This window comes from Xenopus tropicalis, chromosome 4, assembly GCF_000004195.4.
Source record: "Xenopus tropicalis strain Nigerian chromosome 4, UCB_Xtro_10.0, whole genome shotgun sequence".
In the NCBI taxonomy this organism is placed as follows: domain Eukaryota; kingdom Metazoa; phylum Chordata; class Amphibia; order Anura; family Pipidae; genus Xenopus; species Xenopus tropicalis.
In genome coordinates this window covers 123,553,177-123,697,355 of record NC_030680.2, presented here as the reverse complement: position 1 = coordinate 123,697,355, position 144,179 = coordinate 123,553,177, and the positions used below count along the sequence as shown (strand labels likewise).

The window sequence follows — 144,179 nt, the reverse complement described above, 5'->3', positions numbered from 1 at the left end:
AATATACTCACCTAGACCAGTTAACTGCAGTTACATAATAAGGTTTCTGACTTCACCCTTGGAGTTGACCTATATGGGTTTCTTTTTTTCTTTTCCAAACTGCCATTTGCTAAGTAATTATTCTTATATACACTATTTTATCATTACCAACTAATATGTTCAGATGTTCATAGAATTCCCAGGATGCACATACTCTGTACCCTTAATAAACAGATTTATATCAAAAGGGCCTTTAGTTTCTTCATCCTAGAATTATAATATAATATTTCTTTGCATGATAAGTTACAGGAGTGTGAAGAGCAACAGAAAATGGAGGTATTCATTGGCCACATCTGCACCTAGGCAGTAACGGGCACTGGTCACGTAGAAACTGACCACCCCTTGCCCACTAGACAATTTTGTAGTGTTATTTTAAAAAACATTTCTCTCTGTGTGGTGATAGAAATTGCATCCAGGCTAAGTGTTTGAGGGGAAAGCCAGCTTTCAAACCAAAAGAGCCCCACACAACACAGAAATCCCTAATATGACTCTGCAATCTGTTCCTTCAAAAAGTATGAATAAATACCATTTTTATATGCTGAAATCCAGCTGCAAAACAGTTCTTCTCTTTCTGCATCATTTGAAATCCTAGCAGGGGAGGAGGGACTAAACAACTTCTCCACATCTTACAGACAGCATGCATAACCCACAATGCACTGCACTGCAATGTTCCTTTCCTTACTGACATGACGTGTGCAGGGAATTGTGGGATTTGGAGGATGCAGGCTGAAGGCAGGCTGAGGACAGTCAACTACTGTTACATTTTTTTAAATCTCAAAGTAGTCAGTCAGATCAGTTAAACAGGAGGTTGGGCCTAGGGAACTGCTTCAAAGTATATTATTAAATTATAAATCATCAAAAGGCTGCATATTTTTTAATTGATGTATATTGCAAAGTTGCTTAGAGTTCCCCTTTAATATATACCGTATTTTTCGGACCATAAGACGCACTTTTTTTCCCCCAGAAGTGGGGGGAAAAAGTCCCTGCGTCTTATGGTCCGAATATAGCCTACCGATATACTTTAAAAAAATGTTTTTACTTGCCCATGTGGTCTCCGCAGGGCCCTCCTCTATTTGCCGGCGCTTAGCTATGGCGCTGTGCGCATGCACAATGATGGGCATGCCCATACGCATGCGCGTCATTGTGCATGCGCCAGAGCTAAGCGCTGGTAAATAGAGGAGGGCCCTGCGGAGACCACATGGGCAAGTAAAAACATTTTTTTAAAGTATATCGGTAGGCTATATGCTGGTACAGATGGGGGCAATATGTTGGGTGAAATATGTTGGGTGCTGCTGGTACAGGTGGGTGAAATATGTTGGGTGCTGCTGGTACAGGTGGGGGGCAATATGTTGGGTGCTGCTGGTACAGGTTGGGTTTTAATGCACATAAAATATTTTAGGACACTTTGTTTCAGAATCTTTTTTTCTTCATTTCCCTTCCCAAAAAATTGGTGCGTCTTATGGTCCGGTGCGTCTTATGGTCCGAAAAATACGGTACATAGGTGTTAATATATATAGGCGCACCAAAAAATCTGCAGTTTAGTTTATAGTTTTTCTATGTATCATTTTCTAGTTTCCAGTCATTATCACGCTCTATTGCACTTAGTAAAAGGAAATTTCAGTTCCACCACTACATGTGCCATTTTCTGTGAATATGAGAAGAAGCCAAAGAACCTTTGGAAAAAATTGTTGTCTGGGTGTTCAGATGAGTGTGGTTCCATATTGAGACTGTGTATGGACAACACTGGAACACTTGGAAGCTGTAATTATTCTGTACTGCAATTATATAAATAATTAAGTAATTTATTTTTCTTTCTGATAGGAAATTATCTGAAGGCTAATTAGTCTGACCTACATTCTAGTGATATGCAGATTGGCTTGAAACCCATGGGCCATCAGAAGTGGTGGGGTGGGCACAGGTTTTAAAATCATTTGGGCAGGGTCTTGGAAAGGATAGGTTAGGGAGTGGGAATCTGGAAATTTTTGACACACTCCTCATTATTAGATTATGATATAAGCCATGCTTTGCTAGATTCTGCAATCTCAGTCATAAAGCGTAAGTGACCTATGCATTTACTTTCCCAGAAGGAAGTTGAGAAGTTATGTGAGTACAAGGAAATGTGTTTCACCTAATAACATAAAAACTTGTAGTTTTGCTCACAATTTAAAAAACAAACATGAGTCACATATGTGTATTAGATATTTTATTGGCTAGTACTATGTAAATATTTATGTACAGAAAACTAGATTTGTGTGCCAAGGTGTACATTTCAAAGGCACAATTAGTAATACAATCTAAATCAGTTCTAAGTGTATCATTGAAGATGTTCTGGTCAGTTGTATAGATAAGAGTTGTGAGTGGTCCTATAACTGGAATACTATATAGCCTTGGCAGTAACAAGTCCTTGAAGAACCGAGCTTTCCATTCCAACATTGTATGCACAATGTTGTGTAGACAATATTAGATGTGACATTGGTAGCTTGCCTGTTTTTTAGCATTGTCTGTTGTAGTTGCCTATTCATAATGCATACGATGGAAGGAAATGCCAGTGTCCAGGAAATGTGCCAATTACAAATGTGGGGGCTCTGCTCTTCCATCCATAGGAGAGGAATGGTAATTCCAGGAATATTTCTGATTATTCCTGTGTAGCTTTGGCTGCAATTCCTTCCCTGTATTGGAAAGAGTCTCTCTTGGTATCAAGGGACTTTACACGTAATCTCTGCTAACATAATTTGCTGGTAAAAGTGCCAAAAACAAGACTGCCAGATGCTGCTGCACACTTGAGAGGGAAATACATGACATCGCTGCCATTGCCATTTTTCCTTAAATGCTCTGACTCAGAAAAAAGTCCTCTTAAGGTACTGGTTCTTGTCTGTAGGGCAGGGCACACCCTACAGACAGGATGTCGATGAAGATTTTCATTCATCCAGGTCATGGTATATCTAGTATAAATAAATCTAAGGGCTCTGGCACACGGGGAGATTAGTCGCCCGTGACAAAACTCCCTGTTCGCGGGCGACTAATCTCCACGGATTGCCATCCCACCCATGAAATTGTAAATCGCCGGTGGGATGGCATACGCGGCGGCGTGATTTCAGTGAAATCGCGCAAGTTGCCTCGAGAGGAAACTTGCGCGATTTCAGTGAAATCGCGCCGCCGCGTATGCCATCCCACCGGCGATTTACAATTTCATGGGTGGGATGGCAATCCGTGGAGATTAGTCGCCCGAGACACGGGAGATTAGTCGCCCGAGACACGGGAGATTTGTCGCGGGCGACTAATCTCCCCGTGTGCCAGACCCCTAAAGCAACTGGACTTGTTAGGTAATCATTGAAGACGTTTCACTACTCATCCGAGTAGTGCTCGGATGAGTAGTGAAACGTCTTCAATGATTACCTAACAAGTCCAGTTGCTTTATATTTATTTATACTAGATATACCTACAGACAGGAGTTCTTAGGAAGGGAGCCCTGACAGCTTGCTTCACAAAATATCTCTATTTAGTTCTATATTGATTGTGTCTCTATATAGATTGATTTAGCACTTTTATGCCACTATTATTTTGTGAATTTACTACTACTCCCTGTGGAATGTATTTTTTCCTGATTTCTGCTGGTTCTGCTGTTTTAAATGGCAGATGGTTGTTAGAAAAAACCTTGTTCATAACATGCATAATAAGATGTTTTATATTTTGCTAACCTGATATTAGAATAATTTTGGCTTCTGGTTTGCATCATCTAGTCACAACAACCCTATTTTCTCCTCTTCCACACCTCTTTCTTCTGATCTCTTTTTTTCTCCCCCCGTTCAGAACTGCCCTTTTCTCCACTAATATCCCCCACTTCTCCTCCTTCCTTTTATCCTCTTCTTTCTGTCTCCTTTCTATTCGGCCATTTTAATTGCCATGTTTTTTAGTAGACTACAAGATGTAGATCAGAGTATGGTGATTCAGGTGGCATTTGGCCTCCACAAAGCTATGGGTCCCGGAGGCTGCCAGGTAGGCCATATTATGATTCCTCACTGCTTCCCTCTGCTTTAAGTGTTCAGACAGCCATGGTTCATTTCTCATGCTACTGGTCTCTTTCTTGCAGCCTATAGTGTGCGTCTGAGACCAGTACCAGTCATTAATGACAAAATTGTTGACTTCCTGTGAAGATATGCAGAGAAAAATGACTGTGTGCGACAATGATTTTATAATGTCCAGTGTTGTAATAACCAGATAACAAGAAAGGGGAAGCAGTGCTTTCAAATGAAACTTACTCATCGCTGAATATTTTATCTAGCAAAATGTTGAAAGCTGAGGTGTTATAAACACTTCTGAGCTAAGAAAGATAGTAGGAGATTGTGCAGCTTATTCTTTCAGGTGGTCTATTTGTGGGAGTCATGCACTTGTGTGATGTATCTTGGAATTCCCTTAATTCCAAGTATTTGGATGCATCTTACAATGTTATCTCTGTCCACTTTTAACAAGAAGTCACACAACAAGCTTAACAAGGGCAATGTATGTTGTGCCTGCACTTTCCAGGGTGTATCTTGTGTAGCAGCAAAAGGCAGATTTCATACAACAAACCTCTAACATGCTCTGTGTTCCTGGCCCTCTCTATACTAAATATTTTAATGCATAAGTGTACATTGTCTTCTTTCTGTTGGGAAAGATCAAATGAGTGTTGTTATTATAGGACTACCTTAGGATCCCAGATGGAGTTGCATTCCTTGCACCCCCTTGTGGTTACAGCTGGCATATCTAGACACTGTGTGTGTGTGTGTACACCATCTAAAAGTTGTCGAGGTCAGGTAGAAGTCAGTGAGAGCTGTCCTAGACTTTTTTCTTTTTTTGGAGTCCTTTTACTTCAAGGTATTCAATTTTTTGTATTTTTTGGGGAGAGCTATTAAAGTGATGTAAAGTTCACTAATAAACAAGTTTAATAAACAAGGAAATATTTGTGCTTTTTAAAAATGTGAGTTTATTTATTTTAGAACAAAACCACAAACATTACACAAATATGAATTCTGATGAATCTGCCTCTTAGGGGCTGATTTACTAACCCACAAATTCGAATCCGAATTGGAAAAATTCCGATTGGAAAACGAACATTTTGCGACTTTTTCGTATTTTTTGCAATTTTTTCGGCGCCTTTACGACTTTTCGGAAATTATCGCGACTTTTTCGTTACCAATACGATTTGCGGGAAAAAACGCGAGTTTTTCGTAGCCATTCCGAAAGTTGCGATTTTTTCGTAGCGTTAAAACTTGCGCGAAAAGTTGCGCTTTTTTCGTAGCGTTAAAACTTAAAAGGCGCGACGTTTTGCGCAAGTTTTAACACTACGAAAAAATCGGAACTTTTTGCGCAAGTTTTAACGCTACGAAAAAATCTCAACTTTCGAAATGGCTACGAAAAACTCGCTTTTTTCCGCAAAAATCGTATTGGTAACGAAAAAGTCGTGATAATTTTCCGAAAAAATCGCAAAATACCGATCATTACGAAAAAAACGCAATCGGACGCATTCGGCCCGTTCGTGAGTATGTAAATGGGCCCCTTAGTCTTATCATGCACTTATCATGCAGTGAACTGCATTCAGGGACATTAGCTGTAGTGCCAACCTATGGTAAGAATAATTCCAAATAGGGTTGGTATACGTTACTGAATGTCTGTATAAAGGAATTTAGGAAAAAAGATACACTGACAGGCTCCATAACCAACTAGTGCTGTAGCCCACCTCTGCAGTCCCACATTTGCTACGCACCTTACCTAACAACTAGTATAAGGATAAATGAAAACACTGTTTTATTAATGATCTGTAATAGTTCCAAGATGGTCTAGGGCAGGAAATAACTGTAAGGCTATCCCTATATGTTATTCTAATTGCCATTCAGACTGAACTTTTAGGAAAATCCAGGAGAATAACCATTCACCCCAAATCACAACCTTATTGTCCAGAGTTTTCCCCATTCACTGCTCTGAGCACCCCAGGAAGGTACCAGACAGTCTAGCACTAACACATGTTGCCATATTAAATGGAGAAATCAATATGCTTAGGTAAGTGTTTTCTTTGGTATCATGACTTCCTTTTTCACAAAACAGGAAACTATTTCAAAAAACTTTCGAAAGTCTGCTGCTCAACACACAATTGCATTCTCCTGGTCATAAAGTAACAGTGTACGGGAAAGATGTCTCAGTACCTCTGTACTGCACACTGTACATTCTCATAAGAATAGATTACAGGTATGGAATCTCTTATCCAGAAACCTGTTTCCAAATTGTGGAAAGGCCATGTCCCATTGACTTCATTTTAAACAAATAATTAAAATTTTAAAAAAATAATTTACTTTTTCTCTGTACAGGTATAGGACCCATTATCCAGAATGCTTGGGACCAAACGTATTCCGGATAAGGGGTCTTTCCGTAATTTGGATCTCAATACCTTAAGTCTACTAAAAAATCAATAAAACATTAATTAAACCCAATAGGATTGTTTTGCATCCAATAAGGATTAATCATATCTTAGTTGGGATCAATTACAAGGTACTGTTTTATTATTACAGAGAAAAAGGAAATCAGTTTTAAAATTCTGAATTATTTGATTAAAATGGAGTCTATGGGAAACGGGCATTACGTAATTCGGAGCTTTCTGGATAAGGGGTTTCCGGATAAGGGGTCCGATACCTGTAATACTAAAGTAGTACCTAGTACTTTGTTCTAACTAAGATATCATTAATCTATGTTGGTGGTAAAACAAACCTAGTTTATTTAACATTTAAGTACATTTTTTAGCAGATTTGTATGGGATGGTGATCCAAATTACGGAAAGATCCCTTGGCCAGAAAACCCCAGGTCTCGAGCATTCTCAATAAAAGGTCCCATACCTGTATATGTAATAGCAGCTGCAGACCGTGTCATACATAAACAGACAGGCATGCATTTGCACTGTTACTGTCTCATGGACAGTTCCAATTATGGATTTATGGATTTGCAAGTAAACTGAAGCCTTGGGAACCAAATGTCTCCTTTCATTCAGATTACTACCAGGGATGTTTTTCTAGAAAGAAAATAAAAACATTACTTGTTATACTACTACATTATATAGCATAGGGTGTGTAGGATGCTCAGGGCTATAAATATAGTGTATACAGAGTTCATAAAGGAAATCTGATGTGCCAATGAACAATTGCAAACAAAAGGGTTGAAAGATGTGGAGGGACAGAGAGGGAGGGATGAAAAGACTAGTGGCAATTAAGAACAGAGAGAGGCATTAGCTCATAGGTCTCCACAAGCCCAGAGTCAGACTGGTCTGACAGGGCACCATAAAATTCTCTGGTCTGCCCCACTGTCCAACAGTTCCCATTAACCTTCTTATTTCAACAACAAAGCCATGTAATAAGGATGCCAATTAGCATTTTTTATACTGGTTATATTTTGGACCCTGGGTGTCACATACAACAATGCGCTTTAGAGGGCCATCCATCACTGATCCAGCTCTTTGCTGGTTTTGGGTTGGTGATGAAAGCCAACTTTCAGTTTCTGCACTGATTAACAGTGAGAGCTTCAGCGGCTGCCTGTCACTAGTCTCTACAGTGTAACAACCCTTAGCAACACTCACAACACTTCAAAGTTAATGTAGAACAGCCTAGTGAAAATATTGTATCTTGATGGATCTAGGACATTGATCACTCTCACAGATTAGGAATAATGATTTTCACAGTTAACCAACATAGCTAAACAGCACCAGCACCTGATTACTGCTTATTGCTACTTTTTCAGTGATCAGTGTCATTAAAATATATCTGCACATGTTATGGCCTAAATCCGTTTATTAAAAATGGCCCTCCCTTTCCATGCAGTTTGCACACATAAAGAATGACAAACACAGCAATAATTACTATGTTAAAGAAGTCATGGTAATGGATAAAAAAGCATTGCTGCCCCCAGGAGGAACTGTAGTCACTTTGTATCTCCCTTCTCTTGTCCTTTGTTGCCTGGAATAAAGTTATTACTCTAAAATATGCAAATAAAATCGTTATGCTTTGTTAAACCAAAAACCAAAAGAAAAATAAACTAAACTGCTCCATGGCATATGCTTGTTATAGAACTGATTGTAATGGCAAGATACTTTAACAACTTCTTGGAACATAAAGTGGTAAAGCAATGCATTTAATGACAAGACTGTAATACCTCATGAGCACTGAATGCAGTAACAATGTATAATAGTAAACGTCTACTTTGATTGTTAAAACATTGAATGTAATGACAATATACTGTAAATTGAGACTATGCTTGTACTTTCCATGATACAAAATTAACCCACAGGATACATTAGCACTAACAATGCTCTATTTGTTTTGCCTGGAAACTTTGTATCCTTTTAGTAAAAGAGGAGCTGAAACTGAAACGTTACAGTTGTAATGGAATAGAATATCACAGGGCCCATGTACACCCATCGCCATGTACTCCATTCAAGGCCTATAGTCCTCAAGATTTTCCACCTTGCCAAATAAATATCTGACCTACACTCAATGAGATATCAACCAGGGAGGGCAATGTTTTAAGCCCTTAAGCTGCCCAATAAGCCTTATAAGTCAAGAGTGACCCTGTTGGTAGCTAAAATCTGTATGGCACCTGTCTGTCATACATATAGGGGCACCTTGGGAGGCAGTTTTAATAGACAATTTTATTTTATAGGCCCATACTGTCTGCTGTCCAAATTGAACTTGATCTTTTGACCAAGAATATACCTTGATGGGTGTGTATTGCCAGCCCAGCAAGGTATTTTCTTGGTTCGAAAGATTCTCATACAGAGTTGAAATCTTTATTGGAGAGGTGCTGTCCCATGTAGAGGTGAGTTATTGGAGAACTAAAGCTTAATTTACAGGTAGGCTAGGAATGCTATATAAATTCTATAAATATGTTAGTGACAGAACTCAATTTTAAGACTAAACAGAAATGAAGTGTGGTCCACGTGTACCAGCTCCAGATCTTCAGCCAAGGGAGGGGAAATCTATAAAAGTATATAAAAAAAAATTATGGGCACTCAAAAAGTTCACACATGCCACCAGAAAAACAACAGTTAAAAATAAAAACTGTTATTTAAGACAATGTCACCATAGCCTTATGCATTTTGTGTTCCAAAAACACTTAACAGGCTTAAATATAGAGCAAAAGGTTAAGTGCTTTTGGAGCATGAAACACTTTTATAGAGCTGTTGTGTTAAACCAGGGATCCCCAACCTTTCTTATTCGTGAGCCACAGTCAAATGAGAGGAAACTTTGGGCGACTTTGGCAAATCGCAGAGCCGCGTATGCCATCCCACCGCCGATTTACATTCTAGCCGGTGGGATGGCATTGTGGGGACATTTGTCACACGGTGACTAATTTCCCTGTGTGTCACTGCCCTAAGGGTGAAAACATATGGAGCTACTAGTAGCGGCTACTTGTTAGGGCTCTAGCACACGGGGAGATTAGTCGCCCACGAACAGGGAGATTTGTCGCGGGCGACTAATCTCCCCGTGTGCCAGAGCCCTTACAGCTACAGAAATAGACAATGCTGATCATTTACTGATAATTGTCTCTACTGTGTTTTAGCAGAGGCAAGTCTCAGTATTGTCTATGGCAGGGTATTTTCTGGCATTTATTAGCTGTGACAAGTAGCTGCTACTAAGCAGCTATTTGTGTCTTCAACCTAAGGCTATAAATGCTACACAATGGGGCAGATTCAATTCTATAAAAAAAAACGTATCTTTTAATTCAACTCCAAATTTTCCTAAAAGAAACTCTACTGAGTTTTCATGAAATAAACCATGAGATGTTCTTTTTTTTTTATTTAAAATTCGGCCCTTTATCTGGTATGCCTAATAGTTCACTACTTGAAATACTATTGAAACTTTCCCTTTTGTATTACCTCAGTATTTGTTGCTGTTTCTGTGTGGTTTGGTTTCTGTATCTTAATGTGCCAATTACCACAGTTTATTTACAGGAGTGTATTTATAGTTTGCCACAGTTTTTGTTGGGTTTAAACGGAAGCTCTGGGTCATTTTATAACTTGCATGACAAGGTGATTTCTGCACGTTACTTTTTCCCCCAAAATGATAAGAGAATATTCAACATTTCCCTTATTGCTACCGGATAATAAAAGCCTGAAACGAATATATACCGGCTTGACAGCTTTAGTTAATGTGCTAAATATTAAATACCAGAACAAATAGCATTTCAGAGCTAATTTTAGTATCCCAATTGATTATTTAATCGCTGCCAGAGTCATTTTAAGATTAGTAAATGTAATTAACACGCAGCACTGCCGCAGTCAGGCAATAGGTGTCAGCAGCACTCTACGCCACTGCTCAAACCAAGGCCACCTACACCTTTGATAGTTTTCACTTCCGCCCAATTGGATTCCTGCCGTTCCTATGGTTGCGCGATGGGGGCGGGATTTCTGAGGGAGTACTGGCAAATTTTAGTACGGCCATTGTTAGGTTTGCCTAAACGTCACCAAAGCGAAATTATGTTTTAATAATTAATTATAACGCGTGTAGGGTGTGCTTTGAGTCTGGTAGTGGGAACTATAGCGACGGAAGAACTTTATTGTGTTTGAATGCATTTTTACCCGGTTTAAAAATGGCGTTTCCGGAGTTCCAGCCAGGAAGTTTATACTATGCTGAGACGCCGGCTTTCTTCCTATGTGTATGACAGTGTGCTATCAAAATGGGATCGCAAGAGGTTCTGATGGATGCCACCAAACTAGCATCCTATAGCGTTATTCTGCAGGTACTCGGATCCTAATTGCGTGGGGGAGGGGCTAGCGCAATGAATCCTGGGTTGCATGTATTATAAGGGCTGATAAATGTGCGGCTAAGCCCTCTGGCTGCGGGTCGTGTTTCTCAGGCAGAAACTTTCAACCTCTCTGTTTTTGTGAAATGCAGATACTTGGTTACACAATGTAAAAAAATAATTTATATACTTTGCCACTTTTGTTTATTTGGGGTTTCTGGCCATATCTCAATGTGATACAGTATGTATGTATGTATGTCTTTATTTATAAAGCGCTACTTATGTACGCAGCGCTGTACAGTAGAATACATTAATACAGACAGGGGGTTAATAAGATAATGGATAAATACAAAGTACAACAATAAATACAAATAAATACAAGGTACAGTTGCAATAAGAGTCATAAACACAAGATGAAGGAGGTCCCTGCCCTGTAGAGCTTACAATCTATTTACAGTTTGGGCTCATAGTATTTCCTTTACGTTTTTAGCTCCAAAGAAAGTGATATTAAATTTCTCTTTCATAATGCTGCACTATATATCCCAAGAAGTTGTAGTTCAGGAAAAGCTTGAAGTGGTGAATTGCTTTGAACAACAACTTGGCAGAGCAGCCAGGGTGATATTTGCTTCTGAAATGGTTCCACGTACATAAATGGTACCATAACTCTGGTGTTTTGTCCATGACACAAAAGAGCAGTAACAGTGGTATAACTACCAGCAACTGTGGAGCCCAGTAAGGACCCACTTTCCCCTGGCACTTCCCTCCTGCCTACACAGAGCCATACAATCCATGTATTTGCAGGCGCAAAGGGGAGGGGGTTGGCAGCACAACATTTGTTTTGCAGGGGGTCACAATAAAGCCAAGTTATACCACTGAGCAAAATCAAGGAATAGAAGACTGGAAAAGCTGCAATATCACTTGGTTATACTGGACACTGTAGGTTTAATCCTGCTGCAGCATTCAAGGCCAAGAATCCCTTATAACAACAGGAGGGCTTCAGTCTAGACATCCAAGGAGTATTGCATTAACATGCTCTAGTTCTCAGGGTCAGCTAGTTAGTATCCTGCCAGTTATTCACCATCCTCAGAAACAAAATATATTTTGTGGGAGGGCTGTGTGTTTATTTTTTTAAATATATCCTGGTCATAAAAATAACAATCCAAGAACTAATAAACAAAAGACAACATTAAAGGTGAAAGAAAGGTAAAAACTAAGTAAGCTTTATCAGAAAGGTAAATACAGCCATAAGCACTTGCAGAAATGCTGCACTGAGTCCTCTATCAAAAGAAACGGGATTTCTTGTCTCCTTTTTTATAAACATGTTCTTAGGGTATTTGACTTCCTCTCTCACAAAAATCCTTCATTCCTGGGGCCAGAGTCTGTGCAGTTCTCTCCTCTCCTGCTCCCCCCTCCCATAAGAATTCATAAAACTCACTCCCCCCCACCCTTAAGAATGTGTGATCTGAGCTATAAGGGCTGAAGCTACAGCAGGAAGCTACTTAAAATGACAGCTAGTGTCTTAAACAAACAGAAAGCTTCTAGGGCTCTTTACTCACTAATGTGGCAAATCTATTGGCAGTAAAATGCCCAAATTACTTTCCTTCTCCTTTAATTTATGATATAAGGAGTAGAGTATATCTTTCTTTTTGACCATTGTGACTTATCATACTGCAAGAGTCAAGATGGAGTGGGATTATCCATTAGTAATATTACATGTGCTGTTGCAGGGTCTGCCATAAATAATATAATCATTGTAAACCTCTCCCTAATATGCCTCATGCCATCCCTTTCTGCCGGATATCTTTCTTCTCTTGTACATATATGGGGAAGATATATTCCTCCATTAAGGCCCATGGTCATGCCTGAATTTTAATGTGCCGTAGGGTTAGACCTTTGGATGATCTCTGCAGCAAATAAGCAGTAGTACAAATATGATAACTATATTTCATCCCACAAAATGCCATAGGGAAATTCAGACAATCTTCTTTAGTTCTACTTTGACATTAAAGGGCAGTAAAATATTCAAACTTACAACTTTACAAAATAGATTACTTTTGTGTTATAGATTTTATTTCGGGTGCTTACTTTTGCACTGAATGCGTTTACTTTGCGGTATGTCTCAAAGGAGATCATTGGCATCGTTAATGTCCGGTAATGTAATATTTCCATTTATGAATATAACTTGCATTTCTGTTAATATTGTGAAATATCTGAGCATGTGCATTTGCTTGCTGTATATTTCTGTAGAGTGCTATAAGTCTACTTATTGTTATAAGATGCTTTATTTGCTGTGGTAGTGGGCAGCTTTCTTTTGTACTACAGCTTTTGTGAAATGAGAGTGCATGGAGCACTGAAGGTTGCCTATAGTTGTCATATTGCATGCTTGTAATTGCACCAAACTGAGCAAACTGTGGTGTAATACAGTGTTGTTAGAATTTGTACTGATACCCAGTTCTTCACCAGGCTGACCCTGTTTTACACTACAGTGGTGTTTCTTGCACGTGAAGCTTTTCGGAGAGCCTGTCTGAGTCACTCTGCGCAACAGAGCTGGAGGCACACCATCCACCTAACCTGGCTGGCGTAAGTGTATCATTTTAATTCACAGAGTAGTGCTGGCAGTATTTTCCTTCTAGCCATCGCTACAAGGCAGAACTGCTGTGGCTTCTTGAATTTCCCTCCTTGCTACTAATTTTTGAGAATACAGGCTATATACAAGATCTTAATCTTTAAAGTTTTAAAAAAGTTTGTCTGGCTCCTAAAGGGCCCTACATATGGCAGAGCATTTTAATACAACCATCCTAGTGTAAGGACAACATTAATAAGTAAGAAAAGATAGATTATGTACTTTTTTTAAAATACAGGGAGAGGACCCGTTATCCAGAATGCTCAGGACCAATGGTATTCCGGATAAAGGGTCTTTGCATAATTTGGATCTCCATACGTTAAGTCTACTAAAAAATCAATAAAGTATTAATTAAACCCAGTAGAATGGTTTTGCGTCCAATAAGAATTAATTATATCGTAGTTGGGATTAAATACAAGGTACTGTTTTATTATTACAGAGAAATAGGAAATCAGTTTTAAAAATCTGAATTATTGTACTAAAATGGAGTCTATGGGAGACGGGCTTTTCGTAATTTGGCTTTCTATAATTAGGTTTCCAGATCCCATACCTGTATAGAGCACTGTATCTGGCCCTTTTCTAGTGTAGGGCAAACATTTTCTGGCAAAATTCAGAAGTATAATCTGAAAATATTGGGGTTATATGTTCTTGTGTTTGTAGGGTGCCCCTGGGCATTTGCTGGTCATTTATCTTGGGATGGATCTGGCTGCAGATTTTGGAAGTTCCAGAACCAGAAGCCATCCCATACTATAATATCGGTGTCTGGGCATTTGGATTTTCTGCAGTGGTGGAACTTCTAGCCGAACCATTCTGGGTCCTAGCCCAAGCACATCTCTTTGTGAAACTAAAGGTAAGTGCTCACAATAAATTTTTATTTATGAAGCTGAATTTTGACTTGGGTTTACTGGTATATCAGTCTGTAATTGTGAGCTACAAGCTAATAAATCCTCACCAGTTACTGATGTCTTTGCAGGGCTGGAAATAAACTTGCACAATTTTTCACTAACATGTGTCAAAGCTAATACTGTTCTTGGGAAAGCTAATGATACAAACTGGCCAATCCCAGTTGCACTTAAATGTTGAGAGAACCCACAAGGAGGGCTGAGTCAGTATCTAAGGGGAAATGTCCATCCTGTAGCATTTGGATGCTGGGTGTTGCATTTAAAAACATCTGAAGTTCTCCCACTTGGAAATACCTAGTGCAGTGCTGTCCAACTGGCGGCCCGCGACCCCCCTCTGTGTGGCCCCCCACCTGTCTGGCTGCTTTGATGGCTTACTCTTGTGTAAGCTTTAAATGGTATCAGTACTGTGATTAACTGCCCCCCCTGCATGGTTATCACCTCAGATTCAGGCTGCAATCCCTCTGTATTGTTTAAATATGTAATCCCCTGTGTTGTTCACACCTTTTAATCTCTGCATTGTTCTACCCCTGCAGTGTTCACACCTCAGGCTGAGGCTGTAATCACCCACATTGTTCCCCTGTTCACACCTCAGGAGCAGTAGAAACCCACAAATAATCCCTGCATGCTACAAAAAGAACATATACTGAGGTGGTACTGCAATTAAAAAGTTTTTTAATATATAGTTATTATGCAGACTGTAGGAGCAGTGCCAGCATTGTGTCACTGTATGCTGCCTGTGTGTGCCATACATCATAGGGCAAGCAGAGTATGGCACACACAGGCAGGGTAGGGAAGGCAGAGTATGGCACACACAGGCAGAGTATGGCACACACAGGCCAAGTATGGCACAAACCAGCCAAGAATGGCAAACACAGTGAAAGTATGGCAAACGCAGGCAGGGTAGGGAAGGCAGAGTATTGCACACACAGGCAGGGTAGGGCAGGCAGAGTATGGCACACACAGGCCAAGTATGGCACAAACCAGCCAAGAATGGCACACACAGTGAAAGTATGGCACACAGGCAGGGTAGGGCAGGCAGAGTATGGCACACACAGGCAGGGTAGGGCAGGCAGAGTATGGCAGGTTTTTGCTGTACTACAACCATTAATATGGGTATGGTCATGTGATAACATGGGTGTGGTTTCAAGTGGGTGTGGTTTCAAAAAGGGGAGTGGTCAGAACTGCCTTCCATTATCGGCCCTCCACCACGTAGGTCAGAAAAATTCCGGCCCTCGGTACAACAGAAGTTGGACAGCACTGACCTAGTGTATTAAGTGAAAGTATCTACCAGGGCAAATAGTTTCTGCATAAATGACCACTGCATAAAGCTTGCTGAATGCAGGATTGACCAGCTGGGGATTTTATTAAAATCTGCCAAAAAAAGTGGTGTATAGAATAACTGTGGTGTAAAGGATAATATCATTTGTGACTTCAAGGCCTCCATTGGCAGGCCACTCCAAGACATTACCTAATGATGAGTATTTGGTGGAGTGACACCTGAGATCCTGATGGATTAGCTAAACATTGGTAGTTAGCCACAGATGCACACACCTATTGTAGTAAAGTAGCACCCATTGTAGAATGGTAGCAGAATGCAAGTGCCATTTTTATTTAAAGAATTGCATCTCATTAAGAAAGCCTTATGTTTTTTGTGCCCGGAGGGGTACTTTATTATCGGCACGTTCCTTAAAAGAATGGCTTTTACTCCTGTTTGAAGCAGCCAGAGGTTCCTATAGAAAGGCTTCCTGCATTCTATTGCTCCTGTTAGGGCAGCATTATAAAGCATTTCAATGAGCCATGCTGCACAATAAACAGAAGAGCAGCAGAGGCTGCACTGACATCTGGCTCAGCTGTAATACATTAAACTACAATGCACTGTGTAAGGTAGAAATAGGAGTTGGCAAAGCTATATCTCTTGGTTCTGCTGAAATTATATGAGGAGAGATGTTCCACATGTTCAACCAGTGTCTTGTGAGCAACATGTTGCTCTGCAACCCCTTGGATGTTGCTCCCAAGGGCCTTAAAGCAGGGACTTGGAGGCAAGTTTTGGCTGCATGAAAATCTGATATAATGTCAAACATCACTTTCTGTAGGCAGCCAGTCCACATAGGGGATACCAAATAGCCAATCATGGCTGTTATTTGCCAGCCCCAGGAACTTTTTCCATGCTTGTGTTGCCCCCAAACACTATTTGCATTTGAATGTGGCTCACATGTATAAAAGGTTGGGGACCCCTGCTTTAGGGGTCCCTATTTGGTTCAGCCAGGCACTTAGATTTTCTCAAATTCTACTAAATAAGGCTCGGAGTCAGCTGAATCCCAAAGCAAATCCTGGATTTGTTGCATTCCTAGTTACAAACATATTTGCTAAATGTAAAGAAAACAAGTAGAAGTCCCAGTTTTCGATGCTAGTGTGACCCTTTAACTTTCCTCACTGCTTTTTAGGTAGTTGCTGAGAGTCTTGCAATAATCATCCGCTGTTCTGTCACGGTCATCCTGGTGCTTTTATGCCCCCAATGGGGACTTCTAATCTTTTCTCTAGCTCAGGTAAGTGAGCGTGAAAATATTTCCAGGTGCTTATATTTCTTTAGGAATATTCAGTTTGAATTTTAGCAAATCGTATTCTAAGGGGCAGTTTATCAAAATGTGAGATTACAGTTTACCACAGAAAAAAATCACTCATTTTCTATTCATATATTTTTAGAAGCGCATTTCTTCACCCATTGTCTAAAAATCCCATAGGAAGTGAGCAAATTTTTCTGTGGTAAACTCTAATCTTACATTTTGATAAAACTGCCCCTAAGTCTGTCATTATTATAATTAATCATATTTAAACATACAGACATTCCTCTTTGGAAGATGGGTCTTCCGTCATATATAGTAACAGTGCTTATTTGCCCTTGTCGATTAACCAATAGCAACAAGTCTGTGGCTAATTTAAATTGGTTTTGTCTATTCAGAAAATGAAATGTGGGTGATCAATTTATTAAATGGCTACAATCCCCTACAAATTGGCTTATCCCACGTGGTATCTCACCAATTGGCTCTCAGGTCAAATGGACAGATACTGTGGCATAGCCAACTTTCTATTGTTTTGCACGTTTTGGCTGGCAGCTTAAAGAACAGGAACAGCAGGAGGATCTGTGACTCCTCTTAATTTTCACCAATAAAGTTCCAATGCACTGACACACAGTACTGTATGTAGATATCAGTCAGTGTTATTGGGTCACCATACACATACCAAAAATTGTATGAAATGTTTATGGCTAGCTATAGGGGGAACCATATACCTTGTATTCTACAGCTACTGCACTGGACAATATATACCAAAGCTACAGTCAGGTGATTCCAATGGGTCAATAAAAGGGCAACAATTTGGAAAGCAAGCAAGTTGCAGGTAAAACTCAGTTACTTTTTTAAATGTATATTGAAGCAGTAGAATTCTTAATGAATCAGATAAAAGTAAGTGTAGGACTAGGCAGACTGGGGATGACTTTGATGTAGTTGGCCAGCTTGAAGTATATTGCGAGGTTATATCTTGGTAGCTTAATGCACAGGATATCTTAATGTCCTATATATATTGATAATGGGTGAGTGCAGAGGACCTCTTGTTGCTGTTTATATGAATTTTGTGGTTACAGCCTCATTGCACTCCTGCCTAATGGTGTAAAATGTAGTAGTAAGCACAATTTTCCCTTTTTTTTTTGCTATGTGAACCAAAGCTAGCTATACACATACCAATAAAATAGAACAAAAAATGTTTCAGTACGTTTATTGTGGCCCAATATCTATGTACTATGGATATTGGTTGGTTCAGTTAATGGGCTGGTTTACAGATTTCACCTGCCAACACACCATATTTGGTTGACTGGATACCTTAGAGGATTGGTGTGTGTATATTTTCGTCTAGACTTGTGTTTAGATTGTGTAGACTGGTATGATGTTGTGTGTATAATCTAAATAAGCATTTCTGTGTCTTTTTATATGTTCACCATTTATTAGGTCCTGTATACCAGTGCACTTGCCTTGTGTTATATAGCATACTTTGCAAGATTCCTGGGTTCCCTGGAAGCAGAGAAAAAGCCCTTTCCACTTCGTAGAATGAGGGAATTCTTGCCCAGATTTTCTTCTTCCCAGGTATCTACAAGTGATGAAACACTAGGGAACTAGGTTTTCTAATACTAATCTTCAGTTTTGTCCACTATGCCTTAAGGGCTCTGGCACATGGGGAGATTAGTCGCCCGCGACAAAACTCCCTGTTCGCGGGCGACTAATCTCCCCGGATTGCCATCCCACCGGCAAAAATGCAAATCGCCGGTGGGATGGCATACGCGGCGGCGCAATTTCAGTGAAATGGGTGAGTGCCTATCTGGACTCATGTGCAGTTTGAATTGCATTTTATTGTAGTCAGGTTTCATTGTATTTTTGTAACACAAAATTCTGCATTTTTTTGCTCTTAAAGCATGTTTATAAGATAATAGATGGTTGTATATGGAACTCAAGAAGGCACACTTAAAAAAAAAAAAAAGCGTCTAACTGTAATATATAATAATACTAACATTTTACATCAACTAGGCATTCCTAGACTGGAAACAGGCCTGGCTGGCATGGAGCTTCTTCAAACAGTCATTCCTAAAGCAGATCCTGACTGAAGGTCAGTATGGATTTCCCACTTACAATATTATTTCTCTCTGCTACACTGAGAAAATAAAACCTTTTTCAGTTAATTTGTTTTACTTCCTACAGTGGTGGAAAGATCCTATTGACATAAAAATGAAAGTTAATTGCAAGTAAACCTATGCTTTATGGGATAGTTGTAACAACCATTTATAACCCAGTAACAATTTTTTGCAGGTGAACGATATGTGATGACTTTCCTAAATGTGCTGTCGTTTGGGGATCAGGGTAAGTAGATGTGCCTTTCTGAGCAGAACCTGCCTCTCACTGCCAGAACATTTGTCATCCCCTGCTATTGCACACATGTGAGACACGTGATTAAGGCCTTGAACTACTTCCAGTGCCCCCAGTGGTCTTGGTGTAAGGTTTAGTTGAAAAACAGAGTTTTCTTTAGATACTGTTGGTACTGGTATGGGAACCTATTATCCAGCTCAGGACCCGAGGTTTTCTGGATAAAGAGTCTTATATATAAATAAACCCAATAAGATTTTTGCATCCAATAAGGATTCTTTATATCTTAGTTGGGATTAAGTACAAGGTACTGTTTTACTATTACAGGGCAAACGGAAATCATTTAAAAAAAAAATAAACTATTTGATTAAAATGGAGTCTATGGGCGCCATCCCATAATTTGGAAAATGAATAATGGGTTTCCGGATAACCGATCCCACACTTGTATAAAACTTTTTCATTAATATTACTTGACAGTAATCATTCACATAAATACTGCAATATGTTGTTCTGTCCAAGAGCCTTATTTTATTTTGGATTTTAATTAAAAAAGTAGAACCCTCATTTTACATTTTTTTAGGGGACCAGAATAAATAGTGTCAAATCCAGGGAAAAATTGGGAAATATGTGTTAAAAAGGAAAATTAAAAACACTGGGGGTTGCCAAATGTTAGGCACCCCCAGTGATGATTGTAATCACTTACCTGATACCCTGGGCCGGTGCTCCTGTTAGCAGAAAATTGCACCAGCCCAGGGTACATGTTAACAGAAGCACCAGCCTGGAGTATCTGGTAAGTAAAGACAATCACTAGGGGGAAGGGGGGTGCCTAATATTTTAGCACCCCCCCCCCATTTGATATTTCCTTCTCCTTTAAAATAACTTATCTTCAAGTACTTCAAATATATAAGCACAGGTGTCAATATAAAGTTACTTTAAGTATAATAACCACCATTGTGTCTATTTGTGCAGGTGTGTATGACATTGTCAATAACCTGGGCTCACTCGTAGCTCGCTTCATTTTTCTGCCAATAGAGGAGAGCTTCTATGTGTTCTTTGCTAAGGTCCTGGAAAGGGGGAAGAAAGTCCAGAGCCAAAGAAAGGTAAGTCACAGCCTGCTCAGTGCTCACTGTCTTCACTCATCTAGCCGTTAACAGTTCTACATTTATGGTACATCTTATTACCTCCTTTTAACCATTGTAAATTTGATTTTCTGTGTCTGGAGTAGAGGGTATCACCATCATTAATGCAAGTAGAATTTCCTAACAGCAACTGGAAGTTCTTTATGCCGGAAGAAGTTATTCTACTTAGCTGCCAACATTCAGATGTACAGACAGCTGCATTTAAAAGTAACAAATTCTATGTAGCTTTTCCAAGTGCTTTTTAGTAGAGATTCAGGCTCTCTTTGTTGTAGAAATTCCTTTAAATGGGTATAGATTTAATGAAGGGAGAAAGTTGCCCAAGGTGCAGCCTTTAGCTTGTTCAGCTCTCATAGGGTTGCAGGGAGTTTGAGTGGGACTAAAGCAGGAGGGCTACTGGTTATACTGCCATTAGCTTTCATAAGATTTGCTTACTTTGTTCAACTTTTTACTGCTACTAATATGCAGCACTATGACAACAGTCTTGGCAAAATCATAGTAGGCCACATCTTCTGCAACCCCACTATTAAACCCCCTACTCACTTCTTTAGTAAAAGCTATTACATTTAAATGATCAACCTTTCATAAACCCAGGCTGATTACTACTTGGTGGTCTTCTTGTTGGGTAAGACATACTAACGGAAAGCCCAACAAACAAAATGGGGTACAGGCCAAATCACCATATTTTCCCCTTTAATTGCAGATGTGTGTTTTAGGGCTGGGTTTGGTACAGCAGCTGAATGCAGAGCTGCAAGTATACTGTAAATGGGGTAGTAACGCAGAGCTCAGAGATTTTACCCAAACCTGGAACGATACTTGATTGTGTATACTGATCTTCACTAGACATTAGAAGGCATTCTATGAATAATTTTTTGGTTTCCCCATATTAGAAGTGTACCAGTAGGTGAAGCAGACTATATAAATGTAGTATAGGCAGCACAGTTGAACTTATGAACAATTTCATTGGGTAAGTTATTCTTAGCAAGGTCTTGAGAAGCACCAAACCACAGTATTGCAAAAGTGGGAAAACCACAAGGTTGCCATACATGGCAAGATTTTCAGCTGTTGACCAATTTCCATGTTAGCATAACAATCTGGGCATTTAAGGCACTGTGTGGGCAGTTACCGTATATCAGACCGTCCTGTAATACTATGAGATTGCAGTTGGTGTGTCCTTACTGTGAATTCCATGTGCTGTTTTTGTTGTTGTTGCATGGAAGAGACACTAGCAGATGTAGGAGGTGGCAGGAGCCATAGCTGCTACTCACTCTGCTCAGAACTGCTTGCTATGACCACTGTGAGAGCAAACTATTATTCCATGATGATTGACTTCATTACATATGGTAAGTCTGGCCACCTTAGAACACTGGTTGCCAGTAAAGAGCAGAAGCTATTCATCCATTTCAGATTTAAGGATGTACTCTATTTTGGGGATTGACAAAGCCAAGGAGCCAGAGAACCACAACTTCTACAATGTCCTTTCACTCATCTACCTCAGTTTCCCTCCAAGTTCCATAAGTTATTAAATAAGCCAGAAGGAACAAGCTGGCTATGCAAGTCCATTCACCCTTGGAACCTGCAATATTAATATGAATCTGACCATTTCTGTTTCGGAAATTGCATTCTGTAACTGCTGATTGGGTTGCTCGGTGGTTAATTGCTTTTTACCACTTCTAACTGTAACTTTTTACATTTTTGTCAGGAGGAGATCTCCATGGCATCTGAAGTGCTGGAATCACTGCTCAAACTGGTGACACTGATTGGTCTGGTTATCATTGCTTTTGGATATGCGTATTCCCATCTGGCACTGGATATATATGGTGGATCCATGTTAAGTGGGGGTTCTGGTATGTGCTGCTGTGCATTACAACCCTACATTGCTAATTGCGAGATGTGCCCTTTTCCCGTTTCTTAAATTCATAAATACAATAACAAACGACTCTAATAGTATTCCTATGCAATGATTTCAACTGTAATTACAGTCTGAAGCATTGTACTGTGTAATGTGCTGCTGTGCATTACAACCCTACATTGCTAATTGCGAGATGTGCCCTTTTCCCGTTTCTTAAATTCATAAATACAATAACAAACGACTCTAATAGTATTCCTATGCAATAATTTCAACTGTAATTACAGTCTGAAGCATTGTACTGTACAGAACATTTTGTATCAGTCTGTAATTGTCTGATGCCTTGCATCAGAACAGACATATCTGACCTGTAGCTACCTATGTGTTGTTAAAGGAATACTGTCATGGGAAAGCATGCTTTTTTTCAAAACACATCAGTTAATAGAGCTTCTCCAGCAGAATTCTGCACTGAAAAACACAAACAGATTATTTTTATATTTCATTTTGAAATTTCACATGGGGCTAGCCGTACTCTTCATTTCCCAGGGTGCCACAGCCATGTGACATATGTTCTGATAAACTTTTACAACAACAAACAATTACACTTTACTGCTGTGCTGCAAGTTGGAGTGATATCACCACCCCTCCCAGCAGCTAATCAGCAGAACAATGGGAAGGGAGCAATATAGCAGCTCCCAGTAGGTATCAGAATAGCACTCAATAGTAAGAAATCCAAGTCTGGCTTGGGACTCCTCCAGTTACATTGGAGTAGGAGAAACAATTGGTTATCTGAAAGCAGTTCTAATGTGTAGAGCTGGCTCCTTCTGAAAGCTCAGACTCAGGTGGTCTCTTGTTGGTTCAAGAATAAAATTTAAAATGGTAGAGTGAATTATTTGCAATGTAAACAGTGTAATTTAGAACTAAAATGTATATCATAAAAATCATGACAGTAGGTCCGATACCTGTAATATTTAAAGCCATTACCAGTCTTTTAGCAAGCTACTATCCTGTCTCACGCTGCCATCTTGTGTTCAAAAGCCACAATTTAAATGCCAAAATAGCATTACAAAAGTGCAGTGGCACATTTTAACTTCCTATGTCTGAAAATACCATTTCGCATATTAATAAGCAGAACTTTTGCATAGTAAAAGTAAAACTGAAATGAGGCCATGAGGCACCATGTTTGAAGAAGTCTTGGCTCTTTAAATTAAGCGCAGTAGTTTTATACCCTCCTCTCCTAGTTCTGTCTACTGAATTAGTGATGAAACTGCACTGGATTTACTATGTTTGCCAGTATTCCTTGATAGGCTTTATCTGCTGGGTTATTCAGGAATCACATCACTGCTCCTTTAGCTATTACATCCTGGGTAGAAAAAGATACTGTATTTCAGCCTAACTGTGAGGTCTGTGATGTTGCAGGTCCTGTCCTGTTGCGCTGCTACTGTCTATATGTTCTCCTGCTTGCTATCAATGGAGTCACTGAATGCTTCACGTTTGCTTCTATGGGCAAAGAAGATGTGGACAGGTGGGTTTTTGCTTATAGGTAAGGGGAAACCTAATACCTAGGTTCTGTAACATCAGGGTTCCAGATGGCCATACACAGCACAGAACATCAAGCCAATGTCAAGCCTTGTGTGCTCATGTTGATTCTCTGCATATTTATATTTAAACTTAAAGATTGCCTTAGCCTTACAGCTGGTCTCTGCTGAGGTAAGGCTGAACTTTGGCTCACCCTCCATGCACAGTGTCATCTATTGATACATAATGGGTGATGAGTGACCCATAATGTGGGTCTGCAGGAAGGTAAGGGAGAATAGTACGTCTAGGACATAAAATAGCATTTCAGACACATTTATATCTTAAGGCAATTTAATTATCTATTAAATTTGAAGACAACTGTAAGCCTAATTGTAGTTTTGGTACCAATGTTTCAAATCGGCAAGGCATGAGTGTTGACTATAATAAGTATGCAAGACCTTGGTGAATACCAGTTAAGAGCGCAATGTTCTGAACGGTTCTTGTTTTGTTACCTCCAAATAGATTCCCCCAGAATTCCTTTAGTAGAAACCCTGGCACCTCTAGCACTAGAAAGGGTAAAACAAAGGAGAACTGTGTCACATGAAACCAGTTAAAAAATAACTTACAGATTCCACAAATGCAGAATCAAACAACAACAAACAGCAAAGGCAAACGATAGTGTAGAAAGTTTGGTTCGTTCCCACATTTGATTCATACATTATTCTTTTCAAAGATAAAGCCATAATGCTTTTCTTTGGCTGGTTTAAATCCTTTATATTACTATTCCCCCCATTAAATCTCTTTCTTTTCTCCCAGGTATAACTACGTCATGCTTGGTCTGTCCCTGAGTTTTTTGTGCCTGTCCTACTACATGACCCTCTGGCTGGGAAGTGTAGGCTTCATTCTAGCAAATTGCTTTAATATGGGACTGCGGATCACCCACAGTTTGCTTTACATTATGAGATATTATAAAGGAAGCCCTTACCAGCCACTCATTGGCCTCCTGCCATCCCCTGTTGTTGTCTGTGTCCTGGCTGTCAGTGCTGCAGTGACTGGCTACTCAGAGGTAAGAGCCTTTCCAGTGGGCATTTGTACATACATTGACAGGTGGTTTGTAAAAGGTCTGCCCCCCTGTTTCCATTTTCCTGTGTTTATATGCCTGGATGAGGAAGAACTTCATTTCCCCAAAATATTGTATAGGAGAATACAACAGAACTGCACTCACGGGGCTTAATTAAAAAAAAAAAAAGGGGGGGGGCAGCCACTAATGTTTGAGAAGCCTTGCCTGGCTGCAGTCTCGAGGACAGGAATATTGATCCAAAGGAAGGAATCTGCCATGCCCAAGTGAGGGCCAAAATGTCAGTCTCCAAAAATAAAAATACTTTATGCTGGATTAAGTCCTGTAATATATGGATTCATTCCTTTGGATCAATATATACTGTATATACAAAATGCAAAAAATAGCTGCACTCACCACAATGGAGTTAATATAGAACATCATAAAAAGCAGGGCACTCACATGACTTAAAAGTATGATGAAAAAGAAACAAAGTTTATTTGTTATTCTAACGTGTGTGTTTGTGTGTGTGTGTGTGTGTGAAAGTATAAGAACACATAAAGCACTCACAGGGCTTAAAATGTAGAGGGTATATTGACTAATTACAATTAAGCCTTGTGAGTGCAGTTGCTTTTTTTTATTTGATTTGTTTACCAGCAACCAGGTGATAGTTGTAGATTTGCACATATATAATAAATTTCATATGTTTCAGTGAGATATGACACAAGTGATATTACTATATACTGATTAAAACTGAAGACATCACTAAGCTCAGTAGTAAGGGTTATAGTTAATAATTCATGGTTCTTGTGTATTATATACATATTGATTATATATAGATCCGACTGGAGACCTTAAGGCTAGCTGTAGCGGATTTTTATGGCCCCCTGTCTGCTCAAAGGTTCTCTACACTTCACTATATGATACCCTTATTATAATTTAATCCAGCTATCCAACATGCTGTATGGGATATATTTACAAAACCTGGGTGTTAGTACCAAAAAAAATGCACTGGAACAAGGACAGCACTCCTAGGATTTAAAGAATTGTGAGCAAAATGTAAATGCAAAAATAGAAAGGTAATAAACCTCACAATTCTTTAAATCCTAGGAGTGCTGTCCTTGTTCCAGTATATATATAATATTTAATAGCAATTACTTGCTGTGCCATATGTATAAACTATCATAATGTAACGCTTGACCCTTCTTTTTTAGGTTGCCCTGTGTTGTGACAAAGGGTGGCTACTCTGTCTGGGCCACATTGTGGTGGGAGGACTCTGTTTGTTGGTCACACTTGGGGCTGCCGTCTTGTCCGAAAAGAAACTAACACACTTCATTCGCAGCCATCTCTTATCCAGACACCAGAGGAAAGAGCAGTAATGTGACAGAATCTGGAAACCTATCCAGTACCTTCTCCTGTGGTCGGAGCATGTCAAAAATAGAGAAGAAATTACTATTGACCCTCTGTGGTGCAGAAGGAATTGGTGCATTTGGCATATGGTTAACTGACTTTGGCTTTAGTTTATTAACATTTTTGTACATTAGGAGTTAAAAGAGAACTTTCTGGAACAATACAACGAATCTGTATTTGCCAATGGACCAAAATATTTTAATTGCATTGAAATGCGCCTGCATAACATTCTCCCAAATCACAAAGGCATATATACATATTTTGACAGATATTTTTGTTATTCTTTAAACACCGTAGCATGAGAAGGAAGAAAGCAATTTTTTCTTCCCTAGGCCTTTTTCCTGCCACTTTGGACATTCCTTGGCCATGACTGTTTATTCCTTAGCATTTGTGTGATATTGATTCAAGCTGTGGGGATATGGGGTTTGACGTATTTAAAAATAAAGCCAAACAATATATTTTAGGCATAATGTCGGTAAATGAAACTAAATTGATAGCATCTGTAGAATCGTGATGATACAATGAAAGTGATTGATGCTGACCCGTTTGAAAGGTTGAATTGGAGGGGAGCCATTGTTAAACCCCCCCTCCCCTACAGAAAGCTGGCTAGCACCTGGCTGTGTCAGGATTTGGTATGGCTTTACTGTATTGGTCAACCAAAGGCAACCAGATTTGCCTTGGGATATTGCTACAATTCAGTAGGTAAATCAGGGTTTGATTGGATTTTGTATCCCCAAATCTTTTGCAAAGGATTTAGTCTGTATCCAGATTGTACAATTCATGAATGTACATACTTGGTGTGAAGAGAATCTTAGCAAGTCAGACTCTCGTGTAGCACAAATGCCTTAGATACACCCAGCTGGCAACACAAGGGAGTGTCTTACCTTAAATGAACCTTGTGAGAGCACAGACTTATTTATTTATTTGGGTTTATAATTTAGTCAGACTTAATTATGGGCATTGAGTCCTTTGGTGGTTAAAGCTTAACTGTGTTCTTTTAATATATATCTATGTATTGTATGATAAAGTGGTTCCCTGGAGAATATATTTTTTTTTATACAAGATAAAAAGTAAAATAATTATACTAAAAACAATTGTGTAGTTTCTGGTGTTTGCTTATGGTAACATTCATTTCGCAGGAAAGACAGTAGTCCCATTACCCATTAATGTGATTGTAAGCTGTTAGTTGCCCGCATGTTTAAGAAGATTTCTGTTCCAATACCCTGTTAACTGACTTGTAAGGAAGCCTACCTGAACCATGAGTATCTGGTAAGTACAGGTATGGGACCTCTTATCCAGAATGCTCAGGATCTGGGGTTTTCTGGATAAGGGATCTTTCCGTAATTTAAATATTGAATAAACCCAATAGGATTGTTTTGCCCCCAATAAGGGGTAATTATATCTTAGTTGGGATCAAGTACAAGGTACTGTTTTATTATCACAGAGAAAAAGGAAATCAATTTTAAAAATTAGAATTATTTGCTTATAATGGAGTCTATGGGAGACGGGCTTTCAGTAATTCCGAACTTTCTGGATATTGGGTTTCCAGATAAGGGATCCCATACCTGTACTTTAATTTGGGTATTGACAAAGCCTAGGGGCCAGAGAACCACAACTTCTACAATGTCCTTTCACTCATCTAATCAACTAATTATATCTTAGTTGGCATCAAGTACAAGGTACTGTTTTATTATTACAGAGAAAAAGGAAATGTGTTTTGAAAATTAGAATTATTTGCTTATAATGGAGTCTATGGGAGATGGCCTTTCCGTAATTCTGAACTTTCTTGATAATGGGTTTCCAGATAAGGGATCCCATACCTGTACAGGCATTTAATGCACATTACACCCATGACTGTAATGGCATACTTATAAGGAGCTTGAGATGGTCCACTTACACACTGCCCCCTCACATGGTGGGTCTGGGGTCTCTGGGATTTAACATATTTTAATGTTTTAGCTTTGCATTATTATTATTGCATATAATTATAGGCAGAGGCCAGTGTCAGTACTCAGCTTATTCCCAAACTGATTCATTTTTAAAGGGGTGGATCACCTCTTAATAAAATTTTAGTATGATGTAGACATTTATATTCAAAACTATTTGCAATTGGTTTTAATTTTTTACTTTTTTTAAAAACTATTTAGCTTTTTGTTCAGAAGCTCTCCAGTGTGGAATTTCTGTAGCTATCTCGTAGCCAGGGCCCAGTTTACCCTAGTAACCAGACAGTGGTTGAAATACTAATACTCAATACTGTTCTACTATTCATTGCGGTCATGCTTAAAATACAGTAACGTACTGCCCATTAAAGTTGATAGATAACGCATACATCTTCTGTCACTGTCACCTACCTCTAACTCAGGGGCCTTTGTCCCCCCACCAGCAGCTCACTGGTAATGCTCTGTAAATATGTAGGATATGTTGACTGGATATAAATAAAGATTCATAATATAATAACAATGGGATGGTGTTGCATTTTTGATGTTAAGAAACATAGCCCCATGTGCTGTTACCCAAAAACATGGCAGACTGGAAGAGATCTACAGTACAGGGATGGGATCCCTTATCTGGAAACCCATTATCCAGAAAGTTCCGAATTACCGAAGGGCCATCTCCCACAGACTCCATTATAAGCAAATAATTCCAATTTTTTAAAATGATTTCCTTTTTGTCTACAATAATAAAACAGTACCTGTACTTGATCCCAACTAAGATAGAATTAATCCTTACTGGAGGCAACACAAGCCTATTGGGTTTATTCAGTATTGAAATTATTTTTAGTAGACTTAAGTTATGGAGATCCAAATTACGGAAAGATCCCTTTTCCGGAAAAACCCAGGTCCCAAGCATTCTGGATAACAGGTCCCATACCTGTATATCTTTATATAAAAATGTATGCAATAAATAGGATAAGCATTTTAAAGGAGAACTAAACCTAAAAAAAGAATATAGACAGAAACGACATTTAATACACTGAACTTATTGAACCAGCCTAAAAGAAAAAAAAATTTCTATAGAAGTAATGATCCGGGCATCCAGGGCCCCCCATCTTGGATTCTGTTAGAAGTGTCAGTGACACTGCACAAGCTCAGTGTGCTCAGGACAACTGTAGAGAAGTTAAGCTTAAGGGTCAATGCAAATCAGCAGAAAAGGGGTGTGCCGGTCATATAAGCTGATGCTACAGGGCTGATTATTCAATTCTGATGCTGATTCCACTGGTTTCAGAGCTGCCATGTACTAATAATTTGAATTATTTACTAATCAGACCTAAACTGACATTTATATTCTATATATACAGTATATTGTTAGTTGGTCCCTAAACTCAATAACTGACAGCCGCACAGAGCATGCACTGTGATTGAGCAAAAAAGAAACTAGGTGCTACTAGAGTCATCATTGGGGGGCACAAATCTTTACTGCTAAAGGGCTGTGGTTGCCTTGGGCTGGTACAGAACCCCAAAACAAAGGGGCCGATTCATTAAAACAAGAGTTCGAATCCCGAATGGGAAAAATTCGGATTGGATACGATAATTTCTTAGGATCGCAAATATCACGAATATGCTTACAAAAAAATCGTATTAGTCATGATAATATTGTATTGGCGATCCGAAAGTCATTAAATTTTCGTACCGAACGATCGTAAAATGCAAGAAAACCTTTCTGACTTTGATCTCTCAGTGCATGATTTTGGAAGCCTCCCATAGGAATCAATGGCACTCTGCAGCTCCAACCTGGCCCAAGGAAAGTCACGATAACGTATTTGTGTAAAATACGAACGCTCCGATCGAACAAGCGCTCGGAGCGTTCGTGGATTGATAAATCTCCCCCATAATGTACAACACTTCTGCCCTAGTTCTGCTTTAACCCTTCATCTTGACATTGACAGGCCTCAGCTTGTTCCTCACACTACCAGCGGCCCTAGGGGCTTAGTCTAACTACAGTATAACAGCATTCTGCTTCACCCTTTGTGTTATTTATGCCAATTTTGGGACTGCACTCACACAGCTCTGCAAGGAAAGCACTGGAATTTATTTACCAAAGGAAAAAAATCCATATATTTATTTTTAGGCAACTAAGTAGGTTGGCGCCAAACTTCAAGGCTGCAACTAAAATGAGGTAAATCAATGAGAAAGCAGAAATACATGAGCATGTGAAATGAACCAAATGCTGGCATGGAAAGGCAACTGTAAGGGAAGCGCAGAAATGGTCATTTCTCTTAGCATAAACTATATAAATACCAAAGAGCAGGTGTATATGCCTGAACAGAAGTTAAATGGGATCATAGGTCGGTCTTTACATCCAGTGGTCACTAGCAACCAAAGTCACAACAAATAACTGGTCAGCTTGGTCCCTTGCATCACAGGGCAAATCCAGCGATCAATAGCAAGTCTTTACCTCACAATACACTGCTGCATATGTTTGTGAGGTCAGCCATGCATGCTCTTTAGTTTAAGTGCAAGTCCCATAATCAGTAATGTCTGATTACAAATCCCATGATCACAAGTGGATACTGTAACACAGATTTGTGTACATATTCATTCCAGGGCCACCATCAGTTATCATTGGTTCCCATACTACTAAGATAGCAGGGCCATCAACGCGGGGGATAAATTATTAGTTCACCAATCACATGGGCTCCCTGGGCAGTGAGCATTTAAAACAAGTAGAAAAATGTATGCTAAAGCAATTCACACTTTACAAAGGGACATCATGAACTTCATTTGTAAAAGCAAAAGACACCGAATAAACAAAGATACCGTATTCAGAGCCTACACTCAAGGAGGACAAAATGTCCCCCACTTTCTCACATATTATAGAGCAGCAAGACTTACCCAACTCACCCAATGGCATGCACAACCAAATACAGTCCCCTGGGTTGATTTCGAGAATGCCTCCATCTTCCCTTTACAAACGTTAGCCTTACTTTTGGCTACCGCACGGAGCATACAACCCTATCACATATCAAACCCCATAGTCTCACACCACCTAAAGATCTGGACCCTACTGAAACCCAAAATTTTTCCGCACCAAACAAACAGCAATTTACAACCACTGGTAGGTAACCCAGACTTTACACATGGACTAAAAGCAAAAGATTTCTCTTGGTGGTCACAAAACAACTTTAACACACTAGCAGACCTCATCACTCCTAGGGGACTGAAATCATTGGAATATCTCAAGGAAACCAACAATATCCCCCCCTCAGAACACTACCGATATACACAAATTCACCACTTTTATCTTTCACAAAAGCCTAATCGCCCAACCACAGAGACATCTAGTTTTGAACTCCGGTGCAAGTCTCCCACACACCTCTCAGGGTTGATAACTCATATATATAATATACTGCCACTTAAGGACAGAACCCCCAGACAACTTATGCAAATATATGAAAGAATGGGATGCAGAACTACCTGCCCCACTCTCCTACCAAAAATAGGTAAAGATATGGCAATCTACAAAGAAGATCTCCCCAAATATAGGCATCAAAGAAACAACATACAAACTTCTCTCTAGATGGTATGTTACACCAGTCCTAAAAAACAAGTTTAACCCGGCATTTCCGCCATTATGCTTTCGGGGTTGTAAAACACAAGGAAATTATTACCACTCATGGTGGCTTTGCCCAATAGTGGGTAGATTCTGGTCTCAAACATTTCAACTTATTCCCCAAGTTTTGCAAACAGAAGTCACCATAGACCAAGAACTAGCACTATTTTTACTACCCATCAAAAATTTAACAAAAACCCTGAACAAACTGACCATACAATTTATAGCGGCAGCACGCTGGGATATCGCTTTGAATTGGCTAGCCCCACACTTATCCATTTCCCAACTAAAATCTCAGATAGAATATATACAGACCATGTATTACCTTGCAGCTACCCAATCAGACGCGCTGGAACAACATCACAAAGTTTGGGAACCTTGGACAACTTTCAAGACTCAAGAACTCCAAGACCGACCTATAAACAGCACAAATAAATCTACTTGACCCTCATCGGGACAATCCCATTTCCCACCAGGACAGAGAATACTATCTATAGACATCGATACTCGTCAATGCTTCTTACTGAAATGTACTGTAACCCATGTCACTGATACTGTTACGAATTAATGTGAAAAAAAAAAAAAGAAAAAATTGATAAAGAGATAAAGAGAAAAAAAATCAAGTAGAAAAAAATAAACTGTGCATGCATGACCACAACCTGATCAGCTCCATGCACACCCATTATGCCCAATCTCTTCCCACGATCCCTGCCCAATTTACAATCCAAGCATCACAGTTTTGTATCTCTTGGGACGCCAAACTGCCATGAGTGACCGGAGTACCCCCTGTAAATACTACTGGCAATTCTGATTTGTATTTTTTCTTGGCCCAAGCAGAATTTACATGTATACTCTGCAAGTATATACTGTTCACAATACAAGGATCAGGTGTTACGATGGATTGCGTGTGCTGATAATGATACCTTTAATGGAAATGTAAAGCCAGAAATAGCATTTTACCCTATAAAGCACTCTGGCCTCTGCACCAAGAGGGAGCTCCCAGTGCAGGTAGCCATGTTGGGGCAAACCAATGTGCATAATGAGTAATCGCTCCAGCTGTTAGCATGTCCCCCAGCTCTATGTCACATGCACGCACATAGGGAACATGCTCATTATGCACATGTGTTTGTGTGTAGAAAAACATAACTGTTTCCCTCATCCAGAGTGTGTGGAGCAAACTTTAGATGATAGGTGCCCTTTAAAGTTATGTAGTGTAATTCCTACTGAAAGTGGTTTTTGTCTGTCCTTTGCTATTCTCTGCACTGCTATTCCTGCTTTTGTACTATAAAAGAACATTCAGTTCCCTTCCAGTCTCCACTTTGTTTTCAACAATGCTTTGCATGCTTTTGTAAAACGCCTTTTTAACAGATCTGCCAATCACATAACATGCAAGGCATTGCCTTCCAAAGGAAGTGAAATTTAGGTTGAAAACACATACACACCTCCATCAAGTTCAACCTTTTCCGTCTAAATAAAACTTGCTCAACTGCTAACTGATCCAGAGGAAGATGAAAAAACCCCATCTGGATCCCCTCCAATTTGCCTCAGAGGGGAAACAAAAATTCCTTTCTAGACTCCAAGATGGCAGTCGGACCAGTTCCTCGATCAACTTGTACTAAAAGCTATCTCCCATAACCCTGTATTCCCTCACTTGCTAAAAAGCCATCCAGCCCCTTCTTAAAGTTATATAATGTATCAGCCAGTACAACTGATTCTAGGAATGAATTCCATAACTTCACAGCTCTCACTTTAAAATATTTAGAGAGAACCGCCATTTCTTTAATCGGAATGGATGCCCTGTCCTTGTACTTAATTCTGTCATCTTGTATACATGGTGCTCTCAAAGAAATAATAAAGGCTTGTAAATCACCTTTAGACTTCATATTTCAAACAAGTATTATAAAAAAGGTATAAAATACTGCTGATGTATTTTCGATCCTTAATGCCAGCTAAGGTATGGCTACGATGCAATGATATATTCTGCCTTCCTTTTCTACTCCCCTGTTTATTTGCAGGTGCATTTCATATGTTTGGAATCATATAAATTAATGATATGGATGTGCAATCTGCATCTTAATTTAACAATCCCTCTACTGTTTAGCCAAAGCTGGAAATGTTAATAATTTTCCCTCAGATTCCTTGCCAACATCATTACCATTACCAACTGCATTACACTGCAAGCATATGTTCTCACTTCTTCATGTCATATTTGGCTGCTTATTCAGTGGAACTAAATATATATTCTTCTGGTGTAGAGCAAGCGTGATAATTTATGGGCACATATTATCTATTAGTGTGTGTGTTGTCCCGGTACCTTTACAGAATTGGTATTCTGAGCATGTTGCAACAACAGCTTTCTGCTACATTCTCAGGTATGTTGTTTTGCAACTTCGCTAAACAGTAAAGGTGAACTAAACCCTAAAAATGAATAAGGCTAGAATTGCTTTATTTTATCTACTGGACTTAATGCACCAGCCTAAAGGTTTAACATCTCTATAAGCGTAATGATTCAGGCCTTAAAGTTGTCACAGGAGCTGCTGAGAAACTAACCTTAGGGGTTGTCACAACTTATCAAGCAGAAAATTTATGGACCAGGGCTAATTCTAAAATTCTAATGTAAAATGCACTGGTTTCTAAACTGCCATGTAATTTAATTATTTTTCTAACCAGCTTTTATTGTTACAATTATATTCTAAATATACAGTATATTGTGAGTCAGTCTCTAAGCTTGCAATCTGCTGAAAAAAAGGTGAAGAGCTACAAGGGGAATTTCAGATGCACCGATCTTCACTACTAAATGGGATTGCCACCTGGCCTGTATTTTACTTGCCAAGCCTGTAAAGGTTGGGGAAGATATTACAAATGTATTAGAAATACCTGTCATTATGTCCCATGGCCGCTGCTGTTGCTGCTTCAAGGTTGGCCTCTTTTTTTCCTGCCCCTTTACCTCCATGCCCATCTCACCAAATTTTCAACCAACTGGCCCGGGTCTTTTTACATCATAACCCTGTCCCAAACAGCCCCTTTTCCCATCCTTATCAATGTGTCCAGATTTTTTTGCCAAGAAACATGGCAACCCTACTGCCAAAGGACTGTGGTTGCCTCAGGCTGGTACAGAACCCAAAAACGCAATGTGTAACATTTATTCTACCCCTTTATTAAAGGTAAATATTCTATTGCTATATTCCCCTTACAGTCTATTAAAGGAGAAGGAAAGGCTAATAAAGAGTTAATCTCAAGCTGCAGGCATACCTTCAGTTCTCTCAATAGTGCCCTTAAGTCTGAGCTGTGTAAAGAAAGTTCCCATAAAGCCTCACTCCTGCACCAAGACCCAGACTAAGGGGCACATTCATGAAAACGCAAGTTCGAATCCTGAATGGAATAAATTCGGATTGGATACGAAAATTTCTGAAGATCACAAATATCAGGAATATGCGTACGAAAAAATCGTATTAGTCACGAAAATATCATATTGGCGATCCGTAAATCACGAAATTTTTGTGTTGAACGATCATAAAATGCAGGAAAATCTTTCCGACTTTAATCCTTCATAGTAACATAGTAACATAGTAAGTTGGGTTGAAAAAAGACATACGTCCATCAAGTTCAACCATAATGCCTATACCTAACCTGCCTAACTACAAGTTGATCCAGAGGAAGGCAAAAAACCCCATCTGAAGCCTCTCTAATTTGCCTCAGAGGGGAAAAAATTCCTTCCTGACTCCAAGATGGCAATCGGACCAGTCCCTGTATCAACTTGTACTAAGAGCTATCTCCCATAACCGTGTATTCCCTCAATTGCTAAGAATCCATCCAGCCCCTTCTTAAAGCTATATAATGTATCAGCCAGTACGACTGATTCGGGGAGGGAATTCCACAACTTCACAGCTCTCACTGTAAAAAATCCTTTCCGAATATTTAAATGGAACCTCCCTTCTTCTAAACGGAGTGGGTGCCCTCGTGTCCGTTGGAAGGACCTACTGGTAAATAAAACATTAGAGAGGTTATTATATGATCCCCTTATATATTTATACATAGTTATCATGTCACCTCTTAAGCGCCTCTTCTCCAGTGTAAACAGACCCAACTTGGCCAGTCTTTCTTCATAACCGAGACTTTCCATACCCTTTACCAGCTTAGTTGCCCTTCTCTGGACCCTCTCTAGCTCAATAATGTCCCGTTTGAGCACTGGAGACCAAAACTGAACAGCATATTCTAGATGGGGCCTTACCAGTGCTCTGTAAAGGGGAAGAATAACCCCCTCCTCCCGTGAATCTATACCCCTTTTAATACAGCTCAGAACCTTGTTTGCCCTTGCAGCTGCTGCCTGGCATTGCTTGCTACAGCCAAGTTTATTATCTACAAGGACTCCAAGATCCTTCTCCATTATGGATTTGCCTAGTGCAGTCCCATTAAGGTTATACGGGGCTTGCATATTTTTACATCCCAGGTGCATGACCTTACATTTATCCACATTAAATCTCATCTGCCACTTAGCCGCCCAGATTGCCAGTTGGTCAAGATCCTGCTGCAGGGATGTCACATCCTGGATAGAATTGACTGGTCTGCAGAGTTTTGTGTCATCTGCAAACACTGATACATTACTCATAATACCCTCCCCTAAGTCATTTATGAACAAATTAAACAAAAGTGGACCCAGTACAGAACCCTGAGGGACCCCACTGAGAACCTTACTCCAAGTAGAGAATGTACCATTAACAACCACCCTCTGTACCCGATCCTGTAGCCAGTTTTCTATCCATGTGCAAACGACTTCACTAAGACCAATAGACCTTAGCTTAGAAAGCAGTCGTTTGTGGGGAACGGTATCAAATGCTTTGGCAAAATCCAAATAGATTATATCTACTGCATCCCCACTGTCCAGCTTCTTACTTACCTCATCATAAAAAGCAATTAAATTGGTCTGACATGACCTGTCCTTCATAAAGCCATGCTGATTACTGCTCATAATGCCATTCTCCACTACATAATTTTGAATGTGATCCCTTAACAAGCCTTCAAATAACTTGCCCACCACGGATGTCAAACTTACAGGCCTATAATTGCCAGGCTGAGATCTTATTCCCTTTTTAAATATGGGAGTGACATTCGCCTTCTTCCAATCACTAGGTACCATACCTGATGAAAGAGAGTCTGAGAATATCAGAAACAAGGGCCACTGCAATTCTGCCCCTAGCTCTCTCAGTACCCGAGGGTGTATTCCATCTGGCCCAGGTGCCTTGTTTACATTTATCGTGTGTAACCCTTTAAGCACCATATCCTGTGCCAACCACTGTGTAGTTGGAGCTGAGGCAACAGTGCAGCTATTGGGTGGGACTTGGCCCACTGGCTCCTCTACTGTATACACAGAAGAAAAGAACTGGTTAAGCACATCTGCCTTTTCTGTATCCGCTGTAACCATATTGTTATTATAACTCAATGGGGCCACACCCTCAACCTGCATCTTTTTACTATTAATATACTTAAAAAACTTTTTGGGGTTAGTCTTGGCCTCGGCCGCGATGCGCTCCTCATTTTCTATCTTTGCCTTCCGGATTGCTGTTTTACAACACTTGTTATAGTGTTTATATTCATTAAACGCAGCTACTGTCCCCTCTGACTTATATTTCTTAAAAGCTTTCCTTTTTTTCCCTATTAACTTCTTTACCTCAGAGTTAAGCCACATAGGGTGATTCTTAACACTTCTACTTTTTCTTATTAATGGAATGAATTGAGAACAGTAATGATTTAATATCATTTTAAATGACAACCATTTCTGCTCTGTATTTTTATCAGAAAACATAATGCCCCAATCTATGCCCTGAAGCGCTGCCCTTAAGGAGCTAAAATTTGCCTTCCTAAAATTCAGTGTCTTTGTTGCCCCCGTGTAAATTTGTTTCCTGCACCAAACATCAAATGAAATAACATTATGGTCACTATTACCCAGGGGTTCAACCACTTGCACATTTGCTATACGTTCTGGGTCATTAGAGATCACTAGATCTAGTATAGCATGGTTCCTGGTTGGCTCCTCAACAACCTGTGACATAAAGTTGTCGTGCAGCAAGTTTATAAACTTGTTCCCATTTACTGTCCTGGCAGTACTATTGCCCCAGTCAATATCAGGGTAATTAAAATCCCCCATTATTATCACTTGCCCCAAACTAGCAGCCTTTTCTATTTGCAACAGGAGCTGGGCCTCCTCCACTTCGCTTACATTAGGGGGTCTATAGCATACCCCTACAATTAGCTTGGTAGATTCTTTACTATCTGTGAGAAGCTCAACCCATAAGGATTCAGCTCCCTCTGTTACCCCCATCACTTCCTCCTTAATATTTGCTTTTAAGTCGTGCTTAATGAACAGACACACTCCTCCTCCTTTCCTATTGCCCCTGTCCCTCCGAAACAATGTATACCCCCCAATATTAACAGCCCAGTCATGAGACTCATTCAACCAAGTTTCAGCAACACCAATCACATCATATTTCCGCTCCAACGCCAGTACCTCCAGCTCTCCCATTTTACCAGTCAGACTCCTTGCATTGGTAAACATACATTTAATACTGGTTCCGGCGTGAGAATGACGTGTAAACAACTTATGGGCATGAGGAATCAATGGCACTCTGCAGCTCCAACCCGGCCCAAGGAAAGTCTCCCATAGGGCTCAATGGCACTCTGCAGCTCCAACCTGGCCCAAGGAAAGTCTCCCATAGGACTCAATGGCACTCTGCAGCTCCAACCCGGCCCAAGGAAAGTCTCCCATAGGGCTCAATGGCACTCTGCAGCTCCAACCTGGTCCAAGGAAAGTCTCCCATAGGGCTCAATAACACTCTGCAGCTCCAACCTGGCCCAAGGAAAGTCTCCCATAGGACTCAATGGCACTCTGCAGCTCCAACCTGGCCCAAGGAAAGTCTCCCATAAGGCTCAATGGCACTCTGCAGCTCCAACCTGGCCCAAGGAAAGTCTCCCATAGGGCTCAATGGCACTCTGCAGCTCCAACCCGGCCCAAGGAAAGTCTCCCATAGGGCTCAATGGCACTCTGCAGCTCCAACCTGGCCCAAGGAAAGTCTCCCATAGGGCTCAATGGCACTCTGCAGCTCCAACCCGGCCCAAGGAAAGTCTCCCATAGGGCTCAATGGCACTCTGCAGCTCCAACCCGGCCCAAGGAAAGTCTCCCATAGGGCTCAATGGCACTCTGCAGCTCCAACCCGGCCCAAGGAAAGTCTCCCATAGGGCTCAATGGCACTCTGCAGCTCCAACCTGGCCCAAGGAAAATCTCCCATAGGGCTCAATGGCACTCTGCAGCTCCAACCTGGCCCAAGGAAAGTCTCCCATAGGGCTCAATGGCACTCTGCAGCTCCAACCTGGCCCAAGGAAAGTCACGATACTGAAGCTTGAATGAATCCGAAACTTTAGTACTGGCCCATGGCTTTCCTTGGGCCAGGTTGGAGCTGCAGAGTGCCATTGAGCCCTATGGGAGACTTTCCTTGGGCCAGGTTGGAGCTGCAGAGTGCCATTGAGCCCTATGGGAGACTTTCCTTGGGCCAGGTTGGAGCTGCAGAGTGCCATTGAGTCCTATGGGAGACTTTCCTTGGGCCGGGTTGGAGCTGCAGAGTGCCATTGAGCCCTATGGGAGGCTTACAAAATCATGCAAAGTCGGAGAGGCTTTTCTGGCGTTTACGACCACTCAATACGATAAAGTCGCGACAGCGGCAAAATAGTCGCGCAAAATACGATAAAGCCGAGACGGTGTCGAAAAAGTTGCGACGACGACGAAAAAGTCGCAAAATTTTCGTTTCCAATCCGAATTTTTGCCATTCAGGAATCGAATTAGTGCTTTGGTAAATGTGCCCCTATGAGTCAGCTTCCTGCTGATTGGCTCAGATCCACATTCCTAAGGGGGGGGAGTGAGTTCTTAGCATTTTTGAGGGAGGGGGGAGCAGGAGAGAGCAGAGAGCTGCGTGTCTCTGGAACATGAATCTTTTGACAGAGAACTCAGCGCGGCAATACTATTTTGTTGCACAAATTTTGTCACAAAGTATGAGTAAAAGTCGTGAAAGGTATGAAATTGTCGCAAAAAATACACTCATTGCGAAACGGTCCACTAATCCACAAACGGTCCGAATGCGGTTCTTTCGTAATGATTGGTATTTTTTCGACTTTTTCGTCGCCGACGCGACTTTCTTGTATTTTCTCGCGACTTTTTCGTCGCCGTCCAAAAAAATCGTATTGTTGCGCCAAGTACTAACGTTTCGGATTCATTCAAGCTTCAGTATCGTGACTTTCCTTGGGCCAGGTTGGAGCTGCAGAGTGCCATTGAGCCCTATGGGAGACTTTCCTTGGGCCAGGTTGGAGCTGCAGAGTGCCATTGAGCCCTATGGGAGACTTTCCTTGGGCCAGGTTGGAGCTGCAGAGTGCCATTGAGCCCTATGGGAGACTTTCCTTGGGCCAGGTTGGAGCTGCAGAGTGCCATTGAGCCCTATGGGAGGCTTTCCTTGGGCCAGGTTGGAGCTGCAGAGTGCCATTGAGCCCTATGGGAGACTTTCCTTGGGCCAGGTTGGAGCTGCAGAGTGCCATTGAGCCCTATGGGAGACTTTCCTTGGGCCAGGTTGGAGCTGCAGAGTGCCATTGAGCCCTATGGGAGACTTTCCTTGGGCCGGGTTGGAGCTGCAGAGAGCCATTGAGCCCTATGGGAGGCTTTCCTTGGGCCAGGTTGGAGCTGCAGAGTGCCATTGAGCCCTAAGGGAGACTTTCCTTGGGCCAGGTTGGAGCTGCAGAGTGCCATTGAGTCCTATGGGAGACTTTCCTTGGGCCGGGTTGGAGCTGCAGAGTGCCATTGAGCCCTATGGGAGGCTTACAAAATCATGCAAAGTCGGAGAGGCTTTTCTGGCGTTTACGACCACTCAATACGATAAAGTCGCGACAGCGGCAAAATAGTCGCGCAAAATACGATAAAGCCGAGACGGTGTCGAAAAAGTTGCGACGACGACGAAAAAGTCGCAAAATTTTCGTTTCCAATCCGAATTTTTGCCATTCAGGAATCGAATTAGTGCTTTGGTAAATCTGCCCCTATGAGTCAGCTTCCTGCTGATTGGCTCAGATCCACATTCCTAAGGGGGGGGAGTGAGTTCTTAGCATTCTTGAGGGAGGGGGGAGCAGGAGAGAGCAGAGAGCTGCGTGTCTCTGGAACATGAATCTTTTGACAGAGAACTCAGTGCAGCGTTTCTGTGAGTGCTTATGGCTGTATTTATTTAGACTTTTCTGATAAAGCTTACTTAGTTTTTACCTTTCTTTCTCCTTTAAGAATGAACCCAGTTCATCATGGTTTGGATTCTGACAAATACAGAAAACTCCACAAAACATCTGGACAAAACCTGCACCAAATCCAAAACCCTAATTTGCATATTCAAATTTGATTTGAAACTCCACTAAAAACGTTAGGTTGTACAGTGCTTTAAAGTCACATGACCTTAAGAATTCAGACTCAACTGAACACAGAGGATTAGGGCACATCCGAATTCTTCCAACGTGAGATTCAGCTGGATCCAAAACCACATCCTGGATACGGTGCTTCCCTGTACTTAGACTCTTACACTCACACAGGCTTTCTGTTACTTTTTAGAAACTATTTAGTTGCATATTCCTTCCATACACTGAATGCGAATCTCTGCATTTTTAAATGAACATCTATTCTATAAAAATTATATTATTCACTATTTAGAAGATCAACGTGTTTATAATAAACATTATTATAATTTCCTAAAAATGTTCATGCTACTAAGGACAATAGAGATTCATAACAATATAACTGACTGAATTTCTTAGATTAACCCATCCGGTGCTGGTAGATTTCTGCTGAATGGAGTTTTATGCCAGGAACACAGCAACTTAGAATCTATGGCTCTGTAACTTGAGTGTCACTGTTTTCCTGTTTTCCTTTGGTCTCCTTCTCCTCCGCTATCCCTTCACTTCTATTTTTCACCTTTTCGCCTGCTGATAGGTTGGATTGGACTATGAGGTTCAAAGTTCACATCCAATTTAACCAATGCCTGCATGGCTGAGCTTGGCCAGAAGAGGTATAAAACCGTAAAACAATTAGCATTGAAACTATTAGAAGAAATGGCCAGAAACTAGAAAACTATTAGAAGAAATGGTGCTTTGTTAAATCAGCACCCTCCAATGTACCTGGGTGCTGTGGCGTAAGCATCGCTGTGATATTTTCTGCTGTCCCAGCAGGCCAGTACTACCCTAGTGGGGAGCCATACTACAAAATTACCCACTGGTCACTTGGGTGCCTGCCAACAAGTAGAATAGGGGCCAATAAAGAAGCCCCCCTACACACACACATTTGATCTCTGTCACACCTATCATGACAGCAACACAAAGACTGCCCACCCCTCTAAGCCCCCAATACACACCAGTAATTCACAGCATTGTGATACTTTGGGTCCCCTCTACCATGGGGCCCCTGAGTGATGTACCCCCAGATGGAGGCCCTAAGGCCACATAAGGGCTCCAAAACCCAAATAAAATAATTGATGTAAACATATTCAGAGTGTTTCTTTGCAATATGTAATAATACTCTGTTTTAGTGTTGTTAGGTGAGATATTTGTAGTTAATATCAGACTTTTCACTTAGCAACTCTATTTGAAAGTAATTCAGGTATGGGATCACTTTATGCAGAAAGTTCTGAATTACAGAAAGGCTATCTCCCATGATTTTCTTTTTCTCTGTAATAATAAAACAGTACCTTGTACTTGATCCCAACTAAAGTACAATTAATCCTTATTTGGTGGCAAAACAATCCTATTGGGTTTGTTCAGTATTTAAATGATAAATAGTAGACTTAAAGGAGAAGGAAAGGTAAAAACTAAGTAAGCTTTATCAGAAAGGTCTATGTAAATACAGCCATAAGCACTTACAGAACTTACAGTTCTCTGTCAAAAGAAACACAGGATTTCTTGTCTCCTTTTTTGTAAACATGTTGTTCAGGTATCTGACTTCCTCTCTTAGTGGACCTGTCACCCAGACATAAAAAGCTGTATAATAAAAGTCCTTTTCAAATTAAACATGAAACCCAAATTCATTTTTATATTAACACATCCAAACCCATTATAAAGGCATTTAAAAATCCCAGCTGTCAATCATATATTGCTTGCCCAGCCTCTATGCCTTAGGCATAGAGGCTGGGCAGACAATAACTTTAGCTTTCCGTTCAGCACTACCTAGATGTCACTGCACATCTCACTTTTCCCCTCCCTCCTCCTCCTCTAATTGTATAGCCAGTGCATGGGCATCAGGTCCCCCATTCTGTCATAGAAACAAGATTTTGGCATGATACAAAGCTTGGCTTCATAACAGTGTCCACAAAATGGTGCCTGCCTGCTTGCTTTGATTGAGTAATTCCAAGACGGAAGAAAACAAGATTTATATTATTTATAAAGAGTAAGTAAAGTTTATTTTGCTCAACTAACAATATAGAAAATAATTTGGAGTTATTTCTTAGGGTGACAGGTCCCCTTTAATTCCTGTGGCCAGAGTCTGCACAGCTCTCTCCTGCTCCCCCCTCCCATAAGAATGCTAAGAATTCCCCCCTCCCTTAAGAATGTGTGATCTGAGCTATAAGTGCTAGAGCTGCAAAAAGGAAGCTATTTAAAATGGCAGCTGCTATCTTAAGCAAACGGAGAAAGCTTCTAGGGTTTTTGCTCCCGAGTATTCTGGATAACAGGTCAAATACCTCTATAACTATCACTGTAATCTGTTCCTTCCAGTGTCAGACTGGGGTACCAAGGGCCCACCAGAAAACCTGTAGACCCATAGACCTTAGGCCCACTCTAGCCTTCTCTGTTCACTCACTTTCTTTAATTTCTTAATTACTTCTTTTTACATAATATTACTTATCCTTTCCTACATTTATTCAGTTTCTTCTCATATAGAATTGAGTAATGGCTATGGTATAGGCATACAAAGCAAATGGCTGGGTGAGCAGGAGGGCCCATTGACACCTGGGCCGACCGGAAGTTTCCTGGTATCCTGGTGGGCCAGTCCGGCACTGGTTCCTTTACAAGCATGAATAGATACCATGTTTATATGCTCAAATCCAGCTGCAAAACTGTTCTTCTCTTTCTGCATCATTTGAAATCCTGTCAGGGGAGGAGGGACTAAAATACTAATGTTACAAATTATAACAACTTCTTCACAGTTTACAGACAGCATGCAAGAACTATATAACCCACAATGCATTGTACTGTGATGTTCCTTTCCTTATTGATATCACGAGTGCAGGGAATTGCAGGATTTGGAGGATGCAGGCTGAAGGCAGGCGGAGGCTGCATAATTTTAATTGATGTATATTACAAAGTTGCTTGAAATTATGTTTACTTTTCAAAAAGCTTAAGTTGTGTTTGGGTGGCGTTCCCATTTAAAATCTTTGCTGTAATCACCAAAGGCAAAACAAATATTAGCAACAAGGGAAGAGTCAAAGAATTGGGATTTTAAAAGTCTGGGACTGGATCATTATTACCCTTTGTATTTGTAAAGTTTTCTGTACTGCTGGTGCTGACTATTGAAACAATGTAGCATAAGCTAGCTGATGAATACTGAAATGTTGTAGGATTGTATTTTCCTTTGCATTTTTTATATTTTAGTTTTAGCCTCAATCTGTTGAGTTACAACCGTATTACTTGTTGCAGTTCCCTAACAAGAATACAGAAAGGCTGTGGCTTAGCAGTTAGCAAAACTCACCTTATAAACCTTTATAACCCACAAGTTTGCTCATAAATGCCATAACACATCATAAATTGACAGCTGCATGAATAATTACCACTTAAATATGTTTTGTGGACACAACTTGTCATTTTTTTGTGGGGTCCCACTAAGGAAATAATGTAAAATCGCTGACTGGGGCCTCCCTGGGGTGCATCCTCATAGTTTTAGAACCACTGTTTTACAGCTTTTTTAAGGAAAATAATAAATGAACAGGAGCTCCCTCCACTGGACAACAATGCCCATGACAATTATTTCTTGGATCTACATTTCAGTTTCAGACTGTGGGAAAAAGTCCACTTCCTGCTCTGAGCTGACTGTGTAGAACAAGGGTGTAACCACTATGTGATATTTAGATCAGATATATTGCAGGTAGCAATTATTGAGTGGCCATCATTCTGGTTTGTCTTTTATAGTAATAATTTTCCAACCAAAAATGTAAATTTTACATTGGTGACAAAAAAGTTAACAGAATGGCAGAAAAATGACATTTCAGAAACACCAACCAGGACTATCAGATTGACATAAATATTAACCTTTTGCATCGTTTACCTTGAGCCGCCATTTTGTGATGTTATGGATGTCATATTTTAACAGCAGGAAATAATATGCTTTTACTGTATGCTTTTACCTGTATCAGTAGGCCTTTTGGGGGCAGATCATGAATATGTATTAACTAAGGCTCGATGGAATTTAGCAAAGTGGGTGGGCCTTAGTTTAGATAATTATTAAGGGTGCGCCTTAGTTTAGATAATTATTATAGCCTTTCACCTCAAGAATAAGTGAAGTCTACATGTGCCATAATACACAGTGTGAGCTTCACTCTCCCTTTCTACCCACTGAGCTTCACTCAAAATTCTTTGCTGAAAGGTTAAAGTCTGCACATCCCATGATACACTATATTGGCTACATTTACTTTAGAGACGCCGAGCAGCACCAAGACCCTTTTACGCTGCTTTGACAGCATGCCCCTATCACGGAAGCACACCATCAGACCAGTGTCCATGGCAACGCTGACAGGCAGCAATATGGACATGCTGTAAGGGCAACGGGAACAGGAGTTTTGTGTCAGCACTGCTCATGGTGCTGCCTGTCACCATAGTTATTCGCACTGCAGACAGCCATTAACATAGGGTTTTCTATATTACATAAGATAATATACCATCTATAAAGTATAAAAGACTATTAGAAGTCATCTTAGCATTCTATGACCACTTTCATATATAGGCATCTCAATGTCTTGTAATTAACAGTGGGGTTTATATTTTACTCTATTTTAACCACATTCTGTTGTCAGAACATGATGTTTATATAGGGAATAATGTACAGGTATGGGATACCTTATCCGGAAACCCGTTATCCAGAAAGCTCCGAATTACAGAAAGCCTGTCTCCCATAGACTCCATTATAATCAAATAGAATTTTAAAACTGGTTTCCTTTTTCTCTATAATAATAAAACAGTAATTGATCCCAAATAAGATATAAATAATCCACACTGGATGCAAAATAATCCTATTCGGTTTAAATAATGTTTTCTTGATTTTTTAGTAGACTTAAGGTATGGAGATCCAAATTACGGAAAGACCCCGGATCCGGAATACCCTTGGTCCTGAGCATTCTGGATAACGGGTCCTATACCTGTACCACCTCCTGTAAAATGTAGTTATATTTTAAATCACCAAGGAGTTAATGTAATTCAGTGAAAGGTGGATATTTCAATCTCTTTATAACATACTTAAACCATATACTTATCCCCCTACCCTTTCAAGTTACTGAAAACAATTACATTTATTTAACCAGTGTAGGTATGGTATTCCTTATTCGGAAACTGGTTATCCAGAAAGCTTTGCCATTTCCTAGAGAGCCCTTTATAAGCAAATAATTCTAAATGTTAAAAATAATTTCATTTTTCTCTGTAATAATAAAATAGTCCCTTGTATTTGACAGTAACTGAGCTGCATTAATACATATTGGTGGCAAAACCATCCTGTCGGGTTTATTTATGTTTAAAATATTTTTAAAAGACTTAGGGCCGTGACAGGCCCTTGTCGTGGGTGACTAACCTCCCCGAAATGCCATCCCACCGGCTAGAATGTAAATCGGCAGTGGGATGGCATACGCGGCGCAGCGATTTGCCAAAATCGCCGAAGTTGCCTTGAGAGGAAAGTTCGGCGATATCGGTGCTGTGTATGCCATTCCACCAGCGATTTACATTCTAGCCAGTGGGATGGCATTTCGGGGAGATTAGTTGCCCATGACAAGGGAGATTTCTTGCGCTGTGACTAATCTCCTCGTCTGCCATGACCCTTAAGATATGGTGATCCAACTTACAGAAAGATACCCTATCTGGAAAACCCCAGGTCCTGAACATTCAAGGTAAAAGATGCTATATCTGTAATCTAAAAGCAACTCAGCATGTGCCCTTTTTAAAAATTTTATCTTATTCTGAAAACACAGATTGTTCTTCAACTTGAACCACTTTTTTGTTCTTATTTGTTTATACAGGTATCTGCACATTTTACCGTATTTTCACTTTCGGTTGTTTGCGAGCTGCTGCCTCACCACATGTCTGAATTATGTGATAACAGGCATGGGGGTTTGGTGCCAGGTCTTGTAAACCATAGCAACCAATAAAATGTTTACTTTGAAATAGAAGGCTTACTATCACTGTTTGGTTATTATGAGTTACTGGAGCAAACTTTGTGCCTGTTATTTCATTACCACCTATATATCTGATGTGGTTAGGCTCCAAACTTGCTTACAAGGCTGATTGTGGCTCTGGATGGCAATACAAGAGCACTAAGGGACACAAAATCACTCACTGTGCCTCTGGGGCATAGTTGTTGTCTGCACCACGTGCCAGATTAAGGTCCAACTCAGGTGCAGATGGCAACACTGGCAGGTGCAAGGCTCCTTAGTACCCTATGCCTGCTGATGATCCCTAATCATTTAGATGTGCAAGTTATGGGACAGGTAGAGGGTGGGATAGATAGGCCTGAGTGCCTGCTCTAGGCCTCCCATCATGAATACAATGCCAGCAATGCTACAATCAAGGGGGAGCACAGGTCCTTGCACCAGCTGTGTAAAGTACAGGGCAGGGTTCAAATGTGCAGAAAAATGCACATGGTTTGTACCTGTCTTGTACCTTGTAAATTACCCTACTTGTATTTAATAGTCTTGACTAGTTCAAGAAGTAAAATCCAGATAGTTTTTCAGTGCCAAGGGTGAAACAGCAGACCCAGTGGCTGTTGGGGGCTCAAGAATATAGGGCTTCACTTTAATGTATGCATGTGAAACAGGTCATCTCCCCACAGTCTGTAATTGGGGGACCAGTAACTTTTTACATCACTGTATGTGATTGGTTTTCATTTAATTAAACTGTCATCTTTTAATGGGATTTTGTTGCTTAAAAACAGTCTTTTGCTTAATTGTTTGATCTTACTTGTGTGTTCTGGATCATCTTGGACTAGATGTTCTTTTCTACATCCTCATCATTCTATATCCCTGGCGAGACTTTTAACCAATCACATTTAATCTTTCATTACTGACCATTTTTACTATGCCCACACTCTCACCAGCTTGTGTCTTGCTTTGTCCTGCTAGGCAGCCTCTCGCTGTAGCAACACCAGTAATGGAAGTTCCTCTATTAGTGCCCAAATTATTTAATCACCCACCCAGGACAGCCACAAAGGGACAGCCCCTGAAAAAAGAATGGTAGAAATAGCATGTTCTCAGATGAGAGAGAGTGGGAACATGCAGAGTGATGGTTCAGTGAGGAATATTATCCTGTACAGACAACAAATAACATAATGTAATAATGTCTTTCTCGGCTTTCACAAAAGCTGTTTGGCTGTGAGGCAGTGTTATCATGCCATATAAACAGTATTACACAGGAAATACCAGTCAGCATAGACATACAGTATTTAACTGTTTGGTTGACTACATAAATATGGCTATCATGACCCATTTGTATTTTACATGCAGAAATAGATGCCATTCTTCTGGCTGAGGCAATTACAGTACTTAAAGGGCAAGATCACCCTTACATTAGTGTTTAGATGTTATTAATCTAAGTAACTTTGCAGTTGATATTTTTTTATTGCAGTTTTTGATAGTTATGTTTTCAGTCTGTAATTTTTAGATTTTTTTGATTCAGCTGTATGTATGTATGTATATCTTTATTTATAAAGCGCTACTTATGTACGCAGCGCTGTACAGTAGAATACATTAATATAAACAGGGGGTTATTAAGATAATAATAGATTAATACAAAGTAAAACAATAAATACAAGATTAGGTTGCAATAAGTTAAGAGTCAAAGACACAAGAGGATGGAGGTCCCTGCCCCGTAGAGCTTACAATCTATATATAGTATAGCTGCATACTGAATCCTCTGCAAAGGATTTTGCTGAATACCAAATCAAACCAGAATCCTTTTTATATTCAAATTTGAGTAAAATGAAAAAACCCTGTGAACAATAAAATTGCTAATTTACAATGTTCCGTGCTCGGACATGGTTCAACTAAACACTCAGGATTCAGCCAAATTCTAATCCCGCAGTGCTGGGATTTGTCAGAATCCTGAACAGAATCCTGGATAGCTACATACCTAGGTTTTTTTGTTTAATTGTTAGCCATGTCAAGCATAGACTAAGGATCCCAGGAGTAAGAGGCAAAAAGAGCACAAAATTGTACCACCATTACATGTTGCACCTACTTAGTAAATGACCCCCACTGACTTGTACTGTCTGTTAGCCCGGCATGAGTCACTGATTGGAATGGCCAGCTGCAGGGACACACAGCATGATACAGATGGCTGCACCAAGGAAACAACTCTGAGCTTGAGAGGTTAAATATAAAAAACTATAAGTATAAAATATATATAATACTATAAGTATCAAATAAAATTTGAGTACAACCTTTATTACGACACAGTGGATTGTTATACATTTTCATTCACCCTAAAAGCCATTCCTGAGATTTTTTTTTTCAGAACACAAGATAAAAAGAGGATGCTCTTGAAACTGAAGTATTTATGTTCATCTTAGAAGAAACATGTTGTTTTCAGGAGTCAGCAATGATTTCCCCCATCCTGATGGACTAGTGTCTTATTAAATAAGTAACAGGAATTCAGAGAAACAGCTCCCCCCCAACAAATGGTTCTGCCTTGAGGAATGTTCAGAGACAGCTGTGCCTAAGCTCATAGCTTGTCTGGTTAAAATTCATTATATAGCCCATCATTATCATCCTGTAGTTTTTTTTAATTATTAAAAAAAGAACAATACAATACAAAAATTTGAAATCTTTCTCACTTGTAATTTTTTAGTTTTCTCGTAGTATAAATAAAACACACATATATGCAAGTTCTAATCTGATCCAGTAATTATACTGTCAATTTATTCAAGTGTAAATAAAATAATAATGCTTGCAGCTTTTTCTAAAGCCTTTGTTGCATGCAGAAGTAACACTGAGGATTTGTGCTAATAGCTAAACACTCCAAACATACAGAGCAAAAACCCAGATAGATATTTTCTGTGTGTGAGTGCCTTGCATCTGATCACTCCTCAGCAGAGATGGTTGTCATGGAAACCCATCACTATAACACACTGTGGTTCTAAGTGTTAGGTTGAGGCGTATAAAGCAGAACACCTTGACCCTACAGAAATGTGAGAAGCAACAATGAGCCTCGCAAAGCATCAGGGATGTGTTTGGAACTGTGGTTTAGAGAGGAAGAGGAAGTTAATACAAGACTTATATAAACAGTACATAATATATGCATGACTTGCAGATGGAGCTATAGCCAATGAGGAACTGATAAAGAATAATGCAAAGGTATAATAAAACATTACCAGAAATAGGTCACTTGTCATACATAAAAATAATGTTTCCCCTTCCCATGTAACACACTGAGGTATGCCTAAGTTAGGAGTAGAAGAAACTGTTACAGAACAATGGCTAGACTCAGCACCGGGGCTAAGTTATAGATGTACAATACATATCTGGAATTCATTCTGTTTTCTTGATCTGTACATAGTATTAGTAGAATTTTACAGTTGTAATGTGCAATTCTCATGATTTTGCCTGTAATGTATAGCCGGACAATCATCTACCTCTGAAATTAGAGAAAGACATTAATTATTAAATGGATATTGACACTTTTTATACACTTTTTTTTTATACATTTCTTCTATACCATCACCAGGGCCTGCTATTCTGTGGATGGTAAGTGTGTTTTTTTTAAATTATTAGAATAGTTTGAAAATCCTAGCTCATTTATTAAAGCTGCTGTATGGATGATTATCAGTGGAATGAAGAGCAACTCCTCTTACTTCTTATTGTTCTGATTGTTTGCATGACCAATAGAAAAGTGTCCAAACCCTCCAGGGTGTGTGTTTGTTCAGCACGTGCACTGATTGCTCTGAAACCATGCTTTTTGCCAGTTTATGGGCTGCTGCAGACTATAGAACAAACAGCAAACATTCTGGCTTCTAGTGCTCCCTTGTGATTTAGGCATGACAGACTAGAGGTTATAGCCCTGAAAATTAGGCATTTTGAAAAAAAAAAAAAAAAAAGCCCAGGATAGCTCATGTAATAGCAGACATTTCAAACATGTTAGTATCCCTTTAAATGGTTATATCATTCCTAGATTTCCCTTGCAAAACATTTCTTTTTATTAGAACTTTTTATTCAGTTCTAATAATTCTGGTAGTTTTTCTGTTCATAAAGTTACAAAACGGTAGTGGATTTTCCTCTCTTGCCTTGTATGTATACCTTTATTTATAAAGCGCTACTTATGTACCCAGCGCAGTACAGTAGAATGGCTAATGGATTTTGGGTAGGATCTTATCTAAATGTTGTGTTAAAGGTCAAATAACCTACCCCACGTATTCTCCTTTCTATATAACAAGCACTAGAGCACTAAGAGGCACCAGTACCCACGGCAATGATCTGAAAGATGCACAGCACTTTCAGGCACAAAAAGTGTTATCCCCAGCTTTAATGTAATGTTTTGGTCTCCTCGATTCATCCCTCCAGGAGCAAAGAACCCAGAGTACATTACAAGATTTCTAGTGTTTCTGTTTATGCCAGATATTGAAAAATAGAACTAAGGAGTTACAAGAACAATAAAGGCTGACTGTCTATTCTAATTGTCAGAGCTGCCTTTATGGTATATTATAGTCTTTGCACATGTCAGTGCCTAAAGATTTTACCCATGTCTCACAGCTATTTTAGTGACGCAACTGCAACAACATGAGTCAATATTGTTAGAGGAATGTGGTTCACATAGAAGCATGGTTTCTCCTTGGTGCCCAGGCTGGTCCCTGCATGAAGGGTGAACTGCTCTGTGAATATCCTTATTTGTCACAAAAAAAGTGATCCAGACTGTGACCCATTTCCTTTTATAGAGTCAAGTACATGAGACAGTAATTTAAGACACCTGCTTGTACAGCCACACTCTGGGGAGGTTACCAGCCCTTTTGGCCAGCAAAGAATGCCCCACCACAAAGGGGTGTGCAAACAGCCATTTTTTTTTAAAGCATCTGTCCCTGTTGGGGACAATGTTAAACAGTTTAACTACTGAAAATTACAATATCTCTGTAGAATTTAGACTATGAATCCCCACGTTAGAAGCTCAGTATAAATGCATTTGTCTGCATGCAGCAGCAAATCTCCTTTGGTCAGGCTGTTCCAAGGAGGCAACTTCCTGGGTACTGGATCTGCAGCAGGTGATTAGGAAAAGCCAGCCAATATACGTGTATATCACAGAATTAAGCACACAACAGAGAGAAAGTGACACAAAAAGCATTCAGGGGGCAGAACTGTGCAGGGACATTTTGGAGATTTAACCCTATAACAGATGAAACTTGTTGTCTTATAAGCAGAAATGGCAGAAAACTCCTTCACACGGAAAGAGGCTCCTTCCCCACCGCAGCCTGAAATGCACTGCACTGTTTCCTTGCTCTTCCTGCAGGCTCAGCCTTTTCTGAATCACTGACAGTTACTGGAAGTTTTTACATTTACTGCCAGCACATTCTGACTGACTTTCATCTGCACCTTCCTGTTTCTAGCAGCCATTTTGGATTCTTCTTTCCCTTCTTTAACTTGATCATGTAAATATATATCAATATATGTGTGCGTGTATTTATTATATAATAAATATTATTATATAATTCAAGGATCAGCTCAGTACAAAGACAGAACCAGGCATGAATGGATTAAGCACAGTCTCCTCAGAAAAAGGCTCTACAGTATGACCTACACAGATAGATAAATTAAGACTGCTGCCTGAAAGGGACAGAATATATCCCATATAGTCGTGTAGTTGTGTTGGAATGTCAGTAAACAAGGGGTTACTCAGAACACAGAGCCCCAGGGGGAAACAAGATATTCAAATAAAATATACACTCACTTTATTATTGTTATTATGCTTAATTTATTTAAGGTAGAGTTTTAGTGCTGTTATACCAATACAGTTCAGTCGTCTTATAAAATTAGAAAATATTAATAAACTACAATAAAAAGTCTTATAATAAAATTTAAGAGAAATTGAATTACTTAATGTTGTTGTTTATGTACTTTACACTATATTTCCCCTTTTGTTGTAGGGGTTAGTGGTATATGTATGTATGTAAATCTTTATTTATAAAGCACTACTTATGTACAGAGCGCTGTACAGTAGAATAGAATAATACAACAGGGGGTTATTAAAATAATAATAGATAAATACATAGTATGATAATAAATACAAATAAATACAAGATACAGTTGCAATAAGTTAAGAATCAAGGATAGAGGTCCCTGCCCCGTAGAGCTTACAATCTAAAGTGGTGTTTCCATTAGTTTACCACAATTCTTGCTTCTGGGTGATACTCTCTTCTCTTAATTTATTTAGTACCATCATACCATACAGCATTTTACAGAGAATGTTTCTTTACTCATATCAGCCCCAGGAGGGCTTGAGAGGTAAAATTATATTTTTATGTTGCATGCAAAGTGTATGTTACTGTTGGAATAAAACTTCAGCAATGATAGGCAGGAATTATTAATATTTTATGATATTAACACTTATTTATAAAGAGACACCATATTTCACAGCACTATATAATAGAGATGCTAACCACCACATTGCCATGCTATAGACTTGTAATGGCAGCAGGCTATTAATGACCTTTTGTAGGAGTGTTCTGTGTCCTTTTAATTGATTTGCTTTGTCACTTCCTACCACCTTAGTTAAATCAGACCCAGACAGATATCTGGGTTACCTCAAGTAGTGTACAATAGCATAAATATGTGTTAGTTGTACTGACAACATCACACTACATGATTTTGCTCTGCATTATATTATGCCCTTACCACTCCTGGGACAAAATCCTTTGTAAAGGCAAAAAACTTCAAAGGATTCAATGCATAACACATGAGTTAGTTAGTATTGTCATCACAGATGATAGCTGTACTTAGAGTTCTGCTTCCAAACTGCGAGACCAGTCGCACTTGTCTGGTGAGGCCTGAGTTGCCTCCTCCCTTCCCATTTTTTGTTTCTTAAAGGGTTTTGCTTTCTGTAGATGAAAGCTTTATCTGCAGACACTTCTAACCCTAACTTAAATTTCACTAATAATGCCTGGTGCTTGTCTGGGTGAAAAAGTTTGTGAGGCCTGTTCTTGCAAGAACAAACAAGAATGCTGCCCTTGGCCCAGTATTTTGTACCTATTCCAGGGTAATTCCAGTCCTGCAAATGCATACTTTGTAGGAGTTAGCATATTCTATGCAATGCATGGACTACAAGTGAAAGGGACACTATACATATATAGTGTTAAAATTTATGTTCGCTTTTAACCAAGTATTGCACATGAGACAGGTAACCTTTCTACAGCAACTACTTCCTTTTGGAATTATGCAAAGGCGAGAGACAATATTTGGTCCCAATTTCTCTCCCAGTACTAGGAAGAATAATGTACTCTGTATAATGATCAACTCTCTCTCACACTCTATGCAGTATAAGGTATCATCGGAGAATAAATTATTTTTAGGAATACCACAGAACTATGTAAGTCTGTAGTGTCCATAGGAAACTTTATATTTATAAATAAATATTATAAAAAAAAAAAATTCAGTAGGCAATATGCATAATATTTTATATTTTTAAAGTCCTTTATACTGGATTTATAATGCACATGGATATCCACAGGGTGGCTATCTAAAGCCCACCTGAGAGTCTGTGCAATTAAGAAATAGGGTTGCAGTGACTTATTGAAGACAAATGCCTTTCTTAATGGTTTTAATGGTATCCAGTGCAACTGTAAATGTTCTTTAGGTGCTGTGATGTACATTGTCCCTTTAGAACATATATATAATGTGCTATAAATAATATAGTGATATGTCACAAGCATATTTTTATATTCTGCAAAGTCACAGTTGAAATCTGCTTCATCCTTATAACGAGTCACACCCTGAAAATAGATACCTATTATCCACACAAATATATCATTTCCTGACTAATATAATTTCTTTCATCTATTCATATGATACCACTAAAAATAATAAGTCTAACTCACAAGGCCTATATCTACATGCATGTATATGGTCAATACATTACATTGCTTCTCTGTTCCAGAAGAGATACAATGCTCCATTCACACACAGTATCCCTACACAAGAAACAATAATAATTGGAAAAAGTGTTCATTAATGTATTATATTCTGTAGTCGACGACCATTTGTGTGTTTCGATGGGATAAAGGATGAACGACAAGTAAATGGCACCCACAGCAAGGAAGGGCATTGGTCAATTCTGCAGCATGTTGCGGTTACCTAAATGCCCTCTGATATCCTTAATAACTCACAATTTAAAGTGGATGGGGTAGGATATGTTTCCTTAGCATATACCATTTACTAAATAAAAGAAAGAAATATCTATTTGTATGCATAGACAAACTTGTATGAGCAAAAGATGCAATATTACAAATCTCGCTGATTATTTTGGTTTTAGTCCAATCTATCAAACATCTGCAGAAATGTCACAAAATGGCAGACTGACATTACACTACATAGTTATATGCTATTTGTGCAAGACTTTCCAGAATCATTAAAGCAGCTTTTTGTAACACCAGTGACAAATAAACTGCCAATGTGTCCTGCAGTTGTGCAGACTAGGTAACATAGTGTAAGAATTCTACGGCTTTACTCTATGAATAAATCACACTCTGCATATAAGAAATTGTGGGTGTAAAGTTTCAAATGCACAATGGGCATAGTGATCACACTGACGGATATTTCGATTATTTGCAGTATAAGTATTTTTTCCACACTATATGCAAAAACCTTTTAAAATGTTCATAATTAGGTGTAAATCCAAATGCAGAACATGTTTTTATTTATTTTTAAAAACTGCCAAAACCATTCAGTTAAAATGGCTAATAAAGCTAAAAATAACTGTTACAGCAAAACACAAGAGATAAAAAGTTCCCCTTACCTTGACAGGGCTTTGAACATATGTGCTGCTTGTGGTTTTTCTTTGTCAGAAGTCATGGGGAAGTATTTTTTCTTGCACTCATTTCCTGATGTGTGTGTCATTCACAGTAGAGAACAAATTCCTTACCAGGAAGTAAGAAGCTAAAGCAAACTGATTCTCCCAGCTTGCCCAAAAAGACAAGCTTAGCAATTTCATCTACACAGATCTGCTTATTTCTGCTTGCTTGTACTTGGGGAGGAGCAGCAGTTCACTTGCTGGCTGTACTATAGCCATGCATGCCCCTCTGAGTAGATGAAGGTGAAATTATATTGCTTTCAGAGTTTAAACCACATCATATTTTTTCTTATTATTTTATACAGGTCACTAAAAATTTGCTTTCAGTTTCGTGACTTTAATTACATGTAATAAAGGTGCAAATTAGTCATCTGTTGGGGAAGGGTTAGATCCCCTGTGGTGATTTAAAAAAATAAAATAAAAATCCGGGAAATGCAAAAGAAAAATAGAAGATATAAATAACGAAAGCGAGAATATGCAAAGTACATTTCTATATAGCGTCACATTTAATTCAGAATATTCCCAGTTTATAAGTAATCAATAACGACAATGCATGTACAGACAGGTGTTAGATTGTCAGTTCATGGTGACAAAGAGAAAAGTAAAAAAATAAATTGGGGGAGGTTGAAGGAAGATAGTGGCGAAAGAATGCTGAGAAAGTGGGTGGAGGAAGAGTAAAAAAGCCCCAAAAATTAAAGAAGGCAGACAGTGTGAGCTCGGGAGAGAGAGTGGTGCGCAGGCGCAGTGGCTGCCGATGTGCCATATTGGAATGAGGCAGTGAGCAGCGGTGGGGGGTGAATAGCTGAGAAGCACAGGGGAAGAGAGCAGCGCACCGGGCCCTGCAAATCTTCCTGGAAAAAGTCTGGACGGGTAAGAAAAAGCTCAGCAACGGGTCTCCTTAGACAGGGGGGAGTCTGGGCTACCTGCTGGGGCCGGTTTCTCGCCTTTCTGTGCGCTCACATGTTTTTTAAGAGCTTCCCAAGTTTGCAAGACTGTATCCCTGTAGGAGGATGTTGTGTATATGTGTGTGCATGGGAGGGGGCAGCTGGCTGCACTTTAGCAGCAGTGCATGGACATTTGTCTACCTGGCAATATAGATCTATTGGGCTGGCATTGCCCTGCCATTGCCCACTCACTTTCTGCACATTTTAGGCACTGCCAGGAGAAAAAAGCCACAATAACAATGAGAACACATTAAGATCAACAACTTCATGCAAACTCAGCATAATGTGTCTGTGAGTGTGAGCAATATTCCTCCCAAGAATTACTGTGCAGTGAATAGCAGGAAAAATGGCAATGGGATGCCTCATGTGCCTGCACTACAAGCTGTACTTCGTGTTATTTTCCTGCTTCTATAGAGGCATCTCCACTGTAGTCTGTGCCCTGGTACACTGGCACTGCTGAAAAATCCTAATACTCCTTGCTGCTACTTTATGGGCACAAAATCATCTTTTGGCTTTCCAGTATATGATTTACTTCTGTTTATATTTATCTCATTCACACCGGCATCTTTTAATTTTATTAAGATTAACTTTTATTTTCCATTATGCCCATGTAATAATAATTTCTTAGGCAAAACGTGAAATAATTACATTTAAAAAATTCAACTAATTAATTACCATTTGCTGTCCAGACATCCACAAGGGTTGGTAAAAAAAAAAATATAAATATATTTATGTTAAAACAACATCACCAGCAAACATGACATCAAATAAAAAATTAGGGGCCATGCTAGTGTATTGCAGTAGGTAGGAGAGGGCAGCTTTTCCCAATTTGCCTTCACAAAACTTGGATTTTGTTTTGAAATTTAAAATGAACTGCATTATGAGATCTTTTTTTTAATCTATTTTTAAATTATCATTTGTACACACCTCCCAAAATTAGCATATATTTATTTAGGTTTCTGTTTCACTACACCAACCTTGATTGGAGTTTGAAAAAAAGTTTTTAAAGGGGTAGGTCACCCAAAAGTTAACTATAAGTATGATGTAACAGTATTCTAAAACACTGTTCAGCTACGTTTCTTGTTCTATTTAATTTTTTTTGGTTTTTTTTTTTTAGATTTACATTTGTTGTCCTGTTGCTTTCAGGGTTGGAATATTTGCTGTCTGGTTGCTAGGGGTAGCAATAAAAAAACTGAAATAGAACTGAAATGAAAGCCTCTGGAAATAGGAAGAATAGGTACACTAACTAAAAGCATGCAAAATAATTAATATATGCCAACTAAAAAGTTGTTGGAAATAGGTTGCTCTGTAACACTACACTAAGGGGCAAAAGGGGCCAAACTGTGTAAAATAATTTTTGTTGGAAAATGGGTAAAAATTGGTGTCAAAATAAAATGGTATATTTCTGTGTGAATATTATCTTTTATTGCCATATTTTACTCCATTATTATATACCACTTTGGGCCTTGTAGAAGCCATTAATGTAAACTGAAATAATTCAGTGGCAAGTATATTCTGGTGTGATAAGACACTGGATAAATGCTGTTTTTACTAAACATTTTATGCAGTTAATACACACCTTTATAGATGTTCTTTTTTAACATGACGGTGTGTGGTGTATTTGATTCATAAACACAAGGTGGGGGTAAGTAAAGTAAAGTACTATGTAACCCTCCTACAACACAATGGGCCAGATTTGACAACTGGCATTTTAAGGTTATTAGAGTTATTATAATTTCTGAGATGTTCTGTTATGACTACATTGTATAATTACTCCTGGTATTTTAGTTATAATAACAAAGAAGACTAACTAGTTCAGACCTGATGTTATACAGGTATGGGATTCCTTATCTGGAAACCCATTATCTAGACAGCTTCAAATTATAGGAAGGCCATCTCCCCATAGGATCCAGCTTAACAAATATTTCTAATTTTTAAAGCTGATTTCCTTTTTCACTGTAGTAACAAAACAGTGCCTTGTACTTGATGGTAACTAAGCTGGATGAATCCATATTGGGGGGGCAAAACAATCATATTGGGTTTTATTTAATTTTTAAATAAATTTAAAAAAGGGATCCCTTAAGCTGGCTATACTTTCACCAATAAAATAGTACAAAACTAGTTTTCAGATGATTTTTTTAAAATCTGCGCGTGTATTGTGTATCTGAGGATATACTTGGGGGACCTGCAATGGAAGTCACTTTCGTATGTTCATGTTCAGACCTTATCCTACAATTTCAGTTTGAATGTTAGTTTAAGATTGTTGCGTTTAAATGTACGATCGATATCCGAACGTTCGCCGGAAGAAGACTAAAATCTAAATGTGTATGGCCTTCCACATAAAAGAAAATTTCATCTTTTTTGAAAGAAATGCAAGCCATACTTGTATGCAGTGTGTTTGTGCCCTGGTAAGGGGCTATTATCAATCTAATTTTAATCAAACTCATTTGTGCCTTGGGTACAATGCATAGTTGTCACCAATAATTCATTGGGGCTCATCAGATTCAGTCTCAGTTTTAAAAAACAGAAAAATGACAGTTTAATAATGTAGAGATAATGATCATTAGTGAATTAAATTCTGAGATGTACGCTCATGTGCTAAAGGACTAACCCAGTATTTTACAGCTTTATTTTTGTATCACTCTGTATTTATTTGTGACTATTTTGCCTCTCTGAAGTGTGATGTACAGCAGTAACTCTATACAAATAAAAATATCCACACACATCCAGTTTACAGTGAAGTGCTTATGGAATACTGTATTCCTATTGTTTAGTTTGTTTTTATTAAATATGCCTTTTGTCTAATTTGTATTAGAAACCACACAACCCTACAAAAAAAAATTAAGCATTAAGGGGCAAGTTCACCATAAAAAATAACTATTAGTATGATGCAGACAGTGATATTTTGAGACAATTTGCAATTGGTATTCATTTTTTATATTTTGTGGTTTTTGAATTATTTAACTTTTGCCAAGGCAACTCTTCAGTTTGGAATTTCAGCAGCTGTCTGGCTGCTAGGGCCCAATTTACCCTAGCAACCAGGCAGTGGTTTGAATGAGAGACTGGAAGATAAATAGAAGTGGATCTGGATAGAAAGTGATCAAAAGTAAAAGTCAGTTATGCATATTTGAGATCTGGAAGGAAGAAGGTAAATTATTCAAAAACATGGAAAAAATAAAGAACAATTAAAAAATAATGAATAAGATATTTTATAACATACAAATTATATCTTAAAGGTAAACTTTCTCTTTAAAATCAATGGGGTAGATCAGATTTCAGACACTTTTGTTTTGTTTGTATGTATGTATATGTATGTATAACTTTATTTATAAAGCGCCACAAGGGTACGCAGCGCTGTACAGTCTTACAATATACAAAATTACACACAGGGAGGACAAGTGTTATAATAAATACAATAAATAAGTATAAATACACAAAATACAGCAGAACTACACTTGTTTATTTTTGACATCTAAACTATAAGTTCCTAAATCTTTATTTTCCACCACCTTATAGGAGTAGGAAGTAGTGCTCATTGTAGTGATGTGCGGGTTGACAAAAATTCGACCCGCACCTGACCCAGGCTGCTGCTCTGTGGCTATTTATATACCCTAGCCTGACCCACCCATCTCTGATGTCATGAGGGGGCGGGGCAAGGCAGGTGCGCATATATAAATATCCACTCCTGTAGGCAGAAATGGGGCGAAGTTAGGTTGCGGGTGGGAAGGGCGGCAGGAAATACTCGCCCTGAACTCGCCCGCGACCCAAGGAATTTATGCGCATGTCGGCCCAAATCTGTCTGACCCACGGGTGTCGCCCCAGCCTGCGCATCAATAGCTCATTGACTCGCTAAACATAAAATTTGTTACATTACTTGATACATTATAACCTACTGATCATGTTCCCTGAGCTTTACTACACCCTGTTCCAAATTATTATGCAAATGATATTTTTCTCATTTACCAAAATAATTAATGTAAATAACCGTCAGCATAATTCTCATGTTATCAACTATTAAGAGTACAATTCAAATTTTATTGAACAAACCTAATGATAACAGTATTTTTGAGAATAAAAAACTTACAATGCACTGTTCCAAATTATTACGCACAGTATGTTTCAAAACACTTTATAGGTTGTAAAGAACTGAAAATTGTCATTTGCATAATAATTAGGATTAGGGTGTAAAGTCAGCTGTTACAATAGACACATCAGATGCTGGCCAGAAATGTATCAACAAATGCAGCAAATTGTAGCAGATTAGATTGGCAGCCTGGATATTGAGCTGCAGCTGGGGAACACCAGAGGGTGGCAAATGAAGCCAATTCATTGTTAAAGCAGAACAGTGAAAAATTAAAAAAAATGTCGTAAACTTTATTTGTGGTGTATTCTGTGAAAACAAGTGAAAAAGTTGCAAATATGCATTTCCATTTTTAGGTCTCCTTTTGCTAGAATTACCTACTGAACCGTGGTGCGTTAAGAGAGGGCCTTAAGGTGTACATGATATTAAACAGTTAACCTGTAGTTCTGAGCATCCCTTAGGGGCTGATTTACAAATTCACTAATCCGAATCCCGAATGGGAAAAAATCGGATTGGAAACGAACATTTTGCGACTTTTTCGTAGCCATTACGACTTGCTCGTAAATTGTCGCGACTTTTTCGAAGCCATTACGACTTGCTCGTAAATTGTCGCAACTTTTTTGTAGCCATTACGACTTGCTCGTAAATTGTCGCGACTTTTTCGTAGCCATTATGACTTGCTCGTATATTGTCGCAACTTTTTCGTATTGAGCGCTCGTAAACGTCCGGCAAACCTTTGCGACTTTGCATGATTTTGGAAGCCTCCCATAGGACTCAATGGCACTCTGCAGCTCCAACCTAGCCCAAGGAAAGTCACAATACTGAAGCTTGAATGAATCCGAAACTTTCGTACTCTGCGCGACGGCTACGAAAAAGTCGCGACAATTTACGAGCAAGTCGTAATGGCTACGAAAAAGTTGCGACAATTTATGAAAAAAACGCAAAATACCGATCAATACGAAAAAACCGCATTCGGATGCTTTTCGGACGTTCGTGGATTAGTAAATGTGCCCCTTAGTGTGTATTGTGACTGTGCTGGAATTTGTAATTTGCTGTTAGTTTCTTTTGTGATTCATCATTTGGAGTTGATAATTTTACCAGGAAATGCTTTCCTGATTAAATATTGAATTTACACCCTTTCTGATGAAATACACGAGGTGTGTCAGTCAAGAACTCAGAGAAAACAGAATTCTAAGCAACTTTCCATATACATTCATTACAATTTTTCATTTTTGATATTAACTTATTCAGTTGGGCTTATGTTAAACACATTGAATTTCCAGGAAAAAAATTTTTTTTTTTTTAAGGGTTGGTTCAGGGAAAAACTTAATATTTTATAGAATGGGCAATTCTAAGCAACTTTTCATTTGGTCTTCATTTTTCTTATCTTTTATAGTTTTTGAATTATTTGCAACCCTTTTAAAGGAATACTGTCATGGGAAAACAGGATTTTTTTCAAAACGCATAAGTTGTTAGAGCTCCTCCAGCAGAATCCTGCATTGAAATCAGCTTCCATAGAAAATAATGATCTATTCCTGCTTTGAGCTAAGAACACATTTCAATGTAAAGCCTATCAAAACAGACATTTTGCAGCTTCGCATATAGGCTTTTGGCTATTTTGTGCCAGAATGAAAGTCATGGAAAAACTCAATATATTATACAATGGGCAATTCTAAGCAACATTTCAATTGGTCTTCATTTTTTTTTTTAATCTTTTATAGTTTTTGAATTATTTGCAACCCTTTTAAAGGAATACTGTCATGGGAAAACAGGATTTTTTCAAAACGCATCAGTTTATAGAGCTTCTCCAGCAGAATCCTGCATTTAAATTTGTTTTTCAAAAATGCATACATTGGGGCTAGCCGTATTCTTCATTTCCCAGGGTGCCACATGTGACCTGTGCTCTGATAAACTTCATGACTGACTGGAAATGAGTTTAATCATGGTTTCAAACAACTCCAAAAGCAGGAAAATCTGAATGTTGATAAATGGGCCTCTAACATCACAGTTACGCTGTTAGGGTAGGGGTACATGGGGAGATTAGTCGCGCTGCGACAAATCTCCGTTTTCGCGGGCGACTAATCTCCCTGCAATGCCATCCCATTGGCTAGAATGTAAATCACTGGTGGGATGGCATACACAGCGCCGTGATTTTGCCTTGAGTCGTCCCCGACAATAGAGAATTGTCTCGGCGCTACTAATCTCCCCGTGTTCCCCTTCCCTTACAGAGTAATTCTATATGGCCTGATACAGCAGGGTTTATTTACTAACATAAAAGCTAAATTTACCAAGTGCAATTGTGCATAGCAACCAATCAGTAATTAGTTTTGCTCAGTCTACGGACAGATTGGATTGCTTGCAATCGGCAACTGCACTGGTGCATGTCTCATAGTGCAACTTATATTTTCATCATTTCCATTTACTGTGTGACAAAATTACCTGTGGTCAGACACTGAAATTAATTGAAAAGTAGCAAAACTTTCTGGCAACTTGTTAATGAAATCTTACCAACCAGATGTTTTGTCTCAGCACAACACGACTTGTCTATGAAAGTGAAAAAAAAATATGATTTTGCTGGCAGCTTCCATAGAAAATAATGATCTATTCGTGCTTTGAGCTGGGAACACATTTTGATGTAAAGCCTATCAAAACAGACATTTTGCAGCTTCGCATTTAGGCTTTTGGCTATTTTGTGCCAGAATGAAAGTTAGGGAAAAACTTGGTTTTAAAGGGAAAAAAAATTCTGCTATTAATGCACTTTAATTAACACTGTCTGCAATACATGTGCAAGAAAGATGTATTTATTTCTAAATAAATAGAAAAATGATGCAGCCACTAAGAGCTGAGCACACTTCATATACAGTGTAACAGATGATTAACAGAATGAACAATCTGCAGGGAGTGTTAAATGTACAGGGATTTATGTGCTAGGAATCAAATTCCACTATCATTTCAGTTATGTTTGCTTCACTTCAAGTAATAGTCTCAGCTTTGGACTGGGTACCTGGAGCCCAGTGGGACTGCCGGTGGTGGCCCACCACATGCATGGCTGCCCTATCTTAACACTCCCTCTCTTATCTCAGACCTGGTCAAATAGGCTTGCTGTGATTTGTAATATAGCCCAACCTACCCATTTATGACTTAACCAGGGGCAGGGTGGGAATAGGTATATTATAGATAGCAGCTGCCAGCTTAAATCAGTGGAGTTGGGGCCACCAAGGTTTTTGCATAGTACTCCAGTGGGCCAGTCTGATGCTGGATGGTTTGACTAAAAGTGACGGGAAAAATTAAAGGGGTGGTTCACCTTTAATTTAACTTTTAGTATGTTATACAATGAACAATTCTAAGCAACTTTTCAACTGGTCTTCATTATTTATTTCTAATAGTTTGTGAATTATTTACCTTCTTCTTTAAACTCTTTCCAGCTTTCAAATGGGAGTCACTGACCCTGACAGCTATAAACTATTGCTCTGTGAGGCTACAGTTTTATTTTTACTTTTTATATTTTTTTTATATTCAGGCCCTCTCCTATTCATATATCGGTCTCTCATTCAAACCACTCCCTGGTTGCTAAGGTAATTTGTACCCTAGCAACCAGATAGCTGTTATAAATCTGGAGAGTTGCTGAACAAGTATTAAAATACTAATAATATTAATAAACTAAAAATAATACAAAAACAAAGACCAATTGCAAATTGTCTGGAAATATTACTCTCTACATCATACTAAAAGTTAAATCAAAGGTGATTAACCCCTTTAATATAGATCAGTAATCAACCTTTTTCAGTTCAAGCCTCACTGAAAGGTCCAAATTTTAGATTATAAAAATAATGTGGATTATTGGTTTATTTAGTTTATGTATTATTTTATGTGTATGTATGTGTGTGTGTGTATGTGTATATATATATATATATATATATATATATATATATATATATATATATATTATATTTATTATTTATTGGTTTAATTATTGCAAATATTGGTTTATCGGTCATTCAGCCACAAAAAATACTAGGCCTGAGAGCCAAACGATTGGATTGGATAAGGTGGGGACATATTGGGAAAAGATCTACTCATTTGGCAACCTTGCCAAACAAGTTGAGCTTTAGGTGTATGGCCACAGTTTGTGGCCACTGCCTTAGATTGTATGCTCTTCTGGGGTAGGGACTAATGTGGATGAACAATCTTTGTAAAACCATGTATATAAGTTGCAGAGTTTTAGCCAAATTATTTGGGTCACACAGGCTAGAGTACTGTTAACCCTTACATCGCTTTGCTGCAGCACCAAGTCCTTTTATGCATGTTACTATAGTATCACAGGACATGATGGATTCTTATTATTTATAATAGTATACTGGCAGTAATGCGATTTTACTGGTGTTGTTGCACAAAAGGGCTCATTTTAAAAAAAAAAAAATATATATATATATTTTCTTTTTAACAAGCTCCCTAATGGCAAAGGTATACTTTCAGTGTGGGAAAAAAGTAATAATTGAATATGAAATAATATAGTCATATCCCTATTACTCCACCTCCAAACCTTTAACAGTGAGTGAGGCTCCAACTGGAGAAATAGAATTGCAAAACCTTTCTTGTTCTGAAGCAATACATAACATATTGAGAGCCCGGGGCCTTTTATCAAGGTCCGTTAGGCTGGGAAGGGAAGGATACTCCTACAAGCTACGTTGTTTCAGCTGCAGTGTGTCTGGAAGCACTGGCTCTTTGTGTGATAAAACTCCCTCCCAACTTTCCGTGCTGTTTTTTCCATTCGTTTGACTAATGAATTTGTTGCTTACTACTATAATGTAATATCCCTAAACATTATGCAGAGGGAAGGATTACAGAAATATGCATAAACACTTGCATCCCATTAACTGAGTGCGCGAAGAAACCTGAGGCCTGTGTAGTGGTGATTTTATTGGAAAGAAAGAATGCTGCTCAATGCCAAACTCTGGGATTTTTATATATTATAGTATATGTCCTGTCTGAGACCCTCCTGATCGTGTTGCACTACAACTCCCAGCTGTATCATTGAGTCCATGCTCGATTTCCTGCTGCAGCTATTGTAACCAAATTCTAATATCTCTTTTATGTAGTCAGCTGTCTTCTCTTCAGTCTATACTACTTATCTATATTGTATTGTAAATAATGTACCCCCTGTTGTCAAATATAAGTATATTATAAGTCACAGAGGAGGCCCAAGGCTATGTGCTTTTATACAGCTCATGGTACTCCAAGGTGACTTCTAATATTGTCATATTTTACATTATTTATTATAATACACAAGTTTCAATGAGTCATGTGACAACAATTACATCACCTAACGACCAATTATAACTGATGACATCGCTAAGCACCATTTAAGCATATAATTTATGGGATATTCAGGACTGTGTATTTTATCCTTATTATATAGTATAAACAGTGCTTAGTGATGCCATAAGTTATAATTGGTGTTTAGTGATGTAATTTGTGTCCCACGACCCACTGTAACTTGTGTATTTTATTATTATATTACATTATTATTATTATCATTCCTATTCAGAATTTTATTCAAGTTATAGTCCTTTCATAGCCTTTCTAATTCCCTAACTGTTATCTCCAGCTCCAAATTAGGCCCTGGCATTTTAACTACACAGAGGCCCAAACAGCCCCCCACCTGTCTAATAAATAGTAATAAATAGTGTTTCTGGGTAATAAATGCCATAACTGTACAGGTATGGTACCTGTTATCCAGAATGCTTGGGACCTGTGGTTTTCCAGATACAGAGTCTTTTTGTAATTTGGATCTCTATACTTAAAGTCTACTAAGAAATCATTTAAACATTAAATTCATTAGGATTGTTTTCCCACCAATAAGGATCAATTACATCTTAGTTGGGATCAATAACAAGGCACTGATTTATTATTACAGAGAAAATATTTTTTTTAAAAAAATTAAAATAATTTAATTAAAATTAAGTCTATGGGAGATGGCCTCCTGTAAGTCTTAGCTTGGATCCTATACCTGTATATGAAAGATTCATTCATTAAGCACGGTACTATAACTGAATTGTTAGTGGTCAGTGCTTTGCTGGTTACAATCTACCTGTTGGGCGCCACTGCCATAACTGAATATGTGTTTGGGCAAGGTGCAAAGTGCAAATGAAATGGGTGCAATTTCAGGTTGCACTCCTAGAGCAAGCAATATGGTAGTTCCTACTTATTTTTTGGATGCATAAACGATTATGTTCTGTGCAAATAGCAATGTTCTTGTAAGTTTGGGCTTTTTTTGTTACCAGTGTAGTAAAAGTTATACTGTGGGTATAGTATGTTTTAACTACTGATTGTACCAAAGTGGGCCTTCTATACACTTTTAGCCGTCCGTTTAGTTAAGTTCCTAAAAATTGTCTTTAAGATTGGAAACTCTTATGGGCAGGGCCCTCTTTACCTATTACATTAGTAATTGGCTGTTTTTATATGTATTCTATGTTTAATTTATATACCTATTTATTGTACAATGCTGTTGAATATTTTGGCATTTCATATTAATAATAATAATAATAATATTAATAATAATAATAATAATAATAATAATAATAATAATAATAATAATAACTCATCACCTGTTATCACTGCAAATTTTTTTGCACTTACTTGTTTACTTATGTGCAATGAGACAAATTTGTCTCATTGCACATAAATGCCCAATAAAATGGTCTTCATTTTTATTTAGTTTAGTTACAGAATTATTTGCCTTCTTCTTTTAACTATTTCTTTCAAATGGGGGTCACTGACCCCAGCAGCCAAAAAACTACTGTTGTTACTTTTTATTAATTAACTTTCTATTCAGTCCCTCTCCTATTCATACTCCAATCTCTCATTCAAACTACTACCTGGTTGCTAGGATAATTTAGACCCTGGCAACCAGATAGGTGCTGAAATGCCAAACAGGAAGGTTAAGCAAGAAGCTAAATACAGGTATGGGACCTGTTGTCCAGAATGCTCGAGACTTGGGGTTTTCCTGATAAGGGGTCTTTCCGTAATTCGGATCTATTAGCAGAATTAGTCTGCTAATAGAATTATTTAAACAGTAATTAAACCCAATAGGATTGTTTTGATTCCAATAAGGATTAATTATATCTTAGTTGGGATCAAGTGCAAGGTACTGTTTTATTTTTAGAGAGAAAAAGGAAACCATTTTTTTTAAAAATGTGAATTGTTTGATTAAAATGGAGCCTATGGCAATTGGCCTTTCTGTAATTCGGAACTTTCTGGATAATGGGTTTCCGGATAAGAGGTCCAATACATGTAATTGAAAACCAATTGCAAATTGTCCCAGAATATCTTTCTCTATATCATGCTAAAAGTTAATTTTAAGTTTAGCAATCCCTTTAATTCTGGTGGATTTATTTGGCACCACTTCAGTAGACCAGACTAATGAATAGTTTATATAAAATAGTATTAGCAGTTTTTAAACACATTACTAAATGTAATTATGGCCGATATAGTTATTCACACTGTATTCATGATTAATTCACCATTAATGCATTTCTAGGTATGATTGTTTTGTAGAAACAGCGACATTGTCTCTCTAAGGGGCACATTTACTAACCCACGAACGGGCCGAATGCGTCCGATTGCGTTTTTTTCGTAATGATCGGTATTTTGCGATTTTTTCGGAAAATTATCGCGACTTTTTCGTTACCAATACGATTTTTGCGAAAAAACTCGAGTTTTTCGTAGCCATTCCGAAAGATGCGATTTTTTCGTAGAGTTAAAACTTGCGCAGAAAGTTGCGATTTTTTCGTAGTGTTAAAACTTGCGCGAAACGTCTCGCCTTTTAAGTTTTAATGCTACGAAAAAAGCGCAACTTTTCGCGCAAGTTGTAACGCTACGAAAAAAACGCAACTTTCGGAATGGCTACGAAAAACTCGCGTTTTTTCGCGCAAATCGTATTGGTAACGAAAAAGTCGCGATAATTTCCGAAAAGTCGTAAAGGCGCCGAAAAAATCGCAAAACATACGAAAAAGTCGCAAAATGTTAGTTTTCCAATCGGAATTCTTCCAATTCGGTCGGAATTCGTGTCTTAGTAAATCAGCCCCTAAGTGTACAATTTCTGGCATTTTTTCTCCTATTGCTACTCTCAGGGTGGCGATAAAAACTGGTGAAAATTTTGTCTTTATTTGGTTATAAATCCAGAGATAGTCTTTAATAAACCTTTTGCAAAAGCTTATTTATTTTGAATGTGATAATAAGCAATAATATGTATATGAACACCAGAAAATTCTCACAGAAGTGTTTACAGTTTAGTGAACCAGCTCTGGTGTATTTTCTGATGCAGGTCATTATCGCCATTTATCGCACTTTAGTAAAGAGGCGCCTTAATGCTTAGCATGCCTTTTGGCTTTGATCTTTCCATGCTTTGTGTTACTGCCATAGATTCTACAGGCCCTGGAATTTAAGGGGTTAAGCAAAGATGCTGTTTGTGTGTGCAAAATGAGAAGGTGTTTAATCACATCCAATTGCTGTTGATTCTTGTTTAAAACTGTATTGTTGTCACATTATTTTAGAACTGTATATCTTGCTGTTAGCATTCAATGCAACTTGCATATATTATGCTTTCCATAACTGGAACCAGGCTGTACAGACTCATTTATTTATTTCCTGTTATTTATATAGCACCAACACATTTCTGCAATGCTTTACAGGGATTATTCATCATTCACATCAGTCTCTGCCCCAGAGGAGCTTATCACATTCACACACACACACACACTATGGTCAATTTAGTCAGAAGCCAGTTAACCTGCTTGTATGTTTTTGTAGTTTGGTTGGAAACAGGAGTAACCTCACGCAGACATGGGGAGAACATGCAAGCTTCTTGCAGATAGTGTCCTGGCTGGAATTGAACTCAGGACCCCAGCACTACTCACTGAGCCACCATAATTGGATGTACTGAGGGCTTGCTTACCTTGTTACCCATTAGTAATGCAGGGGGTCAGCTCACCCTGCACCCGACCCTAACCCACAAAACCTTAATCTGCACCTGACCCTAATCTGCAAAATGTTGCCATTGTAGGACCCGCACTCAACCAGTCCTTGGTTTCCACTCTGTACTTTTGTGCACACCTTAGGGTCCAAGACAGTGGGGAGCTGTTTGTGGCTCTGTGTACTTAAAATGCCTGGGCCTATTTTACACAGTTACATAGTTAAGTTGGGTGGAAAAATACCAAAGTCCATCAAGTTCAACCTTTTCAAGCAAACCCCAGGGCACACACACATAGACCCATACCGACCTATATATATATACATACACATACATAGACTATACATACCAACGTCAATACTAATTGTAAATTTCGGTATCACAATAGCCTTGGATACGAACTCATCCTGGCATTAGCAGAATCTGCCATTACAACATCACTAGGAAGGGCATTCCCCAACCTCACTGCCCTCACCGTGAAAAACCACCTACATTTTTTCAAATAAAAGTTCAGTTCCTCTAATCTATTGTGATTTGTAATGTATTAAAGTATCCTATCCCTTATTGTCCCATCCAAAAGCTTTCCTGCCATTTATGTCAGACTAACAGGCCTAGAGCTCCCTTGACAAAGGCGTTTGAGCTGAAACGTTGGGGTATTCTCTCATCCAGAGTATCTGCCTTCATATCCTTTTGTTCAGTTTTTTCACTAGGGGGTATGTATTGTTTATTGATGGATATTGTACTGTTTAAGATGCAATATTTTGGCTGCATAACGATTTGTTAAATAAAAATGTCTTAACTATAATACCTCCCTGGGAAAGTTCTTTCTGGTGTTCAGGGTTAATTTGGGGTTTTATTGGTATATATAATCCTCTAATGGGGGGATTGTTGAAACTCTAGCACCTGGATATTTCATATATTTATTCTTTTTTGATTGTTTGTAAAGGGCAAGAATATCTTAGCAAGGAGTGCCCTCCATTATTCTAAATTTTTAACAGGCCTATAGTTTCCAGGCTGAAAACGGGATCCCTTTTTGACCCTGCCAAGGGGTCTTCTATCATTAGTGGGTGTGGTCAGCTGAAAGTACAAACCAAAAAAGTTCCAAAAAAGTTGGGACACTAAACAAATTGTGAATTGGGCCATAACCTGCACCTGACGATTGAATAGTTAGAGGCCTGTATTAGACAAGAATGGGAGAGCATTCATAGTAACATAGTAACATAGTAACATAGTAACATAGTAAGTTGGGTTGAAAAAAGACATACGTCCATCAAGTTCAACCATAATGCCTATATATAACCTGCCTAACTACTAGTTCCTACATTCCTATTCCTAAACTTGAGAAACTGGTCTCCTCGGTCCCCAGACGTCTGTTGAGTGTTGTAAGAAGAAGGGGAGATGCCACACAGTGGTGAAAATGGCCTTGTCCCAACTTTTTTGGGATTTGTTGACACCATGAAATTCTGAATCAACATATTTTTCCCTTAAAATGGTACATTTTCTCAGTTTAAACTTTTGTTCCGTGATTTATGTTCTATTCTGAATAAAATATTAGAAGTTGGCACCTCCACATCATTGCATTCAGTTTTTATTCACAATTTGTTTAGTGTCCCAACTTTTTTGGAATCCGGTTTGTAATAACTAGCATTTATACATATCCTTACATATGTTTATAGCATATGGCAAGATAAAGCCTGTATCTAATATAGGAATTCCATTCTGCTAAGTACACGTCCCCAAGCACATTTTTTAAAAGGATAATCTTCAGTTTGATATTTAATTGTGCCCATAGAGCATTAAATCTACATTATTATTAGAAGTGCTGTTTTATAAATTAATTTATAACATTATGTACACTGCTTTTTGAAAGGCCTTTCCTTATATTGATGAATATAAGATTTATCATCAGTAATTTATTATTATTATTATTATTATTATTATTTATTATTATTATGTTACAATAATTTATAAGAGGGGTATTACTTAAACATGTAACAAATCAGGGCTACAGAATAAAAAAATATACAGTGATGGTGTGAGCATCAAGTGAATGAGGCCAAGGAAAGCAACATACATGAATTTGCAACAAATATCAGTACAATATCAAAGCACATTTTTAAAATTCCATGTGAATGCATCAAAAGCTCTGCTTGTACAGCCCTGCAATTGATATGCAGATGGTACACTTCAAACCTGTACTGCTTCTGATCCCTCTGATTGGATGCCATCCTAGCTTCTCCTGTGGCTGCGAGCTGCTGATGTGCAACATCTCCTTTGACTGACATTCTTTTTGAGTGTATATACATATATACATAAAACAAGCCAAAAAGTAGTTGCACTCACTTATTAGAGAAAATGGCTGCATGCACACCGCAAATAAGTAACATAGTCATATAAAGCAGGGCACTCACAGGGCTTTAAAGTATGGTGATAATATATAAAAAGTATTTGTTATTCCAACGTTTCAGTCCTCCTTGAAAACGTTGTCTTTGTGCCTATAATCTAGCTTGGCTTATTCTACATCATTATAGGTTTGGGTCATGAGATATGGCAATCAAATTCTGTAACCAAATAAACATATAATGTTTAAACCCCTTCTTTATACTAAGTACTGTTAAGCACTAGTAATGTGTGGGTCAGGAAAAACTCAACCCGCTCCCTACCCGACCCACAAAACTTTAACCTACACCTGAAACTAGCCTGTAAAATGTTGCCATCGTAGGGCCCACACCTAACCCATACCCATGACTCTTTGTCTGGCACTCAAATATGAATACTGTTCTATTTCTCCACCCATGGGCTGGCATGTTGGCAGGGATGTGAGTGTCTCCTTGGATGACCCTTACCTGTGCCACATTTACAGTTATCAAAGTGGAAGCCCCTTACTAGTGCTACATTTATAATGTGCTTACTTGGTGTTTGTGTGTCAACACAGGACTTTAAGTCTTTTTTGCCTTGCTCTGGATTTTCTTTACTGTAATGTTGTCAGTAATTGGCTTTATTGATCTTAAAGGAGACGGAAAGTCATTTATAGCATTTTACTGCCAATAGATTTGCCACATTAGTGCCACCTAGAAAACTATATTTATTCTGCAGAAAACTTAATCATACCTGAGTAAGGAGCCCTAGAAGCTTTCTCTGATTGCAGCTGACATTTTAGCTTGGTGTTTGCAGTCTAGCCCTTATTGCTCAGATCACACATTCCTAAGGATGGGGGGGATTGAATTTTATGAATTCTTATGGGTTGGGGGAGCAGGAGAGGAGAGAGCTGCGCAGACTCTAGTCCCAGGAATGAAGGATGTTTCTGAGAGAGAAAGTCAGATACCCTAAAAGCATGTTTACAAAAAAGGAGACAAGAAATCCTGTGTTTCTTTTGATAGAGGTCTCTCTACATAGACCTTTCTGATAAAGCTTACTTAGTTTTTCCCTTTTCTTCTCTTTTAAAGGAAATGAATAGACCATAGAACAAAAATTTCACTTCCTGTACCATCTCTAGATAGAATGATATTTGTGTCTGACATTTCTTGTGGCAATGAAAATATATACTGTATATGAATATACAAAGAAATGTTTTGAAACTGACCTGAGAGAAAAAAATGTTAAGTTAAATGAATAGGTTTCATTTTAGGTGTTACCAAACTAAATATATAATTGCTATACGTTGCCTACTGCATTGCAATGTTCATCTTATGTTATTAAAGGTAAAATATACACATACATTTGGGGCTTTTAATAAAAATGTACCATTACCTTTAATTCAGCAAAGACATCTCTATTTTCTTATGGTTTCCTGTTAGAAAGGACTAATGATTTTAGTTTGTTGCTTTACCCTTACGTCCCCAGGAAATAAAACATGTTCATTGTACATTAACTGAAATTTAAGGGGAACTGTCAATCTTTTGTAAAAACCCACTACTGTAGTGGGCGCTTAATTGTTTTTCCCAAATAGGTTTTATATTTTGTGTGGTTATATATATATATATATATATATATATAATATAAAATGTAGATGCAGTACCAGCCAGCACTCAAAGGACTTTACAACAAATAATCAGTAAAGAAATGGTTAACAAAAATTTGCTTTACATGGTTTTTTATTAATCCAAGGTTTCAGTTCCTGAAATGTTGAATTAATAAAAAACCATGTAAGGCTACTTTTTGTTAACCATTTCTTTATTGATTATTTGTAGTAAAGTCCTTTGATTGCTGGCTGGGACTGCATCTACATTTTGTATATTTTCTTTTGGCCATAGCACTGAAAAACTCTGTTTTTGTGGTGTGCTATCCCTGTTGTAACTATATATATATAAATATAAAAAAAAAGACCAGCAACACAGAGTTTTATTCCAAAAAAAGATCAATCATGTATTAAAAACGCATGAACAGCCAACGTTACGTTTCGGTCCCCATCGAGAATTGAGAAAGGTCCCGATGGGGACCGAAAAGTAACGATGGCTGTTCATGTGTTTTTAATACATGATTCATCTTTTTTTGGAATAAAACTCTGTGTTGCTGGTCTTTTTTTGGATATTTAAATCATTTACCTTGCACCCGAGGTAAGAGCTGAATCAGAGTGCCACCCTGGGTTCGCTATATATAGGTATAGGACCCGTTATCCAGAATGCTTGGGACCAAGGATATTCCATAATTTGGATCGTCTTAACTTAAGTCTACTAAAAAATCAATAAAACATTAATTAAAAACAATGGGATTAATTATATCTTAGTTCAGATCAAATACAAGGTACTGTTTTATTATTACAGAGAAAAAGGAAATCAGTTTTAAAAATCTGAATTATTTGATTAAAATTGAGTCTACGGAAGACAGGCTTTCCATAATTCAGAGCTTTCTGGATAAGGGGTTTCCGGATAACAGATCCCATACCTGTGTGTGTGTGTATGCATATAATATATATATATTTTTTTTGCAAACAACCATCCTTTACCAGCTGAGTCATAACAGTATGCACTGTCACCTGAGAAGAGACATGCCTAAATTGTAATATGCCTGGCAAGAGATTAATTTGCCTTGCTGTGCGGTGCAATGTATTGTGCAGCACCAAATTTATTTAATGTGAACGCTAAATTATTTTTCTGCTGACAGAATTCCTTTTTTATCACAACATACTTTACATGGTTACAAAATTAATTTTGTCAGTGCAGAAACCATTTTGGAGCCCAAAATTAATTCTGTACAAACATTTCGATGTGACAATACAGGTATAGGATTTGTTTTCCAGAAACTCCCTATGCAGAAAGCCCCAATTATAGGAAGGCCATCTACCATAGACTGGATTTTAATCAAATTATTCTAATTTTTTAAAATATTTTCATTTTCTCTAGTAATAAAACTAGAGAAAAACTAAATATATTTTGTCCTTATTGGAGGTTTCTTAAATGTTTACAGAAAAAACATTTTTAAGTCGTATGTTGGTCCAAATTACTGAAAGACCCCTTATCTGGGAAAACTGGGAGGTCCTGAGCATTCTGGATAGCAGCTCTTATACCTGTATAAATTTTGTTTGCACAAAATTATTTTTGCTGGTGACAAAACTATATTTTTGAAGAACATTATTTTGACTGTGAAATGTATGTTTTAGCAACAAATATATAATACATGAATTTTGATTTTACAAAATGTATTTTGTGTTTCAAAGTGTATTGTGTACAAACTGCACTCATAGGATTTCAGGTGCAATTTTTCTAAAAGCAGCCATGTATTCAAAGACTGCCTACAAACACTGTAGCCCAGTCCTGAGCACAACAACATTTTTCATACAGGTCCATATGTGATCTTAAAATAGCAGTCTTTGCCCAGTAGTGCGGTTTACCTTCAAAAAAGCAAATATTGCCAATATTGTTAAGTTTTCTTTTACTTGTTATAAGTATGTTTCTAACATTCAGATTTCTGTTGGACTGCAGTGTGTGAGGCAAATGTGTATCTAGTTCTCCTGCCAGGTGTGTATGTGATAGATGACTCCTTGCACCCATGGGCAGAGTAGCAAAGTGTTTTCTCACCTGCCCGTGCCTTTTAAATGGTATTACTAGTCTTCCTTATAGGGCTACTTGCTGTTACGACACATGCACTGCAATTTGCATTACAGAATCATTTATCTCTGGAAGGGTGTGCAAGAAAGCAAAGCTCACAGCTCCTGCTAATTGTAGTCACTGCAGTACCGTGCAAGAGAAGCCATGCCAGCTAGTGGCTGCTGTAGGAATGTTAGAGATTAGGAACAGCAAAATGGAAGAGGGAGGTGGGCAATCACACTAAAATAGCAAACAGTAAGCATAAAAAACCCTGAACAGTAGTACAGGTATGAGATCTATTATCCAAAATACTTTGTACTTTGGGCTTCCAGAACAAGGGGTCTTTTAATATTGAGTACCATGCCTGAAATGTTCTTTGTACACAGCACTTTGTCCAGGCCTGGACTGAAATTCAAAACAGGCCCTGGCATTTTAAGTATACAGAGGCCCCAACAGCCCCTCACCAGCCCACTAAATAGTGACTGTCTGTGGCATCTTACAGCAGCCCCTCTGGCATTTGCCAGAATCCACAGATTGCCAGTCTGGGCCTGACTATGTCTTCATGGTAGCACAATTGTAAATCAGCAAAAAAAAGGATCTATCTATCTTTCTGTGTGTGTGTGTCTGTCTATCTGTCTGTCTGACTATCTATCTATGTATCTCTCTATCGATGTATCTATCTATGTATCTATCTATGTATCTCTCTCTCTCTCTATCGATCTATCATTTATCTATGTACATTTTATGAAGAAATGAAAGTGAAACAGTGGGAGAAATGAAGAGAGAGAATGTCAGTCTCGTGCTGAGTGCAGCAGATTAAATAAATGTGTGGCAAATGGGTGTGGAACTCTTGCAATGAGCTGCACATCCCTCTCGCCTTAAAGGAGAAGGAAAGGCAAAGTCACTTGGGGGTGCCAAAATGTTAGGCACCCCCAAGTGACTTGGTGCCCCTGTACGAAGAGAACAGCACCAGCCCGGGGCACCTGCAGTGCTTCCTCCTTCCTGCTTTGCAAGCGCGCGCATGCGCAGTAGAGTGAAAAGCCAAACTTTAACAAAGACGTCTGTATTGAAATGTATTGAAAATTATGATTTAATAGGTATCACTGAGACCTGGTGGGATGATAAATGCGACTGGGCTGTGAATTTAAATGGTTATACACTTTTTAGGAGGGACAGAGAGATTAAAAAGGGTGGAGGGGTTTGTCTTTACGTAAAGTCAGATTTAAAGCCATGTAATAAAGACATTACCAATGAAAACGTCGAATCTCTTTGGGTAGAAATTTCAGTAGGGCTGAAGGTCACAAAGAAAATGGTCATTGGTGTATGCTATAAACCACCCCGTATAGATGAGGGGGGTGAGGCCCAGCTATTGTTGCAAATGGAGGAGGCTTCAAAACTGGGTCAAGTTGTTATTATGGGGGACTTTAATTATCCGGACATTGACTGGAGTAATGGGGTGGCTAAGTCAGAAAAAGCTAGTAGGTTTGTAAATATGCTAAATGACAACTTTTTATTTCAGGCGGTTCAAGAACCTACTAGGAATGACTCTATTTTGGACCTGGTGATTTCTAATAATAATGAACTCATCTCTAACATTTGTGTGGGTGAGCATCTGGGGAACAGTGATCACAACATGGTCTCCTTTGAGATAATGCTGCAGAGACAGCTCTATAAGGGAGTAACTAAAACTCTCAATTTTAGACGTGCAGACTTGCCAGACTAATTTAGTCGCCTTTTATGAGGAGGTGAGTAGGCACCTCGATGCTGGAATGGCAGTTGATGTCATCTACTTGGACTTTGCTAAAGCGTTTGATACAGTACCTCACAAAAGGTTAATGATCAAATTAAGGAATGTTGGCCTAGAACATAATATTTGTAATTGGATAGAGAACTGGCTGAAGGATAGAGTACAAAGAGTGGTGGTAAATGGAACATTTTCTAATTGGACCAGTGTGGTTAGTGGAGTACCGCAGGGGTCAGTCCTTGGTCCTTTGCTTTTTAACTTGTTTATTAATGACCTGGAGGTGGGCATAGAGAGTACTGTTTCTATTTTCTAAGTTCCATGCAGGATGCTGCCGCTTTGCAGAGCGATTTGACAAAATTAGAAAACTGGGCAGCAAACTGGAAAATGAGGTTCAATGTTGATAAGTGCAAAGTTATGCATTTTGGTAGGAATAATATAAACGCGAACTATCTACTGAATGGTAGTGTGTTGGGGGTATCCTTAATGGAGAAGGATCTAGGGGTTTTTGTTGATAACAAGTTGTCTAATTCCAGGCAGTGTCATTCTGCGGCTACTAAAGCAAATAAAGTGCTGTCTTGTATAAAAAAGGGCATTGACTCAAGGGATGAGAACATAATTTTGCCCCTTTATAGGTCCCTGGTAAGGCCTCACCTTGAGTATGCAGTGCAGTTTTGGGCTCCAGTCCTTAAGAAGGATATTAATGAGCTGGAGAGAGTGCAGAGACTGGCAACTAAACTGGTTAAGGGGATGAAAGATTTAAACTATGAGGTGAGACTGTCGAGGTTGAGGTTGTTTTCTCTGGAAAAGAGGCGCTTGCGAGGGGACATGATTACTCTGTACAAGTACATTAGAGGGGATTATAGGCAGATGGGGGATGTTCTTTTTTCCCATAAAAACAATCAACGCACCAGAGGTCGCCCCTTTAGATTAAAGGAACGGAGCTTCCATTTGAAGCAGCGTAGGTGGTTTTTCACGGTGAGGGCAGTGAGGTTGTGGAATGCCCTTCCTAGAGATGTGGTAATGGCAGATTCTGTTAATGTCTTTAAGAGGGGCCTGGATGAGTTCTTGATCAATCAGAATATCCAAGGCTATTGTGATACTAATATCTACAGTTAGTACTAGTGGTTGTATTTATAGTTTATGTATGTGAGTGTATAGATTGGTAGGTGTGGGTTAGGTGTGCTGGGTTTACTTGGATGGGTTGAACTTGATGGACACTGGTCTTTTTTCAACCCTATGTAACTATACTATGTAACTATGTTTTCTCCTAAGGGATCTGGCACACAGGGAGATTAGTCGCCCACGACAAAACTCCCTGTTCGCGGGCGACTAATCTCCCCGAGTTGCCATCACCTGCCATCCCACGGGCGGTGGGATGGCACACGCGGCGGCGTGATTTCGGCAAATCGCCGAAGTTGCCTCGCTAGGCTTTTTAGGCGATTTGCCGAAATCGTGCCGCCGCATGTGCCATCCCAAATTACAGAAAACCCCAGGTCCAAAGCCTTATGAATAATAGGCCCTATACCTGTATAAAGCAAAATGTCACTGTATGGTAGATTTCAACTTCTTGTATTTGGAGCCTTCATGGGTTCAATAACTGGTATATAATATGGGAGGAGAAAGGAGTATAAGAGTGCAACACATAAAATACTTACCTTACCAACAGAAGCAGTACAAGGGCACCAGCCTGGGGTACGAGGTAACCGATTAAAGTCACTTTTTAGCACCCCCAAGTGACTTAGCCTTTCCTTCTCCTTTAAGGACGTAATACATATATCATTTTGGCTTACAGACGTTACTGCTTCTGTTGGTAAGATAAGTATTTTATGTGTTGCACTCTTATACTCCTTTCTCCCCCCATATTATATACCAGTTATTGAACCCATGAAGGCTCCAAATACAAGAGGTTGAAATCTACCATACAGTGACATTTTGCTTTATACAGGTATAGGGCCTATTATTCATAAGGCTTTGGACCTGGGGTTTTCTGTAATTTGTATCTCCTTAGCTTAGGTCTACTATAAAATTATGTAAACATTAAGTAAACCCGATGGATTCATGCAGCACAGTTACCATCAAGTATAATGTACTGTTTTATTATTACAGATAAAAGAGAAACTATTTTTTAAAATTAGAATTATTTGCTTAAATTCTATGGTAGATAGGCTTCCCATAACTGAGCTGTATGGATAACTGGTTTCTGTATGAGGGATCCCATACCTGTACCAAATTGGCAGCACACCTGTCTGCCTGTGGATGTCAAACCAGTTGATTGGACTTTTTAAAATTGTTTGGTGCAATGAAGAGGTATTTTGGGCTCTCCCATAGGAGAGGCGGTTTCTTATGGCTGACAAATCACCATGTGTGCCATCACTCAGCAAAATCTCTTCTCCCAGACCTGGGCTGCTGAGCCTGTAGTGTGTCTTTTGTTACACATTTTAGCCAACCTGCAATCCTCTAGCTGCTGAGGTTTTTAAAAATATCTCTGGTCTTTATATTATTATTGTTGTAACTTCATGCAGCTATATATTCCTTTCCTCTCTTGTGATAGCTAATGTCTACACATAAGTGGAACTGCCACGAAAAATAGATTGTCAGAAAGACAACTTCCTTTTTTTCCAGAAAGCAGAATCTGTTTTGCAGTGCTTTTGCTAATCAGATATTTTGTCAACTAAACACAATTTTTCTGGATGATATTGTGCTACTTATGTTATATCTGGCATGATTAATTTGTTTTATCTTTTTAGGAACTCGTTTGATGTCATGGTGAGGTCTCAACAAGATCCTTGTAAGTAGTCGCCATTCCCCTCTTGGACATCCCGCTGAGATGAACCTCCAGGAACAGCCCGCCACAGGTTTGTTACAGTGCAGTGTGTGTGAGAACATCCATTCGGGTGCTGCAGTTACAGTGAAAACTTCCATTTGCATAATATGCTTCTAGCTAAACCAATCAAATTGTCTCTTAGTGGTTGTATGAATTTTCAGAAATCCTGTGTCCAATTTAAGGCTATCACCGGTATTGGGGCACACCTGCCACAACTGATACAAAACTATTTGCATTTATATTTGTTTTTTCTTTTGCTTGCCAGATGCTGACTTCAACCTGGAGGAGGCAGAATTTAACTGGGAAGAATATCTGGAGGAGACGGGGTGCATTGCTGCTCCTCACAGTTTCTTCAAACATGTAAGTGTGATGCACAGATCTACTGAGCTAATTAAGGAAACCTAAACCCCCTGAATGCATAATTAACCAGCAGATTTATATCATAATAAGCAGCCTATTAAAGAATATTACCAAACTGGAATTTATATAATCGGTAAATAATCCCCTTTTACATATTTTCCCTTGAGCCACCATTTTGGGATGGGCTGTGTGCTCCCTCAGAGATAACCTGCCAGGAAATAATGCAGCTCTAACTGTAACAGGAAGAAGTGTGGGAGTAAAAGGCAGAACTTTGTCCATTAATTGGCTGATGTGACCTTACATGTATGTGTGCCCTTGGTTTGTTTGTGTGTACTGTGAATTGTATGAGGGGGTGGCACTTAGTACTTAAAATGGTAGTTTTCTACTTAGGATTACCCAATGGCACAAACTACTAAAAAAGTACATTTTTAATAAAATGGTTGATTTAGGTAAAGCCTAAATGGCTTGGCTTGAAAGAGTTTTCACATATGGGCTGTTCCATGCAACTTTAGCTACTCTGTTTCCTCCTTTCTTCATCGTTACTTTTACTTACATATCATATTGCCTTTTCTGGATAGGTCGACACATCTCTAAAAAATGGCTTGTCCCCAGGAATGAGGTTAGAGGTCCCTCACGGAACAGAATCTCAGGTTTACTGGATTGCCAACATCATCACCACTTGTGGGAAGCTGCTTCTTCTAAGATATCTTGGTTGTGGGGAAGACAGGTCTGCTGATTTTTGGTGTGACATGGTGACTTCTGACCTTCATCCCCTTGGCTGGGCCCAGCAGAATGGGAAGTCCCTAAGACCACCAGAAGGTAAGACAGAGGTCTTTTTAGCCTTTGCCCTTGCTTGGTCACTAGTACCTTAACTGCTAATTAGATATAATATATATAATATATAATATGGGATTTGACTGTTTGCATATTTCTGGATACATATATTGAGTCTTCCAATTGCTAAATCCACCACCCTAGTCTGGGTCATTTATGCAAAAATATATCCAGGCCAGCAAAAAGTCCCTTTCCAAACACTACCACAGTGCTTACTGAGAATGATCTTTTTCTAATCTGGCATGAATACATTTGTAAGACATTTGTAAGAAGTTTCATGTTCACCCTGGCTTAAGTTATCCACTGATTTCAATGCTACCCACACCCTGTGCCCACCCAGTCAAGGCTTGGCTGTCCAAATTCCATCTAGTGAGTGACTCTTCCAGGTAGAATGGTCAGATGCCATCACTGAGCCTCTAAAGCTGTGATGCCATGTACAGGTTGGTTCATTAATTTTAGACATGTTAATACTGTCATTCTATGTGGTGTCATTCTATGTGGTGTGGGTCCTTTCTATATATGTGAGATACTTCTACATTGTGCTTATGTTTTATGTATATATGGATAAACTGTCTTGTTAAAAGTTTTTTATTTTTTTAAACATGTAACTATAACCCTTTTTCCTCAAATCCTCTACCCATTTGATTATGGAATGCAAAGTAGGAGGAATGAGGTATAACTTAGTCCCACAGTTCCCACCCAATGGAAGATGGGGTACTGACCTTTTATGCTACCTATAGGCCTGCAACAGGCATTGAGGCGCTAGTTGTGCATCAAAAGCTGGTAGGGTAGGTGAAATTATCTTTGTTTAAATGGTGTCTATAGAAAGAACACCAATTCAGTATTGTATTACACGTTTATTGGTGTCAGTTTTGCTCATTCAATATTTCAAACCATGGTTCTCTTATTTCTGGTATGATGGACTGTTACTTTGTCCTCAAAAATTAAGTTGACCTCTTCTGTGAATTTTAAATAGAATAAAACTTCCTGTGCACATTTTTTGCTGGCTTGTATTCACAGTGTAAATGATACTGGATGAAACAGGGAACACAATGATTCTATGGAAGACAAAGTGGTTCTGTGGTTTCTATTGGCAATGTAATAAAGAACATTCCTGACAAACACATAGGTTGTATAAAGACGTATGATGCAGACAACTGTATTTTAGGAAAATTTGCAGTTGGTCTGTTTTTTGGTTTTTATTGGGGGGGGGGGTTATTTAAATATTACGTTTGGCAGCTGTAGAGCCAGGGTTAAATTTCTTTTTAACAAGGTATCAGCTAGAAGCTAAGAAGGGATGGATATATAAAGGGCCTGAATAGAAACAAAAGCATTTAAATAATGATAAAATGTGAGCCTTGTGGCCAAATCTGTGTTTTGGTTGCCAGCAACTAGTAATCATTTTCAATTGCATGCCAGAAATAGGCAGAAAAGTAGAATTTTAATTGGGTAAATGAATGACCAGTTAAAAATTTGCTTGAAAATCATCCCTTTATCACATCTTAAAAATGTAGTTAAAGGTGAATGTTTCCTTTTAAAGCATGAATTTCTCATATTTGTCTCATTCCTGAATAGTAAGCAGCAAGTGTAATTGTTTGGTAATTGTCCTGTTCCAAGTCATGTTTGTGGCTTTCACAATCTCTGGATTCTTCAGAATTAATTGAAGCCAATTCTTCCCTTGGCATAATGGCCAAGACAAGCGCTCAAACAGGAGAGTGGCCATGTATGCATTTAATTTTTTCATTGGGTCCCCATTTTACCTGTTGTCAGGGCTAACCCCCAGGGGGCCCAACTGACAAGTGGGCTAATAATTAGAGCCCCCTGGAGGGGTGGGCCCTCCTAACTTACTAGTATGCAGCCCTGTGATTACTGATGGTGGCCCTGTTTACAGTTCCAGAGCTTGGGCTCCTAATCATGCCCTCAACACTACATGATCCATTTTCAACCAACTTTGCAATATACATCAATAAAAAAATATGCAGCCTTTTAATGATTTTTAATGTAATAATATGGTTTGGTACAGTTACCTAAGCCTGGCCCCCTGTTCCCCTGCTGATCTGGCTGACTACTTTGAGATTTAAAAACAATGTAACATTAGTCGACTGTCCTCAGCCTGCCTTCAGCCTGCATCCTCCAAATCCCATAATCCCCTGCACACGCCATGTCAGGAAAGTAACATCACAGTGCAAAGCATTTTGGGTTAAGCAGTTCCTGCATGCTGTCTGTAAGCTGTGGAGAAGTTGTTACAATTTGTAGCATCAGTGTTTTAGTCCCTCCTCCCCTGTCAGGATTTCAAATAATGCAGAAAGAGAAGAACTGTTTTGCAGCTGGATTTTAGCATAAAAAAATTGTATTTAATACTTTTTTTTTTAATTATTTTTTTTTAATACTTTTTGAAGAACCAAATTACAGTGATTGGTATATTAGGTGTTGCGTGGGGATCTTTAACACATTTTGGGTTGGAAGCCAGAGTTCCCCTAATATATTGTAATAAAAGTGATCTGATTATTGGTAGCATTTAATTCCTGGCACAAATATACACCAAGAATGTGTAGTTTGTGTTTATTTTTTATAACTCACCCAGCGTGCTTTTCTGCTCTGTGTCAAAGGGCAGGAATCAGGGAGTATGGAGAGATAGGGGGATACTCCTGCCTGTTAGAGCTAAAACAGATCTATTTTTTATTTATAAAGTAATTGCACATAATGGAGTTATTTTATATAAAAAGTCAATGCTGCCATCAGTTTTAGTATGACTTTAACTAGATACTGATTAGCTTAGGGTATAATTAATAGTGTGTGCAGCATATTTGCTTCCTTTTCATTTTGATTTATACACAGAAATCATAGTTGCTTTGCAGTCTGCTAAAATCTGGATATCCTTCACAGGCAATTCTTCCAGTAGCTACATCTATTTTTAACAACTAGCAATGCTCCTTTTGTCTGCGGAGCCTTTTCATGTTTACTTGTTTCAAGGCAAACAATAAGTCAGTGCAGTTCTGCTCATACAAAGTGCAGGAATGACCTATGTACACACTGAATGATGTAGGCAAATGTAATATTCTTTTTTTTAAGTGACACTTACGTGCTATTTTATTTATCTGGATGTTTTCTATTGTGTAGTATATGGAAATCATTGTAACCTCAGTCTATTTTTTTTTTCAATTTTAAATCTGCACTTGTTGTGAACAGGTGCACCTTGAGAAAGTAGGGGAGCTTGCATGTCCTCGGCCACTGAATCTGGTGCAGCCTTGCTTCCATTTACTGCCTTATCCCCCCCACTTCCATTATATGAGAGACTTGTACATGTAAATCTGCTGCTTATTTATGAAGAACATGGGACTGACCATTGTGTCCTATTTGTGAGTGTCCTTAATCATCTTTATTAGGAGGATCCCATAGTTATACAAATATCCTGCCTATATTTTCCATACATTTTTTCAATGTTTGCTTACATCATTTCCTCCTTTTGCTCATACTGTTTTTCAGGAATAAGAGAGAAGCTGCAAAACTGGGAGGAATTCTTGGCTGAAAATTCAACTGGAGTCAGCAGTGCACCCGCTCACTTGCTAGAGGGCGTAAGTCTCTTGTTTCTGGTTTGAATTCTGCTGCTTTGTCATGTTGTTCTCTAAAAATACTCCTTCCTTAAGATAGAAAATCAAGCCATGAAGCTGTATTCCTGGTGGTTACAGCTTGATAGCCTTTATCTCAGAAGTGCCAGACTTTTTCCCCCGGCGATCTACTTTGGCTCCTCCCTGCGTATATATGCGAAGCAGTGTATATACGCATACCCAATAAACGCGCTGCACTTCTGCATTTCCCGGCTTAGACGCGGTCCACCAGAAATCCACAGGGGATTGACTGGTGGGCCGTGATCGCTGTTTTGACCACCCCTGCTTTAGCGTTATGTGGGGCATATTTATTATGTGTAAAATGGAATTTGCTGAAAAATTGGTGTATAAAGCTGTGTAAAATAAATGGAGAAGTTCGCTGTTCGAAAGCCAGATTTTACACCGTTATTTTATGTAAGTTCTGGTGAAAGAAAAAACTTGTAAAAAAAAATTATGCCAATTTTACATTTTTTACATGGCAAAGCATGGCGGCGTGTGCCGTTTTTTACACTGCATAATAAATCTGTCCCTTAGTATAATGTAGAGAGTGATATTCTGAGAAAATTTGCAATTAACCTTCATTTTTTATTACTATCTTTTTTTTAAATTCTTTTACATTTTGGTGCTGGGTACTGATCCAGAAAACCCCAATGATTCAGGCCCAAATATAAACTATAAAAAATGAATAATGAGGACCAGTTGAAAAGTTGCATATAATAGGCCATTGTGTAACATACTAAGTTGCACTTGAGAAGTCAGTAGCTGGTTCTGATAACTGACTATAGGTTACATTGTTTCTTACTTTGGCATAATAAACTAATTCAGCAAAAAAATAAAACCCAAGTTTAGCCCTCTACAAGTAGCATCTACTATTTTTTTTTTATGGAAACCTTAATACAGCATTATGTGGGAAGGCTACTATTTGTTCATCCATAACATGATTTTAAGTATCCTTTTGTTACAGCAGTGCTTTAGTAGAGTGTAACTATATTTACCCTTAAGGCTGATGGCGCACTTGGCATATTCTTCCCTGGTGTGTTTTTGTTAAATGGAGATCTGACCATGCCGCCTACCTTTAGCTTAAATGGAAACAACCTGTCCCCAGCAGAGAAAATGCTTCTGTGTCAGGCAGATAGAAACCTTGATGGAGAATACAACCTATGTGCCATCAACCTTGCGCTCATTTAAGGACCAATACACCCCCTTGTTCAACGTCAGTGCCAGAAATAGGGGCGCTGAACATACTTTTTGCCTATTGTTTTTGTTTTTTTAATTCAACACTTTATTCAATTCTTAAAAGAAAAGGTTGCAATACAAAAGAAAAGAGTTGTAATACATTTTCAGAGGCTAATAGTAGGTAGCAAGTACAGGTACAATGGTTTTGAATAATTTCTAGTGTAGCAAGACATACATTAATGTATAAAAAAAAAAGAATATAGGCAAAAAGGTTTTCCTTTAATTGGTAAGCAAGGACACAAGTATTTTTTTTTTGTGAGGGAGTGCCTAGTTTACAAGAGCATTCCATCCATTCAGTGTTGGGGATTGTGTAGATAACCATTTGCCTGTTATGTATTATGGGCCAAGTAATTCAGCTATTGCTGTTTTCATGTATGTGTTAGGGTAAAGGTCTTCGATAGGCACACTTTAGAATCCAGTGGGACTAGTGATCACATCACATCATGCATAAACTGGGTTAGCTGTTTCCAGTGATCAATATGGACTAGGCAAGCCCATATTAAGTGATAGAAGTAAGGGCTGTTTGAATGACATCTTGGGCAAGTAGTATCTTTGTTTTGACAGAAGTGTTTGAGAGTCAGGGGAGTTAAATAGGCTCTATGCAGGATAGTGTATTCCCTTGCGTACGGGGAAGCATATTTTGGAGGCTTAAGCGCCCAATATTTTCTTGCCAATCTGCTTTAGAGCAATCAATGTATGTAATTGGGGTTTTAAGAGTGTGCTGTATAATTTTGATATCATACCTTTAGTATAACCAGCTTGAATGGTGGCAATACAGGGTCTACAGGTTGCTCTCTGTGCTCTTTAACATCAAAGATGCTGAACTTTATCAAGTTAATGCAGAGTCCGGAGTGCTGACCCATCTCATTAATTTACTTGAGGGCTCGATCTAGAGACTGAGAGGAGTCTCTCAAAAACAGGATCAACCCACTTTATCTATGCACTCCGCCACTTCAAGTCCCTCAATTTGGTTGTATAATAGCAGCCAGGGGCTCAAAAGCCAGGGCATACAAGAGAGGAGAGAGGGGACACCTCTGTCTTGTTCCCCTGTGGAGTGGGATAGGCCCGAATGTCCAGCCATTCTGGCTTTGGGGGAAGAGTATAATTCCCATGTAACCCATGTCACAAGCCTATTGTTTCAATCACAAAAAATCCATGGTTTTGTTATTTCGTGAATTTCAGGAAAACTGAAGACCCTCCAAATTTTGTCCTTTGGTGGTAGGTAATTAGATTACCAATGGGACATTTCAGGTGTGGTAAAACCGATGCAATGTTGGGAATGGTGATGCTTTGTCATATATATTTTTAATGCTTTTGTTACAATTAAAAAATCATGTCCCTTTTACTATAATTCTATTTTCTCCACAGCCTCACCGGGGAAAAGACCCTCTTGACCTATTTGGCCCTGGGTCCAAGCTGGAGCTTCAACACTGTCGGGATTCTATTGTGGCCTGGCCTGTTAGGGTACTTGAGAACACTGGAGGGAGGTTACAGCTCCAGTATGAAGGGGTGTCTGATTGTGTATGGCTCTTCTATCTCCACCCGTCACTTCACCAGGTCGGATGGGCAGCTCAACATAAATATGATATGCAACCACCTCAAGGTACCAGCTGTTTTCTACTCACATTCTGTTCCATATGGTATATTAATGTAAGTCATAGAATGCTGTTGTTATGAACATTTAATTTTGGGAGTGATTATTGGTAAAAAAAACAAATAAAAAGTAGGCTATAAAAACACACTGCTGTGTGATCCTGGTAAAGAGATAAGTTTAGTCAGAGAATGAGCAGCACATCTAAACCTCACAAAGAGCCATAGAAATGCAGCTATCCTTAGAAGCTTCCAAACATGCAAGATCATCAGGTGTGGCACCTTTATCTATTTGTGTCACTTGTTCTCAACACAGTGTTATACAATAATGTTTGCACTTGCTCAGCTCGACTTTTTCTCAGGAAGAGTATCAGTGACAAAATGTGGGGCCATGTATTAACTCAATAATATTTAATTGTCCATATGTATGGCACATCGAAACCACATGATGCTATTTCAGTCCCATAAACCGAGCAGAAAACTAAACAGTAGGAAATAAAAGAACAGGTGTCAGAAGTATTGTGCTTATAGTACAATTTATTGGGAGCCACATCGCCCCATAATATGGATAAAATAAGATATCAATAATGTAAATTTTAAAAGGGGACATAAACCTTTCATAGCAATGGTGCTTTACCCAAACATTCCTTGACTATAGCTGGCAACATTCTCCACCATATTAACAAGGTATAAAGCATGATGGGAGCTGTAGTGCAGCAAACATGGGAGACTGATTTTTAACAATGTACAGTTTCCCAAATCCTCCAGAGCCAAGTAAAGCAAGAGGATCCTCGAAAAAAAAATCTGCCTTCTCTATATACAGTTTACTGTTTGTTCTACTTTTCATATGATCTTTGTCAGATGCATTATACTCATTTCCTACCCTGGGCCCCCTCAGTATATGCACTCTTTTGAACTGTAATTACAGTGTAATATTGGCAAACAGAAACTGCACATTATTTTTGCTACATTAGAACATTGAGATGGCTATTGTAGCGTTAGTAGGGATGATTCTTCCTGGAAAATAGACGTAAGAGTCTGTTTTAGGAAAGATTTATGTGCCTTTTTAAAAAATTGAAACTATAATATGCAAAAAGTGCAAAATGTACAATGCACAGGTTTAGAAGAGGGGAACAACCTTTTTAACACATTTAGTTGATATCCCCTCTTTTGCACACTACATATAAAATAGAGAAAATAGAGAACTAAACCCTAGAAATGAATATGGCTAGAAATGCCATATTTTATATACATGTATGGGACCTGTTATCCAGAATGCTCGGGACCTGGGGTTTTCTGGATAAGGGATCTTTCCATAATTTGGATCTCCATAACTTAAGTCTGCTAAAAATCAATTAAATTTTGAATAAACTCAATTGTTTTGCCTCCAATAAGGATTAATTATATCTTAGTTGGGATCAAGTACAAGGTACTGTTTTATTATTACAGTGAAAAAGGAAATTAAAAAATAGAATTGTTTGCTTATAATGGAGTCTATGGGTAATTCAGAACTTTGTGGATAACGGGTTTCCGGATAAGAGATCCCATACATGTACCAAACTTATTGCACCAGCCTTAAGGTTGATCCAGGCCTTTAAAGTTGTTAAAGGAGCTTCCTATCTTGGATTTTATTGGAAGTGCCACACACATGGTTAGTGTGCTCTAGGCAGCTGTTGCAAATTACCAAGCAGAAATGAGGTTTACCTGTCAAAGCTGATGCTGTAGGGCTGATTATTAAAGGGGTAATTAGAGGGGAAGCCCCGCACAGCACAGAAACCCCTAATATACCTATCACTGTAATCTGTTCCTTCAAAAAGTATGAATAAATACCATTTAATATGCTGAAATCAGCTGCAAAACAGTTCTTCTCTTTATGCATCATTTGAAATCCTGAGTGGGGAGGAGATACTAAAATACTGATGTTATAAATTGTGACAACTTCTCCACAGCTTACATACAGCATGCAAAAACTACATAATCCACAATGCATTGCACTGTGATGTTACTTTTTTTATTGACATCACGGGATGTGGTGGAGGTGGATTGTGGTGAGAGGGATTTCATAAAAAGGCTGCACATTTTTTAACTGATGTATATTGCAAAGTTGCTTCATATTATGTCTTTACTTTTCAAAATGTTAAAGTTGTGTTTAAGTGGAGTTCCACTTTAAATTCTAATGTAAATTACACTGTTTTCAGAGGTGCCATCTAATGAAAATTTGAATTAATTACTAATGAGCCTCGTATTGGGACATTTATATTCTATATATGCAGAATATTGTGAGTGGGTCCCTAAGCTCAGCAACTGACAGCAGCCCAGAACATGTGCAGGGAATCAGCAGAAATGAAGATGGGGGGCTACTGGGGGCATCTTTGGGGGGAACAAATCTTCCCTACTAATGGCATATGCGTCGATGCGATGTCCTGCAGTTGCTTGAAGTTGTCAGTAGAATGCTGTTGTTATTAATAATAATAGTAATGTCTTTAAAGTGCCAACATATTCTGCAGAGCTCTCCAGCAGATGGGTGTATACATCAAACATACAAATTACATTTAAATACGGATTAATACACAAAGCAGAGGGCCCTGCTCATTGGAGCTTATTATTACACTACTAGCTCTCTATGCCATCAGTCCTGCTTCATTATGTAGCAGTGTGTCTAATGCTTATTGCTTGTGATGCCAGCAGTGGAGTTTTGATGAAGCCCTATCACTGTAGATACACACAGTAATATTGCAGATGTCAGTGCCTTTCCTGTACTTTCAGCCATATCACACCTGAAGAGTGAGGAGGAGTGGAAGGAAATATTGACCAAGTGGGAAACGGACCCCGGAGACTGTGTACCAGCCGAGTTCTTCCAGGTTAGAGCCATTACTGAATTCCGTTTAAAACAGAATGTTCTGCATGCATAGTTAAATACCTTTGGTGTCAGAAGTTCTGGGAATTGTAGTTCAAATGGAAAGCAAGTAAGAAGTAAGAAAACATTGGATTATGAGTGAAATACACTTAGATTACACATATGCAGGCCTGGATTTTTGAACAGGCTCTAGCATTTCAAGTACACAGAGCCTCAAACAGCCTCCCAGCAGCCCACTATATAGTGACTGTCTGTGCTATCTTAGAGCAGCCCCTCTGGCATTTGCCTGAATCCACAGATTGCCAGTCCGGGCCTGTCCATATGCATTTTTTTTTTAACATTTGGAAACGAGTTTTGGGACCCTCAAAACACCAGGAAGATGATTTGTTTTGTAAAACAAATGTAAAAACATTAGGGCCTGCTTCACATTTTGTTATGCCTTTACCTGGAACACTTAGGGGCCTATTTATTATGCTGTGTAACATTAAATTAGCTGAAAAAACACAAAAGTTCACAAAAGGTTCACTGTTCCGTGGGAACAAAAACCGTGGAAAAATTGCATGATTTTATGCTGTTTTTTACGATGCAAAGCCTGGCGATGTGTGGTGAATAGGGATGGGTGAATAAAATTCGTAACGCGTCACTTTCTTTGACGCCGGCGGCGCTTTCTCTGATGTGCATCGGCTTTTGACATGTGAGTAATTTTTTGGACGTTCACGTCAAAAGAATTATGCACGCGTTAAAAAAAACTATGCACACATCCAAAAAATAGCGGCAAATTTTTTTGTATATTCCTGCTGGCAAATTTTGTCACCATATTTTACATTACATAATAAATCTGTCCCTAAGAGAGTCTGCATAATCTGCCTTTTGTATGTACGTAGCTATCCGGTATAAAATTGGAAGCCAGGGAGATAAAGTTTTGAGCTACTAATAGTTTCTGTTCTCTGTTGTACAGGAGCAGCTTCCATTACCTGTCCATTCCTTCTTGGCAGGGATGAAAGTTGAGGCCCTGGATCCCTCCAACCCATCATGCTTCATGCCAGCTACAGTCACTAAGGTAGCAACTTTAAGCTGCGTGATAATAGAATTTGTCTTTGTTATTGCCTGCTTTTGTGCAGATAAGTTTGCACTTCTGGTTGGGTGGGATGCAGCAGTGTTTGTGTAACTTGTTTGGCAGGCTTAGGGTCTGCTTATTTCCCTTGCAGTACTGCTCTTTAATCTGACTGCACTGCCCCCAGGTGTTCAGTGAACGGTACTTCATGATTGAGTTTGACGACCTCAGACCTTTGGACTCAAAAACGAGTCGGCCTTTGTTGTGCCACTGTAATAGCACTGGAATCATCTCTGTTGGCTCAAGTCAGAAGATGGGGGTGCCCCTTCGCCCCCCACCTGGTATGTTTGCAAACAGTAAACATAGTGTGGGTGTGGGAGTAATATTTCTAGTGATCTAAGGCCAAAGTAAAAAAAAAAACAATAAAAAGTCAAAGTAGAAGCTGTAGTGAATTTGCATTACGCAAACATTTTTTAAGGAAGACGTAAACAGTAATTAGTTGTATCTGGAAAAATACAAGGTTTTCCTTGTAGAGATTTGGGGATCGCACATATGGATGGGGGTTGTGAGGTTCTGCTTGTTTATTCTCCAACAATGACTGTAAGATAAGAGGATCTCTAGGTTACGTTACTTTCTCTATTGTTCTGCCACAAAGTTCTTAGTGGAGCTATGGGGGTCACCAATACCTTTGTCTTGGTTCCACCAGTACTTTGAAGCACCTTAAAGGAACAGTAACACCAAAAAATGAAAGTGTATAAAAGTAATTACAATATAATGTACTGTTGCCCTGCATTGCTACAACTGGTGTGTTTGCCTCAGAAAGATTACTATAGTTTATATAAGTAAGCTGCTGTTTAGCCATGGGGACAGCCATTTAAAGGAGAAAAGGCACAGGTTACTTAGCAGATAACAGATAAACCCCCATTATATGAGGCTTATCTGCTAGTTATCTGCTATGTAACCTGTGCCTTTTCTCCTTTTTTCCAGCTTGAATGGCTGCCCCCATGGCTACACAGCAGCTTATTTATATAGTAGCTTTTCTGTAGCAAAAACACCAGTTTTTTGCAGAGCAACGGCACATTATATTTTAATTACTTTAAAACACATTAATTTTTTGATGTTACTGTTCTTTTAAGAAAGGAAGTGAGTGATGAAAAATGTGCAGGCAGTAGGGATGTTGGGGGTGGGTTGAGATTGTGAGTGTTTTTTTTTTTTTTTTTTTTTCAAAAGTGTTTTTTTTTTAGTGTCAGTATCACTTTAAAGCTTGGACTAAATAGGAGACATCCCTCATAGGAATAAAAGGAATATGCAAAATGTTGTAACATAGTGTTTGTCAAATTGTATTATGTATCTAATGGAATCCCTTTCAATCTTCCATCCCCTAATATTTGGGGGCAGATTAATCAAAATAAGTTTAATACCTAAAAACTTACCTATGTTTTGTTCATTTCCATGGGATTTTTAGAAGCGTGTTTAAAAGTTGATGAAAGTTGAGTTCACCATTTGATAAATATGCTTCTAAAAATTCCATAGGAATGAATAGAATGTGGGTAAGTTTTTGTGTATTAAGCTCTAAACTCACATTTTGATAAATCTGCCCCATTTGGTGTTGGTTATTTTTGGTAGTTTGCGTGCTAAGCTATCATATTAAACAACAGCCCGTTGGCCTTTTCACTTCCTGTAGGGTACTCGGAAGAGGAATTTGATTGGGATAAGTATTTGACTCATTGCGAGGGCTCAGCTGCTCCTGAGAGTAACTTCCCTATGGTGAGTGTCTTCAAACCGTTTGTTTTGATCATTTCCAGTAGCTCGTACTATTTAAGGGCAATGACCTACAGAATTTTTCTGTATTTCACAAGCTTTAATTGCCTGGTATTTGGTCTCTTGGTTTGACTCACAAACAACAACACAGAGATTATTAGTGTTGTATTTTTTTTTATTTTAATAGTTTTTATTTTGCATTTTAAAGCTGGCTATACACGCACCAATAATATCATACGAAACCTCATACAAACAAGTATTGTATAACATGTACTTGCTTATTTGCAGATCTATGCTAAGTATATAGGTATTGCTAATAAAATCATAGGGTGCTATTTCTGCCACTGAGAGTTCCATTTATAGCCAGGTTTGGCTAATGAGAACTCGATTGGAGGTCTATGGGGCCTGAGAAAAATGGCTTCTGATGTACTAACGAAATTGCCCATTTGCAATTGCTAGAGATCGGCATTGGTACAATTTAGCACCTATGTTAGTTAACCAGCCACAGTGACGACTTTTGAGAAGCTATGGGGAAAAAAGACAAAGGAAATGAATGTTACGTTTAGCTATTAATATTTTAGAGAAATATCTAGAAGCAACATGCAAAGGAAGCCTGACTCCCTTACATACATGTGCCTTGTACTTTGCACCTTGCATGCAGTTCACCTTTGTATAAAGTGGTTATGCAGTTTTACACTTGAGAATGTAAATGTTTAAAGCTACAATGATACAATAATATATGGGGCATGTTTTTGCATACTTAAAGGGGTAGTTACATAGTAACATAGTAACATAGTAAGTTGGGTTGAAAAAAGACATACGTCCATCAAGTTCAACCATAATGCCTATATATAACCTGCCTAACTACTAGTTGATCCAGAGGAAGGCAAAAAAACCCCATCTGAAGCCTCTCTAATTTGCCACAGAGGGGAAAAAATTCCTTCCTGACTCCAAGATGGCAATCGGACCAGTCCCTGGATCAACTAGTACTAAGAGCTATCTCCCATAACCCTGTATTCCCTCACTTGCTAAGAATCCATCCAGCCCCTTCTTAAAGTTATATAATGTATCAGCCAGCACGACTGATTCGGGGAGGGAATTCCAGAACCTCACAGCTCTCACTGTAAAAAATCCTTTCCGAATGTTTAAATGGAACCTCCCTTCTTCTAAACGGAGTGGGTGCCCTCGTGTCCGTTGGAAGGACCTACTGGTAAATAAAACATTAGAAAGGTTATTATATGATCCCTTTATATATTTATACATAGTTATCATGTCACCTCTTAAGCGCCTCTTCTCCAGTGTAAACAGACCCAACTTGGCCAGTCTTTCTTCATAACTGAAACTTTCCATACCCTTTACCAGCTTAGTTGCCCTTCTCTGGACCCTCTCTAACTCAGTAATGTCCCGTTTGAGCACTGGAGACCAAAACTGAACAGCATATTCTAGATGGGGCCTTACCAGCGCTCTGTAAAGGGGAAGAATAACCCCCTCCTCCCGTGAATCTATACCCCTTTTAATACAGCTCAAAACCTTGTTTGCCCTTGCAGCTGCTGCCTGGCATTGCTTGCTACAGCCAAGTTTATTATCTACAAGGACTCCAAGGTCCTTCTCCATTATGGATTTGCCTAGTGCAGTCCCATTAAGGGTATACGGGGCTTGCATGTTTTTACATCCCAGGTGCATGACCTTACATTTATCCACATTAAATCTCATCTGCCACTTAGCTGCCCAGATTGCCAGTTGGTCAAGATCCTGCTGCAGGGATGTCACATCCTGGATAGAATTGACTGGTCTGCAGAGTTTTGTGTCATCTGCAAACACTGATACATTACTCATAATACCCTCCCCTAAGTCATTTATGAACAAATTAAACAAAAGTGGACCCAGTACAGAACCCTGAGGGACCCCACTGAGGACCTTATTCCAAGTAGAGAATGTGCCATTAACAACCACCCTCTGTACCAGATCCTGTAGCCAGTTTTCTATCCATGTGCAAACGGCTTCACTAAGACCAATAGACCTTAGCTTAGAAAGCAGTCGTTTGTGGGGAACCGTATCAAATGCTTTGGCAAAATCCAAATAGATGATATCTACTGCATCCCCAACATCAAGTTAATTTTTAGTATGTTATAGAATGGCCTATAGTTAGCATCTTTTCCATTGGTCTTTCATTTTTTATTTTTGAACTATTTCCCTTGCTCTTCTGACTCTTTCCTGCTATTAAATGGGATTCACTGAACTCTGCAGCCAAAAAAAACCTATTATTGATCTTTACAGTTTTATTGACATTGTTGCTTACCTTTCTATTTAGGCCCTCCTCTATTTATGGTCCTGTCTCTCTTTCAAACCACTGCCTGGTTGCTAGGTTAAATTGGATCCTAGCAACCAGAAAGCTGCTGGAATTCTAAACTGGAGAGCACATAAAGCTAAATAATTCAAATAAAAAATGAAGACCAACTGCCTCAGAATAGCACTTTCTACATTATACTTAAAGGGAGATTTATGTACTTACGGTTAAATCCTTTTCTCTCCAGTTCTAAAGGGGGACACAGGAACGGTGGGGTAAAGGGCCCCTCCCACCAGGAGGCAGGACACTGTAGTGACGTAAGAATTGTAGCCACTCCTTCTCCCTTTATCCCCCCTTGCTCAGCGAACAGCATTCAGTTAATAACAAACTCAAACAGGAACATAACTCCATTGAACTTATGCTACATGTACAGCTGAAATTGAACCCCAAGAGTTCCGGGGGGGAAGTCCTGTGTCCCCCTTTAGGACTGGAGAGAAAAGGATTTAACCGTAAGTACATAAATCTCCCTTTCTCTCACGTCCAAGGGGGACACAGGAACGGTGGGGACATACCAAAGATGCCCCGAATAAGGGAGGGAGGAACTCCTTAAGAAACTACCGCTTGGAGGATCTTTCGGCCAAAGGCCGCCTCCGCGGAAAGGTAAGTATTGAATTGATAAAACCGTGTAAAGGTGTGTAAGGAGGACCAGGTAGCCGCTTTGCAGATCCGGTCAGCTGATGCAAAGTTTCTATGAGCCCAAGAGGCTCCTAATGCTCTGGTAGAGTGAGCCCGTAACCGTAAGGGTGGCGTTTTCTTATGTGCCAGGTAGGACCGCCTGACCGCCTCTTTGATCCAACGGGCTATTGTGGTTTTGGTAGCCGAGAGCCCTTTTCTAGAGCCTGAGGGGATTACAAATAGGGACTCTGTTTTTCTAAGCGGTTTGGTACGCGAAGTATAAATCTTTAAGGCTCTCACCACATCTAGGCAGTGGAGCTTTGATTCTTTTTCGTTCTGAGGATTATTGCAGAAGGAGGGAAGAATAATCTCCGCATTGATGTGAAATGAGGATACCACCTTGGGAAGGAAACTGGGTACCGTACGTAGTACCGCTCTGTCTTCCTGGAAAATCAGGAAGGGTGGTGAACATGACAATGCACTCAGTTCTGAAACCCGCCGAACGGAGGCTATGGCTACCAGGAATACGGTCTTCCACGTGAGGAAATGGAGATCTACCGACTCCAGTGGTTCGAAGGGAGGCTCGAGGAGTGCCCTAAGTACCAGATTGAGGTCCCATGGGGGAATTGGGTGTCGGAATGGCGGGACCACTCGCGAAACCCCTTGGAGAAAGGTACGCACGTCTTCCTGTAGGGCCAAGCGTTCCTGGAACAGAATGGAAAGAGCCGAAACTTGTGCCTTCATGGAACCGAGGCGAAGTCCCTTGGCCAGACCGGCTTGCAAGAAGTCAAGAATTGTTGGGATACTGAGTTCCGTGAAATCCAGGTCGTTTTGGTCGCACCAAGAGTGGTAGCAATTCCATGTCCTGTGGTAAGCCTTGGATGTTGATGGCTTACGTGCTTTTAGCATGGTCAAGATTACTTCCTCTGACAGGCCCTTTTTTCTTAAGATTGAGGCTTCAAGAGCCATCCCATTAACGCGAAGAGATGAGGATTCTGATGGCGGATGGGACCCTGGGAAAGGAGGTCGTCCCTTGGAGGGAGCGGTACCAGAGCCTCCAGGGATAGGCTTAAGAGGTCTGAATACCAGGACCTCCGGGGCCAGCGTGGGGCGACTACTATGACCCTGGCCTCTTCTTTGCGAATCTTTTTGAGTACTCGGGGGAGCATCGGTAGGGGCAGAAAGATGTAAGCTAGGCGAAAGCGCCAAGGCATTGTCATGGCGTCTATCCCTTCTGCTAGAGGGTCTCGACATCTTGCAAAGAACCTGGGGACTTTGCGGTTGTGCCTGGTGGCCATTAGATCGACTTGGGGTTCTCCCCATCTGCGAACCAACAGCTGGAAGGCGTCTTGGTGCAATTCCCACTCCCTGGGATCCACCCGGTGCCTGCTGAGGTAGTCCGCCTCCCAGTTGTCTACACCGGGAATGTGAATGGCGGAGAGTTGAAGGGCGTTGTTCTCTGCCCAGTGCAGAATGGGAGCTACTTCCTTGTTTGCTGCCCTGCTCCGTGTGCCTCCCTGGCGGTTGATGTAGGCTACGGCGGTGGCGTTGTCTGTTTGGATGCGCACCGGTTTGTGTTGTAGCAGAGACTGCCAGGACTGTAGAGCTAGGCGAATTGCTCTTATCTCTAAGAGATTGATTGGGAGAAGAGCTTCCTCTGGGGACCACCAGCCCTGGACTGACCTCCCTTGGAAGGTCGCTCCCCAGCCCAGGAGACTGGCGTCCGTCGTAACAATCTGCCAGGAGGGCTCCGTGAACATCCGACCCTGCGATAGGCGGTTGGGGTTCAGCCACCAATTTAATGACCTCTTGATTCCCGTTGAGAGGAGTATTCTGTGGTGCAGGGAGGTTCTGTGCCAGCGTGTGAGAATTGTTGCCTGAAGTGGGCGGAGGTGAAATTGGGCAAACGGGACTGCCTCTATGGCTGAGACCATCAGACCGAGGACTCTCATGCACGTCTGAACCGTGGGATACTGTGAAGTCTTGAGGCGCATTATGGAGGATCGTAGCTTCTGTTGTTTGTCCTCCGGGAGAAACACTTTCTGTTGACAAGTGTCGAATTTCAATCCCAGGAAGACCATGTTCTGGCTGGGAAGAAGGGAGGACTTCTGGAAGTTGATCGTCCAGCCGAATTCTTGGAGGCACTGAGTCGTTAATTGAAGGTGCTGTTCCGCCAGATCCTTGGAACGCGCCTTGATGAGGAGGTCGTCCAAATATGGTGTTATAGACACACCACGGACACGGAGAAATGCTGCCATAACGGCCATGATTTTTGTGAACACCCGAGGTGCGGACGTAAGGCCGAAGTGCTGATTCTGGTAAGCGAATCTGAGGAACTGGTGGTGTTGAGGGAACACCGGAACGTGGAGGTAGGCATCCTTGATATCCAAGGATGCCAGATATTCCCCCGGTTCCATGGCTCGGATCACCGAACGAAGTGATTCCATTTTGAAGCGCTGATAGGAAATCTGTTTGTTCAGTCTCTTGAGGTCTAACACGGGGCGGTAAGACCCGTCCTTCTTGGGGACTATAAAGAGATTTGAATAAAACCCGTGAAAACGTTGGGCAGGAGGAACCGGGACGATGACCCCTGTGTTTAGAAGGGAGTGGACGATTGCCAAGAAGGCCTCCCTCTTGGTAGTTTGTGAGGGAAGTTTGGACATGAAGAAATGCCGAGGAGGCGGGGCATGTCGGAACTCGAGGCGATAGCCGAAGGATATCGTGTTTAAGATCCAGGGGTCTGAAGTGTGTGTTGCCCAAGCTTTTGCAAAAAAACGAAGCCTGCCCCCTAGGGTCTGGGCTTCCAAGGTTTTTACCTTGTAGTCAGGAAGTAGAGTTCTTGTCGCTAGCGGGCTTGTGCTGGGGCTTCTTAGCCTGCCAGGTGGATTTACCCTTGTTGGGAAACCGCTGTTTAAATGAGGAGGAGGCACGCGGGGGGGAGCTACTCTTGAAGTTGCGAAAGGTTTGGCTACGAAAGGAACCACCTCTCTTAGCACCAAAACTAGGTTTTGGTTTGTTTTGCGGAAGAAGTGTGCTTTTCCCTCCCGTTGCTTGAGAAATGATTTTTTCTAGTTCTTCCCCAAAAAGCCTCGATCCCTTGAAGGGTATGGCAATAAGGGATTTTTTGGAACTGAGGTCAGCCGACCAAAGTTTGAGCCAGAGAGACCTACGAGAAGCTACAGAGAGAGCTGAGGAGCGAGCCACTAACTTTGCTGCATCTAGAACAGCTTCGCCTATGAAGGAGTTGGCTTCAATGATATAAGATACCAGTTGAGGAATTTGGGCTGGGTACCCTTCCTCTTGTGATAACTGAAGCAAGGTGTTGGCCCAGGCCTCAATGGCTCTGCTAACCCAGGCAGAGGCCAGGATAGGGAGTAGTGCTGACCCTGAAGCAGAAAAGGAAGCCTTAAGAAACCCCTCCAGCTTTTTGTCTGTGGGGTCTTTAAAGGCTGATGCATCTGGTACTGGTAGGGTTGTGGCTTTTGATAACCTAGAGACAGGAGCATCTACCACTGGAGGAGAGCTCCATTTGTCAACAAATTCCTTAGGAAAAGGATATTGTTTAGTAAAGCGCTTAGTTGCCTGAAATCTTTTCTCAGGAGTCTGCCATTCATCCTGAATAACTGCCTGAAGTTGCTCATGGGCCGGGAAGGCCACTGAGGCCTTGCTATGTCTTTTAAAAAGGCCTTTTGCTTTACCTGCGGCAGAATCTGGTTCCTCAATCTGCAATACCTCCAGAACTGCTTTTATGAGATGGTCTATATTAGAAGAAGAGTCCGTAGATGTACTACCCTCTTCAGAATCTGAATGTTCAGAGGAAAAAACCTCTCCTTCACTGGTCTCACCCTCAGATGGAGAGGGGCTGGAAGAAAGAAGTTTTAGAGTGGCTTCTTTTCTACCCAAATCACGCTTGCGCTTGTTTGTGGTAGCTGGGGCTTCCGCCATTTTGCCAAGCATTTTGTCAATAGAGGAGGCAAGCTGTGGTATAGCTTGTAGGGATTGAGAAAGGCAGATGGCCCAAGCTGGCGCATCAGAGGATGCCTGTGGGGCTGATGCAGTAGACTGCAATGAGCCGGTCTGAGATTGTTCAGAAATACCCGCTGACTGAGATTCAGGGGGCTCTGCAGATGTAACCCGAGTGCTGCAAGATGAGCAAATAGGGTTAGGCTGGGCCTCCTTAAACTTGTTAAGGCACTTAGTGCAGGCAAAATATGAAACTACCGTTGGGAGTTGTCTACCTCCCCTGATAAATAAATCCCCCCTACCTTCAGCCATAATGTAGTAAGTAATGTACTTTTTACCGTGCTGGAGCAAGGAGAGAGCGGAGAAGGAAAGAGCTATTAAGCTGCGTGTGCTGAGTAAGGCAAATGGGCGCGAATGGCGATGGCGCGCAGTTCCGCCTGATATAGGGCTAGTATTGCGAGCCGCGCCATCAATAAGTGGACGCGCCAGCGTGCGCAGATGACGTCATCGCGCAGGCGCGCCCAGCGCGCCCTGGGAGAACGAAGCAAGGCTGAGGTATGGGGTTATCAGGGGGAGTACCGCGGTAGCTTACCAATGTAAGAGCTAGTGCGATGCACTTGTCTTGCATGCTCCCCACCGGGAGACTTTCTGCTCCGTGTATATACCTCTAGGGTATCGGAGGGAATCCATCGTAGGGGGCTGACACTTGGAGCACAGGCAGAAGACTGGCTCAGGTCTCACCCCGGGTGTCGGTGCTAATCACCGACCGATGATGTCCTTTAGTAAGGCCCTGTAGGGCCAGTCCATACCTCCTGTGACGAGGACACAGAAAAAACTGAATGCTGTTCGCTGAGCAAGGGGGGATAAAGGGAGAAGGAGTGGCTACAATTCTTACGTCACTACAGTGTCCTGCCTCCTGGTGGGAGGGGCCCTTTACCCCACCGTTCTTGTGTCCCCCTTGGACATGAGAGAAAGTTAATTTAAAGGTGATCAGCCTCTTTAATTGAACATCACAGTTTAAAGGACTGTACTAAAACTTCCAGCAATACCTTTATTTCTTGCTGACAGACATCATGATATTCTACCCATGAAATGTACAGATAATCTAGTAGGTCCTTAGCACTGTCCTTCTGCACAATAACCTGTACTGTAGGCTTAAGGGCACAGTCTCCTGTACAGCAGTGTTAAGAAAGATACAAAAGAAGGATCTGGGAAAGAGAAATCATTGGGCGCGATGCTGGGTGGTTTAGAGCAGAGGCCTTTCATTATAATTATTTACCCATTGATTTTTCTCTTCTACCTTCGCATGTTCTCTACTTTTTTAGCCACAACCGCAGAGCGATCATGTCTTCCAGGAACAAATGAAACTAGAGGCCGTCAACCCTTTCCAGCAAGAGGATATCTGCATAGCTACAGTCACCCAAGTCATGGGCCCTTATATCAGGCTGCAGTTGGAAGGTACATTGCTTCTCTTCCCTTCTACACTTGGAAGTAAAAAAAAAAAAAAAAAATCTTTATGTAATGTATAAAAAAAATAAAAATAAATAATAGCAGCCTTGCATGTTCCTAAATGGTCTTGATTTTATTGCATAAGGAATATTTATATAGATATGTACATTCTTAAGGGATTTTTAGAAGCGTGTTTATCAGTGGGTGAAAGTTAGGGTTCACTTCTAAAAATCGAAAGAATAGAAAGTGGTTGGATTTTTCTGTGGTTAAAGTTCTTGTTTTTATAAATCTGGGCTAAACCAAACCCAAGAGCCCAGACTCAGTAGTACGGATTTGTGTTGCTGGATGCCGTTTGTTTCCAGGAGGGTGTCCCCTTGGGGCATCACATATTGCCTTAATTGATAGATCGGCAGTGGTGTAACTACAGAGGGCGCATATCTTGTGGCCATGGTTGGGGCCAGCTTTTCACCATCTTCTTCTGCAGAAAAGGGTGAAAGGCAGGCCAAAACTGGCAATCTGTGGAATCTGGCAGTCATTAATTAGTGGGCTGGTGGGGAACTGCTGGGCCTCTTTATACTTGAGATGCCATGGTCTATTTTGGATCCCAGTCCAGACTGGGACAGATTCATCAAAATGTGAGTTTAGAGCTTAACACATAAAAACTCACCCACATTCTATTCATTCCTATGGGATTTTTAAAAGCATATTTATCAAATAGTGAACTCTTAACTTTCATCAGTTGATAAATACACTTCTAAAAAAAATCCATTGGAATGAATAGAACGTGGGTGAGTTTTTGTGAATTAAAGTTATTTTGATAAATCAGCCTGCAAGTATTAGGGAAGGTAAGATTAAAAGGGACTTCATTAAAAACATAATAAAATTGGTGTAAGTACTTTTGGAAGCGTATTTATCAAATAGATAGTTCTAACTGTCACCCATTGATAAATACGCTTCTAAAAATCCCATAGGAATGAATAGAACATGGGTGAATTTTTATGTATTAAGCTCTAAACTCACATTTTAATAAATCTGCCCCCTTCTTAGAGGGAATTGCAGGTGTACCATGACTTTGCACGGGTCACTGGTCATCTGCGATTCTGGTGCACATGGTTCTCATAATCTTTCACACAGAGAAATTCTAAATTTGGCTAACTCCATTCATTACTGTGTCTCAGGAAACGCTCCATCGTGTCATTTAAAGGAGAAGGAAAGGGTACTAATGAGTTAATTCCTATCTAGAGGCTTACATCCAGTGCAGTCATTTATTTGTCATTTTATGATTGGCATCATAAAAAAAACGCTGGCTTCTTTAAAGGAAATAGGCATCATGCCATGCCCCTGCACTTAGACCAAGACCCGTGTACAAGCACGTTTGCCAAGACCATTTTTCAACATGAATTTTTGAAAGTTATCAATTTGTGGTTAAGAAAAATGTTAAATAAGAAGTTGCTTCTTGTCATTATAATGCAAAGTTTTTATAAATATGTCCCTTGGCATCATTTACAAATGAGGTGCATTGTGCAAAGTGCAGTATCTGGTCGCAAAAGGCTGTGTGTTTTACCCACATTTAACCCTTCTTTCCTGGAATTCAGCATAATTGTCCTGTGTTGGGAGTCGCTCCTGATGTTCATGAATTGGGTGCAAATTGTGGCTACTGTTTTCTGGAAATGGCCTTAATAAAACAGCATTAGGTTGTGAGTCTTTTGTTCTACTGTACTGCGAGATCCATGGAATTACCACCACGCCAAGGGCTAAGGGTAGCAGTAGTGGCAAGGTTTTCCAGCATCAGTAGATGCACTTTCCAGCAGAAGAGGCAGGGTGGACTTAATGGCACCTTAGTTTAATTATGCACCATTAACCTTTACAACATTTGCCTCCATTTTAGTGTAGCTAGACTTGTGCTTGCATAAAAAAATTACCTTTGCTATATGAATGTGTCTTTTTACCCCACACACTAACTAGGGGTTGTATCTTTACCTGAGCCATGTTGATATTAATTACCGTTTGAGTCATTTGTCTTCCTTTCTCATCAGGCTCTAAGCTGCCCATTGCAGAGTGCATTGTGCATGTGGAATCCATGGACATCTTTCCAATGGGCTGGTGTGAGACCAACGGACACCTTCTGTGTGCCCCTCCTCGAACTAAAGGTGTGATTTTTCTTTATGTTCATGTTTAGAATATATAGGAGGAGTAACTTTTAAAGGGGTTGTTCACCATTAAATTAACTTTTTGTGTGATGTAGAGAGTTGCCTTTGGTCTTTAATTTTATTATTTAGGTTTTTGAATTATTTATTCATTTTTGTAGCTCTCCAGTTTGGAATTTCAGCAACTATCTGGTCGCTATGGCCCAATTTAACCTAGCAACCAGGCAGTGGTGTGAATGAAAGACAGGATTATAAATACAGGACAGCCTATGTGTCAGTGACACCCATTTGAAGGCTGGAAAGAGTTAGAAGAGGAAGACAAATAATTTAAAAACTATAAAATAAAAAATGAAGACCCATTGGAAAGTTGCTAAGAACAGGCTATCCTATAACATACTAAATGGTAATCTGAAGGTGAACCACCTCTTTAAACAGTTACATTTCATTGGTTAGTTCTTTCTCGCTATTGACTAGTCCTGGAGCAGATTTTAGAGCTATTACCACATTACTACCATATTGTTTAGCTAGAAACATTTGTTGAGTGCAACAGTACTAAAGGATCACAGATTAAGCCAGTACTGCTGTATTGACACATGACCTGTTTGATGACTTTTTCATTGTGCCTTTTCTAAAGTTAAACTGTACCCTTCTTTAAACCTGTTAAAAATATAATGGATTTATTAGTTAAGGGCATAATACAGGATTGTGGGTTTACTCTTCATGGCTCAATTAAAATAAACTTAACAACATTGAGGGAGACATTCATTATTAATATGTAGGACTCAGATTAGGGTTGCTTCTATAAACTAAGTAACTCTCTGCCTTTTAACCCTCTAGTAAGTCCACCTAAGGAAACGGTTACCACTCAGCATGAAAAGCCGTAAGTACTTTATATCTGTTCTGAATACTCTGTAATAAGCAATTCGAAATCTGTCAAATCTGCAGGACATCCATCAAAACTGAAACACTGCTCCTACAGCTGGATCAGACAGTATAAACTATTTAGTAACCTGCGTTCAGCTTTATGTAAATGCAATGGTTATAGGTCTTTGTATTTTACTTTAGGGGCCATTTAAGATCCCCAAGTGTGCAATGAAAGCACTCCTTAATGCTGGCTTCCAGAGCATGTTTCTCCTCGGGGTTGCTGAGCTCCAGATTAAAAATCCAGCACTAAGTGCAGAGAGCAGCTTTAGGAGGCGCAGCCTTAGGGCAGGCAGTAAGGACAGGGCCCTGTGTACTCCTTACCTCTAAATAATGCGCTAGGTAGGGGGCAGGAGAGGGATGCCTTTAGATCTTATCCAATATGAAGTGCACAGGCTTGTGTCTATTTGCACAATGCATCACTTCGCATTGTGCAAAGTGCAAAAAAACTGCAGTTTTTTGCATCTATCTGCACTTTGCACAAGCTTGGTGCATTGCAAATGAGCCAGGTTATCTGTTTTTACCTGATTCGCTGCTAGCCATGCATGTTGGTCTTGGAAAGTTACATCTAATATTTTGCTTCATATGATGACACCATGACTATGTGTTCTGTTGTAGAATCCCATCCTCCAAGAATGTGAATGGTCTAAGCACAACAGAGCCTGCACCCTGCAAATTTAGTAAGTAAACTTCTATTAGTGTTGTAGAGGCATGGGATCTCTTATACAGAAAGCTCTGAATTACAGCAAGGCCATCTATAATACAGTGCATTTTAAACAAATTCTGATTTTGTAATTATTTCCTTTTTCCTCTGTAATAATAAAACAGTACTTTGTACTTAATAGTAACTAAGCTGCATGAATCCATTTTGAAAGCCTCAGATTTCTGTGGCACAGAGACAGGAGTGGTGGCAAAAAACGAGGATGTGCTATGTGGTTATCTCTCACAAACCGTTTATATACAAAATGCATATTCTTCTTTTCAAATCTAGGCCTCTTCTTTATGTAAACTATTTGTACTTAATTGGGGGGAAACTATTTTCATTTCTTGGTCAAATGCCCTCTTTCTGTAACCCATAAGAGAAAGGAAAGAGCATAATTAAAAAACATTTGGCTGTGTTTGCAAATGAACAGCACATGACAAGTCAGGTTTGTGCGCCCTCCAGTCCAGCAGGATTCCAGTAATCCTAATGGTAAAAATGAAAAACCAATTAGCACGTGTACTATCGGAACTTTGCAGTGAATGTTTTAAACCAGCGTCCTTCCTTTGCTCTCCCTGCCACTCAGACTCCAATGGGAAGTACCTCTGCCCAAAGATATACTTCAACCACCGATGTTTTTCTGGGCCGTATCTGAACAAGGGGAGAATAGCAGAACTGCCGAAATCTGTTGGGCCTGGCAGCTGTGTTCTGGTCTTAAAAGAGGTACAGTCGTCACTCCATACTACTATAATATTATCCATCGTGACAGTTTATTGATTTCAATTTTGATATTTTTTTGTCTGCTCTTGAAAAACATAATGTATATACATTTAGTCAGTGTGTGACTGAGGTGCCAGGGGTTCACCAAATATCCTTTGACAACCAGCCCACTTATTCTTTCAGTAGTATATTCTCTCTTTATCTACGCTCAACCGTATTTCCTTCTGGTTTTTTTCCTCTTTGTCCTAATATAGAAATGATTGTTGGCAGTGGGCCAGCTGACATGGCCTAATGCTTGGGTCAGCAGGAGTGTCCATTGACACCTAGGCCCACCAGGAGTTTTATTGGTATTCTGGTGAGCCCATCTGACATTGCATTTAGTACCCATTAATTGAGAGCAAAGTATTAGAGCTTTTGGTGTTTGCATTCAGATGTTTGAACAGCACAGTCCTATTGGTTTCTTAAGTTGTGACATCCTCTAGGGAGTAAAAGCACTAAGGCTCCCTAGTGCTTGTTTCTTAAGCACTTCTGCCCTTTTGGAGGCCGCACTCTGCACTGAACAGCGGATAACAAAATACAGCGCCCAGTGAAGAGCGCAGTGTCAGGATTTGTATTTCTGCCCAGCCTTTAATGCCAGCCCTAAGGACAGGGCCCTGATACGAGCTGTGCGTCCTGCCGCTCCTACCTTGTGCCCCTATGCCTGATGCAGGCAGTGTTTCAGGCAAAGTGCAGTTTGCAGGTTTCTGTGCTCCAACATAAAGCACAGAGGCCTGAAGCTGTTAGTGTACACCCAGGCTCAGTGTGAAAAGTGCAAATGCACATTGCCTGGGTTTGCAAATAATTCCTTTACTTTCTTTACAGAGGGCAAGCTATTGGCATAGTTGTCCTAATGAAATGCAAGTACATGATAGCTAAACTATCCCTTTAACTGACTGGGTGGAAAACTAAATCAAAAGGGAATGGAATGCATGCAAATCATTGCTGTCCTCTAGGGATATATTTTTCATTACTGTACCTAGCTGATCCTAGGCACACCCTGATGAATAAAATGGTTAATCCTGCTTACTTATTTTTTAAGTTCATCTGACATGCAATGACAGATTTTTTTCATTCCCTTCCCTATACCCATGTCTCTTTTTTGATGACAGGTCCTATCTTTGCTCATAAATGCTGCTTATAAACCCAGCCGAGTGTTACGGGAACTTGAACTGCAGGAAGATTCTTCATGGCCCCAACACACAGAAACTATCAAAGCAAAGTAAGCCATCCCCATGCTCCCATCACACGTAGTAGCAAATATTCTTACAATACCTGCATTCATAGTGCTCACATTAGCCATACATTGGCCAGAGATTGTTCTGGAAGGCCAAGAATTAGGGCAGTGGAGTAACAATAGAGGAAGTAGAGGGTGGGGCCCTGGGGGACAAGAGGGCCCAGACTGTGTGTGTGTGTGGGGGGGGGGGGTCTTATGGTATGCCTTAGTCATTTAATAAATGTAGAACGGAAATCAGGCAGTAGTTTTTAAAGGAGAAGGAAAGGCTAAGTCACTTGGGGGTGCCAAAATGTTAGGCACCCTCAAGTGACTTTAATTGCTTACCTTTTATCCCGGGCTGGTGCCCCTGTTAGGAGAAAACCACACCAGCCCGGGGTAGCTGCGAGCGTCTCCTCTTCCTCGTGCATGCGCAGTAGAGTGAAAATCTCAAGTTTAACAAAAAAGTCGGCTTTTCACTCTACTGCGCATGCACCGGCCCAGGGATTTTGCCGACACAAGAAGGAAGCGCTTTTCTGCAGGTAAAGGATAAGCGATTAAAGTCACCTGGGGGTGCCTAACATTTTGGCACCCCCAAGTGACTTAGACTTTCCTTCTCCTTTAAAATCCATGATCACAATCCTTATTGTTTTAGTGCAAGAAAAAAAAATAGTTTTAAAAAATATGCATGTGATGCAGAACATGATTGTGGCTTATATAATGATTATCCCTATCCCTTTCCACAATTATTAGTAAATCAGGCCCTTTATGTTTCTGAGTAAAGCCAACCGATTGAATGTGAGTAACAGGGCGACGGCAGACAAACTGTTGGGTTCAAAAGTACTGGGGAGCCTGTAGCCATCCTGATTAGAGGTGGTCATACGCAAGCAGATTTAAGCTGCTGATTTGGGCTTTGCAGACCAAGTTGGCAGCTTATCTGCCATATATAGGGCCCTCCAAGGGATCTGCCCAAGCGATAGCTGACCACAATTTTCCTATAAGCTTTACTATAAGCTGTTGAAATCTAAAAAATAGAACTGTAAACATATCTTAGAAACAAATTATATATTGTCTTTATCGAAATACTGTATTTGGATATTTGTTAAGAATCGAGAGGGAAGGAATGTCATGTGCAAAGATCATTTTGATCAGATGAGGAAATACCAAAGAAAATACAGTTATATAAACATATATGTTGGGAAGCTGATGTGTGTGAGGGCACTGCCCACTCTGTCTGTGAAACCCTGCGCCCTGTGGAATGAAAATTCTTCAGGACAGAGATGCATAGAGTGTGCAACTAAAGTGAGGCCACATCTGGCCTCTAACAGTCTATTTTGACAGCAGTTTCATTCCATTATGTTATGTTTTGCTTCAGGTATAAAGGGAAGACCTACAGATCTACAGTGGAGCTTGTGAGAACATCAGACCAAGTGCCTGACTTCTGCCGAAAAACCTGCCTCAAACTGGAATGCTGCCCTAATCTATTTGGACCTCAAATGGTGCTGGATCAGTGTTCAGAAAACTGCTCTGTTTTAACAAAGACCAAGTACAGTAAGGAATTTTTATGCAGATTTATAGTCTGTGTGTGTAATTGGATGTTGCAACCACTAAAATCAAATTAGAAGGAATAAGACCACAGGGAAGACTTTAGTTATGGATGTTAGCAGGCCTAGATCATCTGGTAATAGTGGCACTGATGCCATGAGGCAAGTTGAGAATCTTTGCTAAGGTGGCAGTGCGCTGCAGGTTATCAGGGGCATCAAAAAGCCTCTCCTGGTAATGCCTAAGAGCCAAAATTCCAATATTTTAAGTATTTTGGCTCTTTTAGTGCACAGAGCATTATTGCACTGTCTTCACTAATGATGCACACCCACCTTGACCCCCACAGAAGTTATGAAAGGTAGGTGCAGTGGGAGGGAGGGAGTGGTATTGGAAAGTGCACCTCAGGATGGCCAGGGCACAGAATTGCCCCTTTCTGGCCAATGCTGCTGTGAGCTGCCACATGCCAATGGACTGGCCCTATTTGGGACTGTTTGTGCCAATTTGCACTTGGAATTCCAGGACCTATTTTAAGTCTGTGATAGACATGGAGCTTGTTAATTAAGGGGGATGCAAACGGCAAAATCTGCTTAAGGCTGAGCCATTTTAAAGCTTTTTGGGCAAATAAACAAACCACAAGTTGTTTAGTTCTTCAAAGTGAAAAAATACAGTTTTTTCTTAACTGGATTGGTCAGAGTATGACTTCAAACTGTTCTTGTTTAGGTTGATGAGGGCACAGTGTTTGTAATGTGAGCTACTCAGTTGTACTAATATATAATCAGCCCCTTTCTTTATGTGTTATTTGCAGCTCATTATTATGGGAAGAGACGTGGAAAAAACCTTACCAATCCTACAGGGATTCTGCGAAGCATTGAAGCTGCCCTGAAAAAGCCAGCTAAAAAAAGGAGAAGAAGGAAAAACTTCTTTGTGCACAAAAAGAAGCGCATGTCAACTTCAGTGGATAACACACCTGGAGGGAGTCCGCAGGTGGGGCTCCTGTAGGAACCACTGGGGGTTATTTATCAGCTTATTTAATACAAGTGTATTTTCTGGCATTAATACAATGTTCTTTTGTGTGGCATTGTTCTTTTAGGACTGTGGGACTTGTATGTTTTCCCACCAGCGATTTACATTATTGCCAGTGGAAAAGCATTCAGAGTCAGTTGTCTGTACTAGAGGATATGAATCGTAGTGGGACTAATTTTCTCATTTGTCAGGGCCCCTTAGTGGTGCTCCAGAAAAGTAGGAGAAAGACCCAGAGTTATCGGATAAGGTGCTAATTGTTGAGAGAAGCCGCAGAGCAAAAGAGCTGTGATTTGATATCAAAGGGTTAATTTTTTTTATTTCAGTTTTGTGTGGATACACTAGAAAGGTTATGTAAATGGGGAAACTAGCATATTGGAATCCTGATGGTTAATTAACAAAAAGTGAGGAAATGTGTAGTTTTGCTAACATTGTCATATAAATAATTGTCATGTTATTCAGGGGAGTGATGAAGAGGAGGACGAGGAGGATGAAGATGATTCCCATAGTAAGGATCAACAGGAAGGGTCGGAAATCTCAGGGAAGGGCTCCTCCTCCACATCCCCTACTAGGAGTGAACACTCCCTAAGCACTGAGAAGAAGAGAAGCCATTTGTTCTCAGACAATGAGAAACTACTTACAAAGGTACGACCTGAGGAAGAGCTTACAGTCACCTTGGTTTTCCTTATTGTATGGTAGCAAAGCATTAATAGAGGTCATTTGATGTACCCGATTACAAGACAGATTTAGACAGAAGCTGGGACCTAAGCATCAAAGTATGATGCACTGACAAGAGCTAAGGCAGGTGGAACTTAGTTTATAGGGATGGTTCACCTTTAAGTTAACTTTTAGTATGTTACAGAATGTCCTATTCCTATCAACTTTGCAATTGGTCTTCATAATACTATTTTTTTATTTTTTACCCCCTAATTACCCCTCTCTTCTGAATATTTCCAGCTTTCAAATGGGGGTTACTGAGCTGGCAACCAAAAACTATTGCTCTGTGAGCTTACAGTTTTATTATTATTATTGTTGTTACCTTTTATGCCTTATTTTATATTTTATGCCTTATTTTATATAAGGCATATTCCAGTCTACTGCCTGATTACTAAGGTATACAAGACCCTAGCAGCCAGTTAATTTAAAGGTGAACAACCCCTTTAACAAGTATGTTTATATGTGTCTGAAAATGTCTCTTTAACCAGCCTGTATTTATTTCCATTAGAGAAGGTACATGTGCCATAAGCTTTGTTCTTTTCATCCTGCAGGACATTCGGATAGAGCTGAAGGAACCTCTCATCCTGGACAGTAGTCCGTTGGATTGGACTGTCAACGACGTCATCCAGTATATCAAATCCACAGACTGTGCTAATTTGGCAAAGCACTTTCAGGAACAGGTATAACATTGAAGGGAAAATTTCTGTCATATTAACAGCCTCCTGAAATGCAGTGGATGTTTAATGAATCTGTTTAACAAATAATTGGGCTATTGTACACAGGGCAAATTCATTTTCCAACTTGGTAGGTGGATGGCAAAACACTTGAATTTTCCTCTTCGTAGACTTACCTGGTCCCTCCCAGTGCAGGTGTTTATTGGTCAGAAGTTTATCAGCAAGTGTTTCCAAGCAGTGAACACCTGATCACAGATGCTTTGGCAGGGTCAGAGTAGTCATAACCCTTTAGTTGGCCATACACATTACAATACGCTTGTTTGGTTATAATGCAGTCTGTTGGGGCCCATAGCCTAGGGGCCATGTATGGCTAGTCTATAGTCTGTGTATGTGGTAATGCATTATCCAAGCCATAGGTAAGCTGTTCTCGATGACTAGGTATGAGTTACTATCACTGGGGGGGGTGCTAAAATGTTAGGCCCACCAGTGTAATCACTTACCTGAAACCCCCGCCAGTGCTTCTCTTAGGAGAAAACTGCTCAGGCGGAGGTGTATGCGAGCGAGCACTCCTCTTCCTCCTTTGCTCTTTGCACATGTGCAGTAGAGTGAAAAGCCAAACTTTAAAAGATGGTCTTTTTGCTCAACTGCGCATGCACGGGCCCCCGGGATCTCTGCAAAAGGAGAAGAAAGGAAGAGAATCACTCGCCTGCATTTACCCCTGGCTGGTGCAGTTTTCTCCTAACAGGAGTACTGGCCGGGGGTTTCAGATAAGCAATTACAATCACTGGGGGTGCCTAACATTTTGCCACCACCTAGTTTTTCCTTCTCCTAAGCAATTAAGCAAGAAAATAAACAGAGCTGCATATGTAATAACCATAGCTGTTCTATACTTCACAAAGTCCTTGCATAATTATTGTGTATCATTTGGGGCCCCCACCATGTCATGGTTACTTTTGGGATGCACTGTAGCTGCAGGCATTGCTGTTTTAATATATTTGGGATAATACTTGCTCTTACTGGACAAGTAAAGATGGCACAGAGGAGACTAGCGGTGCAGGGAGCATAAGAGAGAAGCTATGGTGTAATACACACATTAGTATGTATTCTAAGAAAAGACTAATTGCCTTTTCACTGTTTCCCCTTTCCAACAGGAAATTGATGGGAAGGCGCTGCTCCTCCTCACTCTCCCTGCTGTGCAGGACTGCATGGATCTCAAGCTCGCTGCTGCTGTCAGACTCTGTTACCACATAGAGAGGGTAAAGCTGGCTTTCTACCAGAGCTTGTCCAGCTAAGGCATGTGGGAGGCATCATTGCCACCCATTTACTACAGGAAGCTTATTGATAATCACCGCAGTTCAAAGAATATTTTTTTATTAAAATGGTTGTGCTGTCACCCTACGCAAATTGACGCAGGATAAATGGAATTCACGTGCCCTAACTGGGAGGATTCCTATAGTCACGCATTTCACACTTGTGCTCTCACGCGCTGAGAATGCTGGGGAATGTAGTTATTAACAGCTGCAGTATTAAACCACAAGTTTAATATTGCTGCCTTAAGTGATTTGCACTTTTGTAAGTACTGACGTGGTGTTTACACCAGGCTATATAATATAGGTATAATGATTTCTGTTTTACAGCAAGGTCAGCAAGAACATTAGCCACAGAGAACTACTGAACAGTAAAGGTGTTATTGCTGTGGTCTGTGGCAGCCTTCCATGGACAGTAAAATGCAAAGCGTCACAATGTTTTGTGAACACACTCAAAACAATACAAACAATAATTTACCTTTAAGAGTTGGAACATAGAAATAACATAGTCCTTTTAACTCATGTCAGTAAATTAGAGCTGGCCTAGTCTGTTCAAAATATTGATTGAATGGATTCTCCTTAACTGACCTGTAACTTTCCTTTTTTTAAACAAAAAAATTAACTGCAGCCATGCTATTTAGGCACAATAAAAGCCTGGTTTATTTTTTAAGAACCATGCTAGCCTTTGCCCCTCCATTCATGGCAGAATTACTACTCCAGAAGTTCTGGGAGTTCTGCAGCAGTGAGAAAAATCTTAATGAAAAATAACATTAGATGGTGCAGTTCTCCTACATAAAGAAAATTTGTAAAACTTTAGTTTATCCTTGATTTAAGTTAAGTAGCTGATAAATATTGTTGTCTTCCACAATATTGTTGTATTCAATGTCAAAAAGACATAATTCTGTGTGTGTGTAATTGCTTTTGGCAGCTACATCTCTCAGACATTGGGACACCCATATAACTCAACATTTTTAATGGTCAGTTTATATTTCTGTTGGAATTCACAGCTGTGAAAACCCTCAGGTATAAAAACAATGATACAAAGAAAGAGAAGAGTAGGCCGTGGGCTATGTAGGGAAGCTTTAAGCTTTGGGTGTCCAGTCAGATTTTAAAAATGCTGTAAATCAGAAATTTCCAACCAGAAATGCCTACTGGCCTACTTTAAAACTGATCCAGTAGCTTATATGGCATCCGTTTAATAAGCACGCCTCTTCCCCACTTTAGAGTAGTCCTCTTGGATCTAAAGAACAGCAGTTGTAGTTACAGTCAGGAGTATAACTTCTGGGCCCCCTGTGTGATTTTTGCTCTCATCACGGGCCACACAAAATCGTGGGTGACAGTCAAAGAAGCAGACCCCCTATTGGGACCCCCCCCAAGCTTCCTTGATAGTTACACCACTAGCTACAGTGCCACCGGTAGTTATAGAACCTTTCTTCAGGCTGTAGTGTGAAGATCTTTACCAGGGGTGCGGAAAAAGGAACTGGTAACTTTAAGAGCAAAAGTTTGGTCTTTTTAAATGGAACTTTGTCTCTTCTAGTGCAGAGAGTAATTGCACTAGCAACATGGCATCAAGCAGATCACTTCAGCCAGCATGGGGCTTCCACCTGCCCCTGTGCCAAAGCTGAATAATGTTTCCCAGGTCCAAATTGGGATTTTAAAAAGGCCCTGGCATTTCAAGTACACAGAGGCCACACAGCCTCCGACAGGCCCAATAAATAGTGACTGGCATCTGGCATCTTACAGCAGCCCCTCTGGCATTTGCCAAAACCCACAGATTGCCAGTCTGGGCTTGATGTTTTCATACATCAGCACAGCCCTTGGCATTCTCTAAATTTGTAGTCACGAATCATACCTGGCATTCATCAGACAAGAGTAGCCAATTTTAGACTCTAGGGCACTCAGGAGTACTTAGAAAACTGCAACATAGATGACAGCTAATGAGAACCAAAATGACCATAGGTTGGATAGTGCTATATTACAGAATGGGACCCTGCAACGGGCTCCTCCACCACTAAAGAAAGCCCTTGAGCACCTTTATTACCCTGGGCTTAGACACGCTTGAGATAACCTATGCCTTTCGCTTTTCTTGGTTATGGACTTTTTGTAAAAATTCTTTTCTATTAATAAACTAAAAGGGGAAGTGAACTTCACAGTTCTGCCCCCTCCGCTATTTCTGATGGTGGGAGAAAAAAAATTATAGTATATTTGCATTATTTATTTTGTGGGTTTATGAAATATATATACTTGCCAGAGCTGAGTTTTTCAGTAAAACATTTAACTGCAGAATTGACAGTACCCTCCTGGCAAGTTCAAGGGTTAACTGATTTTCATTTGGTCATGTAAATATAATGTACAAAGCAAAATATGAATTAGATGCTGATTTCGTTTAATAATTGAATCAGAATTGGATTTTGGCCTTATGTTTCTAATAAATTTGTTATATTTATTCTTCTTTGTGTGTCCTTATTGCTTCTTAAATTGAATGTGTATGCAGGATTGGTGTTAAAATATAAATATGTTTCTGGGGAAATTTATTACTATATTAATTTGAAATTGGGCTGGTGTTTTAGATGTGTTTTTTTAAAGCGATAGCCACATTCATAGTCTTATGAACAGGGCTGATAATGGAGGAGGGCACCATTTGTGTGTTTTTAGGGGCATTCAGCAGTGTTAACTGAAAACAGGTAAAGTTTAGTATGCGGATAAGTTTGCACATTGCCAGTAAGAAGGGCAAGCAAAGCAAGAAAGTAAGGCAGCCAATTGCTCAGTAAGCTATCAAAGCTGCCAAATACAGTGTGAGAATAACCCCCAAAGCCAAACAAAGTCAGCTCTGTCACAGCAAAGCCATAATATTCTTAGTACAGGTTAAACCAGGGGTGGGCAAACTTTTTGGCTCAGGGGCCACATTGATTTACAGACAGGCCGGGCCAGTGTTACACCGTTTCTGCTTGTCAGTCACCAGATGCCAAGTCTGACCACCCCTGGATTAAACACAGTCCCATTACGCAGGTCTGGTCTGGGATTCAAAATAAGACCTGGCATTTTAGGTACTCAGAGGCAGGGACGCCCTCATTCAACTCACATACGGAGCAAAGGGGAGAGGACACGCTGAAGTTTTGTGTGTGTCCGGTCCCCATTGCTCCGTATGTAGCAAAATTTTGTTGCAGCTTGGGTGGCATGCTGCCCCTAAATTTGTGCCACCCCAGGCCTTTGTGACCTTGCCAAAAATTCAGGCCTGCTCAGAGACCCAAACTGGCCCCCACCAGCCCAATAAATAGTTACTGTCAATTACAGAGTGGGCAGAGTGCTAGTAAAGCAGCCAGTCACTAAGTGAGACAGCTAGGGTTGCTCCTGTCCGGTATTTGACAGGCCTAGCCAGTAAATTAGCAGCTAGTGCCGGTATTTAGAAGATCTTACAGTATATCTAGATACAAAGGGCTAAAGGTAAATGGCAAAAGGCCCACAAATCTTGCTGCAGCACTAAGGGGCATATTTATTATGCTGTGTAAAAAACAGCAAAAATTTCCCACACATCGGTATGCATCGCCGAGCAAAAACCGTGTAAAATCAGCGTAATTTTCTTACGCGTTTTTTCTTCCACCGGAACATATGGAAAAAAAACGGCGTAATATTGGGCGATCTTTTCCATTTATTTTACACAGCTTTTTACTCCGTTTTTTTCGGCGAATTAGTTTTACACAGCATAATAAATACGCCCCTAAGTGTGCCGCATTTTTGGGAACTCCAGCTTCACTTTTGCCTTGACCCTATATTTTCTTGAGCACAAAAAGAAGAAAGGAAATGCACACAAAACGATTTGCTGGTGTAAAAAAATACCTCCAACCTGTTTATTGCGGCATGCACATACAGACCAAGCCTTTCAAGGGCTTCACACCCTCTTCATCAGTGGAGGCAGCCCTGCCCATAAAGTGGAGGGGTGGTGGCCACAGCAGCAGATGTGCTTATGTGTTTGGGGGGGCCCCTGGGTATTAAGGCAGAGGCAACACCTTATGTGACTGCAAAGGACCTGTGTTGCACTGTTCCATGGTGCAGCATTGCTTGCACAAACATGATCTGCAGGAGAAGCCTTGGCTATGACCCAATTACAAATGTTAGCTTCTGAGGTATGCAAAGCAGCATGTAGAAACAAGCGCTTCCAAGTGCTGGGGACTGGTAAATTCAAAACTCTTTGGCCACAATCACCAAAGGGGGGTGAATCCATTATGTTTTGGGATTGTGTGGTAGCCAGTCACACAGGAAACATTGCTTATTGTAGAGGGAAGAATGGGTTCCACTAAATATAAGTAGTGATGAGCAAATCTGTCCCCTTTCACTTAATCAAAAAATTAGAAAAACTGCTGAAAAATTTATGAAATGGGCATCTTTTTACGGCAACTTTTTTGTCTTGGCAACTTTTTTATCTCAGTGACATTTTTGTCTCTGCTACTTTTTTGTCTTTGCAAATTTTTGCAGCATATTCGCAAAAGAATTTCCAGATGGCCAAATGCAGAACTTAAATGCAAATCCATGCCTGGCGAAAAAAAAAATGTTATCACAAAATATAAGCAAATTCTAGATGCCAATGTGAAACAACCAGCCAAGAAGATGAGGATGAAAAGGGGGAAACTCCTACAACAAGGGGCAATTCAGCCCCTAGCTCCACCCTGAGGCAGCCTACGGGATGCTGCCCCCTTGCCCCCCGCACTTGGCTTTCTTGTGCTGGAGAGGGCTGTATCGTTACACTGAACTTTTAGCTCTTGAAGTTACCAGAAGCGGCTCGGTAAAACAGCCTTCTCAGTGCCCTGACTTACACCTCATCGAATATTAGGCTGATGCCACACGTGGTGTTTTTTACGCTGCGTATTTTCTAATTCTCTCGGTGGCTGAAAAACGCACGATATCATCATCCATAGAAATAACTTGAAAAGACTCAAAGCAAACCACACAAAGCGTAAATATGCTAGAAACCGCCTTAGCACGGATTTTTCAAGCGTTTGTCGAAATACGCCAGTATTTGCACAGCAAGCTATTCCTATGTATACACAAAGGCAGCTGCCAGACCTAGCGGAAATACGCGGCGCTTTTTACTATTTAGCACCATGGAAATGGGATTTGCTACGTCACCAGTACTAGGCTGAAAAACGCCATAGTCAGGGGCTGTGTGGCTTGTACGGCATCTTTAGGCTGAGATACGCACCGTAAAAACGCCACATGTGGCATCAGCCTTAGGGTTGCCACCTGGCCGGTATATTGCCTGCCTAGCCGGTAAAACACTTACCAAGGCCGGGATTACAAATTTATGGGCAATGTACTTCCTGATAAATTTACAGTACCCTTAATATGAGCCCCTGTCCTGCCCTGATCTGTCCTGATACATTTCCCCCCCAATCCTCTGCATAGCTTGTACTCTATCAGCCCTATGTAGTAGCCATCCATTTCCATCTCTGTACCTCCAATTTTAATCACTACACTGCCCCTTTTGTGCTTGATACTCCCCCCCCCCCCCAATGGTAAAAATAATTTAAAAGATGGCAACCCTATTGAATACCTGTGGGTAGATGCAGTGTTGGACTGGGGACCCATGGCACCACTGAAGGAGCTGAACCCAAGGGGGGCAAGTGCCCCTGCCACTAACAACACCCCCCCCCCGCAGTTGATGACATTGCTGACTCCCAGTATGAGACCCTGGGGAGCGCTCGCACATACCAGACCTTGTAGCGCTCACACATACCGGACCCTGGGTAGTGCTCACATATACCGGACCTTGTAGCGCTCACACATACCGGACCCTGGGTAGCGCTCACACATACCGGACCCTGGGTAGCGCTCACACATACCGGACCCTGGGTAGCGCTCACACATACCGGACCCTGAGTAGCGCTCACACATACCGGACCCTGGGTAGCGCTCACACATACCGGACCCTGGGTAGCGCTCACACATACCGGACCCTGGGTAGCGCTCACACATACCGGACCTTGTAGCGCTCACACATACCGGACCCTGGGTAGGGCTCGCACATACCGGACCTTGTAGCGCTCACACATACCGGACCCTGGGTAGCGCTCACACATACCGTACCCTGGGTAGCGCTCGCACATACCGGACCCTGGGTAGGGCTCGCACATACCGGACCCTGGGTAGCGCTCACACATACCGGACCCTGGGTAGCGCTCACACATACCGGACCCTGGGTAGCGCTCACACATACCGGACCCTGGGTAGCGCTCACACATACCGGACCCTGGGGAGCGCTCACACATACCGGACCCTGGGTAGCGCTCACACATACCGGACCCTGGGTAGCGCTCGCACATACCGGACCCTGGGTAGCGCTCACACATACCGGACCCTGGGTAGCGCTCACACATACCGGACCTTGTAGCGCTCACACATACCGGACCCTGGGTAGGGCTCGCACATACCGGACCTTGTAGCGCTCACACATACCGGACCCTGGGTAGCGCTCACACATACCGTACCCTGGGTAGCGCTCGCACATACCGGACCCTGGGTAGGGCTCGCACATACCGGACCCTGGGTAGCGCTCACACATACCGGACCCTGGGTAGCGCTCACACATACCGGACCCTGGGTAGCGCTCACACATACCGGACCCTGGGTAGCGCTCACACATACCGGACCCTGGGTAGCGCTCACACATACCGGACCCTGGGTAGCGCTCGCACATACCGGACCCTGGGTAGCGCTCGCACATACCGGACCCTGGGTAGCGCTCGCACATACCGGACCCTGGGTAGCGCTCACACATACCGGACCCTGGGTAGCGCACACACATACCGGACCCTGGGTAGCGCTCGCACATACCGGACCCTGGGTAGCGCTCGCACATACCGGACCCTGGGTAGCGCTCGCACATACCGGACCCTGGGTAGCACACACACATACCGGACCCTGGGTAGCGCTCACACATACCGGACCCTGGGTAGCGCTCGCACATACCGGACCCTGGGTAGCGCTCGCACATACCGGACCCTGGGTAGCGCTCGCACATACCGGACCCTGGGTAGCGCTCGCACATACCGGACCCTGGGTAGCGCTCGCACATACCGGACCCTGGGTAGCGCTCGCACATACCGGACCCTGGGTAGCGCTCGCACATACCGGACCTTGTAGCGCTCACACATACCGGACCCTGGGTAGGGCTCGCACATACCGGACCCTGGGTAGCGCTCGCACATACCGGACCCTGGGTAGCGCTCGCACATACCGGACCCTGGGTAGCGCTCACACATACCGGACAGGGGAAGATAATCTGGGAAACAAGAGCGGAGCCAAATGGGGCACAACTACATACTGAATTATGAGGAGGTCCAAACTTTGACTATTTTCTTTGTTTCTACGTTTTAATGCTGGGGAAATGAAATGTGCATTAACAGTTGCAAATATACTGTTTCTGTAACACATTGATCCTGCAGTAATCATCTCCTACTTTGCACTTACTGAATGAACTAAATATGCCATTTGGCAAAGTGGCCAAGCTTTTCCTTCCAGCTGCGCCTGTGCCACCCGGAGACAACCTACACAGCAAGACAATATGTCTCTTCTACTAACGGCAAGTTGCTCCCAACCCTATATGTGTATTACGGTCACACAGCAACCCCATCCAGCTGAGGCGAGCACCTACAGCTTACTGTACTTGTAAGGAGAAGCCGCCCCTCTCCTGTCAGTCTCACAAGCCCCGCCCCTATTCTCTTCAATTGCCGTACAGCCCCGCCCACTGTAGGGTCACGTGTAAGCGATATTCCGCTCTCTGCGCTGGCACCGCTGTGACGTCAGGACACGGCCTCTTCCTGGCTTCCACTCGCTGGTTGCCTCGGTGACCGGCTCTAGAGCTGGCCCGGGGCCCGGTAGCGGGTTCTCCTAGCCATGGGGACGAGCAATGGCAGCAAGAGCCTGACCCCGGGGCCGTCCCCGCCCGACCCCAGTCCCACTGCTCCGGGCTGCGGGAATGGGGCAATGATGGGCTCTTTCGGGATCTTCTTGCAAGGCCTGCTGGCTGTGATGGCTTTCAGCATCCTCATGTGTGAGTATCCTAGTGTGTGTGTGTGTGTGTCTGTGTCTCCTAGTGTGTGTGTGTGTGTATCCTAGTGTGTGTGTGTGTGTGTCTCCTAGTGTGTGTGTGTGTCTGTGTCTCCTAGTGTGTGTGTGTGTGTGTGTGTGTGTGTATCCTAGTGTGTGTGTGTGTGTGTGTGTGTGTGTGTGTCTCCTAGTGTGTGTGTGTGTCTCCTAGTGTGTGTGTGTGTGTCTCCTAGTGTGTGTGTGTGTGTCTCCTAGTGTGTGTGTGTGTGTCCTAGTGTGTGTGTGTGTGTGAGTATCCTAGTGTGTGTGTATCCTAGTGTGTGTGTGTGTGTATCCTAGTGTGTGTGTGTGTGTATCCTAGTGTGTGTGTGTGTGTATCCTAGTGTGTGTGTGTGAGTATCCTAGTGTGTGTGTGTGTATCCTAGTGTGTGTGTGTGTGTATCCTAGTGTGTGTGTGTATCCTAGTGTGTGTGTGTATCCTAGTGTGTGTGTGTATCCTAGTGTGTGTGTGTATCCTAGTGTGTGTGTGTATCCTAGTGTGTGTGTGTATCCTAGTGTGTGTGTGTGTGTGTGTATCCTAGTGTGTGTGTGTGTGTGTATCCTAGTGTGTGTGTGTGTATCCTAGTGTGTGTGTGTGTGTGTGTATCCTAGTGTGTGTGTGTGTGTGTATCCTAGTGTGTGTGTGTGTGTGTATCCTAGTGTGTGTGTGTGTGTGTATCCTAGTGTGTGTGTGTGTATGTGGGTGTGGGGTACCTGCATGCCGTGTTGCTTGGGGCAGGAGCGTTGGCCAGTTTGGGAGACAAACCTTGCTCTGGAAGGAATGCTGGGGGTGTAGTTTATTGGGACCGGTTTGGCTCCGGTTGGAGCCGCTTTAGCCCGAACAAGGTATTATTCATGGGGATCTTATGACTGCGCAGGGCTACTAGCCCTTTTGTAGTTCAGAAAGGCTTTTTCCCTGGAACCCCAAGAATAAGAGGTGTTTCTTGGCTTCAGGGGTGACAAAAAAATATATAGTACATAATAAAATGATTATATTGGGCACTTTTATCTACTGTAACTCAGGAGAAGCCCCCTCTATTCTGGGGGTTCCAGGATAATGCCCTGTTACTGTGCAGTCTGCCCTGCCTGGGTAATGAGACATGGAACTCTATTGTAGCAGGTTGGATATGTCTGATTATGGTATTATGTCCCACTAGGATTGTGGCTTCAGCCTTTATTCCCTGGGGCCACATGTTCTCTTAACTCCAACCTGTGGGGCAACAGAACTCCATATTGTGTACTAAGTACCAGGAGGGGCACTAATCTAATGAACAGAGACAGGGCAGCGAGTAGTAACTGGCGCTTGTTACACTGCTCTTGTTCAGGAGTAATATTTGTGCTGAGCAATAGTACTGATTGATTTTCAGGGCCCAGCAGTAACTTCTTTGAGCACCCCGATGCCTCTCCTACCTGTTTCCTAATGGCTGCTCTTTACTACTTACTCCTCATTCTATGGTGTCTGGCTGAAAATCAGGCAGGAGTCGATAGGGGAGTGTATTGGCTCATTGATTGACTTTTCATATCCCCTACATTTTAATGTGATCGTTTGGCCTTAGGGCCAAATGATTGCATTAGCATGGTATTGCTCACTCATTTGGTGATCTCGCCAGTCGGGCAAATCTTACCATGTATGGCCACCATCAGATTGCATGTGAGTCTGGCTTTGTATGATTCTGCCAAGACTGTTTGGCACTGCTGGACTAATGTTAGGCTAATGGCACACAGGGCAATTTATCTGCCACTGCCATTCAGCAACACAGAGATCTGACTGCCACCACTCTGTGCGTTAGCCTGAGCACTTTCCATTAAATGACGTTAAATTGCGCTACAGACAGGGATTCCTGCCTGCTGCTGTTTTGTGCCAGGTGGCAATGGCAGACAGTAGGCACCATAACTCTTACAGTGTTTATATCCACTACATTGTCCAGTAATCCATCCCCCATCAAGCTCTGATTTTAAATAATTTAGTTGAGTCCAAAAATATCTAATTGTTCCTTCCTTATTATTCATTCTTGTGCTTTGTCAGCATTGACCACTTCTTCTTTGCTTGCAGCACAGATTTTCCACTAATCAAACATCCACGCTCATTCTCTTCTTAGGTATTTGTAACGTTTACATTTCCATAGGTAAATATTGCCCTGATAGTCTTTACTTTTCATGCATCTTTCTGTCTCTGACCTGACAGTGGAATCTTTGTATTGGCTCAGATAGGACAGCTGGAAGGTGAGGTGGCATATGAAGGCCATGTCCCGGGAGTGGTGGTGGAGGGGGTGCGACTGCAAGTTGTGATGTAAAAAGAGATATAGGGTGGGACAAGGTAGTTTAACTACAGTTCCTTGAGTCCCATACACAGCCAGACTGAGAACCAAGGTGTTAGAAAAGGCTATAAAATATATTTAAAAATATGCATTATGCAAATATGCATAAAAATGCATCTTTTCTTTAAATAATGTTGTTCCTTCCTTCATATTTTTGTGCTGTGTGTGTGCTTGTTGTACCCAGTGCGGGGTAAATGCTGTAATAACACAGCTGCTTCCTTGTGGTTACATTACTTATGCATTACATCAGATACTCATACCTAGTCATCAGGCTTGTTGGCCCAAGTTCAGTGACTGTACAGAAGCTGTTCCCATATAAGATGTGAAAGGGTTAAAAACGAAGCGTAAATAGTCACGGTCGTCCAAAGTATGGCACACAGGGGCAGCATAGGGCGGGCAGCATAGGGCAGGCAGAGTATGGCACGCGGCAGGCAGAGTATGGCACGCGGCAGGCAGAGTATGGCACGCGGCAGGCAGAGTATGGCACGCGGCAGGCAGCACACGGCACAGGGCAGGCAGAGTATGGCACGCGGCAGGCAGCACAGGGCAGGCAGAGTATGGCACGCGGCAGGCAGCACACGCCACAGGGCAGGCAGAGTATGGCACGCGGCAGGCAGCACACGCCACAGGGCAGGCAGAGTATGGCACGCGGCAGGCAGCACACGGCACAGGGCAGGCAGAGTATGGCACGCGGCAGGCAGCACACGGCACAGGGCAGGCAGAGTATGGCACACACAGGCAGCAGTCTGATCTGAGGTGTGAATAATGCAGGGAGTCAGTTAATCTCAGTACTGATACTGTTTAAAGCTTACACAAAGGCAAGCAGGCACAGCATTCAGACAGATGGGGCCACAGAGGGGTGTGCCACGGGCTGACAGTTGGACAGCACTGACATAAAACAGAAATGCAACAAATATTCAGATTCCATTAGTGGTAATGGAATAGGAATGAGAAATGGATACATTTGGTAATAATATTACAGAAGTTGAAATGAGAGTTTTAATTAAACAGACACAGGAATTGTTTGTGAACTCTTTAAAATGTTCCAATATTTTTATATGAATGTGACCTAAAACATTATCTGATTTTCAAACAAGTCCTAAAAGTAGATGAAGAAAAACTAGTTAAACAAATTAAACATATTATTATATTTTGGTCATGTATTTATTATAATATTTGGTGTTTGTAGTCAATGGGATGACAATCGTGTGAGTTAAGGTGGCCATACACGGCCGATTTCAGCTGCTGTTATCTGTCCTTTAGTCCAATTCAGCAGCTTATGTGCCTGTGTATGGGCACCAGCAACGGGCCTCCCCGACTGATATCTGGCCTGACATTGGTCAGATCTCAATCGGCAGGTTTGATTTTTCTGTTGGATCGGGACCTGCAGTTATTGCTGCAATACTGAGAGCACAATTCACTTACTTTGCCACACACAGATGGTTTTGGATATTTTTTTTCCAATTAATACATGACCGAATATAAGAATTTATGTTTCAGTTGTTTAACTAGGTTTTCTTCATCTACTTTTAGGATTTGTTTGAAACTCAGATGAAATTTTAGTTCACGTTTATTAAAAATTATGGAACATTGTAAAGGGTTCACAAACTTTCAAGCACCACTGTATATACTGATTAGTATGAAGTGATGTTGCCATTAAGGAAGTTGTTTAAATTATCACTTGGCAGAATTGACCATGTATCTGAGCCCTGCCCACCACTAGACTGACATTAACATGAGCAAGCTGTGCTTATATCATATATTCCTTAGGGACGAGGGAAGTATCACATTTCCTCTAGTAATGCATGCATTAATAATCCAGTGCTCCCATCTGGGCTCCGTTATCTTTGTTGTTTTATTCACTAACCCCCAAGAGTGCTGTGCAAAAAAAAAAAAAAAAGTATATAAACAAAAAAACAACCACAGCCTGGGTCTTGGCTGAGACAATTCTGTATGGCTAATGCATAGTGCAATTAATCCATACAGATTAATTTTTGTTTTTTTTTTACCCACCTTGCTACATTCTTTTCCAAAACTCAAGATTTCGAACTGGGCTGGTTATTAAAGGGGTGGTTTCACCTTAAATGTAACTATTAGTATTTTATAGAATTAGTAATTTTTAGTAACATTTTAATTAGTCTTCGTTTTATTTGCCTTCTTCTGATAATAAAATGTCAGACCCTTTCCAGCTTAAAAATGGCAGTCACTGACCCTGGAAAGCATAAAACTGTTGCCCCACTCCTATTTATATTCCAGTCTCTCATTCACACCACTGCTTGTTTGCTAGGGAAGTTTCAACCTTAGCAACCCAATAGCTGCTGAATTCCAAACTGGAGAGCTGCTGGACAAAAAGCTATGTAATTCATACATCCACACATAATAAAAAGTGAAGACTGATCACAAACTGGTTTAGATTGTCACTCTCTACATCACACTAAAAGTTGATTTAAAGGTAAACAACCCCTTTAAATTGCATGAAGCCAGGAGCGACGTGCATCTATACAGGTGGGATGGGAGTGTGCACTTACAGATGCTTCAGTTGCATGTGATTCAACTGAGTGAGCCTTTATTAACCCTAAGGCACTTTATACATAGCACTTATAAAGATAAGGGCCAATGTAACGCATATGACTTGTTAATGGGTGCACCCATGTTTCCTCTATTGATTTCAGTTAGGTGTTGGGCTATGCTTTCTCTCTCCCTGCTTATAAATGCAGGCTAGGAAACAGCCGTGTCTGACTATAGCTTGGTATGTCCTATTACTTACAATAAAATATACAGACTGTTTGTGTGTGTGTTTGCACAGGCTGGAGATGTTAAACTACTATGTGTATAATTTTCCATAATTCATGTTAAGTCTGGTTAATCCCCAGGTTTGGTATTTGCTTTTGTTCTTGGAAATGTGTGCAGAATAAATATGATTACCAGCAACAGTGGGTTTTAGGAAAGAACAAGTGCAAAGGAATAAAACATTAGCAGATTATCTATAACTGGGGTAAGCACCCATATTAGACAGTCTGTTGCAACTGTTGTGCTTTTGTCCATGTTAGTATGTATGTATATCTTTATTTATAAAGCACTACTTACAGTATGTGCACAGTGCTGTACAATAGAATAGATTAATACAACAGGGTTATTAAAATAATGATAAATACAAAGTATAACAATAAATACAAGGTACAGTGGCAAAAAGTTAAGACAAGCGGATAGAGGTCCCTGCTCCCTAGAGCTTACAATCTAAATGATTTAGTTTAGTGATCCCTTATATTGTACATGGGCAGATAAGCTGTTTAATCATTCTAAGGGACTCAGATAGGTAACTTTAATATGCCTGTGTATGGGCGTATTTAGGCAAGAGTCACTTTAGGCCGATTGTTAATGGCACACAGGGCAATTCTGCACATTTTGTTGCCCAAGCTTTTTCCCAATTGCCAGATGGGGAGCGGAAAAGAAAAAGCTTGGAGTTGTCCTCCTTCATAATTGCCATAGGAATGAATGGCATTTAGAAACGTGGGCTTAGTGGGAAAATGCTTGGGCAAAAAGAAATGCTTAATTGCCCCCTGTGCCATTACCCTGCTTTTATTACATCCAGACAGAAACTTCTTTTCCTTGTTCCTCAATGTGTGCTTACGTTGTCCTGTTAGCTTGATTGGGAGCTACATGGGATAAATGCACGTATACAGGTATATGTTCAAAATATGTTCTGTAAACTTTTTCTTTTCTATAACTTGGGTATTGGCAGAGCTAGTGAATAGCTAGGGAACAAGTAACTCATTAACCACAGACGGGCTCACCCTACTTCCCTTTACAGGGTCAAATGGGTGGGTGGTTGTATAAAAAGTATAAAAACAATCCATGCTACATGAGCAATGTTCAGTAAATAAACCATGTTTTATGTAGCAAAGTTTAGGAACTGGTATGCTGATACTTTACTTTGGAAAGAAATAGAAATATGTTGGATGTGCCCAACCGGGCCCAGCAGTGCGGCACTTTAGGAGTTAACATGAGAAACTGAGCTACGTTGCAACTTTCCCTTGCAATTGGGGCTGTGTAAAGTCAGCTACTGTTTGCTTGTTCCAAAGGGTGCGGCCCCAGAACTGTCTGGAAGTTTACTGACTTTCCCCAACAGCTCTATCTGCTGCAGTTCTACTTACCTTGGGCTGTTTGCAGAAAGGTGTCATTAACCCTTCACAGTGTGCATTATTACATTGTACATTATGTCACTGATATGGTACAGAAATATAATTAGCCTGTTATTATGTATTATTTTGGGATATTTTTCCCCAATGAATGTTTATCTTTATTACTTTTTGACCCATTTGGCAAACTCTTGGCTAGTGACCATGTGCTGCTTAAGCACTGTTCCTTTGCTCACTCAATTATTTAGAAGGTGGAAATATGAGCTGCTGGCTCTGTTAGGTTTCTCTGTACTTTCCTGTGTCCTTGCTACCTGCTCTATTAGCTCTGTGCAGTAAAGGGGCATATTCGGTTTTCTCTTTAGCCCAAGGCTGCCCAGAGTAGCTACCATAGGACATGAGAGAAATTTGCGGGGCCTTGTATGGCTCTTGGATCAGACACATAAAATTATTTTTAATTATTTTAATTACTATATTAATTATTAAAAGTATAAAGGTAGTATTAGTACTCTCCTCTGAGTTTATTCTTAAGGTTTTCCCCTTACAGGGCCCATACACCCCCTAGTTTAATAATTAAGGTTTGTGTTGAATATACATTCTGCCTATCTTGTTAATCACAAAAACTTTATGGTATTTCCAACTCCATGTTTGATTCTTGTGAGCTGGATAATTGCACAGATACTGCCCCTGCATAATGGACTTCTGCTTATCTGTAAGAGAACAGCCAGAACAAAGGGTGAAGTGGCAGGGTTGGTGTTTATACAGAGCTTGGTATAGTTAAACCAAAAGAAATAGTGGTTCATTAGTGATTTATTATAAAAATAACAAAGAAATAAAAGTATAATGTGTTTCCAGCATTAGTTCCATATATGTTGCTTTTGTTTATATAGGTGTATCCTGCTCATTTAAGGCAATTCCACCTTTAGTGGACTTGTTAATACAGGTATGGGACCTGTTATCCAGAATGCTGGGGACCCGGGGTATTCCGGGTAAGGGATCTTTCCATAATTTGGATCTCCATAACTTTAAGTCTGCTAAAAATCATTTAAATATTAAATAAACCCAATAGGGTTGTTTTGCCCCCAATAAGGATTAATTGCATCTTAGTTGGGATCAAGTACAAGGTTCTGTTTTATAATTACAGAGAAAAAGGGAATCATTTTTAAAAATTAGAATTATTTGCTTTTAATGGAGTCTATGGGAGATGACCTTTCCAAAATTCAGAACTTTCTAGATAATGGGTTTCTAGATAGGGGTCCAATACCTGTACATGCAATGTAAGCCAGTCCTCTACATCCATGTATAAAAGCATGGTTTTATTTAACAGTTTAGCTCAGCCCAACACTACTACATACTTAATCATGGCTGAACAATGAATGAAAGCAGCCATTTATCTACTTGGGTCTGGAGTGCTTGTTTGTACCTGAATGCATTCTTGCCTGCTACCCCAGCTATACATTTGGAGAATGTGATTGCACCCCATGTTAGAGTTTGTTTAGGCATAATAAAAATCTAGTAATATCTAATAATATCTAGGCAACCTTTTCATAAATGGTCAATACAAACTGGGAAAGTTACTAGTATTGTATTTGCTATTGAAATCAATATTTACTACTTCCATTTATTTGTTTGTGACTCCTGGGCGGGGGAGGTTTCCTTAAATGTGTGTTCTCACCCTGGTGGCTGGGTGCTGCACGGGTCCCTGCTAAGTATCTGGGGCAACTAGCACCACTTTATTACATCACAGAGAGTGTCTCATCGGGTGCCCCCCCCCCCCCCCCCAATCAATCACCGGCCTAGGAATATTGACTTGCAACTGTCTGGGAAGTTCTGCTAAACATAAGGGTTGGGTGACTGAACAAATAGCACAGATTGTATTGGTCATGTTTCATGTAGTGCTGGCACTTGGCAACTTTGTAACAGTGTTTTGCATCCTTATTGTCTAAAAGAAACTCTGTACAATAGGCTATTTCATTTCTGGGAAACGTAGCATTGTGCAAGTGTGTAGTGCCCTCCATCTCATAAGGGTAGCATGTTATTATAGGCTGGGGACAGATGAGACAGTAGCTGCTGCTTAGGGAACTACCAGCCTGCAGATATTGAAGCAAGGGGTATTAGAGACACTTCCAGGGGGCACTACAGGGAGTCTCCTTGGCTAAATTCTCTAGTCACTCTGAGACGGGAAGGTCTTGCTTGCCCATCAATCAACAGATTTAACAATGTAGTTACAATATATCTAAGCTAACTTTTTGACCCAAAATATCTGATGAATAAATTGGTAAAATGTTATGTGCACCCACTACATTTTTAGCACAATAATAAATAAACAATACTTTGGATACCTCTCTTATGTATTAGAGCCAGGAGATGTGCTGAATTCTGCTGTGTGTGTGCCTGCACCCAGGCCAAATGAATGGCTCCAAAGGCAGGCACAACTAAATCCTTTTTGAGCATAGGGGCAGATTTTTGGTTTGCGTTCATCAGCAGGCTGAGAATCTGCCCCATGTGCATTGGCCTAAAGCTGCATAATTACCTATGCACTTGTTTCTCTCCTCATTTTGTTTGTCTCCTCTTAATAAAAGATTGTAAGCTCTTCAGTGCAGTGACCTCATTATAAATGTGTATTGGAATACCTAGCACTTACATATTATTGTCATTGTTTATTCATAATAACTATAGCCCTGTCTGTGTTTATGACTGCGTACATTTGTGGAGACAGCATTCTTGTGTGAGTAGTTAGTCTGTATTTTATATTCAAACACTAGAGCATAGGTGCATATTCTCAGCTTATCCACTCAGCCACTCATATCATTGGGTACAGTGCAGCCAATAATAGATTCTATATGAAATCCTCACTATGTACAAAGTCATGCAGCATTTTGGAGCTGTTCAGCACTGAGCATTTCCATGATATGTCTAAAGAAATCTAATCCCAACCCCATTGTATTTCAGTAAAACGCCTTCGAGAACCAAAGCATGAAAGACGTCCTTGGAAAATATGGTAAGTACTTTATACCATATATAGTAATTAATCCTGCTATAAAAAGCCATTTTCCATTTTTCGCCTTACCCCTCCTGTTATTATACCCATGCCCATGGTTTAGGCATTCTAGCTCCATCTATCATGATTATACACTCTCTTACTGAGGCTTATGCACAATTATTATGTTTCCCAGCCTTCAGGCTTAGGGTCCCTGTATCCAGTATGCAAGGATAGCTGGGGGAAAAGATTTATTTGAAGAAGTTTGTCTGTGTGCTCTGACCTATAAATTGGCATGACTTTGGCATTGCATACCATGCTTCTGCCCTATTAGGTAGGAATGTTCTTGGTTTGCATTTGCATAAGTAAATTTTCTGTTCCACCCATGCCTCAGCTGCTGCCAACACTGATATTTTACTATATTTAACTGTATGGACTTACACAACAACCTTACCCTAAAAACTGTGCAATATTAAAATTAAAGAACTTTGGCCCATACCATTTGCGTGCACAATAACATACTGAATTAATTTTCCCCTTAGACTTGGAAATAAACATGTTTTATGATGAATGGTTATCATATTATAGAATTAGTCTGTAAGGAGAGCATATTGATATAGTGATATAGGAAAGGTAAAAAAACATTCAAACAATGCAGATACTAATTCTCAGCAGGAATGCATAATTTACCATAATATACCAGAAGGTGGCGCTCTGAGTTAGCTGCCATCGACATACACAGTATTTACAGGATACTGGTTTTTGCAAAAGGACCCACTTCAAATGCTCCATTTCATTAGTATTTCTAGAATATAGAGAATGTCTTTAGGAATGGAATAAGGGGTGAAAACAAGGAAATTCAGTAAAAGCATATGAAAAGCAATAAGTAATTGTTATATTCTTTGTTTATATATTATTAGGGTTCCTTGAGCAAACAAGGTTAAAGCCATCAGTCTAGAGACCACCAAGGGCTGTGCAATACCAATCCAGCCATTGTAATAATAAACAGAAACACAAGACTTTATGATTGTGGCAGTTCAGTTGTAGACTCTGCTTCTACCCAGCGACAATGAAAGAAAGAGAGAGAGGACAGAACAGGGATCCACATGCATACAGTGCGACTTGTAGTCCAGCTGCTCAAAGATGGTTCAGATAACGCAACACCCATTCTTGTTTCCATAGGATTTCTTTGTGAAATATCAGGCCTGCAGTAATGCCACACTTTTGTAGTGCTATGAAAGTTTTTTTTATACATACAGGGGTTAAATTGCACCAGTGCATATAAGGTATAAGCCCTGTAAAGTGATACTGTGTGTTGTGTTGGTGCTACTGAAAGCAAAGGAAATGGGCCGTTTTAACACAATGCTTCCTCTTTTTTTTTTTTGTAGGTTTTTGGACACATCCAAGCAAGCTATAGGGATGCTGTTTATCCATTTTGCAAACGTCTACTTGTCGGACCTTACCGGGGAAGATCCTTGCTCTATGTATGTTTTTTGACAGTATGATCATTATTCTGTTACATAGGCTACAGTGCCTTGTTTGTTAATATACATGTAGATTAGTCCCTTTGGTAAAAAAAATGCAATGTTCCACTACCTAAGGGCTTTCCAACCGGAACCTTACAGGCCAAAAATACCCTACCTATAGCTCCATATGGCCCTCTATTATTTACATCCCACTTACACAAATATATCTATTGTGTGGAGGTGAAGGTGGGGTCTGACAGTGGCAAAAACTAAAAGCTTTATGTATCAGTGGTCAGAAAGCTACACTGTACAAGAAATCCAAAGATTCTGCTGACTGCTTTCCTGGACATTTTCTAAACTTATATGGGATAGTGCGGTAGCCTCAGGGGGTGGAACAGCTGGCCTAGTTTAATCATTTTGGGGCATATAAGTGTGTTCAAACAAGCATCTCTGGGCTGTAGGACTGTAACACTGCAATTTTAAAAGTCATTTTCTGTGTTAAAAAAAGAAGCGTTCCTGCTCCCTGACTTTGTATTGCTGATGTTCCACTTCCCACCGGCTGCAGCCCTGCTCATACATTTCAGCCCATTTTAATTCCCCCTACTAGCTTCTGGAATTCTTCTGTATGTTAAATCTACTTAGCAGCTAACTATCATATGAACTGTATTAAAATGGTAATGGCAGATACAGAAATCTATGTAATTTTTAACCATCTAATTGGCTCTCTTCCCAACCAGATATCTGATTAATTTCCTGCTGGACGCTACATTGGGAATGTTGCTCATTTATATCGGGGTTCGAGTAGTGAGTTGCATCGTGGAGTGGAGGCAGTGGGAGTCCTTGCGATTTGGCGAATATGGTACATTCTCAAATAGTTTTTTAAACATATATATAGATATGGTGGTAAAATATTTTGAATGTGGATTTTACTGAGGTGTGAACTGCTTGTCTTTCTAACATTAAATAAAATAGAGATCAGAATTTGAAAAAAGGAAATAAAAGGATACATTCCCCAAATGAATAAATAATGTTGCCACAATAGTAACCGTTAATACTTTTACATGTAGCAAGGACAAGCTTCTAGTACAGTTACGGGATCTGCTATCCAGAAACCCATTATCCAGAAATTTCTGAATTACGGGAAAATCTTCCCCCCGTAGACTACATTACAATCAAATAATTTTGATTTTTTTTTTTTTTTTAATTATTTTCTTTATCTCTTTTAAGATGAAACAATACCTTGTACTTGATCCCAACTAAGATATAATTAATCCTTATCGGAGGCAAAACAATAATATTGGGTTTAATACATGTTTAAATGATTTTTTTAGTAGACTTAAGGTATGGAGATCCAAATTATGGAAAGATCATTTACCTGGAAAACCCCAAGTTCTGAGCTTTCTGGATAATCGGTCCCATACCTGTACTCACAAGTGCCAAGGGATAACATCAAATGGCAAGGCTTTCAACAACTGCATCTCTGTGCCCTCTGAGCGTTTCTAAACTTGCCACATAGTAGGTGCACCTCGGACTGCCCTGGGGTGCATAAATTAGCACTAATGTTATTAATGTTGACTACAGTTAGTTGGGGTTATTTATCAACACTGGGCAACCAGTTGGTGATTAGCTTATTTCAGCAAACTAAAAGCAAAAATGTAATTGGTTGCCATGGGTTACTGCCCAGGTTTAAATTGGCCCAGTGTTGATAAATGAGTTGCAGTGCCACTAAGGTATTTGTAATGAACTCCCATGTGGCTACTTAATGCCTCCTGCTTTTTGGTCAGGGGATTTGTCCTGATTTGTATGTTAAGCTCTTACAGTTATGCATTGCTGACACAGGATATTGGAATGTATTTCAACATGTCTTGATCCAGTCACCCAGTCTTTTAATTGTCATTTATTCTAGTTGTGAGATATCAGATAATATCATACCAATGGCAGGAAACAGCAGAAGCAGACAGGAGCCCTAAGTCTCCTTTCACCTGTTCACCTAGGAAATTATGGGCTACAATGGTTGGCTGCTTCTGTTCAGAAAGGCCAGATCATAAAAATGACCTAAATGGTTTATAATTATCATAATGACATAATTAAAACTTAAAAATGCTAATTGTCTTCAGTTTTCTAGACTAACAGTTTTGTATTTTTTAAAATGATGTTAATTTAAAGCCACTTTACAACTGTTTTACTCTTCCCATAGGTGAACCTATGCAGTGCAAAGCCTGGGTTGGTCAGTGTGCTCTCTACATTGTCATCATGATGTTTGAGAAAGCAGCCATCATCCTTGTGCTGCTCATACCACATCTCAAAGAGGTTAGAACTCATTATAGTCACCAGCTCTAGAAAATGTGGGATCTGGGACTTTCCCAAAAAGTTACTTTTCAAAATCTAAAGTAATAAATATGTTAAGTACCGGTACCATTTTGCTACTTTAGTGCATGCAGCTCCTTTTTTTTTTTTTTTTAGCTTACTTGTGCTTGGGCTAGTAACACATTAAAGTAACCGTGACAGAGAATGCTAGCATTCTGATTGGTCAGTTGATACTGATACAGTAGTTATATGTAGTGGATTTTAGCTAACTGTTAAGTAAAAAAGAAAACTACATTTTACTTGTTTTCATCCACAGGTTGCCAAGGTAAAACCTATAAAAAACCCTCAGCTGGAACTTGCAACTGTCATGCTGATTGTCCCGTTCTTTGTTAATGTGAGTTACCTATTTTCATTGGTACCTGCACATGAGTTTGACTTATGCTTATGCCAGTTTGTTGGGAGCGGATGCTATCTGTTGTCCTAACCATAAATAACAGTCCCTTTAATATTGACAGGCATTAATGTTTTGGGTTGTGGACAATTTTCTAATGAAGAAAGGCAAGACAAAAGCCAAGACGGAAGAAAGGGAGGGCAGCCCTGACTCTCGGAATGGCACCACAGTCCGGTATCGGCGTACTGCTTCATATGATGAATCAGAATCAGAAGTAAGTTTATAGATGTAATAGTAAGCAGATGTTATAGATAGCCAGGCCTGAGCCCATGTCTCATACATTACATTATCACTCTATACCTAGATCTATATCTAATTTCAGACCTATATTTTAAACCTGTATTTCCCCTTTCAGTTATGCTTTTGCTGCCTGAAAAATTTAGAAATTTCTTGGCCGAAACAGGTTCGTTTGTTTATAAAGTGCAGGGAGCTTAAATGGCTGCGTGAGAGTAAACAATCCCATCAGTGTTCTACCAGGCTGGGGTAGAGAAACACTTGGCAAGCTCTGTTTGGCACTCACCCATGCCACTTCATCACTCTTCAACAAAGCTACTGTTTTTCATTTTATAGTTTATTTAATTATCTTTTTTTTGCCTAAAAAGGGTAAAGTGTTGTCTTCAGAGGCCTGGCATTTAAGATCACTATGTCACTTTGATGGGAGATTTCAGCCTCTAGATCCTCTAGATAGGACACCATGAGAAAATGTCTCAATTATACAAAAAAACATGCCTTAAGATTTGGATTTCCAGGATTTTGTTCAAGTAATAAAGATGAGTTAGATGGAGTTCATCCAGTTGATAAAATTGCAGGCTGATATGTTTGTCTGATATGATCAGTATGATTGATGTTTGTCTTCTACTTTGCTGCCCAGATTCTCATCTCAGCAGATGATGAAATGGAAGAGTCAGAGGGGGAGGATGATTTGCGCAGGCTCACTAATTCCAAGCCGGTTAAGAAAAAGAAGCATCGCTTTGGCCTTCCTGTATGACGCGGTTTCTCGGGAGAACAAAGGCTCCAGTAAGCTGAGGCCTGCAAGAGGAATAGCGTTTGGCTGTTTGTCATTTAGCCTCTACCTCTACTGTCCAGTTAACATGGAAGATGGGAAAGGATCTCTCCTTTGAGGGCACAAAGGAAAAGGGCACGGGAGGGTTCCTTTGCACTACAGGCTGCTGCTTACGCACATACCTTCAAGCAGGTGCAATAAAGAACAACCTAAGTTCACCTGCTGCTCTGTGGATAGTGGAAGTCAGAGAAGGTCCCTCACCAAATCAGCAGTCATACAAATAGTTCTGTTTCTGCGGTTCTGCTCAGCTCTGAGAAGACTTTGATGATTTCTGGCTATTTCCCCCCTGGAAGTGTCTTCTTTTCTACCTTACTTTGCTCTAATTGTGTCCCATTCAGCTCCTATGGCCTCTCTCAGCTGTGTACATTGGATGGGATGTTCTCATTAACTTAACACGGGCAAGGTCAGCACTGGCCTCTCTACTAACCTATACTACTTGACCGACTTTGGCAAGTATCACTACCACACACCAGCCCGACAGAGAATGTGAAACTACTCACTTGGGATTTCATCTGGGAGTGTAGCCTGTTGCGGGTGCTGTGAAGCTGTGCAAAACACTCGAGTTTACAGAAGTCTCATTTCTATGCATTCATATGTCCTATATTTATCTGTAGCTACTCTTAACCACTTGCTCCACAGCTATACGGTATAACATTCTTTCAACTCCTGATACTCCCAGGTTCCAAGATTATTTCATGCCTTGCATAATGAGTATAAATGACCATACTTTATCTATGCTATGCTCCTGGGCTGATGCTTGTAAATGATACAGTACTGGAAATGACAGATTCCACCAGAACTGATATGTAGGACATAACCTATAGCTGCAGCCCAGTGCTGCCATTAAGTTTAAAAACCCTTCCTTACTCAGGGAGAACTGTTTTTCTTTCTTCCCTCACTGACAGCTCTGATGTTCTAAGTCTCACAATCTCATACTTAGTCACAGAGCTGACTCTCTCTAGGACTGAGGCTGCACCTATGGATTTAAAAGCCAGTTTGACCCAGAGCTTGGAGCAGACCATGAAAGAAGTGGCAAGATAAATGAAGAGGAAGAAGTGTGCATCTCTAAAGCTCTTGCTGCCAGACTGTTTGGCGCTACCAAAACATTTGCCCTTCTGCCATCTTTAGGAAAGACTCTGCCTTAACATTATTCTATTCCTTACAGATGACTTGGGGGTTCAGTCATTCCTTAATCCTTTTGCTTCCAGAAAGAACTACAGTTTTGCTGCACAACTAACTGTGGTCCTCGCTGGAAGCAAAAGGTGCAAAATAGATTTAATACCCCCAGTCACCCTGTTTTTGTTTTTTTGCACCTTTAATTTATATTTTCATATTTTAAAAGCTATTTTCTGCAAAAGGTCAAAAAAGGTGATAATTTTTATTTTATTGGTATTATGTACATAACAGAAATGACTTTCCTACTGACGGCACAATATCTACAATATCTTTTTTTATTATTATTTTCCAGTGTATGTGTCTGCAGGACTGTATGCTTTATTTTGGGTTTGGTACTATGGGAGAAATCCTCATGTAAAGGGATATATTCTGCATTATTTTGTATTGCTGGTTATTCAGCAGAGGTCTGTTACTTTTTTTGTTTTGCTTGGTAACCCCTTAACTGCCAGAGCAACCTGCATTTTATTAATCTGTTACCTTACAAATGATTGCAGGCGCTTCATCGCTGAAACAATTGACAATTATTGTAATACGTTACACTGATAAGTGCTTTCCCTTTTTATAACAAGTGTATGCCAGATTGATGCACTTTTTATTGACTTGTGAATGGGGTCGGGAGGGATCAGCAATGGTTATTGCTTTGGTTTCTTCTCTATAAATACAAGTTTTCAAGAGGTGAGTCTTGTCTTTGTGTTTCTTTTTACCCAGTCAGTTATTTCTGGAGAGTCTGTCCAGTCATGTAGCTCACTGTATGTGTCCATACCTGCTTTATTGTGCATATGTCATCTAACTAAATATTTACAGTATTTTCTTGATAGTCCAAAGCCAGTAGGTAAAGGTGGCCATATACGGGCCGATTTCAGCTGCTGATATTGGCCCTTTAGACTGATTTGCCAGATTATCTGCCCATGTATGGGCACCAACAATGAGCCTCCCCAACCGACATCTGGCCTGAAATCATCCAGATCGCGATCGGACAGGTTTGATTCTTATGGGGACTGCATCATCGGTGCCTATGCCTGCCGTTTCAATTTCATTGAATTAGCCCGACACTGCCAACATGTAGGTGTTGACGACCATCCAAGTAGGTTGATCTTTCAGTGTATGGCTACCTAAGGCTAATGCCAGACGGGGCTGATTCTGGCCTGTGCATAAACATAGGCTGGAAATCGGTCCCTACACTGGCATCAACCTTTCCCTGTGTCGGCCCAGATGCAGGCACATGGAGTGGATTTTGGCACCAAAATATATGTTTACATTTCATCGCCAAAGTCCGCTCCGTGTGCATAGTGAGGCAGGCAGAGAATCAGCCCCATCTGGCATTGGCTTAAAGCCCCCGCCCCCCCCCCCCCGGACGGGCCTCCCTAATTGATATCTGGCTGAAGACTGGCCCGGTGTTAATTGGGCAGGTTTGAATTTCCTGTCTGATTGGAGACGGCACTGGCTCATTGATGTGGTCTTTGTTCTGACGGCTCCTATGCCCATTGTTGTAATTCAGTCTATTAGCCCTAGGGCCAACTTGTATGGCCGCCCTAACTGTACAACAGATATCCTGCCAGCCTCAGAAACAAAATTTTTAATGGACCTGTAAGGTGCATCATTTGATAAGCAAATACAGTGCAGGACACAGAACATGGTATGGGTTTTCTACTTGTTCTAATGGTTTTATCTTGGGAATTTCCTCTTAAGGAATCCTGGTGCTACTTGTACTGTTATTAGTTTAGCATCTACTGGGGTGGCTGTTCTTGAATTTATACTGTGATAATTAGATCCAGAATTCTTATTGGCTTTTCAGGAACAAAAGGTACTATAGTGTGGCTGGTTTAAAACCTTATTGAGTTTCACTGAGAAACCAAATCTGATCTGGTTCCAAAGCAGGTTGGTAATAATGATTCAGAATGAACCCCTGTGTCTATTTTCTGTGGTCCAAAATGAAAAAATGTGTTTTAATAAAAAAATATGAAAAACTGTCTACAAAATAAGTAGTGGTAAAAAAAAAACTCCACTAACTATAGGATAATAATATTAAGGGGGAACGCCACCCAAACACAACTTAAGCTTTTTGAAAAGTAAACATCATTTTAAGCAACTGTGCAATATACATCAATTAAAAAATATGCGGCCTTTTTTGATGTAATAATTTAAATGTAATAATATTTCTCCTGCTAATCTGGCTGATTGCTTGGAAACTTGAAAAAAAACTGTCCCCAGCCTGCCTTAAAGGACAATGAAAGGTTAATATAAATGAAAAGTAAGTCTAAAGGCATTCTTTTTAAGTACTTACTGCATATCTAAATTCCCAGATCCCTGCTTGCTTCTCTGAGATATGGTGCTGGCAGCCTACAGCAGTGTGAAGCCTACAGTGACATCACTGAAATCTCTCTCCCCTTCCTGTAGGTGCCAGCGGCAGCCTTCCTATTCTCTGAGCATGTGTGTAACTTGATCCTGTCTCCTGTTCTGAGCTACACATGCCCACCAGCCAATCAGAAGCGGATCTGGCAGAGGGGAGGGGGGGAGGGAATGAAACACATGTGCAGTATGAAGCAAGGAGGGAAAGGAAAGGAGAATAACTTTTTAGAGATGGCTGCCTGTTCTAGAAAAAGTGAAGTAAGTGTGACTGAGTAAATATGTGATTAGGTGAGCCAAAAGTGTGGTGTTTTTACTAAACAATAGAAGGACTATTGGGCAGTATGCTTTTTACATTTTGACTTGCATTCTCCTTTAAGCCTGCATCCTCCAAATCCCACAATTCCCTGCCCATGCAATGTCAATAAGGAAAGTGACATCACTGTGTAATGCATTGTGGGTTATATAGTTCCTGCATGCTGTCTGTAAGCTATGAGGGAGTTGTTACAATTTGTAACATCAGTGTTTTATTCCCTCCTCCCCTGCCAGGTTTTGAAATAATGCAGAAAGAAAAGAACTGTTTTTCAGGAGGATTTCAGCATATACAAATGGTATTTATTGCAAATTTGCAATGAATGTATATTGCACAGTTGCTAAGCATTATGTTTTCTTTTATTAGGCAAAAAATATTTTGAGTTGACTTGTCCTTTGAGACACATTCTCCTTGGCTTTTGTGGGGCCCAGTTTGGGGGATCTTTTGACATTTGCAGCACTTTATGTAAAAATGGTTTAGGTTCAGTGGCAACAACCCCCCACCAAAGCTCTGATAAATGTCCAAATATTTACTGAGTAGTCAAAAAATTACCTTTTGGTGGATGGTAGAGCACTGATCTTTTGCTGTTGGATGTGGGGGGCTAACTGCTTATTTTTTACCTGGACACCCCTCCTATTTATGTAGAAACAAGTAAAATACAAAAGTAGATGAGATCCCAGAACATCAAAACAACTTCTGGCCGCAATACGCTCTGTGGCTCTGCACAATCCCACGTCCCAGAGCAGCACTAAAAGAAGCAAATGCCCATGAAGCAGTTCTAAAGCTATAAAGCATCTAACAATGTCAATGTGGCACCAAAACAGACACAATGACATAAATAGTGTGGCATCATGTGTGCTGTGTCACTACTGGCGTCACTCCCCCGTTATAATGACGCCGGCAAATTCTGTGAAGTCCACAATAAAAATCCTGAGTGTGTAATATCTGTGGGACTGGAACATCGTATGTCAGCACAACACGGGGGGGACACAGGGCTGAGAAGCTTTGTCACAGGGAATCTTATTGGATTCTAAAACTGGAAAAAAAGACATCCCAAAGGGCTTAATATGGATTTCGATAGTCTATAGGGTTTTATCCTGTACTTTTACATTTATATCTGCAAATATACACATGGGAGAGTCACATTTTATATGTATTTACTAATGCTGTTTTATTACTTTGTATTCTCCAATATCTGTCATTTCATATTCCTACATACAAACACTGTGGGCTTTTTTCCCCTATTTCCCTCTGTTTATACTGTTACAGCAATTGGTGTAACTGTTTCACAAGCATTTGCTTCTTTTACTGCCTCGGAGGTAGTGGAACCATGGGCCATGAAACCTGCTGGGTTACTCGTCTAATCTGCTGTGGATAAAAGAGTTTTATGACGGCTCGTATATAAACAGTACTTTATTATATGTATGTTTTTACCAATTCCTTCTGGCCCCCATACTACCTGTGAGGACTAGTCAAGGGTCCTTGAATCGTCCTGGGACTGTTTACATGGCGGCTGGTGTTATATGTGTAAATACCATCATTATAACTTGTGAGTAGCCCTCCTTGTCTATCTTGGCTAACCATCTTACCTTGGAAACAACCATGTAATTCCTTATTTCTTCTACTAGTTCCAGTGGTTTAATTCTGCATTGACTTTCATTCTTGAGCCAAAATGGGCTCAGTAGTCCAATTGCAGCTTGAATGGCTGCCCCCATGGCTACACAGCAGCTTAGTAAGATGAGCTGTAGTTGTTAGTTTCAAGCAAATGTACCACTTTACCAGTACAGGATAACAGTACCCTCATACAGTTTTGTGAGTACCCACCTTTGACATGTTTATTATTATTATTATTTTTTTTTTCCAGTCTTACCATTTCTTACCCGAGGTGTTTACTGTGCGGTTAGGCTCTAGGCTTTAGGTTCCAACAGACAAGCAATGTTGGGCTTTATGCTCTTCCCACAAGGTGCTGTAGAGCTGTATAAGCATGAGTCTACTAGAACTGCCAGATGGTTATGCTGAAATCTGAGTTGTGAGCCCTGATTGGTTATCTGTTCTAGTTTTATCACCAACTCGGACACTGGAGCTCATGGGACATTTTCTATGCACACGTGTAATTCAGTACTTGCCTGGACTTTACCCACAATCACTTCCTGTATCCCCCCATCCTGTCAAATGATAAAGAACTTAAAAGTAACTCACAAAATAGAAGCAGTGGATCCAATGGCTGACTGAGTAACGCAATTCATTACACCCCCCCCCCCTCATTCTCTGAAGACATCTGATAGCAAAGTCAAACTGTATTGATTTTGGCATATGATCTATACTTCGACTAATGAAAGCTCTTTTCTCTTCCATATAAATATAATCTGTCCCCAGCTGGCTAATTGGCCTTGTGGATAAGACTTCAGAGTAAAGCTGGCTATACACGCACCAATATAATCCATTTTGTACGATTTTTGGACTGTGTGTGGGTTTTGAATTATTGTCCTGGTAATTTTCGTACTATGGTGATTGGTCTTTTAGTTGATAGGACAGGTTAAAAAATGTTGGTTGGATAAAGGTAATATCATATTGTGTATGTGTCAATATCCTTGGGTGACCTACAATGCATTTCCAGGACATCAATTTCATACGATTGTTGCCTACCAATTATTATGGTCAAAACATCCTCCGATTTGTCATTTTTAGGACTTTAATCCTACAATCTGAATATTAGTTTTGGATAGTTGCATTTAAACATATACTCAATATTCTAACGTTCGCCAGAAGACTAAAATCTGAACGTGTATGGCCACCTTAAATGCTCCTCGGCATATTCATTCATATCTGTAATCTCTAGTGCAGAGAGCGAATAAACTGCCCCCTGGGGAGGCACAGCAATTAGCTGCAGCGCAGGAACGGCACTTAGGAGGAGCTCAAATCAGCCATAAATTGAGCGCCGATGAAAAAATCCCTGCCTTTTGTTGGAACTCCAAATGAGATAATGAAGAGAATATAGAAGATATTCATCCAAGGCCAATCTTATTCACTGGTGGGTCTCATTTCAAATTCGTCTTGGAAAGGAAAGTCAAATGGGATCAGCTGGAGGCTTGGGTAAGCCAATTCTGTGCTGTTGAAGGCACTATTGCAGCAATTATGGGCAATGGGAAACCTCTGAAAGAAAGCGGTCTATTGCACACATCAATATATCAATGATCCCGTTCAATATATAGCAGTGATCTCATTGGTATAAACTGATGTGTGTAATAGACAGGGCGTTTCGTAAGGAAAACAAGTAAATGGCTTCAGTAAATGAAACCCACAGATAAGTTGGTTATATGAACCAATGTTCCTTCTAATTTTTTTTGCCACCATGTTCAAGAATGAGAGTCTGCAATGGAAAGCCTTGTATTGGTAGCCTCCCAAACCTCCTGGTGCACGACTCCATCTGTTGTATGTGCCGGCCTCAAAGTACCTGGCATAGATAGCACTTGGTTTTATATATGGGTGCTGCTACAACTGGAGTTGGCTACAACTTGGTTATGCTAAAACCTGAATTGTGAGCTCTGATTGGCTATTTGTTATAGCCTCCCCAACAAAAAAGGTCTCTACTGGTATATACCTCCATTTGTGTGCTCAAATTTTCAGTATGAGCACCTGGCTTAGATAGTACAGGTATCGGACCCCTTATCCGGAAACCCATTATCCAGCAAGTTCCGAATTACGGAAACGCCATCTCCCATAGACTCCATTGTAATCAAATAATTCACATTTTTAAAAATGGTTTCATTTTTCTCTGTAATAATAAAACAGTACCTTGTACTTGATCCCAACTAAGTTATAATTAATCCTTACTGGAGTCTAAACAAGCCTATTGGGTTTAATTACTGTTTAAATATTTTTATTAGCAGACTTAAGGTAGGAGATCTGAATTACGAAAAAAGACCCCTTATCCGGAAAACCCCAGGTCCGGAGCATTCTGGGTAACGGGTCCCATACCTGTACTTTGATTGGCTATTTTTGTTTTTGATGCTCTGGTTGCTATGTTATCTCCAACTAGCAGGATGCTGTAGAGGACGGACCAGTTCAGCTCCCAATGTGCCTGATCGAATGTGGATCGTGACAAGGCCAAACATTTGCCAGAGGGGTATGGAGAAAGGAAGCATATTGTGGAAGCCCTACTGATGTGGTTTGGAAGGGAACCAGGAGACCTAGGAAAGAGAGCAGGGGAGTCATTACCCTAAGGGCTGTGGCAGACGGG

General features: G+C 40.3%; 4 protein-coding genes across 5 annotated transcripts; 3 read left to right on the top strand and 1 right to left on the bottom strand.

The window, feature by feature from the left end:
• Positions 1 to 10,715: 10,715 nt before the first annotated feature.
• rft1 (RFT1 homolog) lies at positions 10,716 to 27,293 on the top strand. 2 transcript variants are annotated; one of them, NM_001079360.1, is given in 13 exon segments: positions 10,716 to 10,794; positions 12,863 to 12,948; positions 13,261 to 13,377; positions 14,081 to 14,270; positions 16,767 to 16,868; positions 18,324 to 18,458; positions 18,897 to 18,975; positions 19,176 to 19,226; positions 20,199 to 20,329; positions 22,068 to 22,212; positions 23,634 to 23,739; positions 24,549 to 24,798; positions 26,004 to 27,290. In NM_001079360.1, coding segments are annotated over 13 exon segments (1,620 nt in total). In that variant the 5' UTR covers positions 10,716 to 10,731; the 3' UTR covers positions 26,169 to 27,290.
• Positions 27,294 to 56,677: 29,384 nt separating this feature from the next.
• On the top strand, positions 56,678 to 113,591 carry sfmbt1 (Scm like with four mbt domains 1). The gene is given in 21 exon segments (NM_001374840.1): positions 56,678 to 56,910; positions 80,554 to 80,661; positions 80,896 to 80,990; positions 81,569 to 81,809; positions 85,311 to 85,399; positions 88,037 to 88,271; positions 91,025 to 91,119; positions 92,074 to 92,175; positions 92,357 to 92,510; positions 93,854 to 93,936; positions 102,181 to 102,313; positions 104,341 to 104,454; positions 105,289 to 105,331; positions 105,991 to 106,052; positions 106,659 to 106,795; positions 107,941 to 108,050; positions 109,417 to 109,592; positions 110,389 to 110,567; positions 111,066 to 111,248; positions 111,872 to 112,000; positions 113,146 to 113,591. Coding segments are annotated over 20 exon segments (2,529 nt in total). The 5' UTR covers positions 56,678 to 56,910; positions 80,554 to 80,633; the 3' UTR covers positions 113,287 to 113,591.
• Positions 113,592 to 119,689: 6,098 nt separating this feature from the next.
• On the bottom strand, positions 119,690 to 120,424 carry LOC116410503 (latent-transforming growth factor beta-binding protein 4-like). Its single transcript, XM_031901343.1, has one exon. It carries the CDS (start codon positions 120,422 to 120,424, stop codon positions 119,690 to 119,692), a length of 735 nt encoding a protein of 244 aa, XP_031757203.1.
• Positions 120,425 to 121,077: 653 nt separating this feature from the next.
• Positions 121,078 to 137,959, top strand: stimate (STIM activating enhancer). The gene is given in 8 exon segments (NM_001005033.2): positions 121,078 to 121,348; positions 130,790 to 130,838; positions 132,206 to 132,301; positions 133,021 to 133,142; positions 134,481 to 134,593; positions 134,907 to 134,984; positions 135,106 to 135,255; positions 135,913 to 137,959. Coding segments are annotated over 8 exon segments (882 nt in total). The 5' UTR covers positions 121,078 to 121,191; the 3' UTR covers positions 136,030 to 137,959.
• Positions 137,960 to 144,179: the final 6,220 nt, after the last annotated feature.

Coding starts and splice junctions, on each gene's coding strand:
- rft1 (XM_018093109.2), top strand. CDS start 12,894: ATGCGTTTACTTTGCGGTATGTCTCAAAGGAGATCATTGGCATCGTTA. Junction 20,330..22,067: donor AAGTCCAGAGCCAAAGAAAG/GTAAGTCACAGC, acceptor CATTTTTGTCAG/GAGGAGATCTCCATGGCATC. Junction 23,740..24,548: donor GGCAAAGAAGATGTGGACAG/GTGGGTTTTTGC, acceptor CTTTTCTCCCAG/GTATAACTACGTCATGCTTG.
- LOC116410503 (XM_031901343.1), bottom strand. CDS start 120,424: ATGTGCGAGCGCTACCCAGGGTCCGGTATGTGCGAGCGCTACCCAGGG.